Source organism: Quercus lobata, chromosome 2 (assembly GCF_001633185.2).
Source record: "Quercus lobata isolate SW786 chromosome 2, ValleyOak3.0 Primary Assembly, whole genome shotgun sequence".
Taxonomy (NCBI): domain Eukaryota; kingdom Viridiplantae; phylum Streptophyta; class Magnoliopsida; order Fagales; family Fagaceae; genus Quercus; species Quercus lobata.
The window spans coordinates 29061722-29205900 of record NC_044905.1 but is presented as its reverse complement, the minus strand read 5'-3'; the positions used below and the strand labels follow the sequence as shown (position 1 = coordinate 29205900).

The 144179-nt window shown below is 37.1% G+C and overlaps 10 protein-coding genes and 2 pseudogenes across 10 annotated transcripts; 6 read left to right on the top strand and 6 right to left on the bottom strand.

Annotated features, from left to right (window-relative positions):
* The first annotated feature begins 12555 nt into the window (after positions 1-12555).
* Positions 12556-15875, top strand: LOC115956739 (2-keto-3-deoxy-L-rhamnonate aldolase-like). The gene is given in 4 exon segments (XM_031075041.1): positions 12556-12940; positions 12943-12971; positions 13291-13332; positions 15374-15875. Coding segments are annotated over 4 exon segments (783 nt in total). The 3' UTR covers positions 15701-15875.
* A 12955-nt stretch (positions 15876-28830) lies between these two features.
* Positions 28831-29211, bottom strand: LOC115962657. The gene has a single exon (XM_031081555.1). It carries the CDS (start codon positions 29209-29211, stop codon positions 28831-28833), a length of 381 nt encoding a protein of 126 aa, XP_030937415.1.
* An 18-nt stretch (positions 29212-29229) lies between these two features.
* LOC115962647 lies at positions 29230-29688 on the bottom strand. Its single transcript, XM_031081543.1, has one exon. The coding sequence runs from the start codon at positions 29686-29688 to the stop codon at positions 29230-29232; it is 459 nt and encodes a 152-aa protein (XP_030937403.1).
* A 4309-nt stretch (positions 29689-33997) lies between these two features.
* LOC115975226 (2-keto-3-deoxy-L-rhamnonate aldolase-like) lies at positions 33998-35897 on the top strand. Its single transcript, XM_031095929.1, has 2 exons — positions 33998-34605; positions 35447-35897. The coding sequence occupies exons 1-2, from the start codon at positions 34144-34146 to the stop codon at positions 35771-35773; spliced, it is 789 nt and encodes a 262-aa protein (XP_030951789.1). The 5' UTR covers positions 33998-34143; the 3' UTR covers positions 35774-35897.
* A 6674-nt stretch (positions 35898-42571) lies between these two features.
* Positions 42572-44915, top strand: LOC115962642 (annotated as a pseudogene).
* Positions 44916-47700: 2785 nt separating this feature from the next.
* Positions 47701-49337, top strand: LOC115975225 (2-keto-3-deoxy-L-rhamnonate aldolase-like). Its single transcript, XM_031095928.1, has 2 exons — positions 47701-48277; positions 48847-49337. Exons 1-2 carry the CDS (start codon positions 47816-47818, stop codon positions 49174-49176), a joined length of 792 nt encoding a protein of 263 aa, XP_030951788.1. The 5' UTR covers positions 47701-47815; the 3' UTR covers positions 49177-49337.
* A 6330-nt stretch (positions 49338-55667) lies between these two features.
* LOC115975223 (molybdate-anion transporter-like) lies at positions 55668-60942 on the top strand. The gene is made up of 8 exons (XM_031095927.1): positions 55668-55970; positions 56983-57127; positions 57208-57376; positions 57865-58135; positions 59113-59378; positions 59651-59866; positions 60091-60202; positions 60390-60942. The coding sequence occupies exons 1-8, from the start codon at positions 55820-55822 to the stop codon at positions 60449-60451; spliced, it is 1392 nt and encodes a 463-aa protein (XP_030951787.1). The 5' UTR covers positions 55668-55819; the 3' UTR covers positions 60452-60942.
* A 1588-nt stretch (positions 60943-62530) lies between these two features.
* Positions 62531-63458, top strand: LOC115977968 (stellacyanin). Its single transcript, XM_031099999.1, has 2 exons — positions 62531-62788; positions 62901-63458. The coding sequence occupies exons 1-2, from the start codon at positions 62596-62598 to the stop codon at positions 63296-63298; spliced, it is 591 nt and encodes a 196-aa protein (XP_030955859.1). The 5' UTR covers positions 62531-62595; the 3' UTR covers positions 63299-63458.
* Positions 63459-73225: 9767 nt separating this feature from the next.
* Positions 73226-74029, bottom strand: LOC115962625. Its single transcript, XM_031081512.1, has one exon. The coding sequence runs from the start codon at positions 74027-74029 to the stop codon at positions 73226-73228; it is 804 nt and encodes a 267-aa protein (XP_030937372.1).
* Positions 74030-76522: 2493 nt separating this feature from the next.
* LOC115975222 (N6-adenosine-methyltransferase MT-A70-like) lies at positions 76523-81793 on the bottom strand. Its single transcript, XM_031095926.1, has 7 exons — positions 80588-81793; positions 80155-80253; positions 78801-78884; positions 78384-78706; positions 78022-78238; positions 77702-77781; positions 76523-77280 (listed from the first exon to the last, which is right to left on the bottom strand). The coding sequence occupies exons 1-7, from the start codon at positions 81659-81661 to the stop codon at positions 77055-77057; spliced, it is 2103 nt and encodes a 700-aa protein (XP_030951786.1). The 5' UTR covers positions 81662-81793; the 3' UTR covers positions 76523-77054.
* An 11171-nt stretch (positions 81794-92964) lies between these two features.
* On the bottom strand, positions 92965-117130 carry LOC115962618 (annotated as a pseudogene).
* Positions 117131-119941: 2811 nt separating this feature from the next.
* On the bottom strand, positions 119942-125407 carry LOC115975221 (oligopeptide transporter 7). Its single transcript, XM_031095925.1, has 7 exons — positions 125183-125407; positions 124555-125078; positions 124364-124461; positions 121683-122252; positions 121290-121545; positions 120833-121015; positions 119942-120739 (listed from the first exon to the last, which is right to left on the bottom strand). Exons 1-7 carry the CDS (start codon positions 125217-125219, stop codon positions 120134-120136), a joined length of 2274 nt encoding a protein of 757 aa, XP_030951785.1. The 5' UTR covers positions 125220-125407; the 3' UTR covers positions 119942-120133.
* Between the last annotated feature and the right edge of the window lie 18772 nt (positions 125408-144179).

The window sequence follows — 144179 nt, the reverse complement described above, 5'->3', positions numbered from 1 at the left end:
AACGAATACCGGCGAAGATCAAGAACCCTTCCGAGCGAGACCTTTTCCTACGAGGAAGAGCGGCCTCGCAAACGCAGCCACAAAAGCCCATCTTACCAAGGCCTGGCCAACGATGCCATGAGCAAGGCCCTGGATAGCATCTCCCAGTCGCCGTTCACGCGTAGAATAGAGAGGGCAGTACTTCCTTGGCGGTTCCATCAACCAACGTTTGCCATATACAATGGTCGGACCGACCCAGTAGAGCATGTAAGCCAATTCAATCAGAGGATGGCCGTCCACTCCAGGGATGAGGCGTTAATGTGTAAGGTGTTTCCATCCAGCTTGGGACCCATGGCGATGAGATGGTTTGATGCCCTCCAGCCGAATTCCATAGATTCCTTTAAACAGCTGACGCAGGCTTTTGGTTTCCGTTTCATCACCAGCACTAGAGTCCCTCGGCCCCTCGACTCCCTCCTATCCTTGTCCATGCGGGAAGGAGAGACGCTAAAGGCCTATTCGGACAGGTACTGGGAAATGTATAACGAGATAGAAGGAAATTACGATGACGTCGCCATTAGTACGTTCAAAAGGGGCTTGCCGACAGAACATGGCTTAAGAAAGTCCCTCACTGGGAAGCCAGTCACCAGCGTGCGCCAACTCATGGACAGAATTGACAAGTACAAAAGGGTCGAGGAGGACCAGCAGATGGGGAAGGGTAAAGCGAAGGTTGTCCCTCAGGAGAGAAGGGACTTCAGGTCGGACCGCTTTAACAGCAGTAACAAGCCGAGGAGAGACTACGTGGAACAGTCCGGACCTACTGGGGCTCAGGCAATCCATGCTTTGTTCTGAGAATCATTGCACAAGATCCTGGAGAAGGTAAAGTGCGAACCCTTCTTTCAGTGGCTGAACAGGATGGCGGGCGACCCCTTAAAACGCAATCAGAATCTGTACTGCGCGTACCACCAGGAGCCAGGTCACACCACCGACGATTGCAGGAACCTGAAAAACCATTTGGATCGGCTTGTCCGAGAAGGGAAGTTGAGGCATCTATTGCACCGCCCTGAAGGATGGCGGGAACAGTCGAATGTCGAAACCAAACAGGGCACATCGAGGCCACCCATTGGCACAATAAATGTCATTCTTGCCGTACCTGGGAGGACCGGTTCCAGCCCTTTCAGAGTAATGTCAGTGGGCAGGTTCCTGACTGAGCCAGACGAAAGGGAATCCAAGAGAGCCAGGGTGAGTGCCACACCATTAATTGGGTTCACGGAGGAAGACAAGCAAGGAACCCTTCAACCCCACGACGATGCCCTAGTCGTCACACTCAGAATAGGAGGTTATGACGTGAAAAGGGTGTTAGCCGATCAAGGCAGCGCCGTGGAGGTAATGTACCCTGATTTGTATAAGGGGTTGAACTTGAAGCCAGAAGACCTGTCGCCATACGATTCCCCTCTGGTCAGCTTTGAAGGAAAAATCGTCATCCCGAAAGGCATGATTAGGCTGCCTGTGCAAACAGACTCAGATGTGGTAGAGGTGAACTTCATTGTCGTAGATGCATACTCCCTCTACACAGCTATTGTGACCCGGTCGTGGCTTCATGCACTAGGGGCTGTGCCATCAACCTTGCACCAAAAAGTGAAGTATCCGTCAGGAGGTCAAATCAAAGAAATAATAAGGAACCAAGGAATGGCTAGACAATGCATGGTGTCGGCAATCTCACGACGACCAAATAGCGAACCTTCCACTTCAGCCGAGAGCGGCTTATAGCAATCAATGACCCCGGTCCCAACTGCGGGTAGTGGAGGACTGGCCATGGAGGTGAGCTGTGAGGAGCTGGAGAAAGTACTCGTCGGATCAGACCCTGAGAGGTTTTTTCAGATCGGCTCGGAATTACCACCACAGGAGAAGTCAATGCTAATTGATTTTCTTTGACGGAATGAGGACGTATTCGCCTGGGATCCCTATGAGGCCCCCGGGGTTGACTCAGATCTCATATGCCATCACCTTAATGTTAACCCGGCTATAACACCAAAGAAGCAACCTCCTCGGCAGCCGTCAAAAGAACATGCAGACGCTGTGAGAGAAGAGGTCGCAAAATTGAAGAAAGCTGGGGCTATCAAGGAAGTATTCTACCCCGAATGGTTAGCCAACACAGTCGTGGTAAAGAAGAAGAGCGGGAAATGGCGGGTCTGCGTGGACTTCACGGACTTAAACAAGGCCTGCCCGAAGGATCCTTTCCTAATGCCGCAGATAGATCGATTGGTAGATGCAACTGTCGGACACCCCCGAATGAGTTTTTTGGACGCTTTCCAGGGCTGCCATCAGATATCCCTGGCTACCGAAGACCAAGAAAAAACCCTTTTGTCACCCTAGTTGGAAACTATCATTATAAGGTGATGCCCTTCGGCTTGAAGAATGCCGGGTCGACCTATCAGAGGATGATGACTAGGATGTTTGAACAGTAGATGGGTAAGACCGTTGAAGTGTATATAGATGACATGGTAGTAAAGAGCAAATTAGTGGCCGACCACATCAGAGACCTCGGTGAAGTCTTTCAAATTCTGAGAAAGTACAAGCTACGACTAAACGCATCCAAATGTTCATTTGGGGTGGGATCAGGAAAGTTCTTAGGCTATATGGTGACCCACAGGGGGATAGAAGTCAACCCTGACCAAATAAGAGCCATTCATAGCCTGCAGCCCCCTCGAAATCCCAAAGAGGTCCAGAAGCTTATCGGCATGATAGCTGCTTTAAACCGTTTCATCTCCTGTTTAGCGGACAGATGTAGACCTTTCTTCCTCCTGTTGCACAAGTGGAAGGGTTTCGAGTGGACTGAGGAGTGTGCTTTAGCTTTCCAGCAGCTCAAGGAATACCTTGCCCGACCACTGATCATGTCCAGTCCCAATACCGACGAGGTGTTGTTCGCATACATCGTAGTAGCCTCTCATGCGGTGAGCTTAGTACTAATCTGAGAAGACAACGGCACGCAGCGACCCGTGTATTACGTGAGCAAATTGCTGCAGGAGGCAGAGACCCGGTATCTCCCCCTTGAAAAAGCTATCTTGGCCGTCGTACAAGCCACGCGGAAGCTCCCCCACTATTTTCAGGCATATACAGTAGTTGTGCTAACTCAACTTCCGCTGAAATCCGTCCTCCGCAGCGCCGACTACACAGGTAGAATTGCTAAGTGGGGAATGATCCTGGGCACCTTCGACATTAGATACTGCCTCGCACTGCCATAAAAAGTCAAGTCCTCGCTGATCTAGTAGCTGAATTTGCGGAGCCCACCCTAGAAGGAATAGAAATGTCGAGATCACCAAGTGCTGATGAGAAACTGATCAGCACAGTCTCTCAGCATGAACATAATTGGTGGAAAGCACACATCGACGGAGTAGCGAACCAAAGTGGCTCAGGGGTGGGGCTCGTTTTAGTCTCTCTCGAAGGGATAACTATAGAAAAGTCGTTGAGGCTCGGATTCTCTGCCACGAATAACGAAGCCGAGTATGAGGCGCTGTTGGAGGGGATGTTAATGATCCGGAAACTGGGTGGAAAGTGCGTAAGTATATTCTCGGATTCGAGACTCATCGTGGGACAAGTGAACGGGGAATTGGAGGCGAAGGATGAAAGAATGCAAGAGTACCTTGCCCGGGCTAAACACCTGCAGACCCATTTCTATCACTTCTGCTTAACACATATACCCAGGAGTGGGAACACCCATGCTGACTCTCTCGCTACGCTGGCCATCTCTTCGGCTCAACCCCTTCCGTGGGTTATCTTAGTTGAAGATCTCTACTGCCCAACAACAGAAAAGGCCAATGGAATTTGAGTACACAACGTCGGGGCAAGACCTAGTTGGATGGACCCTCTGGTGCTGTTCTTAAAGCACGACACCTTGCAAGACGATAAGGTTGAGGCTGACAAGATCAGGAGGAAAGCTTCTCGATTCTGGCTGTCCGAGGATTCCAAACTTTACCGACGCTCATTCTCGGGGCCGTACTTCCTGTGTGTGCACCCAGAGGCTACTGAACTCATCTTGGAGGAGTTACATGAAGGGATTTGTGGAAGCCATATGGGGGGAAGGTCCTTGTCCCACAGAGCCATGATGCTGGGTTACTGGTGGCCGAGCATGCATAAAGAGGCTCTGGAATATGTGAAGAAGTGCGACCAGTGTCAAAGGTTTGCCCCGAACATACACCAGCCAGGCGGGGAACTTAATCCGCTGTCCAGCCCTTGGCCATTCGCACAATGGGGCCTAGACATACTAAGACCGTTCCTCAAAGCGGCTGGGAACAAGAAATTTCTTCTCGTCGGCACCGATTACTTCACAAAGTGGGTCGAAGCTGAGGCGCTGGCAAACATCAGGGACGTCGATGTCAAGAAGTTTGTTTGGAAAAATATTATCACTAGGTTCGGGACCCCGCACACCCTGATCTCGGACAACGGCCTCCAGTTTGACAGCAAAGCCTTCAGAGAATACTGTAATGAGCTGAGAATTATCAATCGATACTCCACACCGGCCTACCCACAGGGTAATGAGCAGGCGGAAGCCATCAATAAAACCATCGTGAATGGACTGAAAAAGAGGTTGGACGATGCGAAAGGGAGATGGGTTGAAGAGCTAGCCCACGTCTTGTGGACATACCGCACCACGCCTCGCAGGTCCACGGGAGAAACCCCCTTTTCATTGACCTATGGAGCCGAGGCTGTCATCCCATTGGAGATAAACTTCCCAACACAGAGGACTACTGCTTTCAACCCTATTGCTAATAGCAGCCTTCTGGAAAAAAGCTTGGATCTCCTCGAAGAAAAAAGGGAAAGTGCAATGGTTCACCTAGCATACTATCAGCAAAAGCTCAAACAGGGCTACAACGCCAAGGTGAAGTCAAGGCCATTGGCGCCCGGGGATCTAGTGCTGAGGAAAGTCCTGGGCACTGCGAGGAACCCTGCATGGGGAAAGCTTGGACCAAACTGGGAAGGCCCATACTGTATCACTTCCGTAGCCGGCATAGGGGCATACTTTTTGGAAGATTTGGACGAACATGTAGTGCCACGCCCATGGAATGTAAATAACCTGAAAAGGTACTGTTATTAATGAAAGACATCGTTCTTGATGCTGTATTACTATACAGCTACTTGGGTTAAGTGTTAAACAGAACCCAAGTCCTGCCTGGCTCCTCGGACCACAGACTTGGGGGAAATTAACCTCCTAGCAATTCTCACTAAGTGTTAAACAGAACCCAAGTCCTACCTGGCTCCTCGGACCACAGACTTGGGGGAAATTAACCTCGTAACGATTTTCAATAAGTGTTAAACAGAACCCAAGTCCTACCTGGCTCCTCGGACCACAGACTTGGGGGAAACTAACCTCGTAGCGATTTTCAATAAGTGTTAAACAGAACCCAAGTCCTGCCTGACTCCTCGGACCACAGACTTGGGGGAAATTAACCTCCCAGCGATTCTCACTAAGTGTTAAACAGAACCCAAGTCCTGCCTGACTCCTCGGATCACAGACTTGGGGGAAATTAACCTCCCAGCGATTCTCACTAAGTGTTAAACAGAACCCAAGTCCTGCCTGGCTCCTCGGACCACAGACTTGGGGGAAATTAACCTCCCATCGATTCTCACTAAGTGTTAAACAGAACCCAAGTCCTGCCTGGCTCCTCAGACCACAGACTTGGGGGAAATTAACCTCCCAGCGATTCTCACTAAGTGTTAAACAGAACCCAAGTCCTGCCTGACTCCTCGGACCACAGACTTGGGGGAAATTAACCTCCCAGTGATTCTCAATAAGTGTTAAACAGAACCCAAGTCCTGCCTGGCTCCTCGGACCACAGACTTGGGGGAAATTAACCTCCCAGCGATTCTCACTAAGTGTTAAACAGAACCCAAGTCCTGCCTGACTCCTTGGACCACAGACTTGGGGGAAATTAACCTCCCAGCGATTCTCACTAAGTGTTAAACAGAACCCAAGTCTTGCCTGACTCCTTGGACCACAGACTTGGGGGAAATTAACCTCCCAGCGATTCTTACTAAGTGTTAAACAGAACCCAAGTCCTGCCTGGCTCCTCGGACCACAGACTTGGGGGAAATTAACCTCCCAGTGATTCTCACTAAGTGTTAAACAGAACCTAAGTCCTGCCTGGCTCTTCGGACCACAGACTTGGGGGAAATTAACCTCTCAGCGATTCTCACTAAGTGTTAAACAGAACCCAAGTCCTGCCTGGCTCCTCGGACCACAGACTTGGGGGAAATTAGCCTCGTAACAATTTTGTCTAAATTATTGGCTATCATTCTTTACACATTCATTCACTCATGCTTGGTTGTCAACAGTTAATGGCAGAATAGACATCCATTTATGATGAAAACAGAAGAGAAAGTAAAACAACAAGAATAAAGGGAAACGAAACCATTTATTAAAATCCCCAAAAACGATCCTTTTACAACCATTAAGCAGAACAAAATATAAAGGGTTTAACAAGTAAGATCCTACACTACTTTCCTAAATCTGATCCCTGAGCAGGCCCGGGTTGGTCGTCTGCTAGCTGTGGCCCCGGAACAGTCTCCTTAGCCTGTGCAACAACCTCCCTGATTGAAAGACTGTCCTCGGGCAACTTGTCCTTCACAGGTGGCTGCGCATCCTCAGCTTCAGGCATAGCGGAGTCCGAGGCTAAAGCCTTCGTTGGGAGAGGCTCTTCAGGCGCGACCTCGTTAGGGATCTCACGAACGTCCTTAGGAAAAAAGATATTCTCAGTTTTCCTAAGATCGGAATCCGCTGGGACTGCTGCCCGGTCCAAGGCTACACCCCAAGACAGGGTAATGTATTCCCTGCATACAGTAGCCACTCCTCGGCCAGCCTGACCTCAGTATCCTTGACCCCGCGATCATAAGAGGCTGCCACTGCTTTCTCGGCCGCTTCCCTGGCCAGACGGGCCTCCCCCTTGACCTTCGCAAGCTCGGCCTTGAGATCTGAAACCGCCTGCTTCTCTGTCACGAGATTTTCCTCGGACTGGCAGAGCTGTAGGCGCAGATCTTCAGCCTGTTTAGTAGCGTTTTCAAGGCCGGCCTCCGCGCTCGCCCGGCCCTTCTTGGCCTCCTTTACTTTATGGCTCAGGCTATCGTTTTCTTTCTTGAGGTCGCTAGCAGTCCTCTCGACAGCGCAGTGGGACTAAGTCTTATTATGAAGGTCCTCACGTGCCTTTTTGGCCCACTCCTCAGCAACGAAGATTTGTTGAGTGACCTACGCTAGAAAAGTAAAGGCTTAATTAAAGAGAATGATGAATAAATGGATGCGTAACAAGAGAACGAGATAGTAAAAGTTTTCACTTACCATTGCCATGTCCCTCTTCAGCGATATGAAGAGTTCTGGTTGCCGAGTATCCCGGAGCCCCTTCATGTCGTGAGGCAAAAGAAGAGGCTGCTGCAGGGCCTCAGCCAAGAATGACGCCTCCCGTCATTGGGATTCCCACAGGGTTGCATCCCAAGAAATTGGAGCGCCATCCAGTTTGAGCCGCGGCGACCATATTCGTTGTTCCCTTTGAATAGCCGCCTCGTCTCGGCTATCAATAGACTTGGTCCTCTTCTCTTTGGGCTCCTTGGTCTCTTTGCCCTTCTTCTGAGGTTTAGCTTTTTCTTGGCCAACCTCACCCTCCTCCAACTCCCCTACAGGCCTTTTTCGCCTTAAATTGGGCATAGGCTGCAGTGCCGCATCTGATGTGGGAGGAGGAGGAGGAGGAGGAGGAGCCTTGGAGGTCGGCTACTCCTTCGGGACATCCTTGGAGGACTGCCCTTTGTTCCTATTGGAGAGGAGGCTCCTGAGACCAGACCTTTTTTTCAGGTCCATTCCTTCTTCTACAAGCTCTTGGCTGGTATCAATTTGCGCGATTACTAATCCAAGATCAGGAGTCGCCGAGGCACGGTCCAAGTCTGAGTCAGAGTCCGAGAGCTCTACTGGCCTAGTTGACACCTCTCCCTCCTCGGTGAAATGGAATTGGTCTATCTGCTCTTCCAAAGACGAGTGCGAGGAGTCGGCTTCTTCCGCTGGGACAACTATTGCAGGAAAGGCACGCTGAGCAGGCAGCTGGATGGGAGGTAAATCTCTCGAAGCAAGAAAACCTAGTATGGAGACGTCGATCCGTGCCAATCACGGACTACCAGCCCTGATTGCTTGGCCGGGCTCCACTAGAGCACGAGTAAGAGGCACGTAGTCCAAAATCAGAGGCGCAGCCCGCAATTGCCCGTCTGCACTCACGTAAATCTTAGCCCATAGAAGGAAATTGAGTGCCTGGACGTTGACCAAACTTAGCCGAGGAGTCGTACGCGCCTTGTCTGCAAGGTCCAAAGAGAGGGTTATGTTAATTCGAGGAGGCAAACAAGCAAAGTCAGAATCGAAACAATAAAAAAAAAGGGGGGGAAAGATCAAAACTAAGATCCTTTCCAAGGGATCTAACTCTATGGTGCCCCACCTGGTTTTCCTGCCTTGACTGGGCAGTGAAGACCGTCGTGCCACTGTCCGGAGACGATCAAAAGGTCGTCCTTCAAGCCTTTGTTGGACTTGGGAAGGCAGGATATCAACCTCACCTCATCGGACCTAGACTTCAAGTAATATGAGTCGCCGAGGCTGTGCAGTTCATATAGATGAACCACGTCATGCCATGTAAGGCCGAGGTTCATCTGATTGTTCAGGACCTCTATGTACCCTAGGATCCGGAACATATTCGCGACGCATTAGTGAGGGGCCAACCTATGACCACGCAAATAATCCCTAGCTATCCTCCCCATAGGGATGGTCATTCCTCCTTCCACAAAGGCTATCACTGGAATGGCAACCTGCCCCGTTCTTCTCTTGATTAAGACCTCCTCTAGAGAACAATACTCTAGACCTACCTCCGGCGAAATACGGTATTTGGCCCTAAAGCCTTCCATACCGACTGGGGAATCTACCAATTTGTCAAGCTTAACCCATCCCCCTAGTCCTAGGTGATGCGAAGACGATTTACTTAAGGAATAACGCTGGAAAAGGCAATGGAAAAAGGAGTACGCACTTACGGGTGAGGAACTTGCAGGAAATCTTCAAAGGGACGACTGCGAAGGCTTGAACGCTTTGAAAGGGAAAATGCGGGAGTGCTCTGAGTGCTTGGATGCTTGTCCAAAAAAGAGAAGGAAATGCCTTCAAAAATCTTATGTATCCGGGAGAAGTTGGACAAACATACTCCCACCTAGGGAAACGGAAATAATTCCAGCCGTTGATCTAACATCCAGCCATTGGATTAAAAAGATATAAAACCGCTAAAAGCAATAATTAGCGCCTCCTGGGTCATTAAACGCCTCCGTCATTAATGAGTCACATGAGAAGCATACCGCCGCACGGGTGAAGCAGGAATCCACAGTAAATAATCCTATGAATGTAAAATGCCTTCGAAAATCTTATGTATCCGGGAGAAGTTGGACAAACATACTCCCGCCTAGGGAAACGGAAATAATCCCAGCCGTTGATCTAACATCCAGCCATTGGATTAAAAAGATATAAAACCGCTAAAAGCAATAATTAGCGCCTCCTGGGTCATTAAACGCCTCCGTCATTAATGAGTCATATGAGAAGCATACCGCCGCACGGGTGAAGCAGGAATCCACAGTAAATAATCCTATGAATGTCAAAATCCTGCCTTTCCCCCTCGGACAAGAAAGAAGGAGCCGGAATTTTGAGGGGCTATTGTAGGGGTGAAATTTACAAGTCAACAGTGGGCTTTGGGCCCCACACGGAGTCAAGAAGGGAAAACGGGGCCAGAAGATTTCCAGCCCAATCCTGTTGGGCTGGACTTATTTAAGGGGCGTCCGAGGAGGAGTGCCTCCTCGGACACACCAAATGGGAGTCCAACGTACACCCTGCACACAGTGAGGAACCATCCCAAGCAAGAGGAAAATGTTAGACGTCCAGAAGGCAACCACAGCTGCTGCATTAAATGCAAGGAAGCTACTTTTCCAGCCGCATTAATGTAGAGAAGACAGGTGAATAGTGTTATCTTGGCCAGTGCAACTCACAGAAAGATAAGGTGGATGTCCGATGGGACAGGCACTCAAGTGAAAGTCTAGATGGTTAACAAGTGTAAGACCCTTATCAATTTAAGGGTGCTATATAAGAGAAGGAAATCCCCATGAAGAGGGGATCGGAGAGTTGAGGAAAAAGAAAGAGAGAGAGAGAGAGGTGAAAGAATTCTGTAGTCTGTAACCAAGAGCAAGAGGTGCACTTATACGTCTCCTTGGATCGATACCCTGTGAACTAAAAATGGAACATTCTCACATTCAATATGCTGCATGACATACATCTAACTGACGTTCACTTCATCTAGCCCTAGTTCTGTAACCCGCTCTCTACAAATTCATTATCTAGGGACTTTTGGGCCAGAACCACTTACTTGCTGGGCCTGGGCCCCAAAAACTGCCCCTTACACATACTTTTCTCAAAGGTTTTATTATGTTGACATGGTCTATTAACCAGAGTGGTGCCAGTGATAAACTGTGGTTGAGAGTAAAATCTTGAAAATGATGTACTAATTACAACAATTGTGAAAAAAAGAAAAAGAAAGAAAAAAGAAGAAGAAGTAAAAAAATGACATTTTTCGCATTACTCAAAGAAAAATATTGTGTAAGAGCAAAACTAGATATTTATACACACACAAACCCACCATTCATTGAGGTTCATATATCCCAATGCAACATATGAAAATGTTGTTTGGATAATGTTTATTACATACTGCTTATTACACATTGTATTACACGTATTTAGTTTTTGAACATAAATCAAGACTTCACAATTTTAGTTTTAAAAAATAAATTATGAGTACGGTTACTACGGTATGTATGTGCAATAAGGCGTGTGCATTAACAATTACCAATGTTTTTATCCTGAGTATCCCAGATGGCAAAATATAAGTGGTCCTATTATTAGACATAAAAAATGTATTCATTCTCAAGTAGGGGTGGCAAATGGGTGGGTTGGGTCATAAATGGGTTGGGTATGTAATTATTCATTTATCCATTTATGACCCGTTTATATATAAATTAATTATTCATTACCCGTCCAATTCATTTAATTAGTAACCCACCCATTTAACTCAATATGGCCTCTCTAAAACTAGTTGCACTTAACCAAGCGATGTCTCTCTCTCTCTCTCTCTCTCTCAAACAAACAGTGCCAATCACTCAGATCAAAATTATAAGAGTGCCTTTGGATTATGCAATTTTTGGTAACTTATTTATATAATATTTATAATATATATATATATATAATTTTTGATAAATTTTATGTTAAATGTGTAATGAGCAGTTAAAAACTAACTCATTTTTTAATAAGTTAAGATTTATATTATTTGAAAAATAAATAAATAAATAAATTGAAAAAAAAAAAAGCAAAAGGCAAATCAACTTCTTCCAAAGGCACACTTAAATCAAAATTTATCCAAAATATAATTTAATCTTCTTTTTTTTTTTCTTCATAAAATTAAACAAACATGATCCCCAAAACTTTCAAAAAGCCTAATAGTCCACATTTAGAGCTAGAACTCAGCCCATGAAATGTAGTTTAATCGAAGATGTTTCCGTCATCAACGTCACAAGCTCCGCCATGAAACCAATTTTCCTAACTAGAGCGGAACGATCTTAGCACAACAACAACGATCACAACAAGAAGCAGCCTTAGCCCTAAAACGCCGTCAAAAAGAAGCCAATGAAATCAACAAAAGCCGTCAAAGCCTCCTCTTCTCCGCTTCCAACAACCACAGCCACAACCATAACCACCACAACAGTAACGATCTCAGCAAACCCTTCGATTCCAATCGCCACCGCAATTGCGACCGAGACTACGACTGTGATCATGATCGTGATTGTGACAGGCGCGATTGTGACCGTGACAAAGACCAGGAACGAGATCGACATCGACGCGATAGAGACGGTGAGCGCAATGAGGATGCCAAGTCTCGTGAGCTGGTGCGGTTGGAGAAATTGGCGGAGCGTGAGAAAGAGAAATTTAGATTCTCGTATTTGGGTTTTTTTTGTTTTTTTTTTTTTTTTTTTTTTGAGAATGAGTATTTGGGCTTATTTAAATTTAAATTTTAGATGAGTTTAGTGAGTATTAGTGGATATATCCATTTAGACCCATCTAATTAAATAACCAAATGGGTCTTTACCCATTTAACCCAAATATTTAAATGGGTTGGGTTAAGACTTATCCAAATAAGGTGGGTCATGGGCAGGTTCATAGATATGGATAAAAATTTCCACCCCTATTCTCAAGTGATCTAGTCTTGCCTGCCTCGGTTTCTACCTCACAAACTGAAATTGTAAAACATACTAGGCCAAATTCAAATGACTGAATGAGAAATACTATAATAGGTAAAAAAAAAGGTGTATAATTTCAAAATGTAGTAAAAACTAAAAAGATTGTGTACGTAACATCACTTAATAGTTCACTATTCCTCCCATTCATTATCGGCTCACACACACAGTTCACTACAACATATATAGCACCTCACCACTGTACACCACACCACATTTCACTAAACAAAGAAAAGAGTCACAATCATGGCCTCCTCACACACACCCAAAACCCTCAAAGCTTTTCTAAACAAAGCTAATGAAGAACCCCTCTACGGTCTCTTCCTCCTTAGTTTCTCTCCCACCTTGGCTGAAATTGTAGGCCATGCAGGCTATGACTTCGTCGTCGTCGACATGGAACACGGCCATGGTGGCATCTCCGAAGCTCTTCCTTGTCTTCAATCCTTGGCTGCCATTCAAACCCCAGCTATCCTCAGACTCCCTGAGAGTTCCGCAGAATGGGCCAAGAAAGCACTCAACTTAGGACCACAGGGCATCATGTTTCCCGTGATCGACGACCTAGAGTTAGCCAAGAAAGCCGTCTCCTATTACCAGTACCCACCAAACGGAGTACGTGGGGCGGCCCATCCTGTTTGAGACCCTCCAAGTATGGAATGGATGATGTTAAATATATTAGTAGCAATGTGATGTGTTATACCATGTTGTATATGTTAGAGTGGATGCGGAAGGAAAGACACAAAATAGGAACAATGAGAACACAAGAATTACGTAATTTAGCCTTGTCAGCCTACATCCACAGAGGAATCCTTTATGGGCTACATATTTATTTTGTAAGAGTGTAGTACAATAACTTGTGTTACAATGAACCCTAACATGAGTATATATAGGCAACTAAATCCTAGACTACTAGTACAAGTAGGAGTGAGCTTGGACCTATTACATTGAGCTAATACGTCTAATATATCTCTAACAGATGAAGAGTATATAAACAAGTGTGAGAAAGAGTTGTTGATTATGTGCTAGGTGTTTTTTTTTTTAATAAATAATTTCTATTTTTTTTACGAAATAAAAATATTCAAGTTTTTAATTTAATTTCCAGAAAAGAAGGTTATTTAAAAAAAAATATTTTTTTAAAATTTGTAATACTGAACTCATCTCTTAAAAGACAACCAGAGAAGATAAATGTTTTGATGAAATATTGCTCATGTTCGGTAGAATTCTTGCCTCTTTAAGAGCCTTCACATCCAGATTGCCAAATGCCAAATGTATGCTAGATTTAGAATTAAAGCCCAAAAACCCCCCAACACCCGGACTTGTAAACACTTAGAATTGCAATAATTTTTGCAATACTGCTACAATACCGTCTTACTTTTATGACGGTATTGTAGACTATTGTACTGATTTTTTTAATCCTTTTTATTCTTTCTCTCTCCTCTACGTTAGAATCACTTTCTTTCTCAACTCTTTTTCCTCATCTCAGAATTTCATCTCCCTCTCTCTGTGTCTTGCTCTATCGTCTCTCACTTTCTCACTTTGTGCTGGTGGTTGGGCCTCCATGTCGGTAAGAAGCGGAGGTCGTGGGTTGCGATTTGGGTTCTTGTGGTTTGTGGGTTCTTCTGGTTTATGGTCGGTGATTGGCGGATTTTGTTGTGGTGTTTTTGGATTTTGTGGGTCAAGTGGTGGTGTGGGTTTGGATCGGTTGTGGCTGGTGGGTTTGGATCGTGGAGATTGGTGGATTTTGGATTTTGGGTTAGGGATTGGCATGGGTTTGGATCAATTGTGGCCGGTGGGTTTGGATTGGAGCTGGGTTTTGGATTTTGGGTTTGGGATCGGTGTGGGTTTGGATCAGTTGTGGCCGGTGGGTTTGGATTGGAGCTAGGTTTGCTTGGTCTGGGTTGATCTGGGATGTGGAGTGATTTGTAATGGGGTCTGGTGGTGTGGGTGTGGGGTTTTGATTTGTGTGGGAGTGAGTTTTGGGCCATGGTGGTGCAGTGGCGGCTTGGGGCCGTGGTTTATGGTTAGGTATTGATCTTGCGTGGGGCTGTGGTTATGGAGACGACGCCCGTGGAGGCGTGGAGATCAGCTTCCAATGGGTTTTGATGGGGTTCTGAATGGATTTTTCGTTGATTTTTTGTGGGTTTCTTTGCATGTGGTGGTGTCTCTGGTTGTCAGGGCAAAGGGCAGATGTGGGTTTCATTTGTGTGGATTTTTGCTTTGATTGTTTTGTGGGTTTCTGTGCATGGTGGTGGTGGGGTGGGTTGTTGTTGTGGTGGTGTATCTGATGGGTTTTTTCATGGTGGTGGTGGTGGTGATGGGATTCTTGTGGCAGAGTTGGTGGTGATTGGTAGTTGAGAGAGAAACAGTGAGGAAAACATAAATAGATGGGGGAGAAGGGTGAGAGTGAGATTTGATTATATTATTTTATTGGGGAGTATATATATATTTTTTAATGAGTTGAATAGGAAAATAAAAGTTGGGATGTTGGGTGTATTGTAAAATGGTATTGTATAATTGATAAAATAGGTTTTTGAGATGGTAAAATAGAATAGGATTGGCATTCCGAATGCAAATGCTCTAAGGGAAACATTATGCAATATTCCAAGGTATAATAATTTTATACTAACTTTTCTCACACGAATACTTGAATAGTGATTCCGTTGAATTTAATTAGTGAGAATTACTGTATATTATTATGTACAATGGGAAAGTACTAGATATTATACTCTTAAAATATTAGTTTATAATAGAGTAATAAAAAAAATTTCCCTCTAACTTATTGCATGTCCAAGAGTCACATAACTTATTAAATGGACCACATATTAATTAGAGGTATTATATCTCAAAATTGGATTGAAGATAATTTTTGTCTAAATTTACTCTACTCTACACTTTCTCATTCTCCCTCAATCTAAATGGATTATTATTCTTGTATAATTATTTCTTCATGAGAATACTTCTAGATGGGAAAGGTATATCCCCCAAATATTTTTTAAATCAATTGTAATTACCAAAACAATTTAAAAAAAAAAAGTTATTAAGCAACAACTGTACTAGCCTGCTGCAGGTTGAATCCATGGAAGCTGTGAAGAACATTAAGGAGATTGCGACCGTTGAAGGGGTTGATTGTGTTATGATGGGACCGTTCGATTTGAGTGTCGGCATGGGGTGGATGAGGGACCCAGCGAATGAGAAAGGGAAGGAGGTGGTGAGGGTTGCTGAGAAGGCTGTGTTGGATTCTGATAGTGAGACCTACTTGGCTGGGTGTGCAATGCCAAATGATGGGCCTGATGAACTTACGAGACGTGGATATCGTATGGTGTGTGGTGGTGCTGATGTGGGATTCTTTAGGAGTGCCGCTGTTGATGATGTGAAAAGGTTTAAGATGAATTGATCACAGACTACATAATGATCAGGGCCCCCAGTTCTTTGTTTTCTAGTTTATTATTTTTGCTATTGTGTTTTTGTGTGTGTAATTTCTTGGATAAAAAGGTTCAGAAATCCTAGATTTCCAAGTTTCGGACTTTCTGCCATGGGCCATGGTAAGTTTAATTTGTCACCAAAACTAACATGAGAAACAAAGAATTATGTTAGAATATTTGATTGAAATGATGTGAATATACAATAAGACCCATGAAATGAAAGGTCTAAATCAATATCTTACCAATAAAGAAAGGAAAATGGTCCATCAATGCTAATAATGTAGTCTTGTATTTATTTGCTTGATTAGAACCCTTTTCTTTACTTTTGTAAGTTTGTCATTTTCCTCAATTAAGATGCCATTTTAATTTGGTCTCATATATTTTCTACAACTTAAGCTATTTCCTGGCTCGATCTATTTTCTTGATTGTTCTCAACTTGTATTACAGTTAGAGGCTTAGAGCATGTCATTCTATAATACAATTGAAAGTTTGGCATCAATAGCACACTCCACAGCCATCCAAATCCCTGAGTTTCAGCCACTAATAAACAGTTGAGAATGTTTTTACTTTTTACCCAAGCTTTCAAGCAATCATCTACATAACTCCTCACTACCACCGCAATGTACTATTACCATTTAACCAAGCAGCATCATCAACATTTGTTTTCCACCAAAAACAAGTTGGTCTTTCTCACCGGAGTTGTTTAGAATTTTGTGGTGTTTAGGGGTCCTTCAAATCTTTGATTGTCCAAATGTATTTGATGAATCATACTACCTGCATTAACATAAGTTGTTATTGGGTAGAATCAGATATTGAATAATTCAGGGCCGCTGGGTCAATACATTTTAGAGCCTAAGATAGGCAGATATATATATATATATATATATATTTTTTTTTTTTTTTTGAGATACAAAATTGCTAATATAAGTTTTGTATATAGATTTTATTAATATATCTTTTACGAGAATGATATATAATATGCTCATAACAAACTCATAACAATTTTTATTTTTGGTGTGAAACAATTTAGGGTTTTAATTGTGTTGGATTTCTATTGGCTCAATATTTTGATAGCTTTCTTGAAAATTGGGAAAGAATGAAAAATCCACATATTTTTTCTTTAAAAAAAATTTAGTTATCATTACAAAATTTTGAATTTTTTAAAAACATTTTTGAGACCTTTTGTTTATTTAATGAGTGCCTTAAAACCTTTTAATTTTAATTTTAATTTTTGTGGGGGCAAAAGTGAGGGCCTAAGTTGTAGGGCTAACACTGGAATGATGTATTATTGTATTAATCTTTTAGGTTTGTAATAAGTATTGTGAATAGTGTTGTGAAAAATAAACTTATGCAAGATTAAAGAAGAGAAAATAAAAATAGAAATAGAGAATTTATGTGATTTGGCAATTTGCTTACGTCTATAGGCAACGACAAAGAAAGTTTCACTATAAAATAAAAAGATTACAATAGTAGCACATAGGACTCCAAATACACCATTGGCCCTCTCAGACAAAAAGTAGAGCATCCTACTATATTTGCACTAGTCTTGTAGCACCACACTTTCTCACACATTACAATTGACAAAGCCTTATCACATTCACCATATATATACATATAAGTGCAAGTTAGCTAGAAGAGTCCTAAAACAACTAGTACTTAATTTGCAAGTCCTATTACTACTTGGTTGGCCAAAATGGGGATATACCCCTTTTGCGCAAAACATATAGCAAAATACCATTGTTTTGAAACTATTTAGGAAAATGCCCCTATTTTAAACTCGATTTTCTAAAAATCAAGTTTCAATGAAAAACTCAATTTTTAGAAAATCGAGTTATAGGCAATCAAACTTAAAATAAATAAATAAATACATGGAACTTCAAGGAACTTGAGTTCCATGTAATTTTTTTCAAGTAACTCAATTTTTGCCAAATCGAGTTTCAAAACAGGGGCATTTTCCTAAATAGTTTCAAAATAAGAGCATTTTGCTGGAACTTTTGGCCGAAAGGGGTATTTTGCCATTTTTGCCCTACTTGGCTTATACTTCTTGCAAGGATTCATCACTATTGACCATGTAAAAGCCATTGATTCAACAAATCTCCACCTTGACTTGAATTGGTCAAGCCCTATGAATTAACACATTTGCTGCTGCCACTATAGCCCCTTAGGGCTATCACAAGCTACAAACATTAACTGAGTCCAACCAATGCTTGAAGAATAGGTCTTGTGTCACATAAAATGGCACAACAAATGCCACAACTACCCATGTGGTGAGTTGTGATTGGTGGAGGGGTTATTCAATGCTTGAACTTTTGTTTATTTAATGAGGGCCTTAAAACCTTTTAATTTTTTTGGGGGGAAAAGTGAGGTCCTTAAGTCTTAGGCCTTAAGTCGACATTAAAATGATATATTATTGTATATATCTTTTAGGTTTGTAAGAAGTATTGTGAATAGCAATTGAGAAATATTTTTATTTTAGCTGAGTAAATGAATTTTATTATAAAAAACACAGCCAAGTTCCTTTTTCTCTTCCTTCTAGTAGAGAAGAGGAATGGAGATGGGGATGGTTCCTTCAAGGCTTCAGTACAAAAGATAAGAACCCATTTCGCAACATTGAGAATAGCATTTGAGCATTGATACTTAATTATAAATCTTGGCTAACCAATTTATTATACTTGAGTGATTTTTACATTTAAGAACTTCATTTCCATTTATTATCCTCTAGAGTTTTTGGCATTCCTTTTTATAGATATAATAATATTTGAAATTTATGGAGTCAGCTTCATAATAATTGCTTTTTACTATCAGGCCAAGATATTAACTGGTTTTTGGTGTAAAAATAGATTGAATATTAAATTTCTTATTTGGCAATATTTTACTAATTGAGCTAACTAGAATCCCAATCGTTTTTGGCATTTAAGGACTTCATTTCTAAATACATATTTTTCTCATAAGTTTTATTATGTAAACATGGTTTACTAATAAAAGTGGTGTTAGTAATAAACTATGGTTAACCAAGTAAAAACTTAAAAATGATGTACTTATTAGTAATTACCATTATCCTGAAAAAAAGAGAGTAAAAAATATTGCATTTCTAGCATTACTTATTAAAAAACATTGCAAAAAAAAAATAATAATAATAATCACTATTCATTAAAGTTCACATATCCCAACATATAAGATAAGAATGTTGTTTTATTATGAGTAGACATTTTATTTTCCATCATCCATGTAAGGACTAGATTTGGATCCCTAGCCCAAATGATGGATGGATTCAGGCCCAAAAAGCCTAAAATAATGAATTTGTAGAGAATAGGTTGGAAAATTAGGCTAAAATGAGTTGGATGACAAATAAAGTGAATTCAAATGACAAGAACAGAAAGATAGATTCATTTTAACTAAAGAAAATCATCCTTGGCACTGTTCGAGGAGATCAGTTCTTGTATATTTCTCTTAAGTTTGATTACAAGTTTGTTTCTTGATTGATACAGTGTTTTTCCCTAGATTTCTTGATCCCTTCTTCATGGAGAGTCCTTTCCATTACATAGTTCTCTTTAGATGATCTTAGCCCTCACTTGTTAATCATCCAAGCCACTACTTGAATACTTGTTCCATCGGACACCCTCTCAAGCCCTCTGTGCATTGGGGTAGCCAATACAGTACTGTTCAGGAGTCTTCTCTACATTAATACGGCCAGAGAATTAGATGCAAAGCATTTAATGTGGTGGTAGCAATTTTTTTCCTTAGATATTTTAGGACTCCCCTCTGTCCTTTGATTTTGAAACGCTTACCGATGCCAACAGAATTTCCTGGAACATTCCCCCAAATGGCAGACCGCCTCTACAGACCTCGGCTTTGGTTAGCCGAGGAGGCATTCATCCTCAGCCCAACCTCCAAGGCCATTATGATCAAAACTAACTTTTTCATTTACTAACACGAGCTCACTTGACAATATTTGCTCCTCCTTGGACGATACCTCGTCCTCGGCTTGGGCCTTAGGCCTAATATATACATAGAAAATGAGCTCTTGGGCTTAATACCCCTACAATAGCCCCTCAAGATCCTTCTTTCTGGCTCTTCGGGAAGAAATGATGATTTTGATGTCACCCCAGCTAGTCCGTGTTCATCATACATCACCTCTGCCTGTGTAGATTCCTTTTTAACTGCCCAAGACATGCTTCTAACGCTTTGGCATACGAGACATGCCTTCATTAAATTTTTGCAGCTTTCTGTCCCCCACGTTCTACAACGTGATGCAAATCCAATGGTTGTGGATTTTGTTGGAACATGGGCAGGAATTTTCCCACTTGTAGCTTTCTCTTTGATATAAATACCACTCAAATCAATCGCCCATCTCACTTTAGCATTCATTTAGCTCTAGCACACATACACTGAACCTGCCAACTCTCTTTACTCACTCATGCCTTTATAAATACCAAAAGCCCGTCCGAGGATACTTCTCTTCTTTCTGTAAGTCTTCATAAATCTTTACACTTTGTTTTTCGATAGATTTTTCTTTTCTCTGTACTTTTCCTCTCCTAGGCTCCATTTTCTCCTCTCAGTCTTTTTAGTTCTTCCAAACCTTTCTAAAAATGGGTAGATTCAAGAGTTTAGTAGACTCCGAGGAGGGAATAGAGAGCTTTAGGGCTCAGTATAGGATCCTTCCAAGAGTAGGTATTAGGTATTGTAAAGAGGGGCAATGGCACAGAGACAGGTAAAAGGGAGAAGTAGTGATCCCGATGATTGCCTTCATAGAGGGCAGGATGAGAATCCCTATGGGCACCATAACCAGGGATTATCTTAGGGCCCATAGGTTAGCTCCTACCATGTGTGCCCCAAATATGTTTAGGATCTTAAGTTCTGTAGATGCTCTTAATGAGAGGATGGGTTTAAACCTCACATACCACGATGTCAATTGGGTTTACAACCTCCATTATTTAACGGGGCAAGGGTATTACCTAAAATCTAGGTACCCCGAGATCAAGCTCATTCAATGCCTCCTCGAATCCAACAAGGGCCTCAAAAAGGACTTCTTGATCGTGTTAGGGGAATGGCACGACGGCCTCCCTTGCTCGACGAGAGAGGGGAAACCAGGTGGGGTTTTAGTCTTAGGATGGTTACTTTAAAGTTACCCCCTTTATGCTCTTCTATTTTTTTGTACTTGTATGTGAAATTTTCTTTAATTTGTATTGTTCTTTACTGATGATATTTTTTGTCTTTTCCAATGGTTTTGCAGACAAAAACACTTCCATTCCTAACTTCAACTTTGTGAACCAGGTAAGTTTGGACAAGATCCTAAAGGCCAAGGTGTTCGTCCACACAGATGATTAACTCTGGGTGGCCCACCTGATATTGGACTACATTCCAATATCCAAGAGTTTCCAGGCACTTAAGTGCGTCATCAAAGCTCGGGATCCTCGGCTGCAACGGATCAGTGTTGCTGTTCTAGGATTTCTGATCTTTGGCCTAATTTCGGAAGGCATTCTCACTACTAATCTCATACCATAGGGTATAACCAAGGTAAAGGCCTCCTCTTCCTGTCCCATCACCGAGGAAAAGGAAAAAAAAGAAGAAGAAAAAGGAGAAATAGTTGAAGTGTCCGATTCTGAGGACGACTTTGGGATTTTTGATCAATTTTTATCTCCAGACGCTTCATCTGGTGATCTCAGATAGTCTTCCCCATCCCAGTCCAGCTACCATCGAGGACCTACTTCTCCACCAGACGACATGGAGATCCAACAGAAGTAGAGGTCAACCCTGCAAGAATTGCTGGAATCCCAATCGGGGAAGGACACTCCTGAGAAGCTGGCCCAAACAAAACTCCCCCCTCCTCCACCTGTCCCAACCCTCCGAGCCGACCCTACCGACCATAAGAGGAAGAGGAAGGAGAAGGGAAAGGAGGTGGCAGAGACAGGGAAAAACCTCCTTCCCCATGAAGTTGAGCCCTAGAGGGGGGGCTAAGTAGCAGAGAGGCCTTCGGACGAGGTCAGCCATTAAGGCAGAGTGGAGGGGTGACCACAGAGCTGCATTCCGAGCTTAGGCCCCGCACATGGAGTTGGATGGGTCTCATTTACTTAGTGATGCCTCTATTCGAGACTCCCAGCAGGGCACAGCTGGGTATGTAGCAGATGTGGTGGACCAATCCCTACTACTGCCCAAGGATATGGCTGACCTCAAGTCTATAAGGCAGCATGAAGTCTTCCTCGGACTGAAGAGGGACTTGGGCATGGTAAGTAAGTTTTTAAGTTGACTTATTTATTTATTTAATTTTTATTTTTATTTTTAACTGTACTCCTCTTCCTTTCTAGGCCAACCAAGCCACCTTTAGGGTCGAGGAAATGGTGAACTACTCCCATTGAAAAATGAAGGAGGAAAAGGGAAGGAGGATAGCAACTGTGGACGCCTTCCACGTGGTTGAAAAAAGTATCCAAGAACTTAAGGCTAAGTTGACAGAGGAGGAAAGAGAAAGAAAGAGCGTTGCAGCTGCCCTGGATAGCGCTGAAAGACAACCAGAAGGCCAAAGGGTGTTGCTCCGAAATGCTGAGGACCAGTTGGCCGCCTCCAAGGAGCAGATCCTTACTCTGAAGAAGAAATTGGAAGAGGTCCAAAAGGCCAAGGATCAGGCAGAGAAGGCCAAGGAGGAGGCGGAAAAAGCTAGAGAGGAGGCAGAGTAACAAGGGTATGATATTAGGGTGGCTAAGATCGAGAAAGCCCTTAAGGTCGAGGTCTCAGGGGGATGCAGGACTTATTGCCTCTAGGTATGGAATGAGACTCTCAACCAAGCTGGGGTTGAGGCTTTTTCTGTACTCAGGAAGACAGAAAGTGTCTACTACCCTCAAGCCATCCATGCCTTCTCCTCCAGCAGCTCCAAGGTAGACACTCCTCCCGAGGTGGCCGATCTAGAAAAGAGCAGCCCCAAAATCCCTCCCTCCTCGAGCAGCCCTCTGAAAGTGACTGAGCAGCCCAGGATGAATGAGAAAGAACCTGAGGTGACCAAGGAGGTGGCCCCTGATGCCACCAAGCCCCCGACTGCTCCCCAAGATTCTTCTAAAGACAAAGAGGCCTCCAGGATGGAGATTGTTCTTGCAAGCCTCCTAATTCCTGCCAAGAGTGACTTTAAAGGAGCAGACCAAGGATCCTCGGAGGTTGTAGTATAGCAATCCAAGGTCCCTCCCCAAGGAAAAATTGTAATAAGAAAGAAGTAGATTTTTGTGTAGTTTTTTTTTTTTTTTTGGGTAACTTCTATTTTGGTTTTCATAATTTGTAACCAAGTTACCCCTTTGTATTCAATCTGCCCTGTTTCAGGGCTTTTATTAATGAAAGTTATGCATATTTTCTTTCTTCCTATGATTTACACACTGGTGTTGATATAATTCTCATCTTATCTGATACCTAATGACTGTAGTAATGAGGTAGAACTCTTCCTATCTCATATGGTCAGCAGCAAAACAAGTTAAATTTACTAAGTTCTTCAACGTAATTTTAACTTCAAGAATATACACAATAATGTAGCATACATATAGGTTCAATCAATTCTCAAACAAATACAGGTGTGTTTGCAAATGCTTTAAGTGATGCTCATAAGCATCTACTTGGGACTGTCATCCCAGTGAAAATCTTTGCTGTTTAGAGGGGCTGACTATACTTGGCATTAAAGCAATCAATAAGAAGTACTAATTTACCTTAAGTATGTAGTCCAAAAAGTCTGCAATAACTAAGGCTTTGCCCTGACACTTGGTAACATGGTAGGAAGTATCAATTTACACAAAGTACGTGATCTAAGGAGCCAGACATAGCTAAGGTTCTGTTTGATACTTAGATAGATGACAGAAAATATTAATTTACCCAAAGCATGTGGTCTGAGGAGCCAGGCATAGCTAAGGTTCTGTTTAATACTTAGAAATATCATTAAAGGATATCAATTTACCCATGGTATGTAGTCCGAGGAGTCAAACATGACCAATGTTCTATTTGATACTTAGATAGATGTTAGGAAGTATTAATTTACCCAAAGCATATGGTCTGAGGAGCCAGGTAAAGCTAAAGTTCTATTTAATAACTAGAAAAGTGAATTAACATATCAATTTACCCAAGGTATGTGGTCCGAGGAGCTAGGCATGATCGAGATTCTGTTTGATACTTAGATAGATGTCAGGAAGTATTAATTTACCCAAAGTATATGGTCTAAGGAGCCAGGCATAGCTAAGGTTCTGTTTAATACTTAGAAAAGTGAATTAATATATCAATTTACCTAAGGTATGTGGTCCAAGGAGCCAGACATGACCAAGGTTCCGTTTAATACTCAGAAAAGTAACTTAGCATATAATTTACCTAAGGTATGTGGTCCGAGGAGCCAAACATGATCAAGGTTTTGTTTGATACTTAGAAAGGTAACATTAAGTATTAATTTACTCAAACCATGTGGTCCGAGGAGCCAAATATAGCTAAGGTTCTGTTTAATACTTAGAAAAGTAACTTAGCATATCAATTTACCCAAGGTATGTGGTTCGAGGAGCCAGGCATGACCAAGGTTCTGTTTGATACTTAGAAAGATGACATTAAGTATTACTTTACCCAAAGCATGTGGTCTAAGGAGCTAGGCATAACTAAGGTTTTGTTTAATACTTAGAAAAGTAACTTAGCATCTCAATTTACCCAAGGCATGACCAAGATTTTGTTTGATACTTGGAGTAACAATAATATGGAGCTCAACAGATAATGTAATAAATGAGAATGTGACAAGAAAAACTTTCATTAATAATAATACATTTTCAGGTTATTTACATTCCAGGGATGTAGTACAACATTCTCATCTAGGTCTTCAAGATGATATACACCTATTCCATCCATCAAGGTGATGTAATATGGCCCTTCCCAGTTGGGCCCTAACTTTCCCTATGCTGGGTTCTTTGTAGTACCTAGAACCTTTCTTAACACCAAGTCTTTAGGTGCCAATGGCCTTAGCTTCACGTTGGCATCATACCCTTGCTTGAGCTTGTGTTGATAATAGGCTAATTGGACCATGGCATTTTCTCTTCGCTCTTCAATTAAGTCTAGGCTCCTTCTTAATAGCTCATCATTATTGCTCAGAGTGAAAGAACTTGTTCTCAATGTGGGGAATCCAATCTCCAGAGGAACAACAGCCTCAGCTCCATAGGTCATTAAAAATGGGGTCTCCTCAGTGGACCTACGAGGTGTAATTCGGTATGTCCAAAGGACGTGTGACAACTCTTCCACCCATTTTCCCTTCGCATCAGCCAACCTCTTTTTAAGCCCACTCACTATGACCTTATTGACAGCTTCAGCTTGTCCATTCCCTTGGGGATATGTGCGGGTAGAGTATCTATTTGTTATACCTAGGTCACAACAATATCTCTTGAAAGCTTTAGTATCAAACTGAAGTCCGTTGTCCGAGATGAGAGTGCGAGGAATTCCAAACCCAGTGAAAATACTTTTCCAAACGAATCTCTAGGCATCCATGTCCCTGATATTCGCCAATGGTTCAGTTTCAACCCACTTGGTGAATTATTCTATGTCGACCAACAGATATCTCTCATTTCCTGCTGCCATGGGGAAAGGACCTACGATATCCAAGCCCCATTGAGCAAATGGCCAAGGGCTGGATAGAAGATTAAGGACACCTCCTAGTTGATGAATGTTTGGTGCAAATCTTTGGCATTGGTCACACTTTTCATATACTCTTGTGCTTCCCTTTGCATATTTGGCCACCAATAGCCTTGAGTGAGTGCCCTGTAGGACAAAGATTTGCCCCCTGTTTGGCTTCCATAAATCTCTTCATGTAATTCTTCTAAGAGCAGCTCAACCACTTTAGGGTGTATGCATAGCAGATATAGGCCAGAAAAAGATCTCTTATACAATTTTTGGTCCTCGGACAGCCAAAACTGAGGAGCCTTTCTTCGCACCTTGTCAGCCTCTGACTTCTCCTCGCGTAGGACATCCTCTTTAAGGAACAGTACTATGAGGTCCATCTAGCTAGGTCCCACCCTAATCTGATGAATGTGAGCCATGTTTCTCCCTACTTCAGTAGGCTTACACAAGTCTTCCACAAGAATTACCTAAGGTAAACTTTGTGCCGAGGAGGTTGCTAGCGTGGCAAGAGAGTCAGAATGTGTATTTCTACCTTTAGGAATTTGTGATAAGTTAAAAGATTCAAATCTTAACTGTAAATATCTAACCTAGCTCAAGTACTCTTGCATTCTGAGATCTCTGGCCTCCAACTCTCCTTGAACTTGGCCTACAACCAGCCTTGAATCAGAGAATATTTCCACCGCTTTTCTACCCATCTTCTGAACCATGGTCATCCCGGCCAACAGAGTTTCATACTCGGCCTCATTGTTTGTGGCCAAGAAACCCAATCTTAAGGATTTCTCAATTATGATCCTCTCTGAAGATATCAGAACTAGCTCCACTCCAGATCTTCTGTGGTTCGTAGCACCATCAACATATACCTTCTAGGACAAAGGTTTCTGTAAGGAGATTGCATCAACCGATTTTCCATCCATGTTCTGCTTCTCTACTTTCTCTTCTAGTGGGGTTTCAATAAATTTGGCCACAAGATTGGCGAGAACTTGACCCTTGACAGAGGTGCGAGGCATATACTTGATATTAAAAGCCCCTAGGATCGTACTCCACTTGGCAATCCTTCCTGTATAACCAGCACTCCGAAGTAGAGACCTAAGAGGAAGATAGGTCAAGACAACAACAATGTGTGATTGGAAGTAGTGAGGGAGCTTGCGCATAGCATGCACAACTACTAAAATGGCCTTCTCTAGGGGTAGGTAATGGATCTTGGCCTCATGAAGTGACTTGCTCACATAATAGACTAGCCTTTGTACACCACTTTCAACCCGTACAAGTACCAAGATTACCGCGTGTGAAGCCACGGCAATATAGGCAAACAAAACCTCATCCACCTCAGGCCTGGACATAATGGGTTGTCGAGAAAGATACTCTTTCAACCGCTGGAAAGCCAGGACACACTTCTCGCTCCATTTGAATCCCTTCCACTTGTTCAACAATTGAAAGAAAGGTCTACACCTATCTGCTGACCGAGAGATGAATTGGTTTAGAGCAGCGGTCATCCCTGTTAGTTTCTAGACCTATTTGGGATTTCGAGGTGGTTGTAAATTGTTGATTGCTTTAATCTGGTCAGGATTAACTTTAATTCCGTGATGTGTAACCATGTACCCTAAGAACTTCCCTGATCCAACACTAAAAGAACATTTAGAAGTATTGAGTCGTAGTTTATGCCTCCTCAAGATCTCAAAGATGTTCCCGAGGTCATTAATGTGCTCAGATTCCAACTTGTTCTTGACCACCATGTCGTCTATGTAAATCTCAATGTTCTTCCTAAGTTGTGGCTCAAACATCCTTTGATAGGTAAACCCTGCATTCTTTAGACCAAAGTGTATTACCTTGTAGTGGTAATTCCCAGTGGGAGTAACAAAAACTGTTTTCTCCTAGTCGTCCAAGGCTAAAGGTATCTAGTGTTACCCTTGAAAGGCATCAAAAAAACTCATTCGAAAATGGCCTACAGTTGCGTCCATTAGCTGATCAATCCTAGGCATGGGGAAAGGGTCCTTTGTGTTGGGAAATTTAGACCCTGGTTGATAGAATTAACAAGTTTTAAACCCAAGTTGTTAATTAGATTTATTATGAATAAAACTTGTTAAAACAAACAAACATCGATATCATGTCAAAATCATGCAGCGGAGAAATAAATAAGACAAGATATGATGACCTAGGAAAACCAATGAAACAAAATAGTTTCACAGTAAAAAACCTGAGGGGAAACCTTCCCGAAAAGCAATTCACTATAGTAAAGAGAAGTTTCAGATCTAGTACAAAATCTTTGTCCCTAGACTCTACAATCCCCGTAGATGAACTCACAGCAGAAACCTTCTACCGCTTCAGAACCTCTGTACTCTTCAATATATGAACGCCACCCTTTTTGTATGGATCCCAATACGTGACCAACCAATGATGCGCGGCTCCCAGTACGTGACTAACACACCAACTTGAAGAAGATGTTGGCTGCAAAGTTCTTCGCTTTATCAATAATGAAGATCAAGAAGCACTTGATTACAAAATCCTAAGGCGCAAAGATGCAATAGCTTCTTTCAGAGAGAATAAGGCATTGGTCACCTTTTACATATGTTCTCCTTGTATTCTCTTATGTGACGGCCTCTGAAATAAGCCTTATATATGTCTAAGGTTGTGAGAAAAGAAACCCTACGCATATATGTTAGCATGGGTCGAAAATCAGATCTGGAAATTTGAATCTTGTAATTCTCGATCGATCGAGGAGGTGTCGAGGGGATAGAAATTTGCTCGCTCAATCAACCTAGCTATCGAGAGGTGTTGAGATTGAGATAAAAAGCAACTAAAGAGCTCGACAGATAAGCCAGGTGTCGAGCAGCTATCGAGCTTTAAAATTCAGCACTTTCTCACTTGATTCTTGGACAAACTTGCATGGCTTTAACACTTGAACTTGAAACAAGGTCTCTTGAAGTATTAAACACATCCTAGATCTACCCAAATATAAGTAAAGTGCGTTTTGTAAAAGGATTAAGCAATTACATAAAATAGTGACATATGTTCCTAACAAGTGAATCACATATGTCCTAATACTTTGGACAAGTTTTGTTCAAGTTTATGAAGTCTACACACACTTGCCACTTCCCATTCTTCTTCTTTACTACCACTATATTAGTCAACTACTTAGGGTAGAAAACTTTATTAATACCCTAGCCTACTTAAGTTTCATCACCTCGTTTTTGACAGCGTCAGAATGATCCTTAGATGAGCGCCGAGGTGGTTGCTTCTTGGGGGTGACTGATGGATTGACATTCAAATGATGGCAGATGAAGTTCGAATCCACCCCCAGTGCTTCATAAGCACTCCATGCAAACACATCAATGTTCCTCTTTAGAAATTCTACCAGCTTTTCCTTCTCCTGAGGAGGTAGCTAAGCCCCAACCTGAAAAAACTTCTCCGGGTCATCAGTTAGGATAATTTTCTCTAAATCCTCGCATTTCGCCTCCTCGGCTGGCCCATTGATAGTTAACACCAGAGACTTTGACTGCTATAAGCCCCCTTCAGCAGAGGTCGAGGACTCAGCTGCCAGCTGATGCATAATTGTAGCCACGAGGCATTGCCTAGCCATGGACTGACTCCCTACAAGCTCCTCAATCCGGTCCCTTGATGGGTACTTCACCTTCAAATGTAGAGTAAAAGAGACAAGCCCCAGGTCATGAAGCCAGGATCTGGCCACAATGGCCGTGTACGGAGAGTATGCATCTACCATAATGAAGTCCATTTCAACCACTTCTGAACCTGCCTGTACGGGCAATCTAATTAAACCCCTAGGGATGATAACCTTCCTATCAAAACTCACCAAAGGTGAATCATAAGCTGTTAGATTCTCAGGCTTTAAGTTCAGCCCTCTGTATAAGTCATGGTACATAATCTTTGCATCATTGCCCTAGTCCACCATTACCCTCTTCACATCATATCTTCCTATTCTGAGGGTGACTACAAAGGCATCATCATAGGGCTGGATGGTTCCTATCTTGTCCTCGTCCGAAAAACTCAGTGTCCGTCGGATCCCTACTCTAGCCCTCTTTGGCTCAGAATTGGATTCCTTGGCTGATAGCCGAGCTACGGACATCACCCTGGAAGGATGAGAACCAGTCTTCCCAGGTGCAGTAAAGATAACATTAATTGTGCCCAACGGGGGCCTTGAAGAAGTGTTCCCCTGAGTCCCTGACCTTGATTGGTCTCCTTGCCTGTTTGGTCGATACAAAAACTGCTGTAACATTCCCTCTTTGACCAATTGCTCCAGATGGTACCACAGAGTTCTGCAGTCCTCGGTGGTATATCCCCGTTCTTGGTGGTATTGGCAATGAAGGCTTTGATTGCGCCTCAAGGGGTTTCCTCCCATTTTGTTTGACCATTTGAAATATGGCTCGTTCTTGATTTTCTCTAGGACTTGATGCACTGGTTCTCAGAACATAGTGTTAACTGCCTGGGGAGCCGTAGACCCAGATTGTCCAGCAAAATCCCTTCGAGGTTTATTATTGTTGTAGCGATCCGATTTAAAATACCTCCTCTCCTGAGGGATAACCTTACCTTTCCCCGTTCCTTGCTGTTAGTCTTCCTCCACTCTCTTGTATTCATTAATGTGGTCCATGAGTCTACGCACGCTCTTTATCGGCTTCTTGGTCAAAGATTTTCTTAAATCATGCTCTGTGGGCAGGTTGACCTTGAAGATCCTTATAGCCATGTCATCAAAATCCCCATCAATCTCGTTAAACATCTCCCAGTATCTATCCAAGTATGTTTTCAGGGTCTCACCTTCTCGCATGGACATGGACAATAGAGAATCTAAGGGCCGAGGAACCCTACTACACGTAATAAAACGAGACACAAATGCTCGGGTGAGCTCCTCGAAGGAGTTAATAGAACTTGCACCTAGACCATCAAACCACCTCATAGCCACAGGCCCCAAGTTAGATGGAAATACCTTGCACATCAAGGTTTCATTCTTAGAGTGTATAGACATTCTCTGGTTGAAGTGACTTACGTGTTCCATGAGATCTGTACAGCCATTGTACATGGTGAACGTGGGCTGAGTGAACCACCGAGGAAGTCTCCCTTCCTCAATCCTGCATGTGAAAGGCGATCTGGAAATTTGTTTGAGCACTTTGCTCATCACGTCATTCCCCAAGCCTTTAGAAGATGAGCTTTTGTTTCTGTGCTCATGGTGGTAGTCCTCATTATACGAGAAAGACTCATTGGGAGGAGTCCTTGATCTTTGCCTATAACTACTGTCCTCCTCATCGTCAGAAGAGAAATTAGAAATAGAAGGAGTTCGCCTTCTCCATTCGTGGTGCAACTTTCTTTTTAAATAATTAATCTCCTGTTGCATGGCTTTGGTATTTTTCTCCTGAGAGAGGTGGCTACCACCCTTAGAATGACTCCCACTAGTATGGGTAGTATACACACTCCCCTCTCGGTCCCTTCTTCGCTCGAGGTTGAAAAAATGATCTTCATGTTGGGGCTCCCTAGATTTTGCATGGTGTGAACTTGAACCTACCATAGTTGGAAGTCAGACTCATTATAACATCAGAATTTCTCACAGACAATGCTAATTGTAAGGACTAGATTTGGATTCTTATCCCAAATGATGGATGGACTCAGGCCTAAAAAACACAAAACAATGAATATGTAAAGAGTGGGTTGGAAAATTGGACTAAAATGAGTTGGGTGACAAATAAAGTGAATTCAAATGACAAGAACAGAAAGATAGATTGATTTTAATTAAAGAAAATCATCCTCGACATGGTCTGAGGAGATCAGTTCTTATATATTTCTCTTACATTTGATTACAAGTTTGTTTCTTGATTGATACAGTGTTTCTCTCTAGATTTCTTGATCCCTTCTTCATGGAGAGTCCTTTCCATTATATAGTTCTCTTTAGAAGATCTTGGCCCTCCACTTGTTGATCATCCAAACCACTACTTGAGTACTTGTTCCATCGAACATTCTCTCAGGCCTTTTGTGCGTGGGGGTAGCCAATGCAACACTGTTCAGGGGTCTTTTCCACATTAATGAGGCCAGCGTGTTAGATGCAAAGCATTTAATGTAGTGATAGTAGCTTTTTCCTTAGATAGTCTAGGACTCCCCTCTATCTTTTGTTTCTGAAATGCTTACCGATGCCAACAGAATTTCCTGAAATATTCCCTCAGATGGCAAACCATCTTTACGGACCTCGGCTTTGGTTAGCCGAGGAGGCATTCATCCTCGCCCAACCTCCAGGGCCATTATGATCAAAACGTACTTCTTCATTTACTAACACGGGCTCCCTTTAGAATGTTTACTCCTCCTCGGACGACACCCCATCCTTGGCTTAGGCCTTAGGCCCAATATATACATAGAAAATGAGCTCATAGGCCCAATACCCCTACAATCCATAATATGTCACGCGTATTATTTAATTTAATTAAATTAAATTAAATTTAAATTTAATTTAATTTAATTTTTTTAATAAAAGTATTGCTTACTTTCTGGAAAATGAAAAAAAATGGATGTATGGCTGCATGACGATGATAACGATAACAACCATAAAGTCTATCCAAAAAAATAATCTTAGTCTCAAATTTTGTTTGAAGTTAATTATAAATGCTCAATAAATTAGTTAGAGTCTTCCACGTATATTTTTTCTTTAGTAAGAGATATCCCAATGAATATCTATAATAGATCCATCTTTAAGAGCACTTATAGCAATGGAGTTAAATAGCTATATAGCTATTTTAGCTCCACCAAAACACCAAAAACCACCATCCAGCAGTGGAGCTATACCTATATTTTTTAACTTAATTACTATAGTGCACATCTATAGATAGATGTGCATTGTAGCTGAAAGCTAAATATATATATATATATATATATATATATTCCAGCTAGGGATTAAAATAATACCACTTGCTCCTTTTTTTTTTTCATTCTTTTATCACACCGTGCCTCTCTCTCTCTCTCTCTCACTCATTCACTCTCATCTTATCATCTAAAGCTCATCTCTCTCAAGCTCACTCTCTTAACTCTGGTTTCTGAAGCTCACTCTGTTTACCGCCACCGGCCTGACCATCGTCAATGTTGCTGCCACCGAAGCTCGACGTCACCAACCCACCAGCCATCCCAAGCCATCGATCAGCCTCAGACCCATGCTGCCATCCACCTCAAACCCACGCTGTCGATCCGCCTCAGACCCACTTCTCTTTCGCTGATCCACTTCAGGTCAGTTGTCTCTATCTCCTTCATAAGGATGCTTGGGGTTTTTGATTTGGGTATAACATCAAAGAATGTGGGATTTTTGATTTAGGTATAACATCAAAGAATGTGGGATTTTTGATATATGATATTTTATTGTTGTTCTGGGTTATTGGTATTTACCATGAATTTGAGGTCAGATTTCTTGTTAGGATGAATTGAAATTGGAATAGTGGGTCACAATTTCCACGAATTGGTAGGCTTTAGGAATACTGTGTGCCTTTTTTTCAAGGCACATAGCAGGGGAAAATAATGTTTGTTTGGTAATGTTTGATATTTACACTTTATTTTCATTTTGTGTTTAATTTGTTTGTTGGGTCCATGAGAGGTTAAAATGTGGATAACTTAGTTTAAGAGGAATGTTTGGAAAGTTTCCTCTATCTCTCTCTCTCTCTCAAAATGAATAACACCATTTTTCTGATGCTTTTCTTTTTCTTTGCTTTTTTTTTAATGGCTGTATATTTTATCATTAGAAACCATAATTATTTGTGGAAAAGATTTTTATGTTTGCTATCATGATAATTGAGAAATTGTTTTAGTAAAAAAAAAAAAAATGTATAAGTATAATTTGGGGTTAAAAAAATCACATGTTAACACTAGACAATTATTTGCTATCGTGTGGCGGTGGCGGCAGCGGTGGAAGAGTCGGTGATGGCAGCAATGGTGGCGGCGGTGGTGGAAGAGTCGGTGGCGGCGACGGTAGTGGCAGCGATAGCGATTGCGGTGGCGGTGTAAGAGTCGGTGCTGGCCACGGTAGTGGCGGCGGTAGTGGCAGCGGTAGTGGTTGCAGGTGGTTGTGATTGTTGTTTATTGTAGTGGATATATTATTTTATTGTAGTAGATATATTATTTTATTGTGTTGAAAACTAAAATAGATCCATTGTTGCAATATGTGTGTAGATAAAATAGATAAACTAACTTTTGATGGAGCTAAATAACTAAATTTTTAGCTTCATTGCTATGGATGCTCTAATGAAATATCTAAATTTTATGCTAACCATCAATCTACCATCAATCTACTGTGACAACATAGTTGGAGTACAATTAGACTCTATTTTTTTCATTCTCAAGTCTCGACTGCCCTAGTTACAACCACAACAGCTGAAATTGCCGCACAGTCCCAGACAAAAAAAATACCCATATAAGACGAAATTCAATAGCTAAATAGCTAAATTTTTAGTTCCACTACTATGGATGCTCTAATAAAATATCTAAATTTTATGCTATCCATCAATCTGCTGTGACAACATAGTTGGAGTACAATTAGACACTATTTTTTTCATTCTCAAGTCTTGACTGCCCTAGTTACAACCACACCAGCTGAAATTGCCGCACAGTCCCGGACAAAAAAAATACCCATATAAGACGAAATCCAAATTATCAAACTTTGTCACTTGCCAAGCACTACTTCCTCTCATTCGTGCTTATCAAAAAGAAAAAAAAAGAACTTCCTCTCATTCGTTATCAAGCTCAGAGTCACAGAATCGCACAAAGTCCACTACAAAATAGCTCCCCACTACCCCACTGACCACACCACATTTCTCTAAACAAAAAAGTACTCACAACCATGGCCTCCTCAGCCACCCCTCAAACCCTCAAAGCTCGTCTAAACAAAGCTAATGAAGAACCCCTCTACGGTCTCTTCCTCCTTAGCTTCTCTCCCACCCTCGCTGAAATCGCAGGCCATGCAGGCTATGACTTCGTCGTCGTCGACATGGAACACGGCCATGGTGGCATCTCCGAAGCTCTCCCTTGTCTCCAATCCCTGGCTGCAACTCAAACCCCAGCTATCCTTAGAATTCCTGAGAGTTCTGCAGCATGGGCCAAGAAAGCACTCGACTTAGGCCCACAAGGCCTCATGATCCCCATGATCGACGATCCTGAGTTGGCCAAGAAAGCCGTCTCCTATTGTCGGTACCCACCAAATGGAGTCCGTGGAGCGGCCCACCCGGTTGTGAGAGCCTCCAAGTACGGTATCGATGAAGAGTATATAAACAAGTGTGAGAAAGAGTTGTTGATAATGTGCCAGGTTGGGTTTTTCTTTTTTCTTTTTTCTTTTTTTTTGGGGGCTAAATAAACATTTAAAAAAAAAAAAAATACTATTTGAGAAAATAACATCATTTAGAAATTATTGTAAGATCTAGTTTTGTTTGGTTGAACTCGTCTCTTGAAATCTTATTTCAAAATTTTGAGTTTAACTATGAATCTTTATTATGAATCTTTAATAAATTAATTAGGACATGTATATATATATATATATATATATATTTTTTTTTTTTTTTTCATTCTATTTTATCTAAACCAAAGTAATTTGCATATACGATATAAATCTTTTAGTGAAGTTTAATTCATATTTTCAGCGGAACTTGTCTCTTGTCTCTCTAAGGAAAAAATTATGCAATACTTAAGGAATATAATAGCGTTGTACTCTATTTTGTCATTTGATTTGTGGAGTTCACCGTAAAATTAATTATTAGAACCTATTAACCGTAAAATTAATTATTAGAACCTATTATATTACGTGAAAAGAAAGTTATATAATTAGGATTTGATGGGTCCATTAATGCATCCAAGCTTTGCCCATAAAATTACTCATTTTTAAGAGAATAGTTATATTTCGGGTAAGTTCTAATTAGCTCAATTGGTAAAATTTCTGATGGTTATATAAGAGATCTGAGGTTCAATTCCTGTCTACATCAAAAACTGATTGGTGTCTTAGTCTGATGATAAAGAGCTATCATTAGGAGCGGACGCCATAAATTAAAACTCTCTCTAAAAAAAATTATATTTCCAAATACCTTTTAAACAATCCTAATTAAGCAAAATAAAATTTTTAAATAATACTATTATTAACCTAAATTAGCTTGCAGGTTGAGTCCATGGAAGCTGTGAAGAATGTTAAGGATATCGCTGCTGTTGAAGGGGTTGATTGTGTTATGATAGGGCCGATGGATTTAAGTGTCAATATGGGGTGGTTGAGGGAGCCAGTGAACGAGAAAGTGAAGGAGGTGATGAGGGTGGCTGAAAAGGCAGTGTTGGATTCTGAGAGTAAAACCTACCTGGCTGGGTTTGCAATGCCAAATGATGGACCTGATGAGCTTAAGAGACGTGGATATCATATGGTGTGTGGTGGTGTTGATGTGGGTTTGTTTAAGAGTGCTGCTGTTGATGATGTGAAAAGGTTTAAGATGAATTGATCACAGACTACCTGTTAATCAGGGCCCAAGTTTGTTGTTGAATAAATCTAGAGATATAAGCACATCTAATTTCACACTTTATTGATTTGTGCAATTATGAGTGATGAACATTTTCTGTTCTTTACTGATTTGTATGATCTATCACTTTTCATCAACTATCACATAAATCAACCAATTGTGAGATTAGACAATAAAATAATTTTACCCATGGATTTTTTTTTTTAGTGGCTTTTGTGTGTTATATACGTTTTATTTTGTTTTGGGGTGGTTTTTGGGTATTTGGGTTTAGAAATACTAGGTTCTGTTGATGTGGGGTTCTTTAGCAAACCAGGGTTGCAAATCGAAGTTTTGGACTTACAGCCATGGGCGGCCATTGTAAATTTTGTCACCAAAACTGAGAATAGATGAATAAATAAGAGTTGTGGCAGTATTGACTATCGATTGAAATGATGTAAATATTCAATAAAACCCATGAAATAGAAGTTCTTTATCAATATCTTACCATTGAAGAAAGAAAGTGGTCCATCAACACGAATAATGTAGTCTTGTATATTATTTTGCTTGATTGGAACCCTTTTCTTTACTTATGTCTTTCTCCTCTCATTTCAGATGTTACGTAGTTTTTCCAGTGTGAAAATTTATTGAAATGCAAATTAATTGGATGACTTTTTTTTTCCTCTTTATTTATTTATTTTTTTAAATCATGCAAATGGGAGGACTAGCATCTTATATTGTTTCGGGTAAAGTATAATGTATCTCATTTGGTTTGGTGGTGTCACAATTTACTTCACAAAAGTTTAATAGAAAAATGTGTAAAATCTCATCAAGATACTTTAAGAGAACTCACATTGGTAAGTATATAATAGAAAAATGTGTAAAATTTACATAAATGACAAATGTTAGTCAGTGTATATTTGTGTAAATTACACTATAATTGTGTAAATTGCCTTTTCACCTATTATAGTTTGTGTAAACTTACATTAATATTATTCATTTTACATTTAATTTCTTCTCATTTTTTACGTATCTTGATGATAAAAGAAGAGAGTGTATGAGGGTTGTTATGTGTAATTTTTTTTTTTTTTTAAATCAAGAAAATTTGATATTTTAATGAAATATAATATAAAATAGATAATCTGATGTGGAGTTTTTTGAAAAGTGAGTATGTAAAATAAATAAAACGTGGATTCTTATGCTAAAATAGACAGAAATTTGTGTATGAGCTGATGCGAATTCTATAATTGAACTTAGACATTATTTGTTTCAATGAAAAACCTTATATAAAAATAGCTTTCCGTATTTTTCTATGTTTTGTGGTATCGAAAAAAATGAGTTAAAGAAAAAATATCGCTTAACTTCTATTATTTAGTTTGAAATAAAATATAGATGTTTTTCGTTAAAATTTTCTTGAAAACAACTCGATCTCATGCGAATCTAAATAAGGAAAACAATTTTATCTCATGCAAAGCTAAATACAAAAAGTTAAGAGATAATTTTCCAACTCATTTTAAAGTCACTACTAAACATAGAAAAAGAAGACAGTTTTCGAGAAAATACTTTTTGGAAAGAGATGTGCTACGTCCACAACATTTTCACAGTAAATCTTAAGTGATAAGTTGTTATTGGTTCTAATTTAAATCCACCATTGAAATTGCTTTTTTCTCACTAGTAACAGCCAATAATAATTTGATAGGCCAAAAACGAATTGACCCTTTGTGATAAATTAACCAATTAATTTAGCCAAGTGTTAATTAACTTAATTAATATGCAAACGCATGGTAGCACAAACAAATCACCAAATAACTAAATATGCAGCGGAAAATAAATGACACGGTGATTTGTTTACGAATGGGAAAAACCTAACGACAAAAACCCCATCGAGTGATTTTCAAGTCACTACTCTCGAAATTCCACTATTATCATAACAAGCGGTTACAAATAAAGGAATCACAATACCTTATACCAACCTACAGTTGAACTCTTACCCCAATACTCAATTGGACTTATTTTGTAATGGCAATTTCCCTTTTTGATGCACGACTCCCAAGTACGTGACTAACTAATGTGCGGATCCTAATACGCGACTTCAATCACCAACTAGAGAAGGTTGTTGACTGCAAAGTTCTTCAGTTCATCCCAACGATGAAGATCAAGAAGATGCTTGGTCACAAAATTTTACGGTGCACATACACAACAACTTCTTCACAAGAATGGTGAACTAGGGCAAAACTTTGTCTCCGGTTACAAATTGCTTGAGCAAACTTTACTCAACACTTGTGCAACTTGTGTACACTTTGATGGCCCTTAAAATAATCATTTTATATATCTAGGGTTAAAAGAAAAGAAGGCCTAAACACATAATCACGGATTAGAGTCAAAATAGAACTGAAATTCTGTTTTTCATAAAGCTCGACAGATAGCTGTCTGTCAAGGTGCTGTCAAGCAGTTGTTGAGCCACGGGGCTGGAACAACTTCTTAAGCTCGATGGATAGCTAGCTGTCAAGCTAACTGTCGAGTTTTAATAAACAACACTTTTTCAGTTTGAATCTTGGACAGTTTTGCATGTCTTTAACACTTAATCTTGAAATATAGTTTCTTGAAGTATTAAACACATCCTAGATCTACCCAAATACAAGTAAAGTGCGTTTTGTCAAAGGATAAGCTAATTACATAAAATAGTGACATATGTTCCTAACAAGTGAATCACATATGTCCTAACATAATCTATTAATTAGAATTTATTATAAATATGTTGTTCACACAATATTTCTCTTTTTGAAAAATGATTCATTTTCTATAAAATATTTTACCCAAAGCCATAAATTACTTGAAATGATGATATTCTTTTTCTTTTCTTTTTTTTTTTTTTTTTTGAGTAAATGAAATGGTGATAATCAACAATTCAATATTGCTTGCTTCTAGCCTACTATTAATTAAGACAAGCAACACGACAAATATATAACCAAAAGTTTTTAATCAGAATTGATTGCAAATCTGCAAAACATGTTTTAGAAAAAGATGTCCAAAATATTGCATCAAAATAGATTTTTGCACGATGGCAAGCCATTCTCTCAGTTTTTTATTTTAACATAAAATTCATAAAAAGAACCCAAAATAGCATCCCCGATTTCTTTACACGTGAATTCTTGCAGAATCCAGCCCAAAATGTCCGAAAAGAAGCCAGCACAGCAGCCCCAACTCCCAAAGCTACCTAAATAGTCACCCCTCAACAATACTAATCAGGCAAAGAATCCTGACCAGGTAGTATTAATTGTATAGATGCATAATATGGATTATGAAAAAATGTAGAAAATTAGGAGTTGTTAGTCAAAGAAGCAAACTATAGCCAGCCAACATGAAGAAAATTAAAGAGACAAAGGCGCCCAAAACAAGATTTGGTAGCCCATTTGTCCATTTCATGTGCGGCTTTGTTATATTCTCTACTCACCCACACTTGAAGGAGGGTCTGAAAGAGGATTGCCCTTTTAACTTGATCTCATAAATATCTTTTTCAACTCGAGCTATTTACCAGTTGGATCTATTCTTGGGACTGTCTAATACATTACAGTTAGAGCATCTCCTTCTGCACTCCTAACTCCTGTGCCCATCTAACTCCTTGAGTTTCAACCACTAAAGCAGACACAGTTGAGAACGTTCTTATCCATGCTTTCAAGCAATCATCTACATAACTCCTCACTACTATCGCAATGTGCCATTACCATTTAACCAGCAGCATCAACATTTGCTTTCTACCAAAAATATGGTCTTTCCCACTGGAGCTGTTTAGAAGTTTGTTTGCAAAGTTAGGTATTCGGAGCCATATGTATAACTTCAAGCTTCCATGCGTGCAGAGCATCATTGGATTCGTCTCAAAATTCCGGATCATTAGCATACACATCTCGCATAATTACCAAAGCTATTTGAAATCATTTCATAACTTCCAAGTGTTCTCCTCTGTATTAAAGTAGCTCAGATTTTAACCATGCAGTGTAATCCTGTAAAAATCTGATGAGAAATAATGTATCTTTACCATTCAAGCACAGCAAAAAGTGTCACAAACAACCAAAATTTCAAGAATCCAGGTGAATTTTGCCACTCGGATGAGTGTTCATATAGGCAGTCATATGCTGTCATACCCCTTGAATAATTTCTTGTTTATTGTCCCACACTGCTTAGATTACAACTACCATATAACTTTATAATAGGTACCACGTGCTCCATAGAGCACCGAGCTGGGTAGCGCTGGCTTGTAACTCGAGCGAGGGTATCAAAGGGACGGAACAATGATTTGATTCACTTGGTAGAGTCAGTGGGCGCTAGTTCCTGGCTCGCCCGTTCCAAGTTGAGAGTTGAACCATGTGATTTGGGCGAAGGCCTGGGTCTTGTGGTTCCTAGCGTGGAGGGCACAGCGTGAGGCTGGTTTCACAGAGCAGCGAAAACCTCCCGCTCTCAACAGTGGAAGGATAACGGGCTGGTGTGCTTCTGAACCCAAATTGCCTTGTGAGTCGGGTTCGATTGAACCTTCTCTTTTTATTTTTTTAATCTTTTGAATTCAATGATCCTAATTTTTTTTCTTTTTTGAGAAACTATGGGAATTATTCAATAGGTCTGCTGCATTAAAGGGAATGCCACTCTGGTTTCTGCGAACTCTACTGCATTAATGGGACACGCATTTGCATAAAAGAATTATTTACCAGGAAATAGGATTTAAACATGTACCAAATGCAACATGTAATTTATCTAACTTTTCTTTTCTTTTTTAATCTCCATTAACTTATGAATTGCCTTTGCTGCAGGCAATTTATTGATTTCTTCAAGTTTAAACGATCATTTTCAATAAAAGCTACCTCCAACTTCAATACCTAATCTATATATGAACCACATTAATTTCTCTACTCTATTTGAAGTTATCTTTTCTTATAATAAGCATTATTGTTATAAATATTATATTTGCACTTAAAATATCTAAACTTAATATAGACCTTGTTTGCTATGACAATGATTTATACTTTACATCCTTTCAAATTTTCAATGCACATTCATGATGTACGTTATAGATTGTTAAATTGGCAGGGCAATGTTTTTAATTATTTGTTATCCTAGTAGTTTATCTAAGAGACATGATAACTCATATGCATAATTTTGGTACCTAAAAACTCGTAAGTCAAGGTGGAAGACCAGGTCATAATAACTGAAGTGGATCTGATTACTCATATGCATCATTTTGGTACCTAAATTTATCCTATCACTTCCTAAAAATTAGGAAAGCTCTTTTATTGATAATTCCTGTCCCTAAAATTAGGAAAGCTCATATAGACCAAGCCAGTCTTCATCACATATCCCAACAGGTGTCCTCCAGACAAGACCAGGTCATAACAGAGTCGGTATTGGTATTCACAGCATTATGTGAATCTTCAAGCTTCCATGTGTGCTGAACACCCGGCTGCATTAACATAAGTAGTTATTGCTACAAGCTGATATTGAATGATGTATTTATTGTTTGAGTTTGTAAAAAGTACTGTGAATAGTAACTAAGAGAATTTTTTTTTGAACCAAGCAACTGATAATTGATTTTCATAAATATTGGCTAATTAATTTATCATACTTGAGTGTTTTTGGCATTTGGGGACTTCAATTCTAGATACATACTTTCTCAAAGGTTTTATTATGTTGACATGGTCTATATATTAACAAGAGTGGTGCCGGTGATAAACTGTGGTTGAGTAAAATCTTGAAAATGATGTACTAATTACAACAATTGTGAAAAAAGTAGAAGAAGTAAAAAATGACATTTTTCGCATTACTTAAAGAAAAAATATTGTGTAAGAGCAAAACCAGATATTTAAACACACAAAAACCCACCATTCATTGAAGTTCATATATTCCAATGCAACATATAAAAATGTTATTTGGATAATGTTTATTACAAATTGCTTATTACACACATAGTATTACACGTATTTAGTTTTTGAACATAAATCATGACTTCGCAATTTTAGTTCAAAAAATAAATTATGAGTACGGTATGTAGGAGTGTGCAGAAAACCCGTCAACCTGACCTGAATCGACCTAACCCGCCGGGTTGGGTCAATTTTTAGGGCTTGGTGAGTTGGATTGGGTTACAAAATTTTTTTTTATAGTGGGTTGGGTTGGGTTGGGTTTGGGTCACAAAATTACAAACCCATTAAACCCAACCCGACCCACCTATATTTTAATATATGTTTAAAATATATTATATATTTAATAAATTTTTTTTAAAAAAAACCAACTGTAGAGCACTTCCTTGGTTCCTATTATTATATATAATATAAAATCCTATTAGTTCTTTTAATATATATTTAAATATATTATATAATTAATAAAAAAATTAAAAATTTTAGATATATTTTGTTTATAACTGAGTTAGGAACTCATGTATATTTTATTCATAAGTGAATTAAGATATTAGTTATTTATATTTTGTTTATCAACTCAGTTGGATACTTAAACATATTTTGTTTACAACTAAATTGGAATATTAGTTTATATATTAATGTATATTTTGTTTATCAACTCATGTGGCAAGTATGATATATTTTTTCTGGTCAATTTAATAATAATAGTAATAAAAAAAATTGTCCAACTCATAGATTCAACTCGACCCAACCCAACCCAAGTGGGTTGGACTTATGTGATGGGTTAGATTAGGTTGAATTTTTTTTTTATCCATCATGGTGGGTTGGGTCAAAAAATCCCCTCAACCGGACCCAACTTGACCCATGAACACCCTTAACGGTATGTTACGTATGCACGTGCAATATGGCGTGTGCATTAACAATTACTAATGTTTTTATCCTGCCTATCCCAGACGGTATATAAGTGGTTCTATCATTAGACATAAAAAATGTATTCATTCTCAAGTGATCAAGTCTTGCCTGCCCCGGTTACTACCTCACAAACTGAAATTGTAAAAAATATCAGGCCAAATTCAAATGACTGAATGAGAAATACTATAATAGGTAAAAAAAATGGTGTATAATTTCGAAAATGTAGTAAAAACTACAAAGATTGTGTACGTAACATCACTCAATCCAAATTATCAAACTTTGTCACTTGCGAACTACACACTACTTCCTCTCATTCATTATCGGCTCACACAAACCACATTTCACTAGAGTCACAACCATGGCCTCCTCAGACACATGCACCCAAAACCCCCAAAGCTCGTCTAAAAAAAGCTAATGAAGAACCCCTCTACGGTCTCTTCCCCCTTAGCTTCTCTCCCACCCTGGCTGAAATTGCATGCCTTGCAGGCTATGACTTTGTCGTCGTCGACATGGAACACAGCCATGGTGGCATCTCCGAAGCTCTTCCTCTTGTCTTCAAGCCCTGGCTGCCACTCAAACCCCAGCTATACTCAAGACTCCCTGAGAGTTCTGCAGCATGGGCCAAGAAAGCACTCGACTTAGGACCACAGGGCATCATGTTTCGAAAGCCGTCTCCTATTGCCGGTACCCACCAAACGGAGTACGTGGAGCGGCCCACCCTGTTGTGAGAGCCTCCAAGTACGGTATTGATGAAGAGCAAATAAACAAGTGTGAGAAAGAGTTGTTGATAATGTGCCAGGTTGGTTTTTTTTTTTTTTTTAATAAATAATTTCTAATTTTTTTTTTTACAAAATAAAAATATTTAATTTTTTAATTTAATTTCCATTAAAAAATATATATTTTTAAAATTTGTAATACTGAACTCATCTCTTAAAAGACAACCAGAGAAGATATATGATTTGGTGAAATATGCTCATGTTTTCGGTAGAACTCTCGTCTCTTTAAGGGAAACATTATGCAATATTCCAAGGTATAATAATTTTATACCATCTATCTTCACAGTAAAATAAAAAAATAAAAAAATAAACTAACTTTTCTCACATAAATACTTGAATAACGATTCCATTGAATTTAATTAGTGTGATTTACTATATATTATTATTATTATTTTTTTTTTTGAGAAAGTGTTAACTTACAGCGTTCGCTTCTGATGGTAGCTCTTTATCATTAGATCAAAACACCAATCAGTTTGTGTAAGCGGGGATTAAACTCCAAATTTCTTATACAACTATCAAAGATTTTATCAGTTGAACTAACTAAAACCCATCTATATATTATTATGTTAAATGAGAAAGTACTAGATATTATATTCTTAAAATATTAGTATATAATAGAATGATTGAAAAAGTTTTCCTTCAACTTATTACACGTCCAAAAGTCATATGACTTATTAAATAAACCATATATTAATTAGAGATATTTACCTCAAAACTGAATTGGAGATAAACTTTTATTCTTGTATAATTACTGCTGGTCATGCGAATACTTTTAGAGGGGAAAGGAATGTATCCCCACATACTTTTTTAAACCAATTAAATTAACAAATCAATTTTTAAAAATAAAGTTATTAAGCAACAACTAGCCTGCTGCAGGTTGAATCCGTGGAAGCTGTGAAGAAAACATTAAGGAGATCGTGACCGTTGAAGGGTTGATTGTGTTATGATGGGACCGTTCGATTTGAGTGTCGGCATGGGGTCGTTGAGGGACCCAGTGAATGAGAGAGTGAAGGAGGTGATGATGGTTGCTGAGAAGGCTGTGTTGGATTCTGATAGTGAGACCTACTTGGCTGGGTGTGCAATGCCAAATGATGGGCCTGTTGAACTTGGGAGACGTGGATATCATTTGGTGTGTGGTGGCCGGTGCTGATGTGGGATTGTTTAGGAGGGCCGCTGTTGATGATGTGAAAAGGTTTAAGATGAATTGATCACAGACTACATAATGATCAGGGCCCCCAGTTCTTTGTTTTCTAGTTTATTAGTTTTGCTTTTATGTTTTGTGTGTGTAAGAAAGCCTAGATTTCCAAGTTTCGGACTTTCTGCCATGGGCCATGGTAAGTTTAATTTGTCACCAAAACTAACATGAGAAACTAAGAGTAACGTTAGAATATTTGATTGAAATGATGTGAATATACAATAAGACCCATAAAATGAAAGGTCTGAATCAATATCTTACCAATAAAGAGAGGAAAATGGTCCATCAATGCTAATAATGTAGTCTTGTATTTATTTTGCTTGATTAGAACCCCTTTCTTTACTTTTGTAAGTTTGTCATTTTCCTCAATTAAGATGCCATTTTAACTTGGTCTCATATATTTTCTACAACTTAAGCTATTTCCCAGCTCGATCTATTTTTTGGATTGTTCTCAACTTGTATTACAGTTAGAGGCTTAATTAGAGCATGTCAATATTCTATAATACAATTGTAAAGTTTGGCATCAATAGCACACTCCACTGCCATCTAACTCCCTGAGTTTCAGCCACTAAACAGTTGAGAATGTTTTTACCCAAGCTTTCAAGCAATCATCTACATAACTCTTCACCACCACCGCAATGTACTATATATTACCATTTAACCAAGCAGCATCATCAACATTTGTTTTCCACCAAAAACAAGCCGGAGTTGTTTAGAATTTTGTGGTGTTTAGGGGTCCTTCAAATCTTTGATAGTCCAAATGTATTTGATGAATCATACTACCTGCATTAACATAAGTTGTTATTGGGTAGAATCAGATATTGAATGATTCAGGGCCGCTGGCTCAATACATTTTAGAGCCTAAGATAGGCAGATTTTAACAAATTTTTTAATATTTAAATATATTTATATATATATATATTTTTTTTTGAGATACAAAATTGCTAATATAACTTTTGTATATAGATTTTATTAATATATCTTTTACTAGAATGATAATTCGCTCATAACAAACTCATAACAAATTTTATTTTTGGTGTGAAACAATTTAGGGTTTTAATTGTGTTGGATTTCTATTGGCTCAATATTTTAATGACTTTCTTGAAAATTGGGAAAGAATGAAAAATCCACATATTTTTTCTTTTAAAAAAATAGTAGTTATCATTACAAAATTTTGAATTTTTTAAGAACAATTTTGAGACCTTTTGTTTATTTAATGAGTGTCTTAAAACCTTTTAATTTTAATTTTTTTTTTTGGGGGAAAAGTGAAGGCCTAAGTTGTAGGCCTTGAGCTAACACTGGAATGATGTATTATTGTATAAATCTTTTAGGTTTGTAATAAGTATTGTGAATAGTGTTGTGAAAAATAAACTTACTTATACAAGATTAAAGAAGAGAGAATAAAAATAGAAATAGAGAATTTATGTGATTCAGTAATTTGCCTATATTTACAGGCGATGACAAAGAAAGTTTCACTATAAAATAAAAAGATTTCAATAGTAGCACACACAGCCCCAAATACACCATGAACTCTCTTGGACAAAAAGTAGAGCACCCTATTACAGTTGCACTAATCTTGTAGCACCACACTTTCTCACACATTACAATTGACAAAGCCTTAGCACATTCACCATATATATACATATAAGTGCAAGTTAGCTAGAAGAGTCCTAAAACAATTGGGACTTAATTTGCAGTCCTATTACTACTCGGCTTATACTTCTTGCAGGACACCTCGCCATTGACCATGTAAAAGCCATTGATTCAACAAATCTCCACCTTGGTTTGAATTGGTCAAGCCCCATGAACTAACACATCTGATGCCGCCACTATAGCCCCTTAGGGCTATCATAAGCTACAAACATTGACCGAGTCCAACCAATGCTTGAACTTTTGTTCATTTAATGAGGGCCGTAAAACCTTTTAATTTTTTTTTTTTTTTTTTGAAAAAAGTGAGGGCCTTAAGTCTTGGGCCTTGAGTGGACACTGGAATGATGTATAATTGTATTTATCTTTTAGGTTTGTAAGAAGTATTGTGAATAGCAATTGAGAAATATTTTAATTTTAGCTGAGTAAATGAATTTTATTATAAAAGACACAGCCAGGTTCCTTTTTCTCTTCCTTCCAGCAGAGAAGAGGGAACAATGGAGATAGGGATGGTTCCTTCAAGGCTTCAGCACAAGAGATAAGAACCCATTTCGCAACATTGAGAACAGCATTTGAGCATTGATCCTTAATTATAAATCTTGGCTAACCAATTTATTATACTGGACCGATTTTTACATTTGAGAACTTCAATTCTATTTATTATCCTCTAGAGTTTTTAGCATTCCTTTTAATAGATCTAATAATATTTAAAATTTATAGAATCCATTTCATGATAATTGCTTTTTACCATCAGACCAAGATATCAATTGGTTTTTGGTGTAGATAGAGATTGAATATTAAATTTCTTATTTGGAGATAAAAGATTTTACTAATTGAGCTAATTAGAAGTCCAATCATTTTTGTCATTTAAGGACTTCATTTCTAAATACATATTTTTCTCATAAGTTTTATTATGTTAACATGGTTTACTAATAAAAGTGGTGTTAGTAATAAACTATAGTTAACCAAGTAAAAACTTAAAAACTGATGTACTAATTAGTAATTACTAATATCCTAAAAAAAAGTAAAAAATATTGCATTTTTAGCATTACTTATTAGAAAACATTGCATAAAAGCAAAACAAAAAATAAATAATTAATTAATCACTATTCATTAAAGTTCACATATCCCACCATATAAAATAAGAACTCTGTTTTATCATGATTAGACATTTTATTTTCCGTCATCCATAATATGTCATGTGTATTATATAATTTTTTATTTATTTTAAGTATTGCTTATTTTTGGGAAAATGGAAAAAATAGATGAATGGCCGCGTGACGATGATACTAACAACCACAAAATCTATCCAAAAAACTAATCTTAGTCACAAAGTTTGTTTGAAATCAATTATAAATGCTCAATAAATTAATTAGAGTCCGCCACGTATATTCTTCCTTTAGTAAAAGATTTCCCAACGAACATCTGTAATAGATCCATCTATAGTAAAATAACTCTATTTTATGCTAACCATCAATCTACTGTGACAACATAGTTGGAGGACAATAGGCACTATTTTTTTCATTCTCAAGTCTCGACTGCCTGGCTATAAAATAGCTCCCCACTACACCACTGACCACACTACATTTCTCTAAACAAAAAAGTACTCACAACTACCATGGCCTCCTCAGCCACCCCTCAAACCCTCAAAGCTCGTCTAAACAAAGCTAATGAAGAACCCCTCCACGGTCTCTTCCTCATTAGCTTCTCTCCCACCCTAGCTGAAATTGCAGGCCATGCAGGCTATGACTTCGTCGTCATCGACATGGAACACGGCCATGGTGGCATCGCCGAAGCTCTCCCTTGTCTCCAAGCCCTGGCTGCAACTCAAACCCCAGCTATCCTTAGAATCCCTGAGTGTTCTGCAGCATGGGTCAAGAAAGCACTCGACGTAGGCCCACAAGGCATCATGATCCCCATGATCGACGACCCTGAGTTGGCCAAGAATGCCGTCTCCTATTGTCGGTACCCACCAAATGGAATCCGTGGAGCGGCCCACAATGTTGTGAGAGCCTCCAAGTACGGTATCGATGAAGATTATATAAACAAGTGTGAGAAAGAGCTGTTGATTATGTGCCAGGTTGGGTTTTTCTTTTTTCCTTTTTTTTGGGGGGCTAAATAAACATTAAAAAAAAAAAATTTCTATTTGATAAAATAACATCATTTAGAAATTGTTGTAAGATCTAGTTTTGTTTGGTTGAACTCGTCTCTTGAAATCTTATTTCAAAATTTTGAGTTTAACTATGAATCTTTAATAAATTAATTAGGAAGTGTATATAAATATATAAATTTTTTTCATTCTATTTTATCCAAACTAAAGTAATTTGCATATACGATATAAATCTTTTAGTGAAGTTTGATTCATATTTTCAGTGGAACTTGTCTCGTCTCTTTAAGGAAAAAATTATGCAATACTTTAGGAATATAATAGTGTTGTACTCCATTTTGTCATTTGATTTGTGGAGTTCATACTAATTAGTGGAATCTATTATTATATGAAAAGAAAATTATATAATTAGGATTTGACGGGCCCATAAAATTACTCATTTTCAAGAGAATAGTTATATTTCCAAACACCTTTTAAACAATCCTAATTAAGCAAAATAAAATTTTTAAATAATACTATTATTAACCTAAATTAGCTTGCAGGTTGAGTCCGTGGAAGCTGTGAAGAATGTTAAGGATATCGTTGCTGTTGAAGGGGTTGATTGTGTTATGATAGGGCCGTTGGATTTGAGTGCCAGTATGGGGTGGTTGAGGGAGCCAGTGAACGAGAAAGTGAAGGAGGCAATGGGGGTGGCTGAAAAGGCAGTGTTGGATTCTGAGAGTAAAACCTACCTGGCTGGGTTTGCAATGCCGCCAAAAGATGGACCTGATGAGCTTAAGAGACGTGGATATCATATGGTGTGTGGTAATGTTGATGTGGCTTTGTTTAAGAATGCTGCTCTTGATGATGTGAAAAGGTTTAAGATGAATTGATCACAGACTACCTGTTAAACAGGGCCCAAGTTTGTTATTGAATAAATCTAGATCTACATTTAATGTCACATTTAATTTCACAACTTATTGACTTGTGTAATTATAAGTGATGGACATTTTTTTGTCCTTTATTGATTTGTACGATCTATCATTTTTTATCAGTCACCACATAAATTTACAAATTGTGAAATTAGACAATAAAATAATTTTACCCATGGTTTTTTTATTTATTTATTTTTTTTTTTTGGCTTTTGTGTTTTATATGTGTTTTATTTTGTTTTGGGGTAAACCAAGGTCGCAAATCGAAGTTTTGGACTTACAACCATGGGCAGCCATTGTAAATTTTGTCACCAAAACTGAGAATAGATGAATAAATAAGAGTTGTGGTAGTATTGACTATTGATTGAAATGATGCAAATATTCAATAAAACCCATGAAATAGAAGTTCGTTATCACCCAAAAAAAAAAGAAAAAGAAAAGTTCTTTATCAATATCTTACCATTGAAGAAAGAAAGTGGTCCGATCCATCAACACGAATAATGTAGTCTTGTATATTATTTTGCTTGATTGGAACCCTTTTCTTTACTTATGTCTTTCTCCTCTCATTTCAGATGTTTCATAGTTTTTCCAGTGTGAAAATTTATTGAAATGCAAATTAATTGGATGACTTTTTTTTTCCTCTTTATTTATTTATTTTTTAAATCATGCAAATTGGAGGACTAGCATCTTATATTGTTTTGGGTAAAGTATAATGTATCTCATTTGGTTTGGTGGTGTCACAATTTACTTCACAAAAGTTTCATTTGCATTATCTATATCCTTAAGACTTTAAGAGAACTCACATTGGTAAGTATATAATAGAAAAATGTGTAAAATTTACATAAATGACACATGTTAGTTAGTGTATATTTGTGTAAATTACACTATAATTGTGTAAATTGCTTTTTCACCTATTATAGTTTTTGTGTACATTTATACTAATACTATTCATTTTACATTTAATTTCTTATCATATTTTTACGTATCTTAATGATAAAAGAAGAGAGTGTATGGTGGTTGCTATGTGTAAAAAAAAAAAAAAAATTAAAAAATCAAGAAGATTTGATATTTTAATGAAATATAATATAAAATAGATAATCTGATGTAGAGTTTTTTGAAAAGTGAGTATGTAAAATAAATAAAAAGTAGGTTCTTATGCTAAAATAAACAGAAATTTGTGTATGAGCTAATGCAAATGCTATAGTTGAACTTAGACATTATTTGTTTCAATGAAAAACCTTCTATAATAATAGTTTTCCGTATTTTTCTATGTTTTGTGGTATTGAAAAAAATGAGTCAAAGAAAAAATATCGCTTAACTTCTCTTATTTAGTTTGAAATAAAATATAGTTGTTTTTCGTTGAAATTTTCTTGAAAAAAACTCGATCTCATGCGAATCTAAATAAGGAAAACAATTTTATCTCATGCAAAGCTAAATACAAAAAGTTAAGAGATAATTTTCCAACTTATTTTAAAGTCACTACCAAACATAGAAAAAGAAGATAGTTTTCTAGAAAATACTTTTTGGAAAGAGATGTGCTATGTCCACAACATTTTCACAGTAAATTTTAAGCGATAAGTTGTTATTGGTTATAATTTAAATTCACCATTGAAATTACTTTTTTTCTCATTAGTAACAGCCAATAATAACCTATTAATTAGAATTTATTGTAAATATGTTGTTCAAGTAATATTTCTCTTTTTGAAAAATGATTCATTTTCTAGAAAATATTTTACCTAAAGCCATAAATTACTTGAAATGATGATATTCTTTTTTCTTTTTTTCTTTTTTTGAGTAAATGAAATGATGATAATCAACAATTCAATATTGCTTGCTTCTAGCCTACTATTAATTAAGACAAGCAACACGTCAGATATATAATCAAAAGTTTTTAATCAAAATTGATTGCAAATATGAAAAACATGTTTTAGAAAAAGATGTCCAAAACATTGCATCAAAACTGATTTTTGCACGATGGCAAGCCATTCTCTTAATTTTTAATTTTAACATAGAATTCATAAAAGGAACCCAAAACAGCATCCCTGATTTCCTTACCCATGAATTCTTGCAAAATCCAGTCCAAAATGTCCGGAAAGAAGCTAGCATAGCAGCCCCAACCCACAAAGCTACCTAAATAGTCACCCCCCAGCAATACTAGTCAGGTAAAGAACCCTAGCTAGATAGTCCTAGTTTCCTCAGTTTCCTTGGTCAATCACTATGTGGTTTTTACAATCTCGAAACCAAATTATGAAAGGCCACTCCTAACCCAACCAAGTTTTAGTTCTGCCTTAGTATCCCCAACACCTAGGGCAATAACCCCATACACAGTAGATGATCCCTTTGGCCCCTTACAGTCCCAAAGATCATTGCAGCCATCTAGCAGGAAAAATAAGTCTCCTTACATTAAGAAACCTTACATCCAAAACATCATTTATATTGAACCGCACATGACCCATATAAAAGATCCATTAGCCCTAGCAATGGAAGTTTTGCCACCAAATTGGCACTTTCTTCCAAAAGTCCCAGAAAAATCCATTAAGTTCTATAAGAGTATTCTTACCAAAGAAATGTTTGCTCGAATAGAAGACATCAAGTAAAAAATGGACCCCTTAGTCATCCTTTACCACATGCTCATCATCACCAAGTTCATTAGTTGCAAAGAATGGGGCCAACAACCCTCCTTGCTCAGAACCATAGAAGGCACAAGAATTCAATATAGTTATTATGACTAAATTGATGCATATGAAAATATTTTATTTTATCAGAATAAGAACTTTGATCATTCATGGTTCTTAATGTTTGACAAAAATTTCAACAGCCAAAAACCTGAATGGAAACAGACTATTTGTTTAGGGGAATTTGGACTAGTACATTGAAGAAGAATGCCACAATAACCAATGTTAGAGGCATCTGTCTGAACAATCTTGAAGGAATTTACTGAGGGAATTCCTAAACAAGGGAGAGTCTTGACATATTTTTTGATTTCTTAGACAACTGATGTATGAGTTAGGGTCCAAGGAGGTGGATTGGTTCGAAGTCTATCAAAAAGTGGTTTGCATTGCTGCCTAAGATTTTGATAGAAATCCAAAATATAACTAAGAGATCCTAAAAATCTTTGGAGCTAGGTTTTGTCTAGGATTTGATCTGGAAATTTATCCGCAAACTGAATGGCTCTATCTATGGGTTTGATCAAACCGTGATGGATGTCAAAACCTAAGAACCTAACATGTGTTTGGAAAAGTTTGATTTTTGGAGCTGAAACCACAAGACCATTGAGCTTGACTATATTGAGAAACGATCTCAAATGTTTCCAATGTTGCTTAATAGATTCTGAAAATATGAGCACATCATCTATGTAAACAACAAAGTGAGTATAGAATGGATTGAAAATCTCATTCATGATGTTTTGGAATTCACTGGGTGCATTTTTTAGACCAAAAGGCATTACATTCCATTCATAATGTCCAAAGGGTATAGTGAATGCTATTTTATACCTGTTAGACTCTTTGATCTGAATATGCCAAAACCCACTTTTTATGTCAAACTTACTGAAGATGATTGCCCTACTAAGCCTATTAACTAGGTCTCTTTTATTTGGGATAGGATATCTAACCCATTCTAGAACTTTGTTAAGGGGCTTGTAGTTGATGACTAATCTGGGTACACCTTTCTCAATCTCAGAATTTTTTTAGACATAAAAGGCTGGACATGACCAAGGTGACTTAGAATTTCTAATGATTCCTTTGCTAAGGGGGTCATTTATCTCTGTTCTGCAAAATTCCATGAGATCTTGGCTTATTTGGATGGGTCGAGCTTTGGTTGGGATATCATTTTCCTTAAAATCTTTGACATATGGGAGAGCTACTTCATGTCTTTTTCTATGCCAAAAAGTAGTGGGTAGATCGGAGCAAACTTCCTGTTTAAGTTTTTCCCCAAACTCTCTAATTTCTGCTAAGACCATGTTGGTTGTTGGATTGGTTGACTCATCATAGACATTTTTTTTCTTCACCATCTGAAGGGTTTTGGTATAAGGGCCTGCCTCATTATGACCTTGATGAGAGGTATTATCTTGATGCTCAACTCTCTGGTTAAGGAAATTGTGGTCAATCCTAAGAATGGTTAAAGCCTGGTTAAGCTTTTTAACTTCTTCCTTGAGGGTTTTAATCTCAGATCTGGTTTCCTTGATTTCATGTTGAAGGTCATTAACTGTGATTTCTTTCTTAGCTTTGGTAAACATATTGAAGATTTTTTTGAGGTTAACTAGAGGTTCGGGGCGTTTGGGTTTGGTTTCTTTTGTTTCTTTGACTAAAGTGCTCTAAAACTTGCTAAGGTATTGGGCCTTAACAACTGGGTCTTCAACTTTATCTATTAGGGTGAGGAGAAGCTCCTCTTGCTGGCTAAGAACGTTGACTAATATGTTTTTGCAACAACTATCTTTACATCCTATTTTGATGTTTGGACTATTCGAGATACTAGATAACTATTTAGAGGATGAGGATTGGTTTATCTGAAAGATTTCATTGTCACTAAAATTGTTAGAGGGCTCACTGTTTGTGTGGTCGAGTTCTAAGAGCTCGAAGATTTCATCTTTGCTAGTTTGGTCACCTTGGAGGGTGTTGATTAAAGCTTTAGCTTTGGATCTACACTCATTCCTAAAGTGACATTTCTTGCCACACTTATAACATTTACTATTTTTCTTATTGAATGTTTTCCTTATTGAATCTTTCCTTTTACCATTGACTTTATGGTAATCTTTGGATTTCTTGCTTTTCTTATAGAAACCATTTCTGCTGAAGTTACTAGGCTTTTTATGACTTCTATAATACTTGGAGGCTGTTCTTTTCCTAGGGTATTCTTTCCCTCTAGATTTCCTTTTGGATGGAACTATGGAAGGGAGGATATATATAAATATATATATATATATATATATATATATAAAGGAATGCATCAATATATATATATATTTTTTTAAGAAACAAATACACATACAAGGAAGAGGAAAAGCGATTCTAACACAAAGACTCACTACAAATTCCATTCAAAAGTTATAGTAACTTTTAAGGGAGTATATCAATAATTTCTATGTTATACTTTCTCAATGCAACTGACTTTTTATACTTGCTTATTTAGTTCTCAACTTTCTTTTTGAGGATAAAGTAATAAACGACATTATTTAATTCTCAATGTAATACACATATGTATTTAGAGAGATAGTTTCAAATTAAGGCGACCACTTTTGATGATGGAACCCAGTTAATATATATAATTGACATGTGATTCAATTCACTAAATATATCATATACAAGTCAAGTGCTTTCTAATTTATTGATATTGTCAGATTCTCCCCATAAGCAAAACCTAGGTCTAAATGCCCATCTTTCTCAAAAAAGAAAAAAAAGAAAAGGTTTAAATGCCCCTCTCTACAGGTCACCATACAAATTATGTGTTTCTTGAAAACATAAATCACATTAATTAATATAAAAAAGAGAAAAGGATAACTCTAATAAATTAGGAAAATGATATGTTCACAATATTTTTATAACAAATTTTAAGTGGTAGGTTGTTATGGGTGGGTAAAAAAGTAATTTAAATTGTGAGATTCAAATTAGAACCAATAACAACTTACCACCTATATTTTTTGTGAAAGTGTTGTGGACGTAACACCCCTCAATAAATTTTTTTTTTTGAATAGTCTTCTCAATAAATTATTAGCATGTAATTAAGGTATAACTAAGTTTTATGACTCTCCTTTTTTATTCTTATTTTATCTATATGTTTATCCAAAAAAAAAAAAAAAAACCATATTGATATGATAATATATAAAAGAAAGTTTTTGACTTTTTAGTTTTTAATTTCTATTGTCTTTTTGTAAGTTGTTTTAAAGTTTTTTCCTCATAAATATATATATATATATATATATATATTAGAGAGAGAGAGATAATTTCTTTTTTAGAATTACAAATAATACCAAAGTATATTACTTAATTAATTAGATAAAATTACTCAATATTAATTTTTTTATTAAATTATATTTATATTTTCTAAATAATATTAATTAAAAATATAATTATTAATAAATATGTATTGTCAAACTTTCAATCTTTCACCTCCATCCTATTGCCAAGGGTATTGTAACTTAGTTAACATTTTTCTATATATAAAGTGCTTGGGGGTTTAGAAAAAAAATGATTTGAGTTATAAGGTTAGCAATATATTGTAACTATCTTAAAAAAAAAATTATATAACTAGTTGTCTTATTTATTACTTAAATAAATATGTATTGTCAAATTTCCAATGAGCTTGATAAAATTTCTTATTTCAATTTTTATAAAAAAAAAAAGGGGGTTATTCCTCATTTATTATTTTTATATGGAAAATGGAGAACCCGGGAAATCCTAGAATTGAGGGTCTAAATCTAAATCTATTGAATTAGCCCATTGCCTATTTGATTCCACCAAAAAATGCAAATCCGGCCAACCACGAAAATGACATTCACGAAAACTCTGTTTTAACTTTTAACAACAATTCCACCTTTCCTTCCTCATCTTCTTCTGTGACTACGCTCTCTCTCTCTCTCTCTCTCTCTTAGATATTGATCTGCATAATGGAGCTCTTCTTCTTCTTGTTCTTTGGTTTTCTCGCTGTAATAGTGGCAGCATTGGAGCTAAGCAAATCCAGCAAAGATCGCATCAACACCACCTCTGCTTTCAATGCCTTTAAGAATAACTATCTCGTCGTTTACTCTCTCATGATGGGTACACTTTTTTCCGATCTGACTCTTCACTCTTTTTTCTCATCTGGGTTTTGTTTATTCTAGCTAAATTCAATGTAATGTGGTCTTTTCTTATTGTTTTTTCATCTGGGTTTTTTTTTTTAGCTAATATCAATGTAATGTGGTCTTTTCTTATTGTTTTTTCATCTGGGTTTTTGTTTATTCTAGCTAATTTCAATGTAGTGTTGACGTTCATATTGTTTTGTCATCTGGGTTTGTTTTGTATTAGTGATCTATGATTTGGTTGGATTGTCTTGGCAATGTTTGCTTTTTCTGTGGGTTGGTTTTGTTGTTGGCATTATAATTGTGATTTTGGCCTGTTTAATTGCTGAGAAAGTGGTGGATCAGAATTGAAAAGAAAATTAAATTAAATTAGAGATAAAAGTGATAGAAAGAGGAATAAGAACCCAAATACGCAAAAAGGGCATGTCAATTAAGGAAGTAACGGATAGAATACAATGGCAGAAATGATACATGTGGCCAACTCTGACTAATTTGTTGAGGATCCATTGCCGACCCCAAAAATTTGGGACTAAAGCTTGATGGTGGTGGTGGTTGTTGGTTTAAGAAATGTAAAACTAGAGATTTGCTATCACAGTTTCTTTGTTTTTTTCCCCTCCTATCTTCATTTCAATTGTGGATAATGTTTTGGCTATCAAATGGGGTCTCAAAGGTTGGGGCAGTGAATGCTTTTTTGTTTTAGTTGGTGTCAGGACAAACCTCTAGTTATTGTCTTGTTGTTGCTTCAGCCTTGTGATGCTGCTTTATGTTAATTTACATTCATTAATACTTTCATAAATGTATTTTCTTATTGTGTGTGCTTTGATCTGTCGGCAACTATGAAATGTATTGTTTATATTCTAAGAGAAATGTTTGATGATCATTAGTTGTCATAATTATTAAGGATTGCTTGAATTGACAACAACTGTTGGTGTTTGGAATCTTTGACATCTTCTACATTTTCCTGAATCTGATTTAATGGATTGCGGCAATAGCTGGGGATTGGTTGCAGGGTCCATATGTGTACTACCTCTACAGTACATATGGGTTTGGAAAGGGGGACATTGGACATCTCTTTATTGCTGGGTTTGGATCCTCTATGTTGTTTGGGACAGTTGTTGGATCTTTAGCTGATAAACAGTAAGATCTCATAATTGATTTGTTTTTATTTTTTTGTGATTGAATGATTAGTCTGTAACAAATTGTAACACCGCATTCAGGGGTCGGAGGAGGGCATCTGTTACTTATTGCATTACTTACATTCTAAGCTGCCTCACCAAACACTCTTCCCAGTATAAAGTTTTAATGTTGGGACGAATATTGGGAGGCATTGCCACTTCTCTTCTTAACTCATCTTTTGAGTCTTGGCTTGTTGCAGAACACAATAAGGTATGTTACTGCTTTACTGATGTAGCGTAGTTCTGCATATCACATACACAACTGGTTTTAATATCTTGTTTAAAAAATATTGTACTGAGTGCACAAAAGTCTCGCTTCTGTGGGGCTTGGGAGGTTTTAATATCTGGTTTATGTTACAAAAATATTGATTAACATATTGTTGAGCATAGTTTTGTGGATAAACATATCCTGGTTGCCTGTTCCATAATCTGTGCATCATATGTGGGGGAGCCTGTCATTGACTCATTGATAGGCTCCAAAAAATGATGTCATCACCTGCTATTACTTGCCAATTTTTATATAAAGATGTGGTAATTTAAATGGGCTTTTCAATGGAACATGGGATGTCAGACCTTTCAATGTAAACTTGATAGATGCCACAAATTTTCTCTTGACAGATGCTTTGGATTTATTCTTTCAAATTTGCCTGCTCTTATATGTTGTTTGTAACTTATAAAAATACTGGTTGATATTTGCAGAGGGGTTTTGAGCAACAATGGCTTTCGGTAACATTCTCTAAGGCAATATTTTTTGGCAACGGTTTGGTTGCCATTTTATCTGGGCTGTTTGGAAATTTACTAGTAGATACACTAGGACTTGGCCCAGTTGCTCCTTTTGATGCTGCTTCATGCTTTCTGGCAATTGGCATGGCAATTATAATGTCATCATGGAGTGAAAACTATGGTGACCCTTCAGAAAACAAGGACTTGCTTACCCAGTTTAAGGGTGCTGCTGTGGCCATTGCCTCTGGTGAATCCCTAAACTTGTGTTTTCGTTTTGTTTTAATACTTTCTCTTTTATAATGGAAGTTAGCTGCATTGGGTTTTTTTTATGGCAACCCACATAATTGATGCAGGACAAAAATCTCCAAGGATATTTCAAGGAAAACAAAGCACAGAGAAAAAGAAAAACTAGGAACTAACACTTAGACTTGCTTGGAATCAATGCCAAGCAAAAGAAAACAAAATCTAGGAATCATTGCCTACGGTGCCTGGAATTAGCACAAATCTATTGAAGGAAAACTCCAACAGTAATTGTATTATTCAAGCAATCTTAAACAATGCTGAACTATAGGTTCTTAAAAATAGATTTTTATTATGCTAGTAAGGAAAGGAAACAATTCTACTTATCAAAGAAAGGGAAAGGAAACAGTTTAACCAATTACATAAACTAAATAAAATATGTCCTAGATTGATTAGGCCTTATGCCCAACTAGTAGCAGGCTCCATCCATAAAGCCACTAGCAGGACTGTCTTTTCTTGCAACCAATTTCATAAGTATGCATAATTGGGGGATTGTATGCACCCCTACACCACAAAATTACATTGTCCATGTTATGAATTAATGAAAAGATTAGTACATGAGATAAAGATTAGTAGAGATGTGACAGTGCAACTTGTTGCTTTACCTCCCCCTTGGTTCCTTTTCCTGAACACAAGGATTTGTGCCAATGATCTTTAGGTTAAGTGGTACTTGGTGTTTCCAATGGAGATTTCTAGGGTTTAAATCCCCATCCTCCACTTAAAATTTATTCAAAATACTTAGAAAACACAAACACAAGGTTTTCAGACTCCTAGGGCTTTAAATGGCCAAAAATTGAACAATTTATGTTGATTGCAGTCATGTTGACCAAAAAAATTGAAATGCAGATAAAATAAATTGACTTTCTTTATGCTCTATGCATGAATGCTTGTTCTCTTACAATGTTACATTTAATGTGGGATCAGACGAGAAAATTGCATTGCTGGGTGCTATACAGTCACTATTTGAGGGCTCAATGTACACCTTTGTATTTCTCTGGACTCCTGCTTTGAGCCCAAATGATGAGGAAATTCCACACGGTTTCATTTTCGCGACATTCATGCTGGGGTCAATGCTGGGAAGTTCCTTTGCTTCTCGATTAATGGCACGCTCATCTATCAGAGTTGAGAGCTACATGCAGATAGTTTTTGTAGTCTCCTCGGTTTCCCTTCTGCTCCCCATTATAACTAGTGTATGTTGTGGATTTTGATTCCCATATTTCTTTATTTATATAAATTCTAACACATTTTTTTTAAGCATATGGTATTGCTTATTTTCATTGGCTTATTTTTCTTAAAAAATATGTTGGGCTAAAGTACAATTGTACTTAGAAAAGGTGAAGCATTTAAAATATGCACATAAACCAAAAAAGCTAGAAATAAGCTATACCAAATGGCCTCTTAAGATCTGGTTACGGTGGAAATACTGGTTGCTTTTGTTAATTTGTTTGTGAATTTGGAACAGTTCCTGGTACCGCCTTCCAAAGTGAAAAGTGAAAGTATGTCATTTGCGGGGTGTATTCAAGTTGTTGGCTTCTGTACGTTTGAGGCTTGTGTTGGGATATTCTGGCCATCTCTCATGAAGATGAGGTCCCTATACATTCCTGAGGAGTCAAGAAGCACCATAATGAACTTCTTTCGCATTCCTCTTAACATCTTTGTGTGCGTTGTGCTGTACAATGTGAGTGACACTATTGTTTATTTGATTTCTTCTAGAAAATAAGTGTGAAGATTTTTTTTTTTGTGGAGGGGGGCATTGATAATCTCTACTTGAAATGAGTCTACCACTAGTAGGTGACTTAATGAATAGATCAAAGTGGAATATGAAAGCACCATGTCCTATTACTGGCCTTCTCTCAATCTCTCTATTACTAAGAATTAGTTTGCATGGCTTCTCTTTTGAAGGTTGATGCGTTTCCCATCACCATCATGTTTGGCATGTGCTCGATTTTTCTCTTTGTGGCTGCTTTACTGCAGAGGCGGCTAATGGTAATTGCTGACAGTCAAAAGCCAACAAGTAAGTTCTGCAATTTGCCCTAAAATGTTACTATATACTTTGAGTTAAAATGGGCTAAAACACAAGTTATTTTATGTATTAAATATCTCACTGTTTTACCTACAGGCTGTAAGTTTCTGACAATTTGTGTTCATTTAAAACCCTATGTTTATGAAATGATCATTGATCATGAATGTGTTTCATACAGAACCACAAGACTGGACAGCACTTGACAGGGACATGGAGGCGGAGCCATTGAATGTTGATTGATGTGAATAAGAATAACCTCTGGAATTTTTGAAGGTTAAAACCAGCCACTTTGTCTTACTTGGAATTGATGGAGGTGAACTCTGGTTGCTGTCTGGCTAATAAGGAAAGGGAGAATGTGGGTTAATTCCTTCTTGAAAAGAAAGTATAAATGATTTTCAGGGGAGCAATCAGCTGGTGGCTATAACATAAGGAAACTTAGGTAAAAGAATGATAATGTTAGTACTTTTAGATCATGTCTTCTGCAATTCCTCTAAAATGGTGCCACATAAGCTCAGGCAATTTTGAATTCACAGTGTTTACGATAATATATAATGATGGCTGTAAAAACATTATTATTCCATTTTTTCCCTATTCTTAAATTCATTTCTAAATTTTTATGTTATAATTTCTCCCCCTTCTGTAGCACCATGTTTTGTTAATATAGTGTTGCAATTGTCAAATGTATCTATATCTGGATGAATAAGATATTACTGGAGTTTATGTTACTTTAATTCCATTGCTGTGTGTTCTTGCTTTTTTTTTTCCCCATTAATTTTTAAACTGATAGTCTCATTATTGCAATTTATGAAACTTAAAATGAATTGAGTTAAGATTTGATGATATAGAGAAGATTGATTGAACGTCTAGGACATTGAAGCTATTTTGTTAATGCAAGTAGTTCTGGTTTCATACGTGATTTCAAAGAACCTACCAAATTGCTTACATATAATAATTTGTAAAAATTGTTCCATGAAATGGCCCAAAAGATTCGATTGCTGTCATTGTTGGAGGTAATTTTTAAATTATCAAGTGTTTTGTTTTTGTTTTTGTTTTAGTTAAGAAATAATAAAACAAAGAAAAGAAAATAATATGAAACTGCAGGAGCTTTGAGGAAGAGACAATATGGCTTTGAATTTGGTTTGTGACAACATTATTCTGACTTGTATACCTTAACCATGAACTCTCGCTCTTGACTAGATGCTGGTAACTTTCTTGTCATATTGGACCAGTTCTTTTGATCAAGAGAAAAGTAAACTATAGAGCTTGCAATACAAATTCTTAGCCCTAAAGCAAATGAATCATGTTTCCTGATTAGAATTTACACGTTACCAGCAAGCAAGATTTCTATGGCTAACCTGTTAGCTTTAATTCTACTATTTTTTTTCATCAATTGCAGCAGGTTACCAATTAGTAAAGATCCTTGTGAGGCTTCTACCACAAAGTTCCCATGCATTCATAAACGTGCATATCAGCTTGTCCGCGTAGAGATAAACCCTCTCTTTTGTTAAAAAAAATGGTTTTACCACGGAGAACTCAAAAAAATTTTCCATTGGCAAATTACAAATAGAACAATATTGGCAAGAAATATACAATTGAGACAATGAAGTTTAAGCTGTATCTCTTTCTGTTCATTGGACTGGTTTTTGTTCAAAATTGAAAGGGAAGTCGAAATCGTAGAAGACTAAACCATGTGAGAGGAGGCAGGAATCTCTTGTCTTCTTCACATGATGATGTGATTATAAAAAAAGTGAATTATAGTCCCTCCCCCACCTTCAAACTCATTCTGAGCTGCACTTGACAATATCCAACTGGCCATGTGCCATTATTAGCCACTTGATTGACTCTATTTCTCAGTTGTAACCTTCTAAAAAAGTCAGATAAATGTCCCTCTATCCTATATCTTTTGAGTATGCATAAAATATAACTAATAATGGCTGAAAGCCATGACATAATTTGTTCACAATTTATTAATATGATCAACTATAATTAGAAAATCACTTTAACATGGATCTATTATTGACATAATTTTTATTTTGTATCAACTACAACAACCCACGTAATTGTGAAAATTTGTATTACAAGATTTATTGACATGTAAATGCATATCAATCATAGGAAGGAACAGTCCAAGCCTACCCACAGAGATCTTCACCGTCTAATTTGTTGATCCTAGAGGACTTTCTCAAATAACCAGCACAAGTTAAATCTTACTAGGAAGAGGGGCATTCAGGTAAATTGACTCCAACTCAGTTACGTTTGCTAAACTCATCAGTCTACAAGGACTCGAACCAATAAGATTTAGTCTACACTGTCCTGACCCCTCTCAAAGTCATATATTTGAGAGAGACATAGAGACAGAGAGAGAGAGTGAGAGAGGATCTAAGATGGCTAATCTTAAAAGTAGCAGATGCTACTTCTTGTTGGCTTTCCAGTTCCTTGTGTTAATTCAAACCAAAGTCTTGTGCTACCAGTACAAGGTTGGAGATTTGGATGCTTGGGGAATACCCACTTCGGCAAATCCACAAGTCTACACCTATTGGTCCAAGTATCACACTCTCAAGATTGGAGATTCTCTCTGTAAGTTTCTTTCTTTCTTTCTTTCTCATATCCTTCATTTTGATCCTTGAAAAAAACAAAAAATCATAGCTTTTGACACTTACGGGTTCATTTTCTCTTTCTATTTGTTCAGTGTTCTTGTACCCACCAAGTCAAGATTCATTGATACAAGTCACGGAACAATCCTATACTAGCTGCAACCTTACAGATCCAGTACTGTACATGAACAATGGCAACTCTCTTTTCAACATTACCGCATATGGGGACTTCTACTTCACCAGTGGAGAGAAGGGTCACTGTGAAAAGAATCAGAAGCTCCACATTTCAGTGTTATCTGCTACTGCGCCTGCATATTCTCCTTCCAATGGTCCTAGTGCATTTTCACCCTCTTACCCCACTGTTTTTGGTTCAATCCCACAACCACCTTCTTCTGCTTTATCTGCTTCTTCTTCACATTCGCTAAGCATTCCAGTCTTCATGGCATCTCTTACTGGATTTTTGGTATGTGCATTAGTCGGTGGCATCATGTGAAGAACATGATTATTTATTCTTTTTTTCCCACTTTGGTATTGAATTTTTTTTTTTTTTTGTCCCATTCATTTTGGTTCATAAGTCTATGTCATATTGGGGTAATATAGTTTGGATTTCTTTGTAATTCTTTAAAAGCAATTTAATACAGTGGTTTAAATTCGATCTGCTATTGTTGTATATGATTGTTATTTCAATGTTATGCATTCTCTCTTTTGAAATTCTATAGAGAGTATCGATGAACTGTAAAAAATAAAATAAGATTTTCTGTTTTGCTCTTTTCTAAAAAGAAAGAAAAGATAACATTACTTTCTACTTTCGATGTAAAAGAAAGAACAAAAATCAATCTGTAATTATATAGGTCCAAGACAACACAACACAGCCCGATATTATCGCAAGTGTCAAGGTTCCCTGTTCCATTAATTTATGTATTTGACAGCTGGATCATGGTATCCAACAGTCTCTCTTCCTGTGGCTGTGGTGCACATATTCACAATATATAACAAATTTTACAGTATTTTTTTTTTTTTTTAATTTTAAATTTCTTGGTTGTAATTTGAGTAGATTACAGAAGCTTTTAATCATGGACATTTCCGTTAAAATCGAGATAATTAAGTGATAAGATTAAGAATTCGAGAATCATGCTGTATGATACGTATCAATCACAAATTCACAATACACCATTTGGACCTTGGAAACAAAAATGGTAAAATTTGGGGTGTGCTATAGTAGTTGGTCCCAAATTTGCTGAAGATTTTGACCAAAAAAAGTGGAGGAAAGAGAAAAAAAAAAAAAGGAGGGGTGGGCTGGGCTGGTTTGTAACGGTGAAATTGTAATTACCCCATCAAAGTGCTGACTATGATGCAATGGCCCAAAACATGTGAAGCTCCCAATTGTCACAATGCATATGATGTAATCTCCTAATAAAAATGTTGTGAACGTATCACTTTTCATATATTAATTTGTCTTTTGCATTCTACCCCCCAAAAAAAAGTCTTTCACATATGAGTGAATTCTATTGTTGGTGGGCTGCACAAAATTCACCATATGTTGCGACTTGCGAGTGGATATAGTTCACTAAATATACAAAATAATTTCTATGATATAGATTGGTAATAATATAGAAATGGACAAAGTTTGGCTTCAAATATGTTCGAAGCAACATGCTTTAACCCTTAAAAGGAATATCACACTTGTCTTAATACGCGCAACATAAATATGCCATTTTCTGATTGGGGGATTAATATACAATGTTCTAAACATGTTTGGTCAAACTTTTTCCAATAGAAATAGATTGCAAATGATTTATGTTACTGTTCACATCTATATTTATATATATCCAAAAGTTGAAGCGTAACATTTATTATTATTACGCTCCAATTGAACTACATCAGCAGCCATGTTATTATCCTTTTTCTTTTCAATTTTTCCTATAATTTTTTTTAACATTTAAATTGAATTAAAAACTATTAAATTACAATCAACATATAATATTTATCTTATTTTTAACTATTCTTCTTATTATTAAATTGTCAATTTATTGTTACATTTTCTCCAACCTTTCTCATTCCTTTTACTTTTTCATTTCTTTACTACTTTCACCTTAATATTTCTATTCCTCTATCCCTTTATCTTCCTTTATTTTAGTTCTTCTTATTCTCATTTTCTTATTATAAATTTGTCATTTCCTTTCCCATTCTATGCATAATTATCTATTTTCCCATACAAAAATGCTCTCTCTCTCTCTCTCTCTCTCTCTCTCTCTCTCTCTATATATATATATATGTGTGTGTGTGTGTGTGTGTGTGTGTGTGTGTGTGTGTAGGGTGTGGGTTTGAGCGCTCCTTCTGTTGGAGGAAAGGTCTCAGGCCCAACTAGCCTAAAACAATGAATTTTTAGAGAGTGAGCTTAAGAATTAGGTGTTAGTCTGAACCACAATCATTAGACATGGCTAGGTGCGTACGGACTAATAAGAAAATGGGTTTGAGCATGAAATGTTGTCCCCGGGTGTTTCGTCCGAGGAGCTTGGTATTCTACTTCTTCCACTTTCAGTACTAGGTTACTGTCGTTTTCAAGACCATGTAGACTGTTGCAGTTTTCTCCTTTTTCTCTCTTCCTGCCCCTTTTTTGCGATCCCCCATTCTTGGGGGGTCTCTCCCATTATATATTTCTTTCCAGTCAATATTGACCCTCCATTTGTTGATTATGCAGGCCATTACTCAAGTGCTCGTCCCATCAGCCACCTTCCCAAACTCTCTGTGAGTTGCGGCAACCAAGGCCACACTGTTCAAGGGTCCTTTCATCATTAATGCGGCCAGGACGTTAGTTGGGCGCATTAAATGCGGAGGTGACAGTTTTTCCTTGAACTGCTCCTACACCATACCCCCGTGTACGTCCTACTGTACTCGTCTTTTCTTCGGGGAACACTCTGGGAGGCTGCCTTTGATGGCGTACTGCTCTTTCCTACTGGAGTCTGGAATGTCGAGGACAGAATCGTCCTCGGCAACATCTCTAGGCCATTTGGATTTTCATTGTATGTCCTCGGACACTTCTCCTTGACGCGGGCCTTGGGCCCAGCACAAAGTGGGCCGGAGTCGCCAAGTTCTCTGGCCCCACAATAACCCCTCAAAATCTTGCTGTCCAGATCCTCGGATGGAGAGGAGGGTTTTGGTAACATCAGGCTTCTGTCATGGCTTGTCAAGTCCTGTCCTTCATTAATGCTAGAGTCTTTTCGTATGCCCGAGACACGTTCCTGGCGCCTTGGTATATGAAGCATGTCTTCAATGAATGTTGGCGGCTCCGTGCTCCCCACGTTCAATGGTGCGATGGTGATTTTGACGGTTGAGATTTCCTCACCTTTATGGGCGGGAAAACCCGCACAGTTATTTTTAATGGGAGGTATAAATTCCCATTTGAACGGACCATTCTCTTTACCTTTGTACTTAAGAGTTCTTGCGCATATGTTCTGAGTTCAGTCAAACTTCCAGCCAAATTCAAGTTTCTTTCCAGCATAAAAAGCTTGTCCGAGGAGCTTTTCCCCATTTCTGTAAGTTTTCTTCGCTCTTCAACTCGTGCTTTCCCTCTTCTAAGTTTATCTTTCTCTTGCTCCTCTCCTTCTTTCGTCATCCCCTGAGTCTCTTTGGCAGTTTCTAAAGATGGGTAAATTAAAAAAGTTAGTTGAGACCGAAGAAGCGATGGAAAAATTTATCGCCGATTATAGGATACCCCCCAATGTGGGTTTGAGGTAATGTGAGGAAAGGGAGTGGCACTTTAGGAGAAAAACGGGTGAAGTGGTGATCCCTATACTTGCCTTTATAGAGGGGGGCGTGAGAATTCCCATGGGGCCAGTGATAAGGGATTATCTTAGGCACTTCCGATTAGCCCCCACCCAGTGTGCTGCTAACGTGTTTAGGATCTTGGGTTGTGTGGATGCCTTAAATGAGAAAATGGGGCTAAGGTTAACCCATTATGACGTAAACTGGTGCTATAACCTCCAACTCTTGAAAGGCAAGTCTTACTATTTGAAGACGAGGGATGATAAGGTTCGGCTTATTCAGTGCCTCCTCGAGTCCAACAAAGGGTTAAACAAGGACTTTCTCATCGTGTCTGGAGAGTGGCACGATGGCCTTCCTTGCCCCACGGTGGAGGGGGAGCTAGGTGGGGTATCTAGAGTGGGAGAGGGATGACCCCCTTTTTTTTTTTTTTGCCATTACGTCTTGCACGGTTTGGTTACTGATATGAACATGCCTTCTTTTTGCAGATCCGCACGCCTTTCAGCGGCACTTCCATCTGATCAACAAGGAAGATTTGGAAACTATTCTCAGGGCAACGGTTTTTGTAAACGAGGCGGACAACCAAGTCAGGGCCGCTCACAAGATCTTGGGGTACGATCCTATGCATAGGTCATTCGCTGATCCGAAGTACGTGATCAGAGCTAACGATCCCTGACTTCAGAGAATCACTGTAGTTAAGCACGGGTTTCTGATTCCCGAGGGGTCTCCTGTTCTGGAGGGCATCCCGTTGGCTGGCTCTTCTTCATCCCACCAAATGGCGGAAGCTGAGAGTGATTCAGGCTTGCTCGAAGAAGGATTTGGTGCATTTGACCAGGCTAGTTCGTCCGTGGATCCTGTTGGTGACTTGGGTGACCCCGACCTTTCCGAGGTAGATTTCTTGCTAGCAGGGACATCCTCTCAGGCGGAGATGGGTCTTAAAAGGAAACCCCAGACAAGCCTGTTCGACCTAATTGAGGGCTAGCTGGGGAAGGAGGCACCAGGAAAGTCGCAATCCAAACCTCCCCCTCTTCCGCCATAGCCTCAACCTGTTCAAACCAAGTCTTTCCCTGCTCGTTCGCGAACACCATCTCCTCGGCCTAAACACCCTACTTTCCCCCAATCGACTTTACCTCCTTGGCCTGAGCTCACCGACTCAAAAAGGAAGAGGAGTTCTAAGGGTAAAGAGCCGATGTATGAGGGGAAGTCTCACAAGCCTCAAGAGAAGGGCGAAGCCCCACGAGCTCAAAAGCAGCTAAAGATTGGGCCTCAAGGCCAAGGTAAGGAGATCGATGCTCAATCTGCGCCCGAGGCTTGGCTTCCTGCCTCAATGCTCCACGGGGAGCTATTAATGGAAAATGCCTCCCTAAGGGACTTTCGAGGCGGTGAGGGCGCTTACGTGGCCGACGCGTTAGAGAGGACCCTGCTCCTTGCCACTGACATGAAAGAGCTGAAAAATACGAGAAGGCAGGAGGTCTTCCTCAGCGTGAATAGGTACTTGACCATGGTAAGGCTTCTGATACTTGTGACTTCGCCGATTTTTGCTCCTTAATTTCCCATTCATAGTGTGTTTGTTCCGATTGGCAGGCCGTCTAGGCCACTTATAGGCTGGAGGATGAGGCTAAGGAGCAGAGCAGGTCCTTGGAGACTGAACGTAATAAGCGCCTGGACGCTGCTCGTACCCTTAAGAACTCCGAGGCTGACCTCACTAAGGCCAAGGAGGATCTGAAGGAGATGACAAGGCAGAGGGACAGCGCTGAAGCAGGCCTATCTGGTGCCCAAAAGCAGGCCGAGACCCAGACAAAGCGCCTACTTGAAGCTGAAGATCAGCTGGGGATTGCTAAGGAGTAGATTGTTGATCTCAAGAAGAGGCTAGTTGAGGCGGATGAGGCCAAAAACGTTGCGGAATGGGCTAGAGACGAAGCTCTAAGGGCTAAGACGAAGGTTAAATTTGCTAGGATGGAGGCCGAGACCTCCAGGGACAAAGCCGAGGAGGAGGCCTATGACTCGGGGGTGACTGACACCCAGGCTATCCTCAAGGCTCAAATCCTTGGGGTGTGTCAGCTTTACTGCTCCCAGGTTTGGAATGAAGCCCTCAAACAAGCTGGGGTGGAGGCTTCCTCCGATCTGTGGAAGGCGGAGAAGATATACTATCCTCCGGCCATCCGCGAGACGAATCCCGAGATGGTAAGAGCTCTAGAAGAGACTGAGGTTGCTCAGCCTGAGGCTGCTCTAACCGTGTCCACCACTAACGAGCCAGCCGAGGGGAGCGAGCTTCTTAAGGTGACTGATACAAGTGGAAGCTTCAACCTCGAAGCGCCCTAAGAGGCTGCCGGATCTATAGTCGGCGTTCAAGACTCTCATGTCGAGGAGCCACCTCTCTTGGTTCAGCCCCTTTAGTCCATTTCCCCTGCTGATGTCACTCAAGGCCCTGAGGCCAATCTTGCTCAGCTTCCCAAGGAAGGGGATGTTTCCCAGGGTCCCGAGGCCAATCTTGTCCAGCTTCCTAAGGAAAGGACCAAAATAAAGTCGAAGAAGTAGAGATTCCAGCCAACCTTTATATTGGTTTTCTTTTTAGTTTAGTTTTTAGTTAATTTGCTTCTGTTTTAAGAATCTTGGGATTCGTTTGTAACTGAATTCTCGACTATGTGTATGAAATTCCTTTCTTCTTTTCTCTTTTGAATCGTGTGTTTATTGCCCTTACCGATGTTACTATTACTGTAAATCTCGTGGCTTATGAATTAATTATCCTAACGGGTGTGAATGGTTGTGCACATAACATATTTGAAGTTAAATCCCTGATTACTACCTTACCGGCATCAAGGGGATGCTTAGTTTGCGTCTACCCATATTTTTAGGGGGCTAAGTGTATGATCTGAGGTGCCAAGCGTGTTATTAGGTCATATCCACAGCTTTTACAAATTTCGAAGCAGTGAGTCCGAGGACCATGCAAGACCTCGGAGTGACTAGTTTCTCCATAGGCTTAAGTCTGAGGACCATACAAGGCCTTGGTTCTGTCTAACACTTAGATTTTCTTGGAGTGACTAGTTTCCCCATAGGCTTGAGTCTGAGGACCATGCAAGACCTTGGTTCTGTCTAGCACTTAGATTATTGCCAAAATGCGAGACGTGTAATCAAGATGGACTTAAAATCTGAACTAGACAAGCACTTTTATTAATAGTAATACCTGCTCAGGTTATTTACATTCCATGGACGGGGTACAAATTTTTCATCTAAGTCTTCTAGGTAGTACGCTCCTATCCCCGCGACTGAAGTAATCCGGTATGGCCTTTCCCAGTTGGGTCCATGCTTTCCCCATGATGGGTTTTTGGCAGCACCCACAACTTTCCTCAGCACTAAGTCCCCTAGTGCTAGCGGTCTAAGCTTCACGTTGGCATCATATCCCTGTTTGAACTTCTGATGGTAATAGGCTAATTGGATCATTGCCTTTTCTCTTCGTTCGTCGATCAGGTCTAGGCTCCTCTCCAATAGTTCGTCGTTACTATCCGAGGTGAATGAACTCGTCCTCAGCGTTGGGAAGTTTGCCTCTAGAGGGATAATGGCCTCGGCCCCATAGGTCATGGAAAAAGGTGTCTCCCCTGTCGACCGCCGTGGTGTAGTCCGATAGGTCCATAGGACGTACGACAGCTCTTCCACCCATCTTCCTTTGGCGTCATCCAGTCTCTTCTTAAGTCCATTGACTATGACCTTGTTGACAACCTCAGCTTACTCGTTTCCTTGAGGATAGGCTGGAGTTGAGTACCTGTTAATGATCCCCAACTCGCAGCAGTATCTTCTGAAGGCCTTGCTGTCAAACTGGAGTCCATTGTCTGAGATGAGGGTGCGAGGGACTCCGAATCGTGTGACAATGTTTCTCCAGATGAATTTCTTAGCATCCACGTCTCTGATGTTGGCCAGAGGCTCGGCTTCGACCCACTTGGTGAAGTAATCTGTGCTGACCAGTAGGTATCTCTTATTTCCTGCTACCTTTGGGAAGGGTCCTACAATATCCAGGCCCTACTGGGCGAACGGCCACGGACTAGACAGAGGATTGAGGGCCCCGCTAGGTTGATGAATATTCGGAGCGAACCTTTGGCATTGGTCACACTTTTTAACATACTCCAGGGCTTCCTTCTGCATCCCCGGCCACCAGTATCCCTAGTTAATGGCTCGGTGTGACAGAGATCTTCCTCCTATATGACTCCTGCAGATCCTTTCGTGTAACTCTTCAAGCAACAGTTCTGATGCCTCAGGGTGAATGCACAGTAAGTATGGTCCGGAATATGAGCGTTTGTACAATTTGTGGTTCTCGGACAACCAGAACCGAGGAGTTTTTCTTCGTATTTTCTCTGCCTTCGACTTTTCCTTGAGCAAGATGTCATCTTTGAGGAACTTCACAATATAGTCTATCCAGCTAGGGCCCACTCTGACCTCATGAACATGGACCACGCCTTTGACTACTTCATTCGCTCTGTCCAGGTGCTCGACGAGAATAATTCGAGGCAAATCCCCTGCCGAGGAGGTGGCAAGCGTGGCCAGCAAATCTGCATGAGTGTTTCCACTTCTGGGGACATGCGACAAGTTGAAAAAGTCGAAGCCCAGCTGTAAGCGTTTGACCCGGCTTAAGTACTCTTGCATGCTTGCATCTCTGGCCTCTAATTCTCCCTTTACCTGGCCTACTACCAACCTCGAGTCCGAGAACATCTCCACCGCCTTTCCTCCCATTTTCTGTACCATGGCAATTCCTTGTAGCAGGGCCTCATACTCAGCTTCGTTGTTCGTTGCTGAGAACCCAAGTCTCAGGGACTTCTCTATGATGGTTTCCTCGGGAGATATTAGAACTAGCCCCACTCCAGATCCTCTTTGATTTGCTGCGCCATCAATGTACACCTTCCAGCATGGGGGTCCTGGTGCAGAGATCACTTTAACCGATTTTCCATCCATGTTCTGCTCCTCTGCCATTATTTCTACTGGGGGTTCAGCAAATTCGGCTACTAAGTGAGCCAGGACTTGGCCCTTGATAGAGGTCTGAGGCATGTATTTGATGTCAAAAGCTCCCAGAATTGTGCTTCATATGGCAATCCTTCCAGTGTAGTCAGCAGTTCGCAGCACAGACTTCAAGGGTAGTTGGGTTAGAACAACAACTGTGTGGGCTTGGAAATAATGGGGAAGTTTTCGCGTGGCGTGGACCACAACTAGTATGGCTTTCTCCAGGGGTAGGTATCTGATCTCGGCTTCATGTAGCGACTTAGTCACGTAATAGACCAGCTTTTGGACGTCATTGTCGTCCCGTATTAGCACCAAGCTTAGGTATGGAGGGCTATAACAATGTATGCATACAGAACTTCATTGGCCTCGGGATTGGACATGATAGGTGGTCAGGATAGGTAGTCCTTGAGTTGCTGGAAGGCCACCACACAGTCCTCGGACCAGTTAAACCCCTTCCACTTGTTGATCAAGAGATAGAATGGCCTACATCTATCCGCCGACCTGGAAATGAATCGATTGAGGGTTGCGATCATCCCGGTAAGCTTTTGGACCTCCTTTGCATTTTGTGGCGGTTTCAGGTCGTTGATGGCCTTGATCTGGTCAGGGTTGACCTCGATTCCCCTATGGGTAACCATGTAGCCCAAAAACTTTCCTGACCCCACGCCAAAGGAGCACTTGGAAGCATTTAGGCGCAGCTTATGTTTCCTCAAGACGCCAAAGGTGCCGCTGAGGTCCCTTAAATGCTCGGACACCACTCTACTCTTCACCACCATGTCATCGACGTAGATTTCGATGTTCTTGCTCAGCTGTGGTTCGAACATTCTTGTCATCATCCTTTGATAAGTGGATCCCGCATTCTTCAGGTCAAATGGCATTACCTTGTAGTGGTAATTTCCGATTGGTGTCACGAAGGCCGTTTTCTCCTGATCCCCCAACGCCAGTGGTATTTGGTGATAGCCTTGAAAGGCGTCTAAGAAGCTCATCTGAGGATGGCTTGCTGTCGCATCCACTAACTGGTCTATTTGAGGCATTGGGAATGGGTCCTTAGGGCACGCTTTATTTAGGTCTGTGAAGTCCACGCAAACCCGCCATTTCCCACTTTTCTTTTTGACCACCATTGTGTTGGCCAGCCATTCGGGGTAAAAGACTTCTTTGATACCCCTGCGCGCTTAAGCTTTGCCACTTCGTCTCTAATCGCATCGGCATGCTCTTTTGATGGGCGACGAGGTGGTTGCTTCTTGAGAATGATGGCCGGGTTGACATTGAGATAATGGCAGATGAAGGCTGGGTCAATCCCGAGGGCGTCGCAGGCATCCCATGCAAATACGTCAATATTCCTTTTAAGGAACTCAATCAACTCCTCCTTCTCCTAGAGGGGCAGCTGGGCCCCTACTCGGAAGAACTTCTCCGGGTCGTCATCAATAACCACCTCTTCCAGGTCTTCGCATTTCGCCTCCCCAGTAGTTGTGTCAGGGGGCAAAATTGAGGTCTTTAGTTGCTATAAATTCTCCTCAGCGGAGGCTGAGGACTTCGCGTTGAGCCGATGTGAGACGGCCGCTACCATGCATTGCCTCACCATGGGTTGGCAACCACAGATTTCAAGGACTTGGTCTCCTGATGGGAATTTCACCTTCTGGTGTAACAAGGATGCAACAGCTCCTAAGGTATGGAGCTAGGGCCTACCGACAATGGTTGTATAGGGAGAGTAGGTGTTCACCACGATGAAATTCACTTCCACTATTTCTAAGCTGGTCTGGATGGGCAATCTAATCATGCTTATCGGAATGACAAGCTTTCCATCGAAGCTCATCAGAGGGGAGTTGTAGGGCGTCAAATCTTCTGATTTTAACCCCAGCCCCTTGTATAGGTCGGGGTACATAACCTCAGCCGCACTGCCGCCATCCACCATCACTCTTTTCACATCGTAGTCCCCGATTCGGAGGGTGATTAGCAGCGCGTCATCGTAAGGCTGGATGGTCCCGATCTTATCTTCCTCTGAAAAACTCAAAACGGGATGAAAGCTCATTCTGGCCCTTTTCGGCCCTGGTTGGGACTCCTCGGCAGACAGTTGAGCCATCGATAACACTCGTGCAGGGCACGTGCCTGTTCTCCCTGGCGCGGCCACGATGACGTTGATCGTTCCTGTGGGTGGCCTCAGGGCAGCATCCCTCCTGGCCTCTTGAGGGCCTTGATGACCACTGGAATGATGCAGAAGGTGCTTCAGCCTTCCTTCCCGGACTAGCTGGTCCAGGTGGTTCCAGAGGTTCTTGCAATTCTCCGTAATGCGGCCATGGTCTTGGTGGTATTGGCAATAAAGGTTCTGATCGCGCTTCGAGGGTTCTCCCGCCATCTTATTCGGCCACCTAAAGTACAGCTCGTTCTTGATTTTCTCCAAAACCCGATCTATTGGTTCTCGAAATGCGACGTTGACAGACTGTGCATTAGCTGTTCCAGGTCGCCCTACAAAGTCCCTCATCGGGCGGTTGCTACTATACCGGTCCGACCTGAAATCCCTCCTCTCCTGAAGAATAACCTTCTCTTTTCCTCTTCCCTGTAACTGGTCTTCCTCCACTCGCTTGTACTTGTCAATCTGATCCATTAGTTGACGCATACTGGTGGTAGGCTTGCCAGTTAGAGACTTCCGCAGGCCGTGATCGGCTAGGAGACTATTTTTTAAAGTGATAATGGTGACGTCGTCAAAGTTGTCTTTCATTTCATTCTATGTCTCCCAATATCTGTCCGAGTAGGCCTTTAAGGTTTCTCCGTCATACATGGATAACAAAAACAAAGTGCTCAAAGGTCGAGGGGCTCTGCGGTTCGTAACGAAGCGGGAGCCAAAAGCTTGGGTCAGCTGCCTATACGAGTCGATGGAGTTCGTCTTCAGACCATTAAACCACCTCATCGCCACTGGTTCCAAGCTAGACGGGAAAACCTTGCACATCAGCACCTCATTCCTAGAATGGACAGCCATCCTTTGGTTGAACTAGCTCACATGCTCCACCGGGTCTGTTCTACCGTTGTAAATGGCGAAGGTTGGCTGCTGGAACCATCGAGGAAGTATGGCCCTTTCTATGTGATGCGTGAAAGGCGACTTGGAAAGTTGATCCAATGCCTTGCTCATGGCGTCGTTTCCCAAGCCCCTGGGAGATGGGCTTCTGCGCCTATGCCTCCGGTGGTGTTCTTCTTCATGGGAGAAGGTCTCACTTGGGGAGTCCTTGATCTTCATCTATAGTCGTCATCACTTTCATCGTCGAAGGGCTCGTCGAGTCTGGAACAAGATTGTCTTTACTGTGCATGGTGCAGCTTTCTTTTCAAATCGTCTATCTCTTGCCGCATGGATTGCCTATCGTTCTGTCTTTGAGACATATGGCTCCTAACTTCCTCCTGTTGTGGGGCTCGGTCGTTATTTCGTCTCTGAAGCACGTGGCTGCCCGCGCGAGAGTGGCTCCTATTGGTTTGGGTGGTATTTACGTTTCCCCCTCGAAACTTTCCATTCTCTTCATTTCGGTCGCGCTCGGGGTTAGGGTAGTTGCCCTATTGTTGGGATCTGGCTGATTCGAGCTGATGGGGGCTTGCTTGATGAGGGCCTGATCCTACCATGCCGGATCGTTGTCCTTAGTAACACACAAGTTCTTCCCACAGACGGCGCCAATTGTAGGGTGTGGGTTTGAGCGCTCCTTCTGTTGGAGGAAAAGTCTCAAGCCCAACTAGCCCAATATAATGAATTTTTAGACAATGAGCTTAAGAACTAGGTGTTAGTCTAAACCATAATCACTAGACATGGCTAGGTGTGTACGGACCAATGAGAAAATGGGTTCGAGCATAAAATGTTGTCCCGGGTGTTTCGTCCGAGGAGCTTGGTATTTTGCTTCTTCCACTTTCAGTACTAGGTTACCGTCGTTTTCAAGACCATGCAGACTGTTGCAGTTTTCTCCTTTTTCTTTCTTCCTGCCCCTTTTTTGCAATCCCCCATTCTTGGAGGGTCTCTCCCATTATATATTTCTTTCCAGTCGATCTTAACCCTCCATCTGTTGATTGTGCAGGCCATTACTCAAATGCTCGTCCCATTGGCCACCTTCCCAAACCCTCTGTGAATTGCGGCAACCAAGGCCACACTGTTCAAGGGTCCTTTCATCATTAATGCGGAGTTGACAGCTTTTCCTTAAACTACACCTACACCATACCCCCGTGTGCGTCCTACTGTACTCGTCCTTTCTTCGGGGAACGCTCTGGGAGGCTGCCTTTGATGGCGTGCTGCTCTTTCCTACTGGAGTCTGGAATGCCGAGGACAAAATCGTCCTCGGCAACATCTTTAGGCCATTTGGATTTTCATCGTATGTCCTCAGACACTTCTCTTCGACGTGGGCCTTGGGCCCAGCACAAAGTGAGCCGGGGTCGCCAGGTTCTCTGGCCCCACAATATGTTTTTGGTGGATTTTTTTTTCCGCATCTATAATTTAGGTTAACGAATTTTCGTATTCTTTGGAATTCTATTTCGTGTTTTAAGTTGTTATCTTTTTCATTCTCTTTGATTGTTACATGTTATCCTATTGCATTATAAATATAATATATAATATATAAGAATATAATATTATTATATTACATAGCATAATTAAAATAATTGGTGTTAATTGCTATACATTTCATTTTTACTATTTTTCTTCTCGTCTTATTTTATTCAACATTTAAATTCATCCACATCCTTCGATCATTAAATCATTTATATTTTCCCTCATTTTTTATTTTAAAAAATTACACATATTATATTTACTTAAATTCAAATAAATAAAAGTCATTCTCATAAAATCTTCCCAAGAAATGTTACCATGCATCAATTGAAAAATGGAAAACAAAACACATGCCAATTTAGAAATACTAAATTTAAAATAATAATAATATCCAACCAAACATAACATAAATATACTAATAGTTATGGATATAAACTTAATGGCAGCAAAATGGAATAAATAAAATAAAATCAAAAGTCAATTGGTAACAAGAAATTGAAAGCTATGAGATACTTTCTCAATGCCCAGAATAAATGTTAATTTTACATGCTCTTATCAATACAATTTACACGTAGCCTGATATAAAAAAGACCTGAGTAAATCAGGAAGGGTTTCTTGTGCTTTCTACCAAAAAAGCAAGGAACGTGCATGAAAAATTTAACATTAAAAGGTGAATTCCTCTAGATCTCTAAGAGCTAACCATGCATGTGGCAATTAAATGCTGTTTGATTGAGTTATGATGGAACTGTTGATTCCTCAGCTCACCATGCCAACATCAATGGTCATTCCACTGTTAGTTTCTCTTCCGAAGTAGCATAGATAGAGTGTTTATCTAAGAAGCACGGACATGGACACGGGTACGATATGGTGACATGAGTAATTTTTGAAATATTATAACATAAAATGACTGGTATGACACCTGCATGATATAGGTATGATACGGATACAACATGGGTACAACATCCTAAATGAAGTGTCCATACTGCCTAGGTGTTTATTGAACTGCAGATTCTGTGAAATGGGCAGATGTGGACTTCGAGTCAGCTGTTGCAAAGGGATTCCTCATTTGAGCGGCAGGACCAGAGTCTACTTCCATAGCAGAAGCTCTGGGAGGGGAAACGGGCTGCACCTCCTCTTCAGGGTAAGCAGCCTTGAACCTTGCTCGCAGACCTTCATCAACTAAACGTACTCCACGCAATTGATTACCAAGTGACATCCATCTGATAAAAGAAAGATCAGAAGCAATCCAGAAACCATGTTCAAGATATGAAGTGAAATAAAACCAATATACCCAGATGCAAGATGTTAGCAACATGACCACAAAACTGCAAAAGGCTATATTTCAAAATCACCAAGTCCCATGGCCAACTAAGAGCAAAATAAAAGGAGGCCTTTATGGTTAAGAAATACTAATAACCCAGGATCCCAGTGCCACGAGACTTCCATTTATTCAAAGAAATTTAGCCTCAGGAACCCCCAAGGGCATAATAGATCAAGATGGTCATCAAGTCTATAGAAAATCTTCAAGCATCTCCATCTCATTAATTTATCATAAAAACCACTAAGTTGGTGATAAATAAGAATGCTGTGAAGTAACGAAAAATACGATAGGAAGCACAAATATGGGACAAGAAAGCATACCCTGCATGAGTGTTGTGCATGCGGGCAAACAATTCCAGCTTTCTTGTCCTAGGACTTATCCTCTCCAGCATGGGGTACATCTGCAGAAGTGCACTTTTATTAACTCAAGTTTGTATCTTGTAAACCCAAACATATAATATTTATTATTTAAAAAAAAAAAAAAACTAAATAAAGAGAGCATATATAGCATGGTGAAAAATTGTTGCAATAAGCATGTTGTAACCCAATTATAGCAAGCACTAACGTTCATAAGGGCATTCCATCAAAGGTACCAGCGAGTGCGATAATGTATAAAAATTATTAGATATGGTTCCACTAACCTCATCTGGCTTACGGCTTGTCTCTCGAACCTCAGCAACAATGACATCAGTATCAATATTCCTATTTACTTCTGGATTTCCCTTTATTCCAACAAGGCAATGCTCCTTACTGTGATTTAGCCAGTGGCCTGTCCTTCCTGTTCTAATTATTCGCTGAAGTTGATTAGTCTTCACCCAAATGATCTCCTCGACACGCTTGTACCCCCAAAGTTCTAAACTGCAAAAGGACAGTAATAAGATTGAGAGCCCAGACTAGGGAATAATCACATGTAGCATGCTTGCTTCTAAGACACAACAGTGACCCATCCATCAGCGAGAGACAAATATAATAGTTGGCACATAGACAAAAATTAAGTGCATACCATTCACGTCCAAGTTCCATTGCACGTCCAGTGACCCATAGAAAAATTAGTCCATCAGTCTGCAATGCAGGAACATTCAGAGTGCGCATTTCATCATCAGCCATCGTTCCATAAGGCAATTCCATATGAATGTCCCATGGTGGATCTGCCATTATAACTCCAAATTGCCCTAAAATGTCCATTCTAAATGAACGGATATCACAATTAATCCATTGTGGTTCACCAAGTTCAACTTCTGAACAATATTCAGCACGCTTTAGTGGTTTGGGAGGAGGAAGCACATCTGGCATTTGGTCTATCTCGTAATGAACATATTTGCATGTCTGTCCATGTGGTCAAAAGTATATTACTTAATGTAAAAGGAAAAGAAAAAAATGAAACCCAATTATAACGTAGTTTCAAAGGACAAAATTTTACCTTCATGTGACGACAAGTATCTAGAAAAGAGCAGTCCCCTAAATTGATGTCAGTATGTGGGGCAATGATTCGCCGAAAATGAACCTGGAAAGAGTAGAATTTTTCAATACAAAGAAGGAAAATATCAATATTAAGATCAATGTAATATCTGGAAGATGAAATTGTTCAAAACAAAGTCAAATGATTTCAGACAAATAATAATAGTGTATACAACTAAATTTTCAAATGAGATCTCTTTTTTTGGACATGGAAACCTTATCTAATGAGATTGTATATCAAACTGCATTTTTAAAAGAAAAAAAAGGCCAGCCTATTGCCCATCACCAGTGTGTTGGCACCACCTAATGAACTAACACCTGTTTCTGCAATTAATTAAGAGGTCAAGCCTTGGTGCGATGGCAAGTGCCTTCCACCAAAAGCGACAAGTCACAGGTTTGAGTCTGGGAATCAACCTCTCCAATAAATGGGAGGTAAGGCTACCTACCATGACCTCTCCCAAACTCCACAAAAGGGGGAACTTTGTGAATTGGGTATGACCTTTATTTTCTACAATTAATTAACTTGTTGGTATTATTAAATCACACAGCTCATAGCTGAAGAGACCTTCAGCCATATGGGAGAGCACATCATGCAGCAAAACTGTATGTTTGTCCAGCACAACATTTAACAACTAACCAGGATAATATATACCAGCATGGGTTTAAAAAACCAAAGAAAAGCCAAATCCCAATGTCTCCCTCCTATATTCTAATATTTCATATCATCAGAATACGTGCTCTATTCTCATGTAATAAGTATGTTTTTCAGCAACAACCAATTGAAAGATAATGTTAGTGTTCATCCACTAAAAGCATTAGGTTAACATCCTAATGTCAAAAGAATGAACTAACGTCAATTTGTCACCTGACTATAATTGATTCCTATTCCTACAATGAAATCCAATTACCTACACTGTACTTTGACTTGTGCTACACTTAGGGTGAGATCCAGATTTTTAAAAGAGAAGTTGATTGAGGTTTTTTGTGTTGATTTGAGTATTATGCTGATCTAGACATTTTCTTTTCTTCTCACAAAGAATGAACTATCCAACTAAAGTATTTTCTTAGATTTTACCCAGTATGATCTTGCTTTAAGTCATGCTAGCATGCAGATATATTTAAAGCACAGTATTAGTTTGTCCAAAGACCCTTGTGCACAACCTGAAGCTTTGACCAAATGCCTGTCCTATATATGCATGTGTGTGTGTGTTTGTTAAGCAATAAGCACAGGTAAAATGATAATTACAAAATTATCGAAACACAAATACAGGATCATATCCAACATGTTCTATGCTACTAAAAGTCCACTTACTAACCTTCTCACACGCCATAAAGGAACCAGTTTGACGCCGGCAATCCTCTTTTGTTAGGGATGTACAGTACTCCTTCAGGTTTGGACCACCTATGGTTTTAAACTGAAAACAAAATTTTAAAACGAACATTAACACACAATGATTTATGCAAGGAATAGTACTTTAAACTAAAAAAAAAAAAAAAAAAAAAAAAAAAAAAAAAAAACATTTTTCAGGCATTCCTAAGATGCAAATATCATTAAAATCCTAAGATTGGCACAGAAGAAAGTTTACAGCTAAAGCACTTCTAATGTCCAACTTACGAGACCATAACATAATTGACTATTCAAACTTTCAGAAACATGGATTCTTAATCTCCATCAACAGTCTTCTAAACAGAAGCATACATCAAAACACACACAATCATAACAGAAGACTCTAAAAGTTCCACAAACACCTTTTCAGCTACAGCAGTTTCCCTAGCAGTGGGGCGGTGAATGAGGTCCAAAAGCTCCTCACCAGTCTTTGATTTCTGCAACTCCATAAAAGACTTCTTCTTCAACAAAGCCTCAAGATCCTTCATGTCATCCTCTTCAGTCCTAGGCTTCTGCAGCATTGCAGTATTCACCCCACCACCACCAATCGGCAATGGTGTACTCGGCCTATGCATTGGATGCACACCAACCCCTCTACCCATCCCCATCATCCCCATACCTCTAGGACCCCTTGACCCCATTATCCCACCTGGCTGCATACCACCCAAATGCGACGGCCCACCCGGCCCCATCCACATATCTTGCATTGCCCCCCTTTGCACATGCCCTCCGAACACTCCTCCACCATTATTCACATTCCCATCACTCAAACTCATATTTTCCTGAAACTGCTTACTCTCAGGCAATTCTCTCATAAGCTTACCAATTGACAAAACCATGACTCTAGATTTTCCACTCACTTCGAAATCCCCTAACTCAAACCCATCAATATCCTTAGCCATTGAACTCAACGCCATCTCTACAGCCGATATAGCCCCAGAATCACCACCCAACTCTCTCAACGCAGCTTTCTCAGCCGCGGTCGCATTCTGGTCATTCTCCAACTTCCTCAACACCGTGGACGAGTCTATAGGCGTAAAGGGTACTCTCCCCAACAAACAAACAGCCACCATAGACCTCACTAAAGCTGACGGACTCCCACTCTCATCAGAACCAGGACTAAACCTCTCACTCTCAGATTTCCCAACAGGGTTTAACGCAGTCGCTGCGTTTTGAGCATTGGTGGGCAATTTGGTGGGCTTTGTGGGTTTGATGGGGTTGGGGTTTGGGAGACAAGGTGTGGGAGTGAAAGGTCTGTTGTTGAAAAGGGAGACGACTTTGAGAGAGAGATCGAGGGAGGAAACGATGTTTGGGACTTGGGTCTGGAGAGAAGCGAGGAGGTCGAGATGGGTGTTGTGTTGGGACTCCATTCGAGATTGGAGATTCTTCATTCGACCTACGCTGTCTTGGTTGTTACCCTCTGAGTGGGTCTCCATAGATGCCTAACTTTAAAGCCTAAACCAAAGGAACAAGAAAGAAAGAAAATTTGATTGAAGAGAAGAAGGGTTTAACAAAAGGGAGATCAGACAGAAGAGAGAGGGGAAGAGAAGAGAGAATTTGAGAAGACAACAGTTTCTAAGTTTTTGTTTTGGGTTTCGTGAGAAGGTCCACAACTTTGTGGTTCCAAATGCGTGGGCCTAAAACTAAGGCCTTATAGGATTGTAAAGGCCTTTTTCTTTTTTTCTTTTTAGTATAATGGAGTAAAGGAGTTGTGAAAAACTAAGACTATGTTTGGTTATAGTTTTTATTTTTTTATTTTTAAAATTTTATTTTTGGAAATATGAAGAAAAAATAATTTTTTTGTATTTTTGAAATCAAAAACATGTTTGATTAGTTGAAAATTAAAAAATAGTTTTTTGAAAAAAAAATAGAAAATACTAAAATAAGTTATTACTAGGATTTGAATTCTAATGTTAACTCATTAAATGAGACAGATCCATTAAATTAAATGAGTATTTTTATTGACTTTTAAAAATTTGAAACTGAAAAAAACCTTTTGCATGTATTCTTTTTCCTTCACAAATTGAGTTTTGAGAACAGTTTTTATTTTTTGTTCATTTTTAGTTGCCAAACAAGTTTTTTAGTCTCAAAAATAGAAAATTATTTTTGTAAACAGAAAATAAGGGAAAAAAATTGTCACCAAACATACCCTAAATCTTCTCTCTTATCTAAAAAAAAAAAAAAAAACCTTATATTTTTAATTATATTAGTTGTAGGCGCTCAAGAATTTTTTGCCTTTGGCTTTGGCTTTGGCTTGATTGCCTTGCCTTGCCTTGGCATGAATTTTTGTTGTCCCACATTGGAAAGATCTCTTTCCTCTTCATGCCATATAAGGCATGAACCAATGGTTGAAGAGTACCACTAGTTTAGTATAAGCCCTACCCTTTGATTATTTTGATAATCAAAATCTCCCTCTCACTCTATTGAATTTTGATTTATTCAACCATTATATTTCACTGTTTTATTTCCTCCTATTAGAAATATAAAGAGGATAGTTTTATAAAAAAAAACTCAACTAGAAATAATTATCCATCTTTCTCTCACTAATGAAAAACACCAATGTTGTCTTTAAAAAAAATGGTTTTTTTTTAAAAAAAAAAAGTGTATTAGTGTTAAATTTCTTGTTGTTACGACAGAGTCTAACAAAATAGGATAAGGGTTTTGATCATAATATTTGCAAGTAAGGATGATCCTATGGCATCCATTTAGGTGCATTTAAGAATGAATAAGGCATCAAATGTTCATACCTAAGTTTAATATTTTCGATATTTCTTTTGGAATTTTTTTGTTAATTATGGGCAAAAAGTTTGTAAATTGCAAGGATAACATTTGTTAGAGTATGCAAAATCTTCATCCTTGATTATTTTATTTTACTAAAAGAAGAATAAGATATTTTATTGACTTATCTATATAGTTAGTTATTGTTTCTTATTGTGATTTTTATTATTGAGATGCAATGAATTTTTTAATATTTATATATATTTTAAATAAGTTATGGAAATCAAGTCATTATGAAAATATATGCAAAAGAACAAGCCAATTTTATTAGAATATTGTGGGGCCAAGGAACTTAGCAACCCCGGCCCACTTTGTACTAGGCCCAAGGCCCGCGCCGAGGAGGAAAAAATGCCCGAGGATGTATGAAGAAAGCCCAAACGTCCTAGAGACGATGCCGAGGACGATCTTGTCCTCGGCACTCCAAACCCTAGAAGGAAAGGATGGCACGCCGTCAAAGGCATCTTCCCAAAGCGCCCCCAGAAGAAAAGACGAGTACAGAAGGACACACACGGAGGTATGGTATGAGAGCAATTCAAGAAGAAGCTGTCACCTTCACACTGAATGCACCCAACTAGCGTTCTGGCCGCATTAATGAGGAAAGGACCCCTAAACAGTGCGGCCTTGGTTGTCGCAACTCACAGAGGGTTTTGGGAAAGTGGCTGATGGGATGAGCACTCGAGTGATGACCTGCACGATAAACAAGTGGAGGGTCAAGATCGACTGGAAAGAAGTATATAATGTGAGAGACCCTCCAAGATGGGGAGATTGCGCAAAAAGAGTAGGAAGAGAGAAAAGGAAGAAAGCGGTGTCAATCTGCATGGTCTTGAAAACCGCCGTAACCTAGTACCGAAAGTAGAAGAAGAAGAATACTAAGTTCCTCGGACGAAATGCCCGAGGACAGAGCCCCACACTTTAATCCATTTCCTTATTGCTCAGCCCGCATCTAACCGTGTCTAGTGATTGTGGTTCAGACTAAGACCTAGTTCTTAAACCCATTCTCTAAAAATTTATTGTATTGGGCCAGTTAGGCTTGAGACCATTTGTCCAGTAGAAGGAGTGCTCAAACTCACCCCCGCTATAAATATGATATAAATATACATCGAATTTTATAACTAGATTAAAAATAAATTCAAAAATGAAATTTGGATTAGTTTCAAACAAGTTGGAAGTAGTTTTAAATATCCTTTTGAAATAGATCTACATCTGGTGTATTTGATAAAATAAAAGTGCAATTAAAATATAGCTTGGATCATTTATTGATCTTTCACTTTAATACTTTACAATAATATAGATATAGATCGTTTGTAATATTGATCTTCAAGTATAAAATTTTACAATAGACATCTTAAATGAGATTAATTTGTTTTGTTTGTCCTACAATTCAGAATTAATAACTTAATGATTGGTTGGGTGATTGAGATGCTAAATTCAATTGTTGAAGCCAAATTGTAATAGGACTAGCCTCATCACACGTGCTTCGCGCGTATAATAAACCTTCTTTTTTTTGGGGAAAAAAAAAAACTCTGTGTTTTTATTATATATATAATTTTTATTTTGTAAATCTAATTTATAAGTGGATAAAGCAATTTGAAAATTAACAGGAAAGTGGTCCTATTTTTTAGACAATATTTTAGTGGGAGTTAGAGTTGCATTTTTATCGGATTGTCCTTTAATTTTGTCTCTACTTAAAGATAAGGGTATAGATGCATTTTTGAACTAAAAAATGAGAAATCCAAACAAGAGAAACCCCTTAAATAATAGTATAGATAACCCCTGATATGGTCAAAACCAAAACATGTTAAAGTTTAGTCGAGTTTGGCAGTGTAGGTCAACTTTACCTCACATATCAAAAATAGAAACCATGGTTGCCTGGCTGTACACTTTTCTTACACACTCCTTTCTCTACCAATGTACCTCAGACAAGTTCATTTGAAAATTAATTCCTAAAACCATTAAATTAGGATGATTATATGGAACATTTCTTTTATTTGCTGGGAATCATTGTCATGACCCAAATCCGATACTGGATTTGTGACCATGGTCGACATGCTAATATTAAGTTTGAACTTGATATTAACAAGAACCAACTAAACTTTTAAACAAAAGATTTCCTTTTTTATTTTCATTCTTATTTCTTTACTTTCTTGATATAATATTTCACTTGATATTTAGAGCATCTACATTGTACTCAAGGGATAACATAATCTACTAGTTATTCAAATTTCTTACTTTCACATAATACATTTCTAATTACATTAAAATATACAGCTCTTATAAGAAGATCCTAAAATACACAACATTAGAAAGCTAAACATCAAACTGCCAAAATAGGGAGCTAAACTTTTAAAACTAAAACTAGCTTTTTCCAAAACTCAACTAAGGCTCCTTTTGCTCCATAATAAAGTCCATTTACTGAAAGAGTGGAAGGAGTAAGCTACACAGCTCAGTAAGGGTAAGTTACACAAGAATTTAATAAGAGTGCATGTAAACCAAAACATTTTATCTAAAACTTTATCTTTAAAGAACACTAAAACCTTTCATCATAAACTTTATCTTTAAAGCACAATAGAACTTTAAAAAACAACTTTTCTTTTCATTAGAAGCAACTTCTTTTCATGAGAGTTTTTAACTTTTCATTATGCTCATAATGCATTTCAACAAAATCATTCTCTCATGATCATAAAATAACATAGATGTTCATAAATAATATATATATATATATATATATATATTGGTTAGTCCATGTCTGATAAGTATGTACAAATTTGGGAGGCTTCCAGCACATTGTGCCAAGCATCCAGCATTTTCCTCAATGCTAGGGATTCCTGAGATCATATCATAACATAGATCATCAACCATAGGGGTCGGTTGGCATCCTCCACAAGTTGACCGTTCTCAACAAGAGCGGGTACAACAGAGTCATCATCACTTTCAATGGCTAATCACATAACATTTTTCATGAAAATCCAGTAATTTAACCCCTACTGGCCAAGTTCAAATCATACTAGAGGACATAACCCGAAAATATTTCATACTTATACATCATATTGAAATTCATACTTTTACATAACATTTCATAATTATTGCATTTTCATTATTTTCTTTGAATCTCATGTTTGTGAAATAAGTAATAATATCAATATGCTTCAATCATATACTTTATATTTTGTAAGCATCACAAACATATTTGTGTCTAGAACATGACTTTATGTAATATCTCTATTCAAAACCTTTTAATCCATACTAATTTTTTTAAAATAACCTCATGACTTATCAAATGCCCATATCACTTATCTCTTACCTAAAAGCAGAGGAACTGAGAACCTAAAGTCAAAGGTGCTTAGACTTGAGTGCTAGTAACACCTAAACCAATTATTAAAACTTGTTACTATTAATTCTAACTTAAGCATTGACTTATAGATACATCTTAAAACCTAACTCTCAAAAATCATGTAAACCCTAATCCCATCTCAATAGGTTCCTAGAACACAAGATACATATATCAAACAACATGATTCACATAACCAAGGAAAAATCATTATATTCTTGTTTATGTTCCAATCATATAATGAAGGAAACACATTCAATTCAAATGCAAGGGTTTAAGAATTCATTAGGTTTTACAGATTGTCTATCAAATGCAAGGTAAATGAATTGTTCTGAAATGACATTTTCTAAATAACCAAATAGCATTGTATTAACAAGTCATTCTTAATTAAGCAACTTTAGGGCTGGGCAGCCATAAGGTAGCATAGAACTCAGTCATTGCAATACAATTTCTTATAGTCATTTAGGGTTATACTTAAAACTTAAAACAAGGACTTAGCTTCAACCAGCACATGAAAATAAATATTTTCACACTCTTCAAAGCTGAATCTTATAAGTTTTGGTTTCATATTTCATATGAGTTAACCCACATGGAAAACAGGCACAAATCAAAGGTTATAAGAAGTAGAAATTCCAAATAAATTCTTAAGATTAAAAACTTTCTTAGAATTTACCATATAAATTGTATTTATAATCCATAGTATACTTATTAAAATGACAGTTCAATTTACAAAATTTCGGGTTCATTAAGGCACTGGGTACCAGATGCTTTCTACCACAGTTCTTTTCAAAGTTCAATGAATTGTTATGTAAAAGTATTTATTGGAGCATTTTAATATTATTTTATTAAAATGAATTTATATGACAATATAAATGTAAAGATGTGGGAGATAATAAGGACGATAAGGAGTTAATGAAAATATTTAATCTCATATTGAAAAGGAGAGAAACTATTTTATTCTTTTTAATTGTGGTGAATAATGAGCTAATATGTATTGATTCAGATATTAGGCTAAATACGTGCACAAGAAAGAGATGAAGGGAGGAGGTGCCAAAAACTCCTTAATGATGGACTAGTCGTTTAGGCCTTTACATTCTTAAGAAACTCCTTATCTCATCTATTAATTGTGTAATTCCAGCCTACCAGATTTATATCCAACAATTAATCTTGTAACACCCACATCATCATAATTATGGACCTAATTAATCAAGCTAATTTGGGTATAATTTCGTGAGACCCATTAAGCCTATAAATAGACTTATTTAGACTAATTTCCAATATACACCAAAAAATTCAGCAATTACAAGCATTTTTATACACTAAAAAATAGAGAGGTTCTTGGTAAGGAAGGGTGTTATTTCTGATGGAGTTTTGGGCTTGAACACTTTGAGCAGATGCTGTTTTAGCCATATGACATTTGTTGGGTTATTATATCCTAGAGGAGATAAGTCAGAGAAGGTTTGCACCAGTTGTAAAGATTAGCCAATCAAGGGTTTGAATCTCCTTAAAAAGAGTGAATGTAGCGCCTTAATCCAAATAGTGTTGTGTAATTTTTCTCTTCAAATCAATAATATTCAGAAGTATTATTTAGTTTCTCTTTGTGTTATTTTCATTATTATTGTGTTTGCACCAACAATTTTAAGGAGATTCAAACACATGGAATTTACACAAAAGAAACCAAATGATATTGTTGGAGATCTCAACAAGCCCTTTCACTTTAAGGGTGCCCACTTCAAGAGGTAGAAAGGAAATGTCATCTTCTACTTGAGTCTTCTCAAAGTTGCATACATCCTCACTAAAAAGAATCCTTCCAAGGTTTGCACCAATAAGATGAGTAAGGAAGAACTTCGTCTCCATCAAGCAAAAATAGATAAGTACACAAAAGATGAATACAATTGTCGCTCTTATCTTTTGAATTGTCTTACTGATCATTTCTATGACTGTTATGATACAAGTTATAATTTTGCCAAGAAAATTTAGAAATTAAGCTTTACAAAGCAAGTACGATACCGAGGAGGCCAGTTCAAAGAAGTATGCTACTAGTAGATTTTTCCATTACCAAATGGTGGATGAAAAATCATTGGTGGATCAAGCACAAGACTTCTAGATAATTGTGGTAGAATTGAGATCTGAAAGCATAAAGATTGGAGATAATTTGGTGGTAGCTGACATAGTTGATTAACTAACACAATCTTGGAGGGAGTTCCAAAAGACTTTGCGGCACAAACAAAAGGAGGCATTCTTGGAGACTTTGATTACACGCATCTGTGTGGAGGAGGGGGCTAGAGGACAAGATGCACTCATTACACAAGAGAGTAATGGCAATTCCATCACAAAGGTAAACCTTATTTTTGCCAATAATAATATGCCCAAAAATCATTTTCCTAGAAATGGTCAATTGAAGCCTAAAAAGAGAGTTTTCAAAAATAATAATAGACCTCAAGGAAGGAGAAACCTGAATAAAAATAATAAGAAGAACCAATGACCCCTTTCACAAGATCAATTTAATAGATCTTGTTTTGTCTGTGGCAAGAGTAAACATATTGTTTGATTTTGCAAATTTCGAAAACATAAATCTGTTTCGCAGGCTAAAGTAATCGAAGAACTTTTAATGGCTATAATTATAGACATTAATATGGTGCAATATGTTGAAGGGTGGTGGCCAGATTCTAGTGCTAATAGGCATGTCTGCTATGACAAAGATTGATTCAAGTTGTACACTCTTTGAAAAAGGAAAAAAAATTATGCTTGCTGACTCTAGCAAAACCAAGGTTCTTGGGAGTGGTGAGGTTGATTTGAAATTCAAATTTGGACGTGTGCTAACATTGAAAGATGTGCTTTACACTTCGTCCATGAGGAAGAATTTGATGTCAAGTTTTTTGTTTAACAAGGCTAGCTTCAAGCAGACTATGGAATTTGATAATTATGTAATCACTAAAAAGGGTTTATTTGTGGGTAAGTGTTATGCTTGTGATGAAATGTTTAAATCAAATGTTGAGAATAATAAAGCATCTACCTGTTCAGTTTATATGCTTTCTTCTATTAATTTTTTGCATGCTAGTTTTTGTCATATAAATAGTAGATATGTGGGAATCATGAGTAGTTTAAGATTAATTCCAAGTAGGTGTGTCCAAACCAATCTAGACTTGACCAAAACCAGCCGAACCAATTCAACCTGGTCAAATATGGGTCGCCTCCGAATAAGTTTCAATTGGATACGAGTATAGACATTTAAATTCGATGATATTTGGTTCGGATGTCAGATTTGTATATTTGCAACCTATAATTGAATCAACCAAGGCTTGTGAGTTAAATAACTTTTTCTACATGTTTAACAGGTGTCTCTACTTGATTGGCTTTTAAAATTCTAGCTCTTTGCATGGCTGACACGTATTGAAGCCTTATCTATTCCATTCCCTTTTTCTATGCAAACTTGTCTCATAATTTTTTAAACTTATATTTTATCCTTATCAAACATTACCTCTGATCTAAAGCTCTGACTCTTGGGATTTCTCTTTGACATCAAAAGCTAAAAACGAAATTCTTCTCATTTGCAAGTGTGAGTTCCTTTATCATCATTCTCTTTGAAATAAAACACAACTCATCAGTCTTATCCCTTTCTATTGTCACTTACTCTAGCTTATCACTTCTACGATTTTCTGGTACTGTGAGTGCAGCAATTGGCCATGGGTAATATGAGTATGGTGAGGTGGCTATAGTGGTGGTTATGGTGCGATTTGATGTTGTGCATTGTACTGTGTTTGGGTTTGTTTTTTTTTTGGTTGTAGATCTAAAGCCAACCGCTAGCCTGACCGAATTCCTCTATAAACCCAAAGGCAAACAGTAGTCGGAGACCCGATGATTGTCGATCGACAGTGGGTGACATACTCCAACACTCGATGTGATTGGGTCGAGTCATGGGTTGACCTTCAACCCGAGTCTGACCGATCTGTGGACACCCCTAATTCCAGGGCTATCAAAAGATTTTGAAAAATGTGAAACTTGTATTCAAGCTAAGATTAAAAAAGGCCCTATAAAAGTGTTGTTAGAAATACCGAATTGCTTGAGTTAATTCACTCTGATCTATGTGAATTTGAGGAAATTTTAACTCATGGAGAAAATAGATATATTATCACTTTTATTGATGATTTTTCAAAATATACAATTGTCTATTTGTTGAAAAATAAAAGTGATACTTTTGAAAAATTTCAAGATTTTTTAAAAGAAGTTGAAAATCAATTCAGTAGAAAAATAAAAAGAATAAGAAGTGATAGAGGCTGTGAGTATGAATCAAGTGCATTCAACCAATTTGTTCAATCTTTGGGAATTATCCATGAAACTATTGCACCATATTCACTTGCTTCTAATGGCGTGTGGCTAAAAGAAAAAATAGAACTTTAATTGAGTTAAAAAATGTCATGTTAATTGAATTTAGTGTACTTTTACATTTTTGGGGTGAAGTTGTTTTAACTACATGTCATGTTTTGAATAGGGTGCCACATAAAAAGTCACATACCACACCCTTTGAGATGTAGAAAGGACATAAGCCAAATTTGGGATATTTGACAGTATGGAGTTGTCTTGCTTATGTAAGGCTTACTATAAGAGTTGCTACTTGTGATTTTCTTGGCTATGCAATTAATGGTATAGCCTATACATTTTTTGATCTTGAAAACAAAATAATTTTTGAATCTGATGATACAATTTTTCATGAAAAAAAAAATTCCTTATAAATTGAAAAATAGTGGAGGTGAAGAAAATATTTGGTCACAACCTAGTTCTTCTACTTCTCATTAACAAAATCAAGAAAATTTTGAAATAGAACCTAGATCCAAATAGTGTTGTGTAATTTTTCTCTTCAAATAAATAATATTTAGAAATATTATTCAATTTTTCTTTGTGTTATATCCATTATTATTGTGTTTGCACCAACAATATTTATAGAGGAAGGTAAGAGATAATCATAACTTTAAATTACAAGGCAAATATCATATAATTAAGTCTACTTGACCATGACCACCGCGCAACTTTGGCACGATAGTCATTCCACAAATATAAGTGCTTATGGGGTGTGGAGGTAAGGACCGGGGTTCAAGTCTAGGAGGGAACTTTACACACATATACACTTAGATTAGGTTAGAGTAGAATTTCTATATTGTATTAAAAAAAAAGAAAAAAAGAAGTAGTCTACTTGACTACGTGTCTTCACAATTAAATTATACTTCTCTAATATCGTCTGTACATACATAAAAACTATTGAGTGGCTCCATTTATATCACTCTTTATAATTCTTTATTAATTATTCTCAAGTTCTTTATGTTCATTACTAAGACCTTTAGGTTCTATTCCAAGCCTAGAAATGAGATGCATAGTCAAAAGAGCATAGAAAGATCATTAATGTCATAATATGTCGATTACATGTGTTATCAATGAAACATGATCAAAAGATCAATTGATTGAATTGCAAATCAATGAAAGAAGTCTTGAAGTAGCTATACAGCTCAAACAACATAGCTGGAAAGGATAGAATGTGAACACAGATTCCTTCCAAAAGATCAAATATAAACTACAATCCAATTCAAAATAGGTTTGCGTATTTTTATGCATGAACTGTCCAATTTTACATTTTGTCTTTAGCAATTGAAGTTGAAACTACTTAAATCATGGAATTCCAACAAGGATACTTAAATATTGAATCACATAACAACAGATATGCACAGCCAAGGCAAACAATTCCATGGAAGCATTACTTACACAAAATTGATATTAGAATCAGTTTTGGACTTGGGTTGAATATCAAATTGGCTCATTTTCTTTAGGTTTATCTCATAAGAGTTCCCTCTATCTCTCTTCAAATTTTCTGGTCGAAATAGACAGCAAAGGAATCATTTTGGTAAGTGAAACAACATGGTTGCATGACAAAGTAGGAGGTGGACATAAGGAAGCATGAGGTGGCAAGAGACAAGAGGGAGGTGGCGTCAACTAAGGCAGGTTATGGCATGAGAAAAGCAGGACTTGACAAGAAGAATAGGAAGAGGTGTCATGACTTGGAAACTTACTACTTAATTGCAAATTAGTTCCCAATTTCCTGCCTAATTGAACAAAGTCCTTATTCTTTAAAATTTTATGCAATGGCACCCTTTTTTTCCTTCCACATAATTTAAGTGTCCTCTTTTATTCCTAAATTTCCATTTACTTAAAATACTACTTGATTATCATTAATTAATGAAATGATATAGACATACTTAATTATTGGGGTTAGAGGTGCGGGATATTACAATCGAGTAGTAGTCCATTGATGTCACTGATAAAGCAAAAGACCCCAATTTCATTACTAAAATGAAATTTTCGAACACGTCATGTAAAGAAAAGGCTCAATTGCTATTGCTGCTAAGTGACCATTTGTCTTTTATTTTATGTTCAAAGATAGATAAACCATATAGTGAACACAAACCGCTTACTGAAAATCATTCAAATTTGAGGTTTTTCTAATGCAACACATAAATCTTCAACCTTTGTTCAACATTTGATTTTAAATCACTAGCTCCCAACCACTTTAATTAGAATTCTTCAATAGGGAGAAAGACTATTCACATATGTAAACAACAATTGGTTTCTTTTTTCATCTCTTCATTAGAAAACAGGGCAACCATCACCAGCCACAACACCCTTGGCAGTTGGGCAACTAGCGAAGGGACACCTATCAAGATTATTTCCCCACCAATTGAGGCTAACTTCCTCCATTCCCAAGAAAAAGTATATAAGCACAGCCATAAAGGCAAGGCCAGCATCAAATGCCCCCGAAAGAACATAGTTGTGACGTTGCCACCAGTCTGGCTTATACCTATAAACAACAAATCCAGAGAGAAAGCCCAAAAGAATCCAATTAGTGTAGTTGACAGCAGTAGCTGGTGGCATGGATCCGGTGGCACCTATCAAGACTGGCATGTTGATGAGTCTAATCCACTTTTGGTTAGGGAAGGCCTTAGTTGCCAACCAGGCAATAATAGGAGCAACTGCTCCACCTAGGAAGAACCAATTGATTGCCTGGTATGTCCCCAAGTTTCCAAAGATTCTTCGAGGACTGACCAAACCCCATATAACAGATGCAGCATAAAACGTTCTATTACTTGGGCAACTCCACACGGAGGTTTCGTCCATACATATGTTAGGGATATGGTTTCTATTAGCCACCATGCTGTGCTATTAGGTACACCAACCCAGAAATAAGGGTTCCAACAAGGCAACAACCTAAGAAAAGGTCAAAAACTATTAATAATACTGCCATGCAATAGAGAAAGCAACAAGTTTGAAGGGATATAAAAATAACTGACTTGTGCCATGAACATTGTTCTAGGAGGGATTTTCATGTAGTGGTCAAGTTTGAAGTCTTGCAAAAAGGTTACAGCTTGTGCCTACTTATGTACCCATACGTCATGAAGAGCACATTAGCAACTGGATATCCGGGGTACATATATCCAATTACATACTCAGTAATGATGTTTAAGCCTGGTGTCTGTCATAAAAGTTTTTTTTTATAAGATTAGAAATGTAAACCGATAGGTACAAAGTAATTTGATAATGACTATTATACCTTGCATGTAATAAATTATTATGATTATTTTGGACCAAAGGCTTTGTTTTGTTGTATGGAAATGAAGTCTCCTAGCTAAAGGCACAATAAGATAACATAAATTTTTAGAAAATAATTAAAAAGAGAAAAAAGCATTAAGAGAGAACAAGCTGAAGTGCTTCAAGATAGTTGTTATAGCTAAATAATTAGATGGCAACATTTTTGTCTTCTCATGAACTATCTGTTGAACACAGTTCCAGTTCTAGACCTGTGAAGAAGACAAAGAAGGTTGTATGTGAAGAAAACGCACCGTTTCATTTTACATAAGATTGGACAATTAAATCAAACGCACCGTTTCACTTATGTGTTGACTCTCTTGGGTCTTTAATGAAACGGTGCGCATCACTCTTATCTGATTCAGTTGGCGGTTCAGGCTTGGCACGAAAATCAGTTAGAGCAGCGTAACTAACTCCCTAAATCTCAGGAGTTTAACTTAATGGCTTAGCTTAATCTTGTTGTATATAAACCACTCAGTGGGCACAGATGTAAAGTATGAAAAGAATTCTCTGGAATTGAATAGAAGTTTCTCTCATTCTTCTCTGTCTTTCTCTCTTTCTCGTTGCTTAATTTTCTTGCTCTTTCTCTCATTTTCCCAGACTTTCTTTTCTTTGAAATTGTTCATATAAACTTGCTTTCACTGTGATCATTACAGAAGCTTAGTCCTCTGTTATTGAATCTTTCTTCACTATCTAGGTGAAATTTTGGATTCGAAGAGGACTTCAAAAGATTAATGATCTATGAAAAGAAACTACCTGATTTGTAATAGTAGCGATGATTCCAATTGGAAGAGTGAAGAAAAAGGCGATGCCACATGCAAGTAAAACACCCCACCACGGCAATTGAAGCTGGTCTTTGTAATATTCGCAGGCAAATAAGGACAAGCCCATGGTAATGGTTGCTATAAGAATTATCACAAACCACAACTCAGGGACTTGCTTGTACTTCCTCATGAGTTTGGTGTGTATATCCATTGTTTTCTCAAGAAAACTTGATTTGCTTTGCTCCCATATATCTCTGCATTCAACAGCCAATAATAAACTTCAACGCACTACCTCAGTTGGGATTTAAAAGAAGATTCACATGATAATATAATGTACATTCAACGTCAAATGTGCATGTCATTATGTACCTTCCATGGAACAGTGCAACATGTACAACTAAAGCGGCAAGAGATGCGAAACCAACACCATAAGTCATTGAAAAAAATGTGCTGATGTATAGAGGCCCTTCACGGCTATAGGCGTCGGTGTCAAAGTGAAAATTATTATTAATGATTAATGAAATATTGTACTCCTGGCTAGTCGAGCTGAAGAGATCCTGAGAATAAATTGGGAAGGTTTTGGCACTGAAGACATTGAGCCAGTAACAAATGGGAGTCAAAATGTATACAACAAAAACATATCCCACAACATTTGCTGTGGCAAACCATGGACTTGCAAGTGGGCTTCCAAGGTAGGAAGAGATGGTGGCCCAATCAAGCCCAAAAGCAAAAAGTCCAAGTCCATTAAGACCAGAACCGAGTTGTTGGGCCAAAACAGATTTGGGGGATGTCCAGCATATCCAAGAAAGGGAAGTCAACATTTGAAAGAGATAGCCTGGGAAGATATAGTAAGCAAAGCTGCAGATGACTGCAATAAAAAAGAATTGGGTTCGCGTTACTCCACCTTTCTTATGTTTTTCTTTGTCGTGCAGAGCCCTGAAGCAGCAAATGGATTGCTCGATTAGTTTCAAAGCCAACTTAATAAGCTCAAAAATAACAATAGTAAAGGAACCCAACTTGGCTTCACAGCTCGTTAAGGCGATAATTTTATTTATTTATTTATTTTTGGGTGGGGAAGAAATTGAGGTTATAACTTGTGAGCGTTAGACAATTACATTACTTTTATTATTCAAAGAATCCACAACAAAATGGTATTCCATTTCAACTTGTAAAGTTAAAAAATTGAAAAGTGTTACGTTCACAACATTGACAAAATGTTACAATCGGTAATTAGTGTTAAAAAAGTAATTTTAATAGGGAGATTAGATTAAAACCAGTAATAACTTACTACTTAAGATTTGTTGTAAAAATGTTTATGTAGGGACACGATTTTCAGCCCAGGCCCAAAATGTTTGGGATACTGGCCTAGTGAACCCAGTATAATAAATCTGTAGAGAGTGAGTAGAAGAACTAGGCTTTAGTGAATGAGATAACAGTTATAATCAGTTTCCAAGACAATCAAACAGAAATGAACCAAGTTTGTATAAGAAAGTTTGTCCTCGGCACACTCTGAGGAGCTCTGTTCTAGTATATATTGGATGATAATGGTTATAGGAGTTGTTGAGATTGCTATAGTGCTTTCTCTTCTCCTTTTTCTCCCCCTGGATCTCTGGGGTTTCTACCCTTATTTATACCATATATCTTCCTTCATCTCCACCCTACACGTGGATAGTTGATAGTTTATGCTAATACTTGTCCCATCAACCCCCTCTAGAAGTATTCTGGGGTGGTTGTAAGGCTGCAATAATACTGTGCAGAGGTCACTTCCTCATTAATGTGATGATAGCAGCTTTTCCCAAGATATTTTGGGATTCTTCTTTGTCTTTTGTTCCTGCAATGCTTATCCATATTTCCAGAATTTCATGGATCGCACCTCTAGATGGCAGGCATCCTTAACGGACCTCAACCTTGGCTAGCTGAGGACAAATCATCCTCAGCACAAACTCCTAGGCCATTATGTTCAATATTGTCTTCCTTATCCACTAGCATGGGTTTCCTTGGCTATACTTACCCATCCTCGAACGGCCCCTTATCCTCGGCTTGGGCCTTAAGCCCAAAACCCTGGGCCCATGACCCCATAGTTTAGACATAACATTACTCTAAAAATATCTGCAATAAAAAAAAAAAAAAAAGGGAAAGACATTTATTTCTCTCCTTTTTTTTTTTTTTGGTTACAAAATTTTGGCAATTTTTCAAAAACTTTTGGATTTAGTCTCTTTTTATGTATTATTCATCCTAGATCTATTGTTGAATTTGGCAATTTCATCTATAAAAGCATTCACATCTGTCTCAAGGTAATTTTAGTAAAATTTGACCTCAAAATCACACTTTTACTATAGCTAAGGTCTTATTTACAGATAATGACATCAACCTCAATACTCTATAATTATTCTATTTAATTATTAATTTTTTCTCTATCTAATAATTTTTGAGGAGAAAGCTATGCAAAAATCGAAGAAAAAGAGAGTGGCAAAGGGAGAGAGAAATTAATTTACAAATTTTGATAGATGAATAGTGGCTTAATAGTTAATATTTGTATTGAGAATTTGAGACTATTGTACATAAATTAGTTTGGTGGAGGGTTTATTGAGGCTGATGCAAGGGTGATTTTGTGAGTTTCTTTATTTTTCTGGCTAAACATTTGGTCTATTGAGTCTAATGTAAGTGGTCAAATATATATTAATTCTTAGATGAGTAAAAGAAAATTGTCCAATAAAAGAGTAACATGTTTAAATCTCAAACAAGGTTTAATGAAACTTTAATTATCTGGGTAAATATTTGGCCAACTCAGTTAAAGTTAAAATAAAAATAAAAATTAAAGGACAATAAATATTTGACACTTTGATGCATGGATAGTGGATACCATCAACATGAGCTCAAAGGATTTTAAGTTACCACACACAGAGAGAGAGAGAGAGAGAGAGAGAGAGAGAGAGAGAGAGAGAGAGAGAGATTTGTGTGTTTTGGATACCTTAGTTTAATTGGTTTATTTCTGTTAAAACGTTTTATTAGGGGAGAGAGAGGGGGGGGGGGTGTTGGGTGGTTGGAAAGAAAGTTAAAAAACCTTCATTTCTTTCATGTGAGTCATCTTCAATTTTAAGATGTTTCAAAGTATGATTTCTTTGGAAAATAGATGTTAATATTTATACACACCCAACTAATATAAAACAAATAAGAAGATATAATTGTTAGAATTATGTGGTTAAATGATTAAATTTATTATATTTCAATATCTTAACCTTTTTTTAGCTTAAGTTTTTAGAAGAATAGGTAATTTAATATAGTATCAGAGCAGGAGGTCCTGAGTTCAATCCCTATCTCCTCTACTCTACCTTCCATTTGAATTCTCACGTGTTAAGCCTCACCTATTAAAAGGTATTTTTGGCTATCACTTAAGGGGGAGTATTAATGATTAAATTTACTATATTTCAATAGTTTAAGCTTTTTTAGCTTAAAGTTTTGGGAGAATCAATAATCTATATATACATTAAAAGCCAAAACTGAGAGAAAATTTAATTAGATTTCAATTAGAGTCAAATTTTGTGCCACATGTCCCATCTAATCTAAATTTTAAAATTTTTTGTGCCAAGTGAGTTAATTCAATGTAAAAATTAGGTTTTAATTAGAGTTTAATTTTGGGCCACATGTCCCATTTAATCTAAATTTTTTAATTTTCTTGCCAAGTGAGTTAATTCAATGTAGTGAGTTAATTCAATGTATAAAACAAGGAGTCCAATATAAAAAAAACCATAAAAAAAACCTAATCATATATCTAAATCTATATATGATTTTAAGGTTTCTCTGTCACTAGAGAAGGGAGACTTTGAACTCTTATCTCTTTGTCAATAGAATTAGCTGTTCCTTTTTGGTAGAAGTTTGTTCCCTAAGGTAACAGGGTTACTTGTAGGGCTAGTGGGGTCTGCTTTGTTTTGGGGTTTGGGAAACACTGATAGCTAGGATGGACAATCTTATGAATAACTGGTGAAACTTATCACTAAACGATAGGGAAGGAGGTAAATTAGCAGTGAAAAGGGATAGAGCATCACATGAGCATACAATTGTGGCAAAATTCCAAACGAAGAGAGCCTTGAATACTGATGCAGTTATCAGAACCTTTAGTCCACTTTGGCACTCACGGAACGGGTTTAAGGTCCGTTGCGCCGAGGACCACATTCTGTTGTTTGTGTTTGATAATCCGGAGGAGGTCGAAAAAATCTTGGCAAGCGAACCATGGAGTTTTGATAGACATCTAGTCGTTCTACAGAAACTGGATAAGGCAGTCCCAGTACATGAAATGCCATTAAACACAGTGTCGCTTTGGGTGCAAGTACACAACATTCCGGCGGGTTTCTTGAACAGAGGAGTAGCTGAGGATTTATGCCATACAATGGGGACAATGGATCGCAATGCGAGTGATAGGGAGGTTGACCGGGGCAGTTTTATCCATGTCCGTGTGCGAGTGGATATTTCTCTACCTCTTTGCAAGGGACGAGTTCTATCCATAGAAGACGGTGATGATCATTGGGTGACATTCAAATATGAACGTCTCCCTAATATATGCTACTGGTGTGGGTGTTTGGATCACTCGGACAAAGACTGTGACAGATGGCTGGAGAGTGAAGGCACGCTTAAAGAAAACAATCGGGTGTATGGAGCGTGGATTAGAGTAACCTTTGCTCCGGTGAGTCGCAAGGTAGTGGTGGTGGTGCCGGGATTTTATGAAGATAAAAAAGGAAAGCAGCCAAAGCCAGCCAAATCGGTGCCTGGGAAATATTCATCGCTGGAGTCAGAAACAGGGGCAGACGTTACTAAACCAGTGCAGGGGGCAGAGACAGTTACAGATGAAACAGAGGAGCAAATTATGGACTCATTGATTGCACCAAAATCATTAAGTGTTGAAACGGCTAAGGGAGACAATCACGGAATTAAAGGATCTTTATTGGATGAGCAGATATTGGAGATAGATAGGGAATTAAATGGGTTCGAAATTTCAGGGAATGAGATAAGGGGAGTTATTGGTGCTAATAAATGGCCTGATCTGGACGTTCCATATAATAAGGAGGGAAAAACTGAAAGTAGCGCTGGGTTTGAAACTGAGAAGGGTGCTGAGCACGTGCCAAACTTAAGTGAAAACCCTAATCTTACTAAGGAAACACTCCAACCCAATGTGTGTGGAAAAAATTCTGGCAGTACACGCAATGGGCAGACTTCTACCAGAACTTGGTTTAGGATAACAAGAAAGGCAAAAGATTTGAATGATGAAGGAAAAGGAGGGATTGACCATAGCATCAAACGGTCTTTCATGGAAGTGGATGGGTGTGAGGGGTAGAAGAAAAGAAGGTTGGCTCCTTCTAAGAGCAAAACGAATTTACCACTGGTGGAGGCTGAGTGTCAGCCCCGCCAAGAGCAATGAATCTCCTATGTTGGAATTGTCGGGGGCTTGGGAACCTCCAGACAGAGCAGGAGCTTGGGGATTTGATCGGGGGCACAAGATCCCTCAGTCGTGTTCTTAGCTGAAACATGGCTTGATAAAGCAAGGCTAGAAGAGATACGTGTTAAATTGAAATTTGGTGGTATGATTGAAGTATGGTGGGACACAAGAGGAGGAGGTATTGTAATTTTTTGGAATAAGGATGTCGATTTTTCTTTAGGCACCTTTTCTCCAAACCATATCGATGGCATTTTGAACAAAGGGAAGGAGGATGAATGGAGGTTTACGGGGTTTTATGGGGAGCCAGAAACACAGAATCATCATACATCATGGACTTGCCTACAGAGACTAAAGAATAGGAATGCGATCCCTTGGTTGTGTGCAGGTGATTTCAATGAAATTACACGCAGTCATGAAAAAAAAGGAGGAAGATTGAGGCCTGAAAGAAAAATGGTTGATTTTAGGGATGTCCTTGATGAGTGTGGGTTCAGAGATCTTGGTTTTGTGGGAGGAAAATATACATGGAGTAATGGCCATCCGGAGGGTTTCACTATTTGGGAAAGACTAGATAGAGCGGTAGCAACCATGGAGTGGATTGAAAAATTTCCTGCCACTAAAGTGATGCACTTGGAGTGTGGTTCATCGGACCATAAACCTATCCTTATTTGTTTGAATGGGATACCAAAAATCCGACAAAAACCATGGCGGTTTGAACACATGTGGATGGGGGAAGAAGGATGCAAGGACGTAGTTGAAAAAGCATGGGTACATGAAACCAATGGGCATGCCATGGCTCGGGTTGAAGGCAAAATAGGGCGTTGTCAATCCAAACTGACATGGTGGAGTAGGCTGGCAATTGGAAATATAACTCGGCAATTAAAGGAAAAAAAGGTGCAGCTATGCAAGGCTGAAGATGCAGCTATAGATGGGAAATCCATGAGTAGGGTATTTCGACTTAAGAGGGAGATAAATGATCTTCTATCTAAGGAGGAAAAAATGTGGCAGCAAAGATCACGTACTCTATGGTTACATGAAGGGGATGGAAACACTAGATTTTTCCATAGTCAAGCTACACATAGATATCGGAGAAATAGAATTGAAGTGATCGAAAATTTGGTTGGGGAAAGGTGTGAAGAAGAAGGGGAGATAGCAAATATATTGATAGCATACTACACCAATCTATTTACCTCATCCTCTCCGGATTTGATTGAGGAAGCTTTAGAAGCAACTCCATTGGTGATTACAGAAGAGATGAATGATGAACTTGCTGCCCCTTATCAAAGAAGTGAAGTGGAATTAGCTATAAAGCAGATGGATCCTCTAAATGCACCCGGTCCGGATGGGATGCCTCCATTATTCTTCCAACAATTTTGGCCAATTGTAGGTGAGGATGTGACAAAGGCAGTCCTAACTTGCCTTAATTCTGGTACGAACCCTCCTTCCAGCAATCGAACCTTCATCACACTCATTCCAAAGGTGAAAAGCCCGGTAAAAGTTTTTGAATTCTGCCCTATAGCTCTTTGTAATACTCTTTACAAGATTATTTCTAAAGTCCTTGCAAATAGACTTAAGAAATTATTACCTTGTGTTATTTTGGAATCTCAAACTGCCTTTCAATCTAGTAAAGCTATATCTGATAATATATTGGTGGCTTTTGAAACCCTGCATCATATGAAATCACAAAAATCTAAAAAGAATGGCTTTATGGCTATGAAGTTAGATATGAGCAAGGCGTATGACAGAGTTGAATGGAAGTTTTTGATGATGATCATGGAGAAAATGGGTTTTTGTGAAAAATGGAGGTCTTTTATTTTTGAGTGCATTAGCACTATGTCTTATTCGATTTTGGTGAACGGTAAGCCTAAGGGAGATATTAGACCTACTAGGGGGATTAGAAAAGGCGACCCCTTGTCACCTTATCTTTTTTTTCTATGCTCGGAGGGGTTGAATAGGTTACTTCAAAGGGCAGCCCATAATGACAAAATAAGGGGCTTTTCTTTATGCAAAAATGGCCCAAAAATCTCACATTTATTTTTTGCAGATGATAGCTTGGTGTTCTGTAGAGCTACCATGTCGGACTTACATGAAATCCAAGCCATTCTATCCTTATATGAACGTACTTCAGGTCAAAAGCTCAACCGGGAGAAAACTTCTATATTTTTCAGCAAGGCAGTAAATGTTGTAAGAAGGCAAGAGATTTCAAATTTCTTGGGGGTTCTGGAAGTAAAAGAATATGAAAAATATCTTGGCTTGCTGGCTGTGGTAGGAAGGAATAAAAAGGAAAGTCTAAGATACATAAAGGAAAGGGTTTGGAATAAAATACAAGGGTGGCAAGAAAAACAATTATCTCAAGTAGGTAGAGAAATCCTATTGAAGGCGGTGGCGCAAGCAATTCCATCCTTCGAAATGAGCTGCTTCAAATTACCGGTGAGTCTATGCAGTGAGATTAAGGCTATGATTCGAAAATTCTATTGGGGGCAGAAGGGGGAACAAAGAAAGATCCATTGGAAAAAATGGGAAATTCTTTGTAAACCAAAGTTGGAGGGAGGCATGGGATTCAAGGATCTGGAAAAATTCAATGATGCTATGCTAGCTAAACAGGTATGGAGGCTACTAAGGGATTAGAATTCTCTCTTCTTTCGTATCTTCAAGGCCAAATATTTTCCAAATGGTTCGGTATTGGAAGCTACAACTTCATCTGGGTCATATGCATGGCAAAGTATTATGAAAGCCAGGAAGGTAATCTCAGAAGGAATGAGGTGGAGAATTGGTGATGGCAAGCATATAAGTCTGTACTATGACAATTGGCTTCCAGGCGGAGGGTCCTCCAAAATAGTTTCTCCACGGGTACCTGAGTTAGAAGGGGCAAAGGTGTCGGCTCTTATATCCCAGGACACAGGTACTTAGGACCAGAATCTGATATCTCAACATTTCCTCTCCTTTGAAGCCCAACGCATCATGGCCATCCCTTTGTGCTTAACAAACCAGCGGGATGTGTTAATATGGCCGGGCTGTTCTAATGGGGAGTATTCAGTGAAATCTGGCTACAAATAGCTGTGTGAAGAGGAAAACATGTCGGAAGCATCGGCTTCGGATGCCTCAATCCAGAAAGCTTTCTGGAAATGTATGTGGAAGATTCGGGTGCCAAACAAAATTAAAACTTTTCTTTGGCGAGTATGCTCCGACGCACTACCTACAAAAGTGAATTTGAAGAAAAGGAAAATCCTTGAAGACACAAGATGTGGCGCCTATCTTTCTGCTCAAGAGACCACCCTCCATGCTATATGGAATTGTGATGAATTGAAAGAAGTTTGGCTCCCCTGTTTCAGCTGGGTTAGAACAGAGTATCCGAATATTAATGACGTACAGGAACTGATTAGCCTGATTGGGGTACAGAAATAGAAGCTGGAACTGTTTACGGTAGTGGCTTGGTTTGTTTGGAATCGCAGGAACAAAATACGGCTCAAAGAACCCAGCTTGGACAAGAGCAGAATTTTAAGTGTAGCAGCGCAGTATCTCTCGGCGTTCCAGTTGAAGTTTTCTGAAAAAATGGCTAAGTCCCTTGCGATTGCGACGAAGTGGAGTCCACCGTTGGGCGAGGGGTATAAAACCAACTATGATGGAGTAGTTTTTGAAGAGGCGGGAGAGGCAGGGATAGGTGTGGTGGTGCAAAATGGTAATGGCGAAGTCCTTGCTGCACTTTCAGAAAAAATACCTTACCCCGGCACAGTGGAGTTGGTGGAAATCCTAGCTGCAAGAAGGGCTGTCCGGTTCATTGTAGAATTGGGCATGGCACAGTCAATATTTGAAGGAGACTCAGAGATAGCTTACAAGGCACTGAAGTCAGGTGATGTGGGTCACTCCTTAATTGGTCAGTACGTGAAAGACATAATGTCTATTTCCGGTTCGCTTCGAACTTTCTCTTTCTCTCATATTAGGAGGCAGGATAATTGTGTGGCTCATGCCTTAGCAAAGAGAGCAAGATTTTTATTTCCATTGTTAGTCTGGATGGAGCATGTTCCGCCGGATGTGATTCCTTTTGTACTTTCAGATTTATAGTTTTCTAATAACATTTCGTCGTATTGATTCTCAAAAAAAAAAAAATATATATATATATATATGATTTTTTTTGAAAAAGAAATCTATATATGATTTAGATATATGTATGAGCCATTTTTTTGGATAACAAAAAATAATTCAAATTTATAAATCATTTATGTAATATACCATGACTATATACGGTCCATTACTAACTAGGTAACACACACACACACAAAACCAAAGCTTAAATAAAATTCAATTAGAATCAAAATTGAATTTTTCTTTTATTAGCTTTTTATACAAATTAATTTTTTTAGATTTTTGCTATTGTTTTTACTCTAAGCTAATGAGCATTTTTTTTATACTATTTCTATTTAGATATGAAGATCTTGGACATAATAAATTGTAAAAATTAAGTTGAACAATCCCATCCACCTATTTTCATTCAATTTAGGAGATATTATTAAACCAATTTATTCTTTTATTTTGTGTTGTATTTAGTAGAATTTTATGGACAGTGATTGTGAATTGATATTGTATATGTAGAATCCAATAATGATTTTCAAAATTATATATATAATAGCAGTGTAATGAAAAAACTGGCATAACTAATATCATGAAAATTGTAAGGAAAAATTATTTTAGTACCTCCAAATTTCCTGGTCAAATTAATCTCCTATATGTTTAATGACCTAAGCTAACATCAATAATAATATGTTTAATGACCTAAGTTAACATCAATAATAGCACTACTATAATTCACCATTCCCGTGTGTAAACATGAGTTACATACTAATTTAATAATAATATGCACATTTACTATCAAAATTAGTGAAATTACTTGAACAGTGAAACTTGAACCAAATTCACTGGCCACCACATTGCCGCCGGTTCCACCAGGTACCTCCTGTATATCCCAACCCATCCAAACCCCAATACCTAGAGGGTGTTTGGATTGGCTTGTTTTGAGTTACATAACTCAAAAATCTTAACTCAAAACTCAAAATCCGTGGGACCCACCAATTGAAATATTGTTTGGTTTAGTTTCCAGTTCTCATATCTCAAAATTTTGAGTTTTGAGAATGAGAAAGGAGAACTCCTCAGAAGCTGTTTTCAGTTTTTGAAATATGAGTTTTGTAGCATTTTTCGTAAATAATCGCAAATGTGTGGGACCCTCTTCAGTGTATGGTCACATCATCCTCAGAGCCGTTGGAAGCTTTTGTTGTGCCAAATGCTCCAGCTTCAGTTCGGCCTCTGTTTTCCTCTCTTCTCTTTACTCCGCTGACTCTCCATTTACTCCATTTACAATTTTACACCTTCATTTACTGCTTCTCCATTAACACCTCTCACCCACCTCTACCAACATACCATTATTTCAAACTTTTGCCTTTCTTTTATTGCTTAGACCTCTCACTTGTTCCATTTTTTCATAAGCCACTCTTAACCCAGCACAAAGCAAGATGAAGAAGAAGGAGTCTCAGCCAGAAACAAGCACACCCTGACACATTCGATACCGGTGCCGACTGCGGTTTTAGAATCCAACCTCTACCCAGGTGACTGCGTTTTCTCTCTCTCTCCCTCCATAAACCCACCTTGCTCTGTTTTGTGTTCCTCTAAATTTCAATGTTTGTATTTCAAAGTTTTTGTTCAGGTGCTCTGTTTTGATTTTGTTTGTGTTTCATTGTTTTTTAATTTCTCTAAACATTGATGGGTTTTGTAAAATAATGAAATTTGCGTCTGATGGGTTTTGTAAAAAATTTGTGTCTTATGGGTTTTGTAAAATAATCGACTCTGTCTATGATGAAATGTGGACTGAGAAACTTTGATTTGGGTATATGTTATGGGTTATTGTATGGGTCAGCACTGGTTTATGCTAAAAATCCAATCTTTTTGTGACTTTGTTTGCCATTATGTGTGTTGAGTCTTCAATAAATATTTCGTTGCTTCTATCTCCCTTCTTTTCTTTATATTGATGGTTTATCAGAAATTTCATATTTTGAAGCACTCCTTTATAATCACTTGAAGGGACTCTGTGTGTGATTTATTATAAATTCAATATCTATGGTCATTTCTTCTGGACAAGAGTGGCTGCTTTCTTTCTAATAACAAAGTGTACAATTGGGTTTATTCTTTCTCTTGGATCAGATTGAGTCATCACTTTTATTTTGTAACTTTGTTTTGTAATAATTCTATAAAGCTTAAGGTTCTGTCTACTTGAGGTTGCATCCTCTGGATTTGTTATGGATCTCACTTTCTATACATCATTCTGGAAGACAAATTTTGTTTGATCTTTCAAAAGGCCAAAAGGACCCACATTGACATATTTTTAAAACCTATGATCTATAAATTAACACATTGTTGTGCTAGGATATTTGTATTAGATGGCTCATGAATCACAAGAGGTGGATGACAAATTGTGGCCTCCCCACATTGAACAAATTTTCATTGAGATTATGTTGGATGAACAGCTTAAAGGGAATATGGAAAATGGTGTGTTTAAGACCCCTGTTTGGGAATCTATTACCAAGCAGCTTAATACCCAAACTAGGAAGAATTTCCTAACTAAGAAGGTGATTCAAAAGCATAATAGGCTAAAGCAAAAACAACGAAAGTGGGGGCAATTGTTGAATCATACGGGGTTAGGGTGGGATGAGTTAACACAAACTGTTACCGGTTCTGAAGAAGTGTGGGCAAATGTGGTTGCGGTATGTTCTTTATTCCATCTGTTGTTTACATATCTCTATTAACTTCCCAGTTGTCTTTCGTATGTCATATTGTTTGATGTCAATTTGTTTTGTTCTTTTTAGGGAGATCCAAAAGCACCATTGTTACGGAAGAAGGGCTGCCCCCACTATGACAAACTAAGGCAACTATTTGCCCCTACCTAATTATAAGCGTCATCGCCATTGAATCTGGAAATATGTGATGGCTTTTTGTGTATTGTGGAGTATTTTGTTGGATTTTTGGGTTGTTGGTGCCATTACTCCACCTGGCTGTATAGTGCCCTATATGGGTTGTAATATTATAGTTATGAACTTGTACAATTCCATTTTAGGCTAGGTGACACCTATTCACTAACTACAATGTACATGATGCATCTTTTGGATAATATGATGCATTATGTTGATGTTATTTAGGGGGTCAGTATATATCTTCATTGTCAAAGCCTTGTTGACAATGTATTTTGTAACTTATGTATTTTGTAACTTATGTATTATTCCTACTAGTGTTTAACCCGCGCAATGCGCAGGATCATTTAAAATCTCGTAAGTAGAAGAAAATACAGCTGATTGCTTTTAATATATACTATACATTGTAAAGACTCTTAGTCATCACAACCCTATTTTTGATGGTATTTACGAAGGATCCTGACAAATTACATTGAAATAAATAGACATTTTTTTCACTGTATAACTAACCCTCCTAAAAAACTTAAATCAAAACCAACCCAACCAAAACACTCTGAACTAACTCATATTTCTTAGTTCGTAACGAAATTAAAGGGAAAAAAAAAAGAGAAGAAGATAGTAACATTCAATTTCACTTATGCTGTACTTAATTCACCAAAATGACTCAATCTAGTTTACATTATCAACAACTGGAAATAATATTAATAAACAGTATGTGTTACCTTTAGGCAAATTATCAAATATTTCTTTGTAGACAATATTTTTTGTATGAAAACGATCACCATTATCATTTTCTACAATGAGTATCCTAAGGCCATCTTTACTTGTAACTCTGGATACGGCAACATATAATTGTCCATGACTGAAAACTGGTCTATCTAAATAAAGTCCAACACGTTGTAGAGATTGACCTTGGATCTTATTAATTGTCATAGCAAAGCAAACAGATACTGGAAATTGCCTTCTTTTCAGTACAAAGGGCCATTTGGAATCAGAAGGGGATAAGACTATTCTTGGAATACACACTTTTTCTCCAATATGAGTTCCTGATATTATTTGAGCTTCCAAAACCCATTTTGATAATTGAGTGACTAAAAGTCTAGTACAATTACAAAGTCCATTACTTTGATTTAAATTTCGAAGTAACATTATTGGCAGACCTACTTTCAATCTGAGTTTATGGTTTGGAATACTAGGGAACTTCAATGAATTGAGAAACTCTATTGGATACATGACATCTTGGTCTAGAATGTTGCTTGAAGCTTTACATAATGAATCTGCACTAAGATATGTATCTTCATCAACATTAATAAGATCAATCATGTAATCATTTATGTCTTCTACCACTTCATTCGTTGGAGCTAAAATTGCTCTCTCTTCTAAATACTTAGAATCGTTGAATTTTGTATTGAAGTCAGGATAGGTAGCTTTTACAATATCGTTGAAAGAATGAGCACCAGGCTGAATTAGTAAATCATGCGGTATTTCAATCAATGCTTCACCTTCACTATTACTAAGTTCACCATCACCAATTTTCAACATCCATTTAGCAAATTCCCTTGCTGCAGTATCACCTGGGTTTTGTGTCAACCTCATATTTATTGTCAAAATGAAAACTTTGCAACTGTTCCATAATGATGACTTATTAATTGATACTTCAACTATTTGTTCTCTTCGTGCTTTTGATACCACTGGTAATATTTGTCTTAAATCACCACCAAGAACAATAATTTTTCCTCCAAAATGTGTCTCCCCACTATTTGGGTTAGAAAAACGCAATATATCTCTTAATGACCGATCAACAGCTTCAAAACAATTTCGATGTGCCATAGGAGCTTCATCCCAAATTATAAGACTTGCTTTTGTCATAAGTTCTGCAATTTGTGAACCTTGTTTAATACCGCAAGTTGAACTGTCTGTTACATTTATTGGTATTTGAAATCTTGAATGAGCTGTTCTCCCTCCAGGCAACAATAATGCAGCAATTCCAGATGTTGCAATTGCAATGACTATCTTCCCTTCTGAGCGCAATCGGCATATAATGGTTTTCCAAAGATAAGTCTTTCTAGTTCCTCCATGTCCATAAACAAAAAAGAAGCCACCTTTATTCTCTGAAACAAAATAAATTACTTCATCATATATCTTTCTTTGATCAATATTAAGACCAGAAAGAAGTTTAATATGTTCTGCTGCCAAAGAGTTTCTATCATAATCCAATTCTTCTTGTAATACTCTATTGTTACTTTGTCTGAGAAGTAATGTATTTGGATATGGTATTGACTCAAATTCGTGCAAAGACATGCCATTCTTTACCAAAATCTATTCAATTTCACATAGCGCGTAGTTCTGTAATTGAGAGTCATCAAGATGTAGGTTGTCATATCGTAAAACTGTTCTTTGACGATGCAGAATGTCCTCAGATAACAACTGCCAATTTGAAATCCATAATTTATATGGATCTGCAACCTCACAAAAAATCAACATTGTGACAAAAAGTTCTCGTAGTTGTTTTCCTAAAGCCCAGTACGATGCATGATTCAAAGCTTCGTGCCACTCTTTATCATCGTCAAGCAAAACAAGTGCATAACATGTTGATCTGAAAGTTGGATATACAACATTATTTATAGTTCATATTTCCTTAAATGATCTAGCTCCTTTAATAACATCGAGTAGCATCCGCAAATAAAATCGTTCTTCACTTGCAGGATGAGCATAATATATACACCCAATACATCTTCCAGATTTTCTCAATTTCCATTCTTTGTCTTTTCTATGCCAAACCCATTTAGTAGGAAATTCAGAATAAGTCAATTCCCTTGCTTCTTCATACAATGCATTCACTTTCATCCACTCTGTAAATTTGCTTTTTCCGATATCTGGCTTGTCCACAACATTATTTAAATAATCAGTATCTTCAAAAACAACTGGTTGTTCGTCCTCATTGTGAAAAACGAGTCTTTGAATAGCAGGCTCTCGATGGTGAATTGCAAATTCAAATATCCTCCAACATGCCTCTATGGCAGACACATATCTACAATTTAAATATGTCTTAACTTCATCAGTATCTGTCATATGTTGCATTCTAGTAGAAGAATCAATATGTAAATTTTCTTCAAGAATCAAAGTTGCAAGATCAGGTCCTTTTGTTATATATTTAAATAAATACTTTATAGATCTTGAATGATTACACCACTCAACATTTATGTGTGCTTGAAATTTCACCAATAAATCAATATTGTGTGGAACTATAAATCGATTATCAAGTTTGACCTCATTTCTTTCAATAAATCTTCCATTATTCCTTCTATATATTGGGAAACCATCTTCATCAACAGTTGTTTGCAAACAAAATTTTTTAGGGAAGTGCTTTGTACATCTGTTTTCAATCATACAACTTTCCCTTGAATTAATAGAGCCGCAAGGACCATGGACCATATATTGTTTGACAGCTTCATAAAGTAAAGGTTCTTCGTTGAAATCTGGAATTTCTGCTGAAATTATTCTATCAATTTCTGCTACTGTAGGATGCTTGTCATCATGATGTAGAAAAAGTAAAATGTGCGCATGAGGTAACCCTCTCTTTTGATGTTCAACAGTGTAGACAACTGGCACCAAAACAGTAAGTTAGTTACATTTATTTAGATTAATTATTAAGCCAAGTAAAGAAGAAGGGAAAAATATTTAAAATATAAAGTTTAGAATACCTGCAATTACTTTCCCAAAGTGTTGGCCATGCTTTAAATCATTTAAGAGTTGATCAAGCTTTATCTTGAACACTCTTGCAACCACATCAGGCTAATCTTCTACTTTTTGTCCAGTTTTCCTAGATAGGAAAAGATCAATTTCTGGCCATCTTGTGTTGCAGGTGAAGGTAATAAAAAGGTCCGGATAACCTGCCCATCTACAGATCGCCATTGCATCTTGATAGTTTTCAATCATATACCTTGGACTTCCAGTGAAACTTGAAGGTAGAACAAATCTTTTGCCTAAAGATGCAGGGGTGGTATCTCCTCTCATAACTGCATCTTTCAGTCCTTTATACAATTCTATCCTTAATTTGTCTTGGTTCTGTTTTACCCACATAAGCCAGATTTCTTCTATACATGTGTAGGCATCTACATCAAATTGTTGAAACAATCTACCACCATATATCAATGTATGTCCCTCATGTTCACATTCTTGCAATCGATATGCATAGTATTCTCTCATTGTAACATAATCAGTTGTATCAGTTCTGATTCCATCTACATTACTATACAAAATGCTGAGTCTAAAATCATCCTCGCCATATGGGAACAAAAGGGGATATTGTAATGTCATGTATGGAGGATGCAACACATTAATATGTTGTAACCCTCCTCCTTTTAACTCAATAATAATATCGCGATGTGCATTTTCAGCACCAATATCACCAACGATAATTGCTGCAATCTTTGAACATGTAGACAGGTTATATTCTCTTCCATCTGTAGTTCGGGAGCTAATAAGGCGTAATCTTAAATGGTGAACATCAGTATCAATGAAACGGTGTCTAGACATCCGAAATATCTTCACCAAAGTATTTGATTCATCAAACATTTGGACCAATGCATCAACAATAGATGGATCAAGGTCACTATTAATTTGACCATTGCTAAAGACGTTCATTCTATGTTGAACTTCATTTTCAGTATCGTAGAAATATAATTTTGCAAATTGTGGATCCTGACCATCATTAGGAAGAAGTGTTCCAATTCTATGATGGTTTTGGCCATTAAGTTTAAAAATGTAAGGGTGTCTTCCATCGTTAATTCTACTATCTACTTTACCACCCATAGATGTCATTGCAAACATTGCATTATAAGTTCTGATTAGAGTTCTGAACGTTTTAGATCGTTCACTACCAAGAGGATCTAAAAGCTCATCAATAAGAGGAGGTGCTTTCCTAAGCAAAGGTAACTTAACCTTACCCTCCATACAACAGAGAGAGAATTTTGGGTTCCTAGGCCTCTTAGATTTGACTTTTCTCTCTTCATACCATAAAATTGAACCGTAATGCACGCATACATAAGAAGGCGAGCCAAAATTCCAAGGTTCAGTAAATTTTCCTATATGAATTTTAAAATATAAGAACAACAATAATAATGTAAACAAAAATGAATATCAATATTTTTTTCCTTGTAAATTTAAGTTAAGTCATTTACTTGGAAATTCTTCACAATCACTCTCATTTTCTGATTCTTGGATTTCTTGAGGTATATCACAATTATTGAATCCATCTTCTACCAAAGTATCGTCTGTACTTATGTTCAATCTAGTTTCTTCATAGGAATGATCCATGTCAACATCAATATCTAATAATCAAATGTGAATTGAAAGTATTATTTTCAAATTTTTATGAAGCAATGTTTAAAGAATTTATAAATAGAATGTGGCGGAAAGAGAAACGAACCTCTTGATGCATAAAAATCCATATTTGTACCAGGTGAATGTAACGTAGAGCAGCCATGAGTTAATGTTGTTCTATCCTTCTTGTTTTTTTTTTTCCTCTTTTCAGCAATGACCATTTTCCTGGATTTTCTAGCCTGGGTAAATTTATTCTATAAACTATTTTTCCTTTCATGCCATTTTTTGCCGGATTGCCTCTCAATCATTAGCATCCATCTTTTTAATCGCGCTTGTCTTGCATTTTCCATTTTTTTTAAAAGTTAGAAATGAGCTGCAACAAAATTAATTATAATTATTTAAATTTCAAAAAACATGGCAGGTTTATATAAATGAAATATATTACAAACCCTTTATTTAATCAAATATTCCTTCCTCTTGTATTTTATATAAATGGAATTCATGAAACTTTTCACTCACTATTATGTAATCTTCTATTCATAAGATAAAACTAAAGCATCTATAAGCATTCAATCCAAAACACTAAGATACACACAATAAAAATAAATGAGTAAATAAAATAAACAAAGCTAACAACAACATTTAAAAAAGCCTCCCAATAAGCTGAGTCTAATAGCCTGAGCAGTACAAAAATTAAAAGAAACAAAGTCTAATAAGCATTCTAGTAAATTAAAGACATATATCAAAAAGGAAATAACAGTAAAATTTACATTAAAAACTCAGTAATTAACATTAAAAACAAATAATTTTACTTACTAAAAATTACAAAATAATTTTACTCCTCAAACATTCAGATCTTAAACCATCCATCTTACAAAACATAAAGACAATCAGAAAAGAAAAGTGAAATCCTAACAAAAATCTCTTAAATGGAAAAAAAAATAATAATAAAAAAGGAGAAAATTAGAACTCATATATTTTTCGATTGAGATAAAAGAAAAACCCAAGAAATGGCTCTAACAACCATATATAAAAGAAAAGCCAATAGGAAATAACAAAATGCTATTCTAAAAAAGAACCAAGTAAAAGCATTGTTAAATATTATGTGTGTGTATATATATATAGGCAAATATTCCCTTAGGAAAAATTATTACAAGCCAACATCAAAAATCTTATAAGAAAACTATCATATACTTATTCAAAGCAGCCCAAAACACGAAAATCTACAAGCATTGAAAAAAAAAAGGTTTAGAAATCAATCATTATTGAACAACTAACATGTTATTTCCTACACATATTCAAGAGCTAAAACTCATGATGCCACCCCAAAAACTCTAAATTATGATAAATCAAGAAGAAAGAATCTAAATAAAGAGTATAACACAATGACTTAGATTGTCCCTAATGAATAAATACAAATCATCTAATGACTTTGATTGTCCCTAATAACAATAAATAATTAAAGATTATAACTTGAGGCCAAAACATTGAAAGAAAGAGAATAAACGTCCGGATTTTAATTCATATTCAAATAACAAAAAGTAGCGGTGAGGATGTGAAATAAGAACTGAAATTAATGATTACATAATCATCACAAATAGAAATTCAAATCCTTCAAAACCAACACAATGTAATCATTGAGCTACACTGAATAGTAAAATTTAACAAAAACAAATAATAGAAGTACGCAAAATATTGTTGTTCTTTGGTCATTCAGATGGAACCAAGAATTAAAAAAAAAAAAAAAAAAAAAACCTTTGCATGATACTTTTATTGGCTTTTAAAATAAAAAAGTTCTTCTAAAAAAGTTTTTAAGAACCGCAACAAAGAAAGATGAAAGAGAGACTATAAAAGAAGCGGAAGCAACCATTGTAATATGGTTTGAGTTGCAAAAAATATGAAAGATTGTTTTAGTTATCAATTACAGCACACAAATTTATCGAACAATAGTTCTTAAACGAAATTATGCAAGAAAATTACTGCAGAAATTTGAAGAATCAATATTCTAGGGTTCTGCATTATTGTCCATGCCGTAAGAATCAATTTTCACAACAAAGCACCAAAAGGGAAAGAATGAACACAGAGAATTGATGCATAACTTTTGTCCAATTTTCACAACAAAGCACCAAAAAGGGAAGAATGAACACAGAGAATTGATGCGTACCTTTCGTCAGAATAGCGCCGATCTCTAACTCCGTATCTCAAAACCTATGGGATGTTTGATCGTATTTAGCTTTGACGGATGCCAATTGTGATGGTCTAAGTCCGGCAGGGTATGACGGTGGCCGTCCGTACGAATATCCACCGGTTCGCAGAGTCTGAAGAGAAGAGATCGCTAGGGTTTTAATCACAAAACAGATCTAAAATATTCCATAAATTCCATAAATTCAAGGAAACAGGGGAAACTTATCCCGAAATCACAGAGAAGTTTCAAAACCGAATCAAAACAACAAAAACTCATAGAGAGAAAGAGAGGGAGAGAGAGAAGAACGTACCTGGAAAACTCAAAAGGGGATAGCGATGGTCTACTAACCGAATCTCCAGTGTGGCGCAAGTTTTTTTTTTTTTTTTTTTTTTTTTTTTTTCTCCTAGCAGAGTTTGATGTGAAGAGATCGCCTCTATCGTAGTATGGCTAGGGTTTTTTTAGAGAGAGAAAATGTTAAGAAGACTGATGTGAAGAGGCTAGGTTTTTTTCCTTTTTCCCTTTCTCTATATCGTAGTATTGGCAGGGTTTTTTTTTTTAAGAGAGAGAAAATGTTAAGTAGTCTGAAGAGATCGGTAGATATTTTTTAATTTCTACGTTTTTTTTTTTCTTTTAACAGTTTTTTTTAATATAAACAATTACAGCCAAACAGTATTAATTTTTTGAAAACAATATAATGTATCGCCTTTTCAAAGTGGAACATGGCTGAATTTTAGATAGGATCCTATTTGTCACCACCTCCTTAAATGTAGGAACCCATTTTCTCTCAGCTTCTACTATTATATATATATATATATATATAGATATAGATAATTTGACAATGGAATATGTTATATCATCTTTATGTTAATATTCAAATGTTTATTTTTGTGTGTGTGTGTATATATATATATATATATATATATTGCTTCTTTGATATGTAAACAAATTAGATTGTTTACAATGCACAGGTTATGTCAAAGCATTGTTGATAATGCACAGGTTATTTATGTATTTGATATATATATATATATATATACATATACTGGTCCCAATGTGTATGTGAAGATATCACTATTAAAGCAATTAAGGCTTCTTTATTTATGTATTTGATATATATATATATATATATATATATTTGAGTAATGCTTTTTGTCTCTCATCTTCATTTGATTTTTGTCAATACTTAGTATATGTCCATGAAGGACATATTTTTTTCCCCTGATGAAAGAGCAAATTTGATCCCACAAAGAAGGCTCAATACAGATCAAAGAATCTGAAACAACAAAAAGTTATAGGAGGACTGGAAAGAATCTGAAACAACAAAGAATCTATACACAATTTTCCATTTTCACAAACTTGGAAGTTGGCAAAACAAAAGGACTTGTTATAAGAAAAGAAAAAAGCTCAGACCTTTCTCTTAGGTTCCGCGTGTGTGTGTCTGTGGAGATAGGAAGACAAAACAGTATTGGGTGAAAGGAGAGAGAAGAGGACACGCGGAAGAGAAAACCAACCTTCTGACTTGTTCAGGCTGTGGGCTCCACTAAAAAGTGAAAAAAATTGAGGATTGAGGTGTGGGGCACGGTTTTGACGTATTGGAGCCAAACAATTTTTTTCAGTTTTGGGTTTTGAGTGAGATAGAGTTTTGAGAAATGAGTTATGTGTTTTGAGGTATAAGTTTTGAGTTTTGAGATACTTCCAATCCAAACACCCTCCTAATATTCAAAAATCAAAATCCATCAAACCTCTAATAACTAAACATAAAAAAATTGAACTTTTAACTTAAAAAGGTTCCCAAAGTAAATTAATAAAAGAGGAAAAAGTCTTCAAAGTTTTTTAAATTATCCTACTCTAACTGATCATATGATGGTTGTATGTAGTTTTAGTTATGAGAATTTTTTAATAAATTATTTTGAAAAATATAACTTCAAACATGCCTGGAACCATACTTTGCCAAAGGACAGAATAATAAGAAAAACTAATTAACCTGTGTTGTTGTGACAACTAGGAAGGACACAAAGAACGTGATGTGCTTATGATAGAAAACCTTGACTGAAGTAACAATTAAAATGGCGTAGACAGTCCCAGCTCCTGCGTTTGCAAAGATTGTAATAAGAACATGTTCTTTGACATTGAAAGGACCAGGGTTCAACGTGAATTCCAAGCGAGTCCCCTTGAATAACACACGGTCTGTGATTCTTGCAGCCATTAGTTTGCCAAGAGGGACCACGGCTATTTGAGCTGAAATGGCCGAGACTGTGAGAGGCTCTCTGCGGAGCCCAAAGAACTGGTTTAGGAAAGATAGGAGGACACATGAGAGGGTTCCTAAGACCCACATTCGGAAAGTGAGAACTGCGAGTGACTCGTCGTCTGTGGTAAATACTGTTAGAGCAACTTGTTTCACAGGCGAGTTCTCTTCTGGTTCGTGTTCTCCATTAGCCATGTATGTGGAATTGTTGGGTTCTATTTCCATGGCTTGTGATGAATTTCCGCTCATGGAGTTGTGTTCCACTACCATGGCTAGCTTGTTATGAAGATGTATGTTACACGTGCTATCTGGGCCATCTTATTCATCGTCTCACATAGTGCACATATTGGGGGTACTTATTATAGACAAAAGCAAGATTCCCTAAAAGGAATCAGCTGCTTACTAATTAAGGATGCAAAAGAATTTAACAATATGAACCATATGAATCTGCTCAATGCAAAAGAATTTTATTAGTTATACATACTAGTTGTAGCTAGGCCAGTCCAAGACCTAGGCAAGTTAGGCTTAGGCCTAAAGCCCCACCAAAAAACAAAATTTTTTTTAGGGAAAAAGACCAACTTTTCATTGTTAAAGAACCAAATTTTTATAAAATTATATATATATTTTTTAAAGATTGTATATTTTTTTTTATTAGTGATGTTAAAGATGCAATAAATTTTACTATTAGCTTACAAATTATCATGTTATTAATCACAAAAAAGTGATATAAATATTCATTAATTAAATTGATGAAGTTCATCAATGAGAGTCAATGCCACATTATATTTTGAACATTTTATAGTGCTTTTAATTAACGTATTTTTCTTTTTCATTTATATTAAGACTCTCAAAGTACGAGACCGATAGAATCTTAACCCAATTAAAACCCTGAAATGTTTCAAAAAAATGTTGCAAATGTGTTAAATCATCAAGCTCCTAATAGTTTGAGATTTTAATTTTTGTAAACTAATATCCTACAAAGCCACACACCAAATAACATCTATCTCTCTCTCTCTCTCAAAAACAAGATATAAAAATAAAAATTAGATTACAATTTTACTTAATAATTCATCGTCATATATCCAAAATAAAGTATCTTTTTTAATCGTAATATATTTTTATTTTTTTTATTAATATTTATAGCTCAACTATGATATTTAATTCTCTATATGAAATTAACATATTAGTTTAGTTGGTATTATTAATCAAATTATATATTTAATGTATCAAATTAACCGATTTGATTAATATTAAATAATATTTTTTAATTAATATTTACATATTACAATCCCTGCATAAATTTTTTGGGCTCCAAATTATGTTGGGCCGCCCCTGGTTGTCACAAGTTGTCTTTGTGTTGTAGACTTGTAGAGATATTGAGGCAATGCCTCTCTTTTCTTGGTCCTACCTTTGTTTGTTTTGATGGGTTCGTTTTATATTTTTACAGGTATTTGTCGGCTTAAAATGTAACAGCTGGAATTTACCACATCTATTTGGGCTTGTATTGAATTCGTTTTATTTTAATACTAAAGTTGTCTAGAATCAAATTACAACCAGGAGAAAATTTCAAATTAAATCTAAACTCTTGTGGGAATAAATAGGACAAATTTTGGAACTTGATTCTAGAATTGGAGGGGATACATCTATGAAAGAATCATAGTTAAACTAGTTTTTTAAGGGAATCTATTTTGTTCTATTTTGAACAGTTTTGTAGACAAAAAAAAAAAAACAAATGATCAAACAAAAAACAATTGAAGTCAGCTACATTTTTCTTGGCTGACTTGGTATTCTATGTTATACTATAATTTATTTAATTTCATGTAACTTTCAAGTTCTACTGGATGGCAAATATTATTGAAAGTGATCTCTTAGCTCTGTTGATTGTTATATTCACAGCTAGCTGGATTATAAGAAAATAACTAAATATGCCAGGTGTATAAAAAAAAAAAAAAAAGAGAAATTGTGAGTTCTAATTAGCTCAATTGATGAAGTTTTTTATCCTTAAATAAGAGATTTGATGTTCAAACCCCACTTGTTGTGCCAAAAAATCAATTAGTGTATTGAGTTTGATGATAAAAAAACAATTATCATGGAAAAAAAAGTTACTAATTGAAATTCTATTGTATTTATGTAAAAACATAATAATAATAATAATAATAATTTTAGTGGTTGACTCGCCTTCATTTAATGAAAAAGAGAGGAAAAAAGGAAAGTGCCAGTGGTGCATGAATTTCAATGTGCATAGGTGCCAAAATGCTTATGGTTATTGTTAAAATAATAGAAATTTAAATATTTTTAGACTGATTTTTTTCAGAAGGCTTTAAAATTTTAAAGGCGACATTTTCTCTCTTATGGCAGTAACCTCAATTTAACAGAAGTACATGTAATAAAATTTACACCACTGTTGTGAATTTTTTTTTTTTTTTCCTTTTCTTTATAGGCAATTAGATGTGACAATACCACTTCAATAAATAATAAGGATAAAAAAAAAAAAAAAAAAGTAATGCATGCTCTGTTACAAATCCATTTTTTTAAATTAAAATTGTGAGTTTGAAATAAGATTTCATTGTGTAATAACACTATCCAAATAATAATGCCTCAAGATAGGCAGAGTGCTTTTATTATTTTTTTAATAGGAAAATATTAACAAATACTCTAAGGGTATTGGTTTAAGAACTTTTTTTCAAAAACATTTTATGGAAAAAAGATAAGGCAGTTAGTTTTTTTAATAGCTTTTTATATTTTCTGTAAAAGTGGTGTCAAAACTTTCCTAATATGGTTTATTAACAATCACTGACACCTGTTAACATGTTCATTTAAAAAAATTTCAATTTCTTTTTATTTTCTTGGTAAGAAAGTACACAGTTTCTGTAGCATGAATTTGCAATTAAGAAGGTACACAGGATCCTAACTTCTTAGATCACTTGTAATGTTCATGTCCAATTATAAATTTTTACGATGATATCCTAATCAAGATTAATTTTCCATTTTGTCTCTCCCGAGTTAAGACACGGATAAACCCCAACATGCACAACATACTAAAAAGTCATCCAAATCTAAGGATTTCTTGATGCAAAGGTATAAATCTTTAACCTTTGTATAACATTTGATTTTCAATTACCAACTGCCTCCCAGTTTAATAAGAACTCTTAAAGAGGGAGAAGGGTTATATACAAAGTGAATTTGAAGAAAAGTGAGTTTTCTTGCCCCCAAGAGATCCACTGGGAACTTTGATTACACATGTAAACCAATTTGGTTTCTTTTTCATCTCTTTTAGTAGACAACTGGACAACCATCAACCACAACACCTATGGCAGTTGGGCAAGTAGCCAAGGGACATCCATCAAGGTCATTTCCCCACCAACTAAGGCTAACATCCTCCAAACCCAAGCAAAAATATAAAAGCACCCCCATAAAGGCAAGGCCAGCATCAAGTGCCCCAGAAAGAACATAATTGTTACGTTGCCACCAATTCGGCATATATCTATATGCAACAAATCCAGAGAGAAAACCTACAATAATCCAAGTAGTGTAGTTGACTGCAGTAGCTGGTGGCATATATCCTGTGGCACCTATCAAGACTGGCATGTTAATGAGTCTAATCCACTCTTGTTGAGGAAAGGCTTTAGCTGCCAACCACACAAGAATAGGAGCAATTGCTCCGCCTAGGAAGAACCAATTTACTGCCTCGTATGTTCCCAAGTCTCCAAAAATTCTACGAGGACCGATCAAACCCCATATAACAGATGCATCATAAAACACAGTATCACTTGGGCAGGTCCATACAGAGGATGTGTCCTCACATATGTCAGGGATGGTTTCCATTAGCCACCATGCTGTGCCCAAGTACACGAAGCATGCTATAAGGGTTCCAACAACCTAATTCGGCAGAGGTAAAAAAATTATTAATGACAATGCATCCAAATAGATTTATAGGAAACAGGTTTAAGGGATTTAAGTATAACAGATCACCTGTGCCATGAACATTGTTCTAGGAGGGATTTTCATGTAGTGACCTAGCTTGAAGTCTTGTAAAAAGGTTATAGCTTGTGTCATACTTATGTAACCATAAACCTTGAAACACATGTTAGCAACTGGATATCCTGGGTAGATATACCCAATTATATACTCAGTGATGATGTTCAAGCCTGGTGTCTGCCATTAGAAAAAGATTAGGAACATAAACTAATTGATGCAAATATATTTAAAAATTTTTTGGTAAACAAATATATTTAAAATTGACTATTTGACCTTGTATGTAATAAACAAATTGTATTTGTTAAGATGAGTTAACAAATAACAAGCTGAATTGCTTAGAGATATCATAAATTGTTGGAGGACAATACAACAGCATAAAAAGTGGTCAATATTTTTGTAAAATAGGTTCAAAAAAGACGTAAAAATTATTTCAAGTTTGAAAATAAATTACCTGGTTTGTAATGGCAGTGATGATTCCAATTGGAAGAGTGAATAAAATGGCAATTGCACATGCAAGTAAAACACCCCACCAAGGCAGTTGAAGCTGTTCATTATAATATTCACAGGCAAATATGGTCAAGGCAATGTTACCAATAAGAATGATCACAAACCACCACTCAGGAACTTGCTTGTACTTCCTCATTAGTTTGGTGTGTATATCCATTGTTTTATCTTGAAAACTTGATTTGCTTTGCTCCCATATTTCTCTACATTTCACCACACATAAATGAGCATTAAAGCATTAACACGCTAGTTGCCTGAGCCAATTCCTTGTCACATTATAATATATTGTACATTATATGTCAAATTTGAATGTCATAATGTTCTTGGTAGAATTAAGTACCTTCCATGGAATAGTGCAACATGTACAATTGTAGCAGTAAGTGCAGCAAAACCAACACCATAAGTCATTGCAAAAAATGTGCTGAGATAAAGTGGCCCTTCACGTTCATATGCCGCGAGGTCAAGGTGGAAACTAGAATCAATGATGGATGAAATATTGTACACTTGGCCAGTTGAGGTGAAAAGATCATCAGAAAATATAGGGAAGGTTTTGGCCTTGTAGACATTGAGCCAATAACATATGGGAGTCAAAATGTACATTACAAAAACAAATCCTGCAGCAACATTGGCTGTGGCAAACCATGGACTTGCAAGAGGGCTCCCTAGGTAGGCAGAGATAGTGGACCAGTCAAGCCCAACAGTGGCAATTCCAATCCCATAAAGACCAGAACCAAGCTGTTGGGCTAGGACAGAAGTGGGGAATATCCAGCAAATCCAAGAGAGGGAAGTTAACATTTCAAAGAGGTAGCCTGGGAATACATAGTAAGCAAAGCTGCAGATGAAGGCAATTAAAAAGAATTGGGTTCTTGTTAATCCACCTTTGGGCCTTTTTTCTTTCTCGTGAAGAGCCCTGAAACAACAAATAATATGCTTAATTACTTTCAAAGCCCAGACATAAGGAGATTTATGTATCAATATTCCGGGCTAACTTAGAGCCCAAATTGCTTTTGTAAGGGCTCCTATATGATTGGGCAAGATTTGCAATGAAAATTGTAGTAGTGTTTGCAATGTATCTTACCCAGAGTATGTTTGATTAATTTAATGCTATTATACGGTTCTTTTGCATTAAATTATTTCTTTCTTTTTTTCCTCTTTTTTTATGGGGAAAATTTGGCTTTTTTCCAAAGCTTCACTAATTCAATCTTTGTTTATGTAAACAAAGTAATAGCATCTAATATTTGGAAATTGGAAATTTCACCTAATGTTTTGTAGATGAAGAAAAGAAAATTGTCCAATTGAGTAGTCTGGGACAAGGTTGAAAACACTTGAGCTCTCTCAGTAAAGTAAATATACTAATGTTTTAGTGGGTACTGGATAGCTTTAAGAAGTGAGTTGAGCTTCCTGAAAATACGTGGCCAACTCATTCACGAGGACATTTTGACTGATGGATATCGTCATCATGGACCCGAAACGAATTTTCAAACAGCTTTGGTTGGCTGATGTAGAGGATTGGGATTTAGTGGTAAATGTTAACTTGGGCCAAAATGATTTTAAAGTCTACCAAAAAAAAAAAAAAAAATCGACCTTAATGTGAATTAAAGCGAAAACTTCGACCAAATTCATTTGCTCCAAACACATAAGATGCTCAATCCAAAAGTGCCAGGCTCTGGGGTCTGGGGGTGTGAGTGTGTGTGCACCTTTGACCTTCAGGTAGTTAGGTATATATGGTGCAAAACAAAAAACTATATATATACACGTGTGTGTGGGTTCAAATCTCAATTTGTCTTCTTTGCAATATGCTAATCTCAAAAAATAAATACAATAAACAGTACTAATTGTCAAATAAATCTCATAGCAACACATGCCTATAAAGGCCTTCATCTACGCTGTCCTTATTTTATTGTCAATTATGAAAAATATCATCTAATAAGCTCGTTTTTATTTGTACTGTTGATTTTGAATTAAAAATTTGACAAACATAATAATTTTTTTTCGTTTGAGAAGAATAAACATAATAATTAAATACATAATAATGCATGATGTGCATGCACATGCATAAAAAATTATTGTAACAGCCATCTTATTGTAATGCATGGATCCTATTGCACTTTTTGGTACTATTCATGGATACTATATTATTTCAGCTAACTTTTACATTTATTTACAGTACTTTTAGCAAAAAAATTTCATTTTCATCAAAATAAGTGGATCCCAAACAAACATTTACTGCAAAAAGTAATTTAAGTAACATTTGACTTTGAATAACCAAAATAGTGAGCTTGGAGTAAGTGAAAAAATAATAATAATAAATCTGAGACACCAACCGGTCATGATCATCACTCACCACCAACATGACCACCCAGCATGGCCACCCAACCGAAAGCATAACTATCGGAAGAGTGACACATATTTATTTAAACCAAAAATTAAGAAATATTCACATAAATGTTTTGATACTCAGAATATGTGAATTAAATTTGACAGGCATGTGTTACTACGGGGTTTTCGTTAAAGGATTGAGCTGGATTATGAAAATAATGGGTAGTGTATATTACACGAAAAAAAAAAGTATTTGGTATCAAATGTTACCAAGTCATCCCTATCAAAATCCAATAAAAAAGAAATATATTTGCAAAAATAACTACCACTAACACATGTCATTCAATTGTTAGTGAGTAAGTTATTTTTTGCCGACATGTTTCACATTTTTTGAATTTTGATACAACTGACATGGTATTATTTAATACCAAATACTTTTTCCTATCACACACACTTATATAGTACACACAATCCCTAAAAAAATGAAAATTAAGTTACAGTTTTGAAGTTCGAATCCAAGACTTGAAGTCACAATTTTTGTTGTTTTTGAAGAGTGTATAGTGTATACTATGTGTGAATTAAGCCATAAGTACTAAATATTTCCCAAAAATAATTAAGAAAAATCTTAATTATAACTTGGATTAGTCTTTTTGATATAGCTAATAACTCTTCCTTTGTCACAATTTTACTTGTCAAAATTACCTGAACAATGAAACCTGAACCAAATTCGCAGGCCACCACATAGCTGCTGGCTCAACAAGGTACCTCCTGAATATCCCAGCCCATCCGAACCCCAACACCTACCATTCAAAACCCATCAAACCTAATCAACAAACATAAGAAAAATATCCCTAAACAAACTCTACCAAAGTAACAAAACAAATAAAACTAACCTGAGTTGTTATAATAACGAGGAGGGACACAAAAAACGTGATGTGCTGTTTATAAAAAACCTTAACCACAGTAACAACATGAATGGCATACACAGTCCCAGCTCCAGAGTTAGCAAAGATTGTAATAAGAACATGTTCTTTGACATTGAAAGGACCAGGATTCAACGTGAATTCCCAACGTTTTCCTTTGAAGAATACACGGTCAGTGATTTTTGCAGCCATTAATTGGCCAAGAGGGACCACAGCTATTTGAGCTGAAATGGCTGTGATTGTTAATGGCTCAGTGCGGTACCAAAAGAACTGGTTGAGAAAAGATAGGAGGATACATGAGAGAGCTCCCAAGACCCACATTCGAAATGTGAGAACTGGAAGTGATGGGTCGTCTGTGATTGGTACTGTTAGAGCAACTTGTTTGATTGGTGAATTCTCCTCCGGTTCTTGCTCTTCATTAACCTCGGATATAGAATTGGGTTCCATAGCTTGTGATGAAGATGCAACTGGGTCATCTTTCTCATCCTTAGATACTAAACACAATAAACAAAAAGTTCAATTTCAATAACAAAGGAATTAGAGTACAGTATTTAGTAGTACTAGAAAAATAATGAGAAAGCCAGCTAGAGAGACTTACTGAGAGGGGTTCTAATCTCATCTGAGGATTCTTCCATGGTTTTTCTATCTCCCTTTCTGGGACTAGTCCCAAAGATTCTAATATCCGTTTGCTTACAAAAGATGCAGTGAACTTAACAGTACAAGGGATAAGAATCAGAATCTAGGAGGGCTTTTTTGAATGGCAAAAATTAAAATGAGTTGGAAATGTCTTCTTGGTTGGGAGGTCACGAATTTAGTTGGGGTTATGCCAAAAACTGCTAATAATAATTAGGTGAGTGAGTTGTTGCAGGCGCTGACCCACGTGATTTGACCTTCTTTTTATTCTTTCCCTCCCCTTTGGTTTTAGTCTACAATCAGTCCATCACAACAACTTTTACAAAATAGTTTACAATTGTGGTAAGTTTACTATGGTCAAATGTGGTAAGTTATGAATGACTATTGATGAATGATAAATGATAAAATAATATATGTAAGATTGTAATATGCTTAAACGAGAATTAATAAAAACTTACCCACTCAAATTTTATGAAATTAATTGTTATCACATTACTCGCTCAAATTCTATAAAAATTGGTGTCACATTACTCTTATGTCTTCCATTCAGCTTTAGAGAAATTGGAAGATAGGTGGAGCTTATAATCATCAAGTAAGAAATCCCAATACTAGAACCTCTTAGGAAGTCCTCATGTTGCACTTACACCCCTAAAAAAATCCAATAAAAAAAAAAGTGAGAAATCCTAGCAATTGTTACCAATTATACTACATAAATTTTATAATTAATTTATTAGTTTTATAAATATCAAACCATAAATTAATATTTATATTATATTATTGTTGTGGCACCGATCATATTAATTATTAAAAAAAATGTAAGTCTTTAATAATAAAATAATTGATTATAATTTTAGTATTATCCTTGTCAAGATCTACAAGCTAGAGCTACACCTCTATGGTAAATTGGTAATGGTTAAGATAAGTAGTAATGAAAGAATTAAATATCTCTACGACTAGTTATAGTGGTTAGGTAGGTGCATGAATCTTCCATTCCATGATAATTCTCTTTTTTATTAGGCCAATACACCAATGTATTTTGAACTCAAGTTTTTTATTCAATAACAACCAATATTTGAGTTAATTGGAACCAGCATTTTTTTTTTAAGGGAAAGATTGAATATTATAATTCCAATTTTATAAATTATTATTGTGAGGAGAGGCATGAATTTGAGAAAAAAAATAAATACCCCAACATAAAATAGAGAGAGTTTGATACAAGTCCCCCTCCCCCCAAAAAAAAATTATGAAAAGAGAGATAGCTATACTCACCGATTCTGCTTCATTTTAGTTAATTAAGCTAATTAATCCAAAAGAGTCCAACCTTTTTTTTTTTTTTTTTTTGAAATTGACCCTATTGAATCCATAATTAACAAGATCTGCATAATCTCCTCATGTTGTAGTACGTACCTCTTTATCCTTCATAACTCACTAAAAACATTAAGGAAACAAACATATGATGCTGTATATGTTTTTTATGCCTCTATATCTATATCTATATCCTCCCAAACTCACCAAAAATATAAGGGAGAAAAAATGAAGAGACTATCCAGTGAGGCGAGGCTAAGCTAATTATCAAAAACTCGAGCCCTCAATTTGAAAATCTTGCTCCACCAAAAATGGAAGGTGCAACAGTACCCCATTGACTCTAAACTAACTAATTTGTTACAATTGTAACTAGAAGTCAATAGAGAAACAAAGACTCGGATGTACCAAAGTGCAAATATATGAATGTATCATGCCCATAATATTGGTAACATCCTAGATAACAAGTCTTTGGCCGCTTAAATGTCTCTTCACGTGCCAGTGTAGTAGCCTTGTAGCTTAGGTAAATAAATCTTACTGTTAAGCAGTGATAATTTTGCGTTAGAGGTTAAGTGGCACGAATAATTGGCTATAATTAGGTGTGAATGTGATGCCTTTTGATAAGGATACATCCAATTGAAAATCTGTCAAACTAGGCTGGTCCACTATTGGATCAAATGTGGTTGCTTATAGCATTGAAATTAGTAAAAATCATGTAATTATACGCATGAGACAAAATTATTTTGTATTCTGGTCCCTCTCTATTTCTCTTTCCAAAATGGATATGAGTATATGACAATATATATATATATCTTACGTGCACAAGCACGGCAAGCCTGAGAATTATTTCACGTGAATTGGATTTGACAAAGGAAAAATAAAAATCTATTTGAGAATTTGGAAGTGAAAGACCCCTTTTCCAAGAATTTTGTGACCACACATTCTTAATTTTTTTGCTCTCTGGATTCTTCAGTTTTAACCCAGGCCCAGAACTTTTCTTGAAAGCTTAGACCCAAGCCCATGCAAACAAACTTGTGAAGAAGCCCATACTGAATGAGATGGATGGTGGGTAAGTTTCTGATAATTGGAAATCACCTATTGCTACCCCAATGTGGACCTTAACTTGTCTTGGAAAGGCTTAGGCCAGAGCTAGTCTATTAATTTGTACTTGTACAACATTAGAATCATTAGAAATTCACATGTACAAGTATTATTAGAAATTGGCCCATACAAGTTTTATTGGTATGAATTCAAAAAATCGTTAAAAATTGCTATTAAGAATGTAACCAAATTGTGGGTTTTAGTTACCTCAATTGGTAAAGTCTCTGATGGTTAAATAAGAGATTTAGAGTTTAATCCTGCCTACACCAAAAACTGATTGGTGTCTTGGTTTGATGATAAAGAGTTATTATCAAAAGCAGATGTCATAGGTTAAAACTTTCTTAAAAAAAAAAAATGTAACCAAATTGGACTGAAACGGACTGAAGTGGACAAAATCGAACCGTAACAAACTTTTTTTTTTTTTTTTAAAGAAAAAAATCCACTACATACAACATTCACTCCACTTTATTTATTTCTTACAGAGAATTAGGTCAAGAACATGATAAATTTTTGTTTCATGTGATTAAGAAAATAATGGTAGTGATCCCGAAATTGTTAACTCTCTAATACAAATGTTTAATAAAAACAATGTTTTGATTTATGTTTTTAGAATGACCAAGGACCGCTTTATAGAATCTAATATAACAGATGTGAGATTACGTTATATCAGTCATGTCATAGGGTTGTAAACGAGCCGAATTTTGTTGAGTAATCCATGTTCAAGCTTGGCTCGTCAGGAAAAGTCAAAAGCTTAAACTTGGTTCGAGCTCGTAACAAACCTAAAAATAATGTTTAAGCTTGAACTCGTGGGAAAGTCAAAATGTTTGAGCTTAGCTTGGCTTGACTTGATTAATTAGTCAAGCCAAGCCAGGCTCAAGCTTAATATCAAGCTTAAACTTAAGTTCAAGTCAAGCTCTTGAGCTTGAGATCTAAAAAAAATTACATTATCAAATGCTTAAATCTCTAAAATTAAGAAAAAAAAAATAGTATACTCATTTTATCATGCGTCTAGTCCTACTTATGATTAGCCATTATTTAAATTAAAATTTTAAATAATTAAATTCATTTATATATCCTTCCTTGTCTACAACTTCAGCAATTATTCAAAATACAATTTTTACATTTACGTTAGATGGTGAAGAACCAAAAAAATACTTATTTGTCACTATTATGAATGGGAAAATACTAATATGTTTCATAACTTTACATTAGATAATTGATGGGGTAGGATTATATGTGACCCACTTAATTAATTAATTTTTTTTTAAATGTAACTAAAGTTTAAAGTGGTTCTTGGTTAGTTTAGAGGGAAGGAAAAAAATTAAGGTAATGGGTTGTGGTCCCATGTTGGTAATGTCATTTTTAAAATATGTTTAATGAGTATATTTAGTTAACACCTATAAACTTAAAAATGAGTCTATATTTGAATTGTTTTGTATCAAGCCTAATAGCTAACAACCTTGTTCATAAACAAATTTTGTTGTTTGGGCTCGGTTTGTTTATTAAATGAGCCTAAAATTAAATCTCAGGTTTGGCTTATTTATAAACAAACAAACATGAACGACCTTTTATCGAGTCGAGCCCGAGTTGTTCATGATTGGCTCGATTCATTTAGAACCCTACATGTCATTTTTCACATCAATCGCGCTTTGTAGAATCTAACAATATCACTTAGCCACCACCACATACACAAATGAAATTTAAAATGCAAGCAAAAAATATATATAAAAGACAGAAAAGCATTATCATCAACTAAATTTATGGGTTCATTCCATATTTCCATCAACTGTGTAAAAGACAATCATCGAATGAAGCTTCCTCCAAGTGAAATTTTCAGCCTCACGTGTGTATCCCACACTTTGATCCTATATTCTAACAGTGTTGCATTGGGTACAAATAGATTTAATTAAACTAAAATACAATTTTAAATCTGTTAATTGAATTATGTAGCTTGGTCTAATTATTTGTGAACAATATTTTATCCATTTGTAATTACTGAGAACTTTGTAACTGGCATCTCATTTTTTTTTTCAGAGACTTTAGATTTCAAATATCGCTCCCAACGCAACTTTCCAATTATCAAAAATATTATCCATTTGCAATTGGTCCATGGCCTTAGCGTACTTGTAAGTTGTAAGATTGTGCTTTAGCAACTAAAGGCAAAGTATATGTGAAACAGCAATGAACAATGAGAGAGAGAGAGAGAGAGAGAGAGAGAGAGAGAGAGAGAGAGAGAGAGGAAAATGGACTGAATGGGCTAGAGTGGATCGAATGGCCCACAGTGGATCGAAAGGACCTAAATAAACCTTCACAAACCAAATAAACCGAAGTAAACCAAATGGACCCAAGTGGACCAAAATGCTACGCTGAAGTAATTCATGAGTAGCATAACAACAATAAATATTGTGCATAAATTTTTAAATATTATTTATAGATATAGTTTCAGTTTTTTCTTCTTCTTTTTTAGATTATAGATATTAGTATAGGTAAAAATAAGAACTATTCATCATTTTTCATTCTATAATTGATATGTTTTTCTATGGAGGTTAATTCCCCCAAATCACCAAATGAAAATTGGACTGTTTTTGTGGATAAAATCATACTACTATCAATTTGGAGTGTGGGGATTGATGTTACAAATGATTAAGATCTTGCACTTTTATGAAATTTCATTAGAGCACTAGCATCTGAGATGCCAAAAAAGTTTTATTTTACAATCTCAAAACTTACTTTATTTATTTTACCATTTTATTTTACAGCTCATCCAACATTTCAGTTTCTATTTTTATATACAACTCATTAAAATAATACTAGCCTCTGAGCATGCACTCGCTCGTGCTCAAAAACTCTTCTATTTTTTGGGTAAAAATTAATAATTTACATTTATTATAATTTGGGATTTCTACTTTTCCCAATTAAAAAAAAAACTAAGCGTGTAATGATTTTTTTTTTTTTTTTAAAGAGGACAAAAGAAACAAATACATTGTGATGAAGTAAAAAAAAAAAAAAAATGAATACGCGGAGTGAGTTTTGTAGATTAGAAGAGTTTTAAAACTAACAAAAGAGTAATCCTATTTTGTAGGGAGTTAGTGAGTATAAATAAGAATTTAAATCAACATAAAAATAGAAGTTTATTAGAAGCAGAAAGACATTTCAACGTAAAAGTAGAAATTTATTATTTTTGTCAATTTACTATTTTAACCCTATTTTTAAGTTTTAAATAGGGGTATTTTTTACTGTAAATAAGATAATAACTAACTTTCTTTTTCTAATTTACTATTTTAACCTTATTTTTAAGTTGTTTGCTAATTAATTTAAGGGTATTTTTAACAGAAAAAAAACAATAACTAACTTTCTGCATCCTCTTATTATATACAGATAAACTACACCATCAAATAATATAAAAAATTAAATTCTCTCTCTTCTCTCCAAAACTCAACCACCACCAAAACTTAGCCACAAATCCTAATTTGTCACCAACAAAATTACCCCAAAAATAATTGCCACCACCAAAATTAACTAAAAATAATGGCCACCACCACCACTAAAAATCCAAACCACAACCATCAAAACTCAGCCCCCACCACCACAACCATTGCAACTCACCACCATAAAAAGCACTCATCATCACCATCCACCACAAACGTCAACAACCACCAAAACCCACATTTTGCCTATCCCACATCAAAACCCATCCACCGCAGTGGGGTTTGTGGAAGATCATGACTGTGAGCAAAACACAACACACACAAAAAAAAAAAAAAAAAAAAAAAAAAAATCCACGACGGGCAGACCCAAGGCGAGCAAATCCAAACCCACGGCGGCAAACCCAGAAACGATCTAGCCACCACTCCCAACCCAGCCACCAATTTCCTCCAAGCCCAGCCAGCCACCACTCCAACCACCACTCCCAACCCACCTACTCAAAATCAAAACCCACCCACCACCCCACCACCACATACACCCCAACAACCACCAACAAAAAAAAAGAAGCTTCATCGTCAACCACCCAAAGAGGCTTCACTGTCAGCCATGAGAAAGGGCCCGATCTGCTACCCACGCCGATGATCTGAAGCCACCCAAAGAGGCTTCACCGTTAGACATGAGAGGAAGAGAGTAGAGAGCGTAAGAGAAAGAGATAAGGGAAAAAAGAAAAGAAAAAAAGAAGAGAGAGAGGTCACACTCTGAAGTGAGAGGAAGAGAGAGAATAGATTAAAAAATTATATAATCTTTGCATCCTCATGAACAGTGAGGATGCAAAAAAGAAAAAAAAAAAAAAAAGGTTTACATACCCGGATTTTGGGGGTAGGGGTGGGGTTAAGGCTTCAGTGAGTAAAATAGCAACTAGGTGGTTTTTACACCCAATACTAATGCTTTTATACAAATTTCTTAAAATGATTTATTAATAATTATCTAAACCAATTGTTAACATTTCCTAAAAGTTAAAACATTAAAATGATACTTTTGGAATCATCACACAAAGAGCATTGAGATCTTTTATGTAGTGTTCAGGGATTTGATCTTCTCCCCGTCACAATCACAAACTGATTAATTTGTTGGCCATTCACTTAAATTGAAACCCAACATATAACAGATTTGATTTTCAATTCAAATCCACCACTCACATCAGTCACATGAACACAAATTCATTGAGATCTTTATGTCTATCAATAAAATGCATGGTTTATAAATAGCTTTCTTCTTCACGTTGTCTTTGTGTGTTCCAAAAGCTTAAACTATTTAAAAATGGTAAATTATTAACTTAACTATAATTCTAACATTTTTCTTCACGTCAAGAATCGAATTCATGAGGTCCAACACATAGGAATTTAATATTTTAAATGGTTGTAGAGTCAACATAGGAATTGAACTCAAGATCTCCTGCTCCACTAGCATGTTAAATTGTTGGGTTAAGATAGTTTGACTCCGGTTAATTAATTTAATTACCTAAGTTGATTAATTAGGTTCAATTGCATGCAAATCATGAAGGCACCAACAAATCAAACTAAATGCAGCAGAAATTAAATTGACACGGTAATTTGTTGACAAATGGGGAAAACCTCTCGCAAGGCAAAAACCCCACCAGGTGATTTTAAGGTCACCACTTCCAACAAATCCACTAATCAACAATCAAGCGGTTACAAGTATAAATAATCTTACCAACTTTCCTAGCTTATCCCAAAATACCAACCTACAGTTGAACCTTCGCTCCAATACCCAATTGGACTTGATCTTGTAGTAGTTTTTTTTTCCCTTAATACACAAATCTTCAATCTGTGACTAACTCTTAGCACGGATCTCAACACGTGACTAACTCCAGTAACTTGAACTGATGTTGTTGACTGAAAAGTTCTCCACTTCATCAACAATGAAGATCTGGAAGTACTTGGTTACAAAACTCTATGGCGTACAAATGCAATAGCTTCTCATAGAGAAAATAAATCTCATGGTTTTTGTATCTGTATGTTTACGGCTTTTAAAATAAGTTTTATATATGTTTAGGGTTGTGAGAAAAGAAACCCTAAAAAAATACAAAAGCTTGGGCTAAATTTCAGATCTGGAAAACTAAAAATCGTAAGTCTCGATAGATTGAGCTGCTGTCAAGCTATCTATTGAGTTTCACATTAAATCTTGATAACAAGCATCTGTCGAGCTATATGTCGAAACTTAATGAATAATTTTTCTTTACTTGTTTTTTAGACCAATCTTCATGACTTTAATATGAATACTTGATATGCTTTGAACAACATATTTCTTGATGTATTAAACTCATCTTAGATTTACCCAATTACAAGTAAAGTGCATTTTGTCAAAAAATTAACCAATTACATAAAATATGACCCTAATATAAATTAATAATTGTACAGAGTATTGATTCCCTCTCTCACCAACTGGACTTGTAAACCCAATCAAATGGTTAACTTTAACCATTGGGGATTTCATCTTATTATCGTGACAAAGAGACACTCCACTAAACTCTGACACAACAACAGCAACAACCCACCCTGCCATTCCAAACCCTCCAATCCAAAGGCACATGATCCGTGTACTTTTGTCTCCACCAATCAGCTCTAAATCATCTTTTGCCTATTTCTCATTTCCCCTCATCCTATATCACCACTCCACCAAACAAACACACTCCCTCTTCTTTTTTTTTTTTTTTTCCACATACTATAACTCTCAAAAGTCATGAATGTTGTTGTTGCACCCAGTGATCCAAAGCCTTTAGGGTATGCATATTATGAGCGGACCGGTGAATCCCAAAAAGTGTGGAAAATTGTTCCTCCGAATCTTCAAAACCTTGAGGTAAAACTTTCTGGGGGAGAAAATGGGGTTGCATGTGGATGGAGTCACTGGAGAGCAACCATTCCACGCTGCCGGCCTATGCCAGGTGGATGTTATGAATTTCCAAAAATGACGTACAGGGTTTTACCCGATCACCGTATTCTAATTCACATCCCCTTTCATCCTAGTGTTCGAAATCAAACTCGTATCGAGATTAAGAATATGGATTACGAATAGACGAGTAATGAGGTAGCTGTTGATGAAGCTTTTAACATTTTTTTTTTCTAGATTATTTTGTTAATGTAGGCAAATGCTTGCCAGTTTTTAGTTCACTTGTAACGAAAGAATGGAACAATTAAAATGAATGAGTGCTTTTTTCTATTTCAATCTCTCTAATGATATGGCTATGTAATTGTTGAATCCATGTTATGCTTTGTTATTTCTAAATGAAGAATTTGATGTTGTTAAATTTGTTTGACCAGTATAATAAATAACTAAGAGTTCTTCTATAGATGTACAAATTGAGTCTGAATTGTGAATTCCAGTTAGCTCAACTATTAAAATATATGATAGATGAATAAAAGATTTGGGGTTCAATCTCTACATACACTAAAAACCGATTAGTGTCTTGGTCTGATGATAAAGAGCTACCATCAAGAGTGGACGCTATAAGTTGAAATTTAAAAAAAAAAAAAAAATTGAGTCCGAATTTGATAAGGATGAAGTGTAAAACCTATGTTTTACACCATCTAAAAAGTAATCGCCACATTAGGATTTTACTTAAAATTCAATACATCCTACCACACCTAATAACATCTCAATAAACTCTCAATTTGTTTTTACTTATATATGAGTATTAGAATTGATTGGGTGTGATTGTGCTTTTTTTTAAATATGTTATAAAATGATATGGCATGTTAGGATTGGGAAGGTAAAACATGAATTTTATACCACATCCTTACAGAATTTAATCTCATACAAATTAGGCCTAGCTAAAAGATTGTTCTCAGTAGTGATAGACAAATGACATTACTTGCTGTTTGGTTACTGTGATATGGTGGGCAATACGGCTGAAACTTAACTTAGGAACAAGTCATTTGGTTGTGTTGTGCAAAATTAAGTGGAGTGCTTTGGTTTTGTTACTAATCTGATTAACGTGTGTATTAGATCAATTTATATTGGCTGTGACTATGCTGAAAGCGTTACGCAGAAACTTGATCCAAAATTTTCTTCTGAATATGTCGTTGGAGAGAAAGGGTCGAGCTTTTTATGTTCTCCCATGCAATGAACAATTATGGTTGGGCCCCAAAAGGATAGGCAGCACATGACTGGTCTCCAATTTGATTTTTGCTCAATCAAATTACCTGTGTATGCTGCTAGGAGGTGGGTCTTGGTTTTGCCTTTTGTGTTCATGATGTGAGAAAATAGGGTAGTAAGGAAATTCAGAAGCTGAGATTTTCTTTTTCGTTTTTGGCTAGGAATTGAGGGATGATTTCAATAAATTGATGCAGAGAAAGCTCATAATTGGAGGGTCAATAATTGAGAAAGAACAACCAATAGTATTTAGTTGGTACAAATGCTGAGTTATGATGCTGATAATGAGTAAAAATAAATCCCTCTATTCGAAATAGTTGGGATACACCATTGAAGCTGTAATGCTGTCTCTTTGATGGCCTTGCCTTTAGCAACGTAATCAAACAAAGTTTTTTAATGTTTAGGGATCATCATGACTGGTATATATTTTATTGGTAAGGTATAGGAGGTATCCTCTTTAATTCTTTGGAGTTAGTTAATCCCATTTATGTGAAGCTTTTTATATCAACTGAAGTGAATACAGCTAGTTTTATGGCCTTAGTTCTCTTAGCAAGGAATTTGATTTTATTTCCTTTTAATTTTGGTAGTGCATTGGAATGTCAAAACAAAAATTAATCTGAAGAAAAAGAAAAGGCATTAAAATTCTTTAATCTGCTAATGGTATCTTTTGATATGATTAATTGTTCTGATATTTTATTGCTTAATTTCTAACATGGTTTTTTTTTTTTTTTTTTTTTTTTTTTTGAGAAATGCTTTCTAACATGGTTGATTGTTCATGTAATATTAGTATTGCTCACAGCCCTGCATAACCAACCAAGTCATTATATTTGCCAAAAGACTTTTCTACTTTATGGTTGGACCCAAATAGGACAACTAATAGTATTTAGTTGGTGCAAATGGCAGCTTAAACGCCGATAATAATGAGTAAAAAAAAAAAATATATATATATATATATATATATATGCCTCTTTGATGGCTTTGCCTTTAACAACAGAATCAAACTCAGTTTTTTAAATGTTTAGGGATAATCATGACTGATATATATTTTATGGGCTTGGATTACAAATTGTGAAGATGCCTATGTTGAGTTGGGTATAGCAAATCATTAGATATAGACACGGTGAAATCAATTCTTACTGCCCTATTGTGGACCTTAGGTTGTCTTGGAAAGGCCAGTCTTACGAGTTGTAGAACACAAGAATCAATACAAATTTACTTCACTCTATCCTTACTTTTTTTTCTTTTCTTTTTTTTAATAATAAAAAGTTTTTGACGTGAACTTATCAATATCACACCACGGTAAGGGTAATATTGCGTACGACACCAAGGCCTTAATGGATCTGTACTTACTCTTTTAGGTGATATCACCAAGCTCATGTAATGGAAATAGAGTCAATACTATGAGTAATTCTTAAATACCTTCGGAGTACGAAAAATGGTATTTATTCCTCTCACATTCATGATGGGATACACTCATTAAATTTATGGTAGGATCCATCATGAATATGAGAGGAGAGAGCACCATTTTTTCGTACTCTGGGAGTACCTAAGAATTTTCCCAATACTATAGGCACTTGTTTTACATCTAATAAAAGTGCTTCATAAAAGACTTAAAAGCTAGAATTCACTTCAGTCATATTAAGGTTGCGTTTTGTATTGCCTTAAAAAGCCAACTTTTTTACTATTTAACTCATTTTTGCTACTATTCAACTTATTTTTACTACTATTTATGGGTCACATTGCACTTTTAGTATTATTTTTGGGTCTCACTATACTATTTCAATTACCTTTTAGTTTTATTTACAATACTTTCAATAAAAAGTTTTCAATTTTAGTTAAATATGTTGTTCCCAAACAGGCTCTAAAAGTGGTAGTGTGCTACAAGCACCACTCATTTTGGTGATATCAGTGTCATAGGTCCTAATGTCAGCAATTTTACAGGTGTTATTATGTGCTACAAGTCGTTTAGTGGAGTCTGTGTAGTACCTTCTTACAAATTCAGAGGCAATAGTATAGGAATAAATAAGGTGAGTGGTGATGGTCAATGACTCAAAGGGTGTTTGGAATGGGTGAAAAATGAGTTATATAACTCAGTTTTCATCATCCATAATCCAAACACATGGAATATGAGATGTGAGTGTTGAGATATGAAAATTGAGTTAGTACCAAACCAAATAGACCCTCAGTGGCATCGTCACTTCACTCACGCAAAGTTGAAGTTTAGGTGCTTGATAGCATTTCTTTTTTGTTAAGTGGTTTGGCCCTTTTTTTTTTTTTTTTTTTTTTTTTGCTTGGTAAGTGCGGGGAATAAAACCCCCAAGCAATAGGTTACAAAGGAACTCGAGTGCCACTTGGCAACGAGGCCATTGGCAAGTGGTTTGGCAATTGGTTGTCTTGACTGTTTGACAATCAATAACCTAAACATCCGTATTAAGGATAAATAAAAATTTAAAAAAAAATTAGAGATACAATATTTTTCATAAGTTGTTAAAAAGTGATAAATTGAGATTATGGGTGAGAAAATGCAATATAATTTGTTAGGTTCTAAGGAATTAGGAACTAGTGTATCAAAACTTCATTTTATACTATTGGCAAACTATAATCAAAACGTTTTAGTCTTGTTTAGACTTGCTCAAAGTATATACTTTTATGTAAAGTTGGAATCGAGTTATTGTAGGATTTACTGTGTAAATCTGTCTGGCTCGATTAATCGAGAATTAAACTCGACCACGAAAGTCGTGCATATTATTTTTTTTTTTTTGCAGAATTTCCAACTCAGCCCAAGCCCGTTTAACGTGTAGGGTTTTATGTTTTGCTTTAAGTATAAAAGGGAAAACCCTAGCCACATTTTAGAGTTGCTCTTTATACTATGTGTGTGAATCTTTTGTGAGATCTAGAGGTGTTTACCTTCACATACACTTAGGGTTTCTAATCTCAAGATTGATGTCAAGAGCTTGGTGATTAATTCAGTTGTTGCTTCCAAGAGCTTAAAGATACACAAGCGGGAGTGCTTGTACTTGCTAGGAATCCAAGAAAGAAGTAGTCCGTGGACTCGAAGCTGTCACGTGGTCGTGGTAGTAAGTTTCCTACTCGAGGTAGCAATAAGATGTTAGTGGTCTAAGTCGCTATTGTGTAAACTTCAATTCTTTCATAATGGATTCAGTTTACCTTGAGGATAGCTAGGTTAAATCCTCCCCAGGTTTTTTACTGGTTTGGTTTTCCTGGGTCATCATATCATTGTGTTCTTTATGTTTCTGCTACTTTGCATAATATGATATATTTGTGTTAACCTAGATTTGAATAATTTGACTAAGTAATCACTTGACTAATTAACTAGATTAATCTGGTTGTGTTTTAAGGGGTCTAAAAACAAACAAGTGGTATCAGAGTGGGTTGCTCTTTTGTTGTAGATCTTTTGATCTAAGAGCTGGTTCTTGACCCCTGTTGTCATGGATTCTTGGAAGATCTTATTGCTAATATGCCATCTTGTCTACTTGTTGTTCTTGTCTCTTGTTGCTTTTGTTAAATCTTTCCTTGAGCATCTTGGTATAATTACATGTGATGATAATTATGTGTGTTATACTGCTTTAACCGCCTTAAAGGCACGTGATTCTTGTCTTTGGTATTTGGATAGTGGTTGTTCCAAGCATATGACAGCTGTTGAGGGCCAAAATTTCACAAGAAAGCTCATTCCATGAAAAGTAAGGAAAGACCATGGGCTATAACAAAAAAAGACCCAATTCATGAAGGTAAGAAGGACCATGAAGACCCAAAATCCCAAAAAGAAAGAAAAAGAAAGGAATAATAATAATAATAATAATAATAATAAAAGAAAAAAGAAGAGGATCTCAGTCAGGTCAGAAGAAGATCCCGGTTAGGCCCGAGGATATGCAGCAAGAAGAAGGATCCCGGTTAGGCCCGAGGATATGCAGCAAGATGTATGTTCATATTTTCAACAAAAGCCATTAAAAAATCTAGCAAAACCAGGTATTATCTTTCTAACCCATGGTCCAAGTCCATGGGATCCCGAATGGATAGTAAGGGAGGAATGGTTTGGTTGGTAGGGGAGTGATTTCTGGTGAAAGGAGGATCCCGAGGGTTTCCCTTGGTTCATATATTTGCTTGGAATGCATGAACCAATGGAAAACTCAATTCCCCTATGTGCATGACACCCCCCCACAATTTCTTCTCAATTGTCATTTTCAACAAAGTTGTCACAGTACACTAAGCAACCCACCCATTGTTTTGACTTTCCAAGAAGGAATCTTTCACTTATAGCTAAAGCCAAATGCTCCTTTTGAGTTATAATTGCCTAAATAAGCTAAACCTCTGCCCAAACCATTTTAGGTCCTAGAGGACATGGTTTTACCCAACAGACCAAGGGTGTCCTCGCCCGGGGTATCAGACCAGGTCTACTATAAAAGGAACACTAAGGCATAGCAGAGGGGGGGATTTTTCGGGGGATAAAAATGGGGATTTAAAGAGATAGTTCAGAGGTTCAAAAGATATATTCTTAGAGCTTTAATAGCCCAGAAAGGAAGAGAAAGAAAGAAACAAAATAAGAGAGCCAAGGTGAAGGAATTTATCCCATATTCTTGAGATCATTCAAAATATCACTTAGCCTCCAAAGAAACATATGCCAAAACATGCATACATCAGATATCACTCTCTCCCACAAAAATCCTCCTCACCTAACTATTTTGGAAGGCAATGCCCAAGCAAAGCCACTTGGACTTGAGTTCCAAATCTCACAAGTCTTGTGCAAAAGCACTAAGTCTGTGAGAATTAGGGTCAGGATCTTCGTGACTGAATCATTCTCATGGAATTCATTTACATATATGTATATGTATATGTATTAAAATGTATATCCTAATCTAAGAAACTAACAATTATTTGAAGATATGTGTATTTTATAGTTGTTCTTGTGCACGACCTATCGAGGTAAAGGGAAATAACAAAACTCCATTGCATAATAAGCATGGAGAAAGATTGTATAGTTCAGAGAATCAACATTCTGGGTTCTTACAGGCCTAGTACCCCTAGGAACCACAACAATACGCCTAGGGTACCACGACAATATGCTCGGGGTACTAAGTGAAGAAACTTTTTTTAAATATTTACACAATAAAAGATAAGCCTCAAACACTCTATTTCAATCTCTTTCCCATTGTGAATATTATGAATAATTATTTTACTTGTTTCATAAGAGTAAATGGTCATTTTATGATACTAAAACACTTATAATGGTATTTTATTGCTTATGAGGAATCGTATTTTTGTCTTGAGGAGCTTTATGTGACTTGCATACAACTTGGTTCGTGATCAACCCCCATTTAGCTGCGATGAATCAAGCCCAGTCCACCAAACAACAAATAAAGGGTCCGGGATCCTTGTTTCTACTTAGGCCTGTCTGCAAAGAAAAAATGCACTCTCACAACAGGTAATAAAGTTTTGTTCAAGACACTCTTTGAAGGAAAGATTGGGACAGTCACGTTTGGAGATGGAAGTAAATCTGTGATCAGAGGCATCAGAACTGTAGACATTCCAGGGTTACCGGTTTTTGAAGATGTCTGGTATGTAGATGGGTTGAAGGCTAACTTACTTAGCATTAGTCAAATTTGTGATAATGGACTGAATATTTTCTTCATTAAGTATGAATGTGAGATACTTGATAGAGGAGGTGACTGTATGTGTATTGGTGTGAGGACAGCTGACAATTGTTATGGTATAACACCAAGTATAAGCAGCAAGTGTTTTAGTGCAAAATTCAATCAAGTTGACTTATGGCATCAACGGTTGGGACATGCAAGTCACAAGCAATTAGAGAAGATTTCCAAGTGTGATGCAGTTATTGGTTTGCCCAAGTTTGATAAGATAGAAAAGTGCATATGTGGATCATGTCAGATGGGTAAACAAGTGAAGTCCAAGCATCCGTCTGTAATTAAAGTTCAAACTTCCAGACCTCTTGAGTTGTTGCACATTGATCTCATAGGTCTTGCCAGAGTTTAGAGTTTAGGTGGAAAGAGGTATATTCTAGTTGTTGTAGATGATTTTACTAGATATACATGGGTTATGCTTTTGAGAGATAAAGCTAGGGCTCCTGAGAAGATGATACATTTGTGCAAGAAATTGCAAGTTAAGAAAGGTACAGTGATAGCCAGAATCAGAAGTGATCATGGAAGAGAATTTGAAAACACAAAACTGGCTACCTTCTGCAATTATCAAGGCACGCATCAAGAGTTCTCATCACCCAAGACACCACAACAGAATGAAATAATGGAATGGAAGAATAGGGTTATTCAAGAGATGGCACGTGTCATGCTACACAATAAAAAGATGCCCAAATCCTTCTGGGGAGAAGCAGTTAACACTACTTGTCATACACTCAACTGAGTGTATTTCAGACCTGACTCAAAGCAAATTCCCTATGAACTCTAGAGAGGAAAGAAGCCTATTGTCAAATATTTCTGGATATTTGGCAATGATTGTTACATTCTACGTGATAGAGAGAACCTAGAAAAATTTGATGCAAAGAGTGACAAGGGATACTTTCTAGGATACTACTCCATTAGTAGAGCATATAGAGTATACAATTTGAGAACCAAAACAGTCATAGAATCTTCCAATGTTGTGATCAATGATGAATTAAGTTCTAAAAGTCATTCAAAAAACAGTTCTCCAGTTCAAGAAAAGATCATGGAAGTTGATGACACTTCCTGCTGATTATGTGGGGAAGCATAGTGAGGAAGAGTTGCTGTTGTTGAATGATACAGTTTCAGTACCATCAAGTTCAGAACCATCCACACCGGTTCATGAAACTCAACAAGATCAAAGTGAGCTTAGTCTCCCATCAAAACAGAAAGGTACCTACACATCTCTAGTCAAAGGTCTATCTTCTAGAATTAAGTTGAATCACCCTACTACAAATATATTGGGTAATCTAAATGATAACATTAGATTGAGATCAAAAGTCTTGAATGTAATTACTCACTCATGCTATCTATACCATTTTAACCAAAAAAGGTGGATGAAGCACTTCAAGATGCTAATTGGGTTAATTCCATACATGAAGAACTTCACTAGTTTGTTCGGAATGACGTGTGGGAATTAGTTCCTAGACCAAATGGAGTAACTGTGATTGGAACTAAGTGTATTTTTAAGAACAAGTCAGATAAACATGGTATAGTTATTAGAAATAAATCAAGACTTGTTGCTCAATGATACACATAAGTGGAAGGGATTGATTTTGATGAGACCGTTCCACCGGTAGCAAGACTAGAATCCATTAGGATGCTTTTGGCCATAGCAAGTCATTTGAACTTCAAGTTGTATCAAATGGATGTCAAAAGTGCTTTCTTGAATGGAATGTTGCAAGAAGAGGTATATATTGAACAACCAAAGGGTTTTGTTGATCCTCATAGATCGGATGATGTCTACAAGTTGAAGAGAGCCTTCTATGGTTTGAAACAAGCTCCTAGGGCTTAGTATGATAGATTGACTGCATATCTCACTGAGCATGGATTCAAAAGGGGATTTGTAGATACTACTCTCATAAGAAAGGATAAGAATTATTTTGTTGTAGGCCAAATTTATGTTGATGATATTGTTTTTGGTGCTACTAATAATTCTCTTACTCAATCATTTGTAGATGAAATAAAGGTAATGTTCGAAATGAGTGTGGTTGGTGAACTAACTTATTTTTTGGGATTGTAGGTGAAGCAAACAGACTCTGGAATCTACATCAACCAAGCAAAGTATGTAAGAAATCTAGTCAAGAGATTCGGCCTTGACAAGGCTGCACATGTTAGAACACCAATGACTGCAAATGCTAAATTAACCAATGATCCATCAGGTGAGTCTGTTGATGTTACATTATATATAAGCATGATTGGAAGTCTTTTGTATTTGACTGTAAGTCGGCCTGATATTACTTTTAGTGTTGGTGAATGTTCTAAATTTTAATCTAATCCTAAAGTTTCACATTTGAATGCTGTTAAAAGAATCATAAAATATGTTGGTGGAACTTGTGATTATGGGTTATTTTATAGCAAAGAGTCTAATTTGTCTCTTGCTGGATTTTCTGATTCTGATTGGGTCGGCAATGCCGATGATAGAAAAAGCACCACTGGTGGGTGTTTTTATGTTGGAGCCAATTCTGTTGCTTGGATGAGTAAAAAGCAAAATTCTGTGTCTTTGTCTACTGTAGAGGCAGAATATATCGTTGCTGGAAGTTGTTGTTCACAGCTTCTTTGGATGAAAAAGCTTTTGAGTGATTATGGGATATCAAAAGACACCATGGTTGTTTATTGTGATAATTCTAGTACTATTGATATCTCTAAGAAACCTGTTCAACAATTTAAGACTAAGCACATAGAGATTAGATATCACTTTATTAGGGATCTTCACCAAACTGCTTGATAGAAGTAAGTTTGAGACACTTCGTCAAGTCATTGGTGTGATACTGTATCCCTGATTTTCTTTGGCTTTCATGGTCCTTGTGCTTCAACGCTCTACTCTTTGTGACCATTATTCTTTATTGCTTTTGTTTTCTTTAATATTCTAAGATTTGCATTGCATAACATTCATGCATTTCATTCTAGGTTGTTTTTGTTATCTCTTTTCAAAAATTAAAAAAAACAAAAACAAAAACAAAAACAAAAAAAACAAAAACAAAAAAAAAAAAAAACCAAAAAAAGAAGGAAAAGGGAAGCAAAATGTGTTTTGCATTATTTGTCTTGGATTTGATATCAAGGTTGGCCAATTTATTTTTACATAACATGTGTATGTACCTTGTTTAGTTTTGATGAGCTTATTTATTGCACTTTACTAGTCTGAGCTTTGTAGTGCATGTTGTGTGGGAAGATGTTTATAGTTTTTGATCACATGATTTTGATCTTGAAGTCACATGCCTTTGATTGTTGGACTTGAACTTATTAAGAAAGACATAAATAACAATCTCA

Coding starts and splice junctions, on each gene's coding strand:
- LOC115962657 (XM_031081555.1), bottom strand. CDS start 29,211: ATGTACCATGACTTATACAGAGGGCTGAACTTAAAGCCTGAGAATCTA.
- LOC115962647 (XM_031081543.1), bottom strand. CDS start 29,688: ATGGGAGGAAACCCCTTGAGGCGCAATCAAAGCCTTCATTGCCAATAC.
- LOC115975226 (XM_031095929.1), top strand. CDS start 34,144: ATGGCCTCCTCAGCCACCCCTCAAACCCTCAAAGCTCGTCTAAACAAA. Junction 34,606..35,446: donor AGTTGTTGATAATGTGCCAG/GTTGGGTTTTTC, acceptor ATTAGCTTGCAG/GTTGAGTCCATGGAAGCTGT.
- LOC115975225 (XM_031095928.1), top strand. CDS start 47,816: ATGGCCTCCTCAGCCACCCCTCAAACCCTCAAAGCTCGTCTAAACAAA. Junction 48,278..48,846: donor AGCTGTTGATTATGTGCCAG/GTTGGGTTTTTC, acceptor ATTAGCTTGCAG/GTTGAGTCCGTGGAAGCTGT.
- LOC115975223 (XM_031095927.1), top strand. CDS start 55,820: ATGGAGCTCTTCTTCTTCTTGTTCTTTGGTTTTCTCGCTGTAATAGTG. Junction 57,377..57,864: donor TTGTTGCAGAACACAATAAG/GTATGTTACTGC, acceptor TGATATTTGCAG/AGGGGTTTTGAGCAACAATG. Junction 60,203..60,389: donor TGACAGTCAAAAGCCAACAA/GTAAGTTCTGCA, acceptor TGTTTCATACAG/AACCACAAGACTGGACAGCA.
- LOC115977968 (XM_031099999.1), top strand. CDS start 62,596: ATGGCTAATCTTAAAAGTAGCAGATGCTACTTCTTGTTGGCTTTCCAG. Junction 62,789..62,900: donor CAAGATTGGAGATTCTCTCT/GTAAGTTTCTTT, acceptor CTATTTGTTCAG/TGTTCTTGTACCCACCAAGT.
- LOC115962625 (XM_031081512.1), bottom strand. CDS start 74,029: ATGAGGGACTTTGTAGGGCGACCTGGAACAGCTAATGCACAGTCTGTC.
- LOC115975222 (XM_031095926.1), bottom strand. CDS start 81,661: ATGGAGACCCACTCAGAGGGTAACAACCAAGACAGCGTAGGTCGAATG. Junction 78,885..80,154: donor CCTTTATGGCGTGTGAGAAG/GTTAGTAAGTGG, acceptor TACTCTTTCCAG/GTTCATTTTCGGCGAATCAT. Junction 77,281..77,701: donor ATGCACAACACTCATGCAGG/GTATGCTTTCTT, acceptor TTCTTTTATCAG/ATGGATGTCACTTGGTAATC.
- LOC115975221 (XM_031095925.1), bottom strand. CDS start 125,219: ATGGAAGAATCCTCAGATGAGATTAGAACCCCTCTCA. Junction 125,079..125,182: donor TGAGATTAGAACCCCTCTCA/GTAAGTCTCTCT, acceptor TATTGTGTTTAG/TATCTAAGGATGAGAAAGAT. Junction 121,016..121,289: donor TCACTGCCATTACAAACCAG/GTAATTTATTTT, acceptor TTCTAATGGCAG/ACACCAGGCTTGAACATCAT.